The sequence below is a fragment of the Sphaerodactylus townsendi genome, linkage group LG05, assembly GCF_021028975.2.
Source record: "Sphaerodactylus townsendi isolate TG3544 linkage group LG05, MPM_Stown_v2.3, whole genome shotgun sequence".
Classification (NCBI taxonomy): Eukaryota; Metazoa; Chordata; class Lepidosauria; order Squamata; family Sphaerodactylidae; genus Sphaerodactylus; species Sphaerodactylus townsendi.
The window spans coordinates 92,016,376-92,160,554 of NC_059429.1; the positions used below are offsets into that span (position 1 = coordinate 92,016,376).

Consider the following 144,179-nt stretch of genomic DNA (forward strand, 5'->3'; position numbering starts at 1 on the left):
CAGTAACTGAATATGCTGGTTCTGATCTCTTCAGTTTTGCTGAAGAAGACATGTGCATTTAAAACTATTTTGTATGGTCTCAACTTTGGATGCAGAGCATTTATGTCGGTGCTGGTGCATTGTGTGGAACTGTTGAGTAGCACTGTGGCTTGAGTCCTAAAGAAATAGATGATTCATATATTCCCCCCTCATGCACAGAAGTCTCTAGTGCTGTAAAAATGTTGTAGCAATTATTATGCCTTGTTAATAGTAATTGAATCTCATGATACACTCTGGTAAGCATTTGGAGGAGTGATCTTTCTACCTATATTTCAGATGTCCTAGTGGCTGTTTCATCCTAGCAAGCCTTTTCTCTGTGCTTATCTCAGACTGTATTTTTGAAAAAATTACATGGGAAGTGGAGATAATGAAATCCTATTTATCCACAGTTTAAAACATAGACACATGTAGACTACTATGATCCAAATGAAGTCAGTACTTCCCATACTTTATGTACTAATAGCATAATGTCAGTGGCTTAAACATTCATTAAAAATGAATGCACTTGTATTCAACAGTTGCCCTGATCCCTTGTTCTTCTCTTTCCCAGTATTATGATTCCATCACGCAGGCATCTGTGCTCATTATGAGCATGCAACTTGTTACTGAATTTCATTAAATTGGCAAATGGGCATTAGCAAGGCTTTTGTATCAGCATGAGCTGTGATAATTTATCCAATTGGGCAACTGCAGTTTTGAATTCAAAACAGATCTCATGGGGTTTATGATTCATTTCCAGCAGAATAGCAGAGTGCATGGGGCAGAACCTGAAGAGCATATATAACTAATCTTTTTTCCAGGAAATGCGAGAGGTTTTTTTTAATGGTCTGTAGTGTTTGAACACTTCATGATGTTAAATTTATTTATTCCTCAAATTGCTGAGTGAGCTGTATAACTAAATTTTTGTTTTACAGACCATGAGTTGCGTTGCACCTTTATGAAGCAGCTCCAGTATACTAGCATTTCACCCACATTTTCTAGGATAAATATATGAAGCCTGGAGGGGAGAATGTTCATATAGGGATACAAGCCCAGGAAGTACAACTTAATACAGCTCCCCAGCACTTCTGTAAAACAATTTTAGAACCAGGGGGCATGCATTGAAATGCTGGGGGGAAGAATTAGGACTAATAAAAGGAAACATTTTTTCATGCAATGCATGATTGGTGTTTGGAATATGCTGCCACAGGAGGTGGTGATGGCCACTAACCTGGATAACTTTAAAAGGGGCTTGGACAGATTTATGGAGAAGTTGATCTATGGGTACCAATCTTGATCCTCCTTGATCTGATATTGCAAATGCCTTAGCAGACCAGGTGCTCAGGAGCAGCAGCAGTAACAGAAGGCCATTTCTTTCACACAGGTGCCACTGATTTGGTCATGTGGGGGCACAAAATCGGCCCCCCACGTGACCAGGAAGACAGCAGAGTAGCAGGAAGTCCTGCTGCCTTGTCTTCTGCTGCCCTCGGTCCCACTGATGTCATCATTGACATGTGCGGGGTCAAAGAAGCCAGAGGACCCCCCCCACACACCTCACCCCCCTCCTGGCTGCCAGCTCCCCCTCCCCATGCCTTGCCCCCCTCCTGGCTGCCGGCTCTGAACCAGCAGCCAGCAGTCCCTTCTGCCCTCCACTCTGGGGAGGACAGAAGCAATTGGAAGGCTTCGTGCTGGGGCCTTTGCTTTTACAAGCTTGGGGGGCATGGCCCAGCCCCTCGGGGGTGTGCCCCCACCCCCAAGTATATAAAAGGAAAGGCCCAGCACAGAACCTTCCAGTTGCTTCTGTCCTCCCCAGAGGGGAGGGCAGGAGGGACTGCTGACTGCCGGCTGCAGCCGGAAGGGGGCGGGGCTCAGGGGTGGGCCCTGCTCCAGGCATAGCAGGGGGCGCGCCCAGAGAACTGATGTCTCCGGGTGCCATTTCCCCCCAGTATGCCTGTGCTTTCACATCCTGCATGTGAGCTCCCAAACGCATCTGGTCGGCCACTGCGAGTAGCAGAGTGCTGGACTAGGTGGACTCTGGTCTGATCCAGCAGGTTCTTTCTTATGTTCTTATGATTTAATACTGAGCCAGGAACTAAACATTTTAACACTGATGTCCCATTTCAGCTGCCTTTTTGTTCAAATGTCACCAACCAAACACATTTGTTCTTGATAAGCACAGCTTCACTTGCTCCCTTTCAGTCTCTCTTTTCCAGCTTGTCATGATGTCCAAATGCTAGCTCTGAAGTTGGTCTCTGAATTTGATCTGAAGTTGGTCTCTGTCTCATTATCAGGAATTCTTTCCCAAAATTACATTATTGCCACCCCTCCTCCCCCATCTAGATGTAGCCTTAAAAGTTAATACTGCACCTTTAGGCACACCATCTGTTTGGAAGATGAATAAAAATTAGTCACCAGCAACACCTCAATGGCTAATTGTGATCAACTGAATGCTATCCAAGACCTAGTCACATTTGGCCCTGTACAGATATTTACTATTAGTTTTTGAAGCCCGCTCCAGTGTACCAGTTGCAAAGTAAAATAGGCTTTGAACTTGTACATTGCTAGTTGAAAAATTGTCTAAATACATCCAGTCAAAATTCACTGTTATTTCTATATCAGTGTGACAAGTACACTTCACGCATAGTACATAATCGTTCCTCTCCCTGAGCCCTGTATAACACTGTTTGATTCTCCCTCCTGTATACTTATAGTTCAATCCTATGAAAAAATTTCCTTGGAGTAAGACTCACTGATTAGTCAAGTTAGATTCTGAGCATGCCTGCTTAGGATAGCACTGCTGGTTCTCAATAGTTGGACCTCAGTCCTGTATTCCTGTAATAATCATCCCTTCCTGATTCATACAAAGAACCAAATAAGCTCAAAGTACCATCATTAATATATGGAAAGTATACATTAAAATGTATCATTCCTCTAGCAGCAGACTGTATATTCCACTTGATCTAGTTTTACCTTCTCCTGAAATGTGTTTCAGTAACAAACTGGGTCAGCTTTCATTCCTCTCTACAAGCGTAACTGAAGGTAATGGGGGCCTCCGCACTGAATCAAATGCACAGCTTGATCCCGTATTTAGACAGACAATCTCATCCTCACTACTCTTTGGTGAGAAGAGATAATAGCACTGTAAGTAATTTATCACAATAAGGAGCAAGAAATGCTGAGCGGGAAAAGATACAGATGAACCGATAGCAAGGGCAAAGTCTATTTCAGCTTTACATGCAGGCGCACATTCCAATAATATGGGGAAATACAAATTTGTAAACCATTTAGAGTAAATTAGGGGAATTTCAAAGGCTTGTTGGTCCTGGGGTACTTTTTGCCTCTCATAACACCTATGGTTTAACATGAATTGCTAGAGTTCAAGTGTCACAACTAGATATTTCTGGTTTTAAGGTCTTTTTCACACAGCAGAAATAAAATGTCTTGCAGACTTTCAAAAAAATCAGCTTTGGCTTTTTTTGTTCACTCTGCGCAGACAACATAATCATTGCCAGCCAAAACAGATCTTTTTTTCCCCCTGGCCACCTGATGGAGCTTTGTCAGTTTCATAGTTGCACCTGCCATTTTGTGTGCTGCTGCAGAGATTGCCATTTGGCAAAGGTTTCCCATGGAGGTTTCCTCTGCTTGCACCTCATCTGCGGACTATTTCACTGTGAAAAGTACATGAATAAAATTTGTTTTGATGACGATCTCACGGATTTTTCCTTTTGAGAGGGATGTCTGCGAAGCTATGATGACATGAATATGTCCATACTGCGCATTCTCATGTTGTGTCATCATAGCTTTGCAGACATCCCCCTCAAAACAAAAAAGGAAAAATGACACATGCGCAAGATCTCCGAGTAAAACAAACTTTATTCATGTGCTCTTTACAGTGAAATCGTGCGCTGATGAGCTGCAAGCAGAGGAAACCTCCATGGGAAACCTTCAGTAAATGGAGGAGACGGGGCATCTCTGCAGCAGCCCCCAAAATGGGGGCATGATTGCAGCGAAAATGAAAGTAAGAGCTGGGAGGCGGGAGAAATAAAGCATCTCCTGCCTGCTTTTGTTCAGAAAGCAAGCAAGAGACGTCTTCAGTTCATTTTCAGGAAAAAAAAAATCATTATTTTAGTGATTTTCATAAAACCTAAGTTGAGAGAAATAAAACATCTTGAAAATGTTTGGTGGGGAGAGAGTTGTGCAAGCTTCTTCTCAAAAATATTTTTTTATAATGTCCTTAGCTTAAAACAGGTTCCAGCTTCACATTCCCCTTATAGGGTTGAACTGGTCAGTGGTCACTTCATCAGAGGCTTGATCTGCAGCAGTTTGAAGGTGCTAGGGCTTAGTTCTATACCACCGAAATATTTACCTACTGATTTCTGCACCTCTGCTAAAAGCAGAGAAGTGGGTCAGGCTGATTTTTATTTATTTTTTTGTTTATTTTTTTGCTGGAAAACTAGCAAACTTTCCCTTAGTAAACCAGACTTTTAAAGCAGCCTGGTATAATTAGGATAGTACAATAAGAGTACCTGTTCTGTTACATCTGTAACCTGGACATTAATGAGCATCAAAGGTCATGCAATATGCTAACTGGTGTTTATATAATATTAACAACATGCAATACTTTAACTTTTATTACTGAATGCTTAATTTTGTAATCATCAGGAGTGATTAAAATAGTTGTATTAAGAATAACAGCAGAAATCTAAAAATCTTACTATCATACTTGGTACACCAAACCATTTGAGGGCTTTTTTGGGCTCTCCCACTTCCCTTTTCTGCTGTAACTCCATCAGTCCTCCCCTGAAATGTATCCCCTGCAGCCACAGGTCAGACCTTCAGGAACAGCACAGTGGCAAAGTGACTATCTGCAGTGGAAGCAGGGTTGCCAGTTCCAGATTGGAAATTCCCTGGATATTTGGGGGATGGACCCCAAAGCTGGCAGGGTTAGGGAAGGGAGAGGACCTCAGCAGGGAATCATGCCACCTTCCAAAGCAAGCCATTTCTCCAGGGGAACTGATCTCTGCAGGCAGGAGATGGGTTGTGTGATGGAAGGGAGGCTGTCCTGACCTTGAAGGGAAAATCAGCCACTCAGGTAAGGCCATAGAAGTGCGGCTCCAGCATTCAATCATATTTAAGAAGGGGAATGAGATGTTAGAGGGAAGACTGGAGAAGGATCCAACCTAGTGTCTAGTCAATAAAAGTCTGTTTGTGTCTGAAAGCATTATAGAAAAGTCTAACTACTCTCTGTAGTCATAATCAGTTTACATTTTTGAGCCTCAGGCACGTTTCTACTTTGTCTATTTGGAGCCCTGTGCTGCTGGTTTGTTCCTTTAAAACTAACCTGGAAATAAATACATCTTCTTAGTTGTTTATATACTAATCCAGCCTCAGTGATTTCAATAATCTCCTTATGCACCACAAAACTTACATCACAGTAGCAAATTTGAAGCCTATACACTAGCTATCTGTAAAATATCTGGAATCCGCAGGGAAAGTTTATAGTTCAAAACAAACCTAGATTCCAAAAACCTTGAGGGCTGTCTGCATACCTTCAGTAGGAAAAAAAAGACTTGTCACAGGTTGTAGTTCCAGGAGGTTTGTGACCCGAAATGGAAGGAGTGATGGGCAGATTTTGCAGCCTCTGGTCTGTAATTAGAATGTCTTTCAGTTTGAGGAACTGTGCTCTTGGCTGCATGCCAGTATTTCTGATCAGGCTCTGCTGTGTAAAAAAGAAATAAAACAAAACATTGATGGGGAAGGGTGGTCTATAAATAAAGAAATAAAGAAAGAAATAAACACACACCACCAGAAAGCAATTGCTGTCCAATTGCTGTGATTTGATTTCTTCTCCTTCACTGGCAGTGTTCACAGGATGGATACACTTTACTGCCTTAGGCAGCAGGCACAGGGCCAATGAGGAGCTGTCTCATCTGTCTGTCAAAGGTAAAGCTGTGCCCCCAAAGATCAATGTCTGCTGCTAGCATCAACTCCATATTTCCTGGATTCAGATTCAGTTTGCTCACCCTTCCGTCACCACTGAGGTTCACAGATTGACAGACGCTCTCCAGGCCTCAGGCTGAGGGGGGAGGGCTTCCCAAACATCTTCTTCTTGAGATTCTTTTATGCGCAAGTGCCCAGGACTTGCAAAGCATGTACTCTACCACTGAGCCATGGTCCCTCTCCAGTGTGTCATGATCTTTGAAGTCTGTTTTGTGCCTTTCCCACTTTACTTAAGATAAAACGGATCTCTTGCATAAGATCTTTATTTTGCCAGGGACAGAGGACTAACTGATTGATTCAGTTATTCTTGACTTGATATCAACATAACATAGTAAATATAATATTATTAGATCATAAATCATTGACAAAAACATTGTCAATTAAGACAACAGTTAAAAGAAGACTGATTAAAGCTGCAGAAGGCTGGGGTAGTCCCTTCCTATAGTATTTGTTTCTAACTCAGATCTGCATTTAATCACTAACTTTGTGTTGAGCGCAGAATGTTGACTTCTGAGCAAGCAGTTTTTGGACTTACCTGTACAACTGCTTACTGGCACATAAGAAGTGGTGTACTAGTGAATTGTTGTTTTTAGTTCTTTCTTGCAGGACTGATCTAGTCTATGTATATTATAAACTGGAGCTGGAGTGTGTGCAGTTTGATTTAAAACACAGCCACAAATTTACTTTCGTGCCTCTTGCATAACACCAACAATATGTGATGGTGTACACTATTATTTATTGGCTCCACAGCCAGTGTCATAGCTAGTTGTACATTCTTGATCAGACGAACAGGACTGCCGTCTCACCAGGTGATGCTAGTGAAAGACTGTCCTACTAGTTAAAGAAATGTTTGGTGATTTCTATTTTAATTATTTAATGTTAGTTAATTAAACTTCCCCTTGTTCTTTGTCTTTTAACTACGTGGCCCATTTTAGTGAGGGGCCTCTTGGGTTTGCCGGGAGGGTTTAGTTTTAGTTCTCGGATGCTGGTTTTATACATTGTAATGCTATTTTAATGGTTTAGTAATGACACAGAACTTATATTATATTTGAATTAGTTTTAATTTATGCCCTGTCTGTTTATGTTCATCTTGTACACCGCCCTGAGCCTTTCGGGGGAGGGCAGTATATAAATCCAATAATAAATAATAAATAAATAAATATCATATATGCTACTCAAACTCCTTGAGAAGAAGGCACTATACAGATGCGATAAGTAAATAATTCCTAAATAGACTACTACATTACAATTCTAGCAGGAACTGCCCAATCCAGAGTGTGTGTTTGGCTTCTGCCCTGGCATTGCTTCCTGGGATGCCAGGCCCAGAGCATGGATTTACCCTTTTGGGTTGTGTAAACCAACTGTGATACCCAGGACATGGGCCGCACTTTTGGGTGGTGGAAACCCATTGAGCCCGATGGAGGGTTTTTCAGCAGTGGGGAGAGGTTTTTTTGTATTTTGCCTCCAAAAAGCCCTCTGGGGATAGCAGGGCAGTACTGCAGTGGCACCATTCCTGGCCACCATCCCAGGGCTCTGGATTAGGCTTCCTATAATCCTATTTTGAATGGGATTATTTTAAAATGCACCATGTTTGGCACATGCTGGTTCCTTATAGAATCTACATGAGGATATAATGTTTGCACCTTCTCTTTTATTTCTGTGCAACTTGAAAAAAAATTAAAAGCATTTTTCCATAATGCACAGAACCAAAAACTTTCTCTCATAGATAATGATGCAGTAAACCTTTTCGGAATAATGATGTAGTAAACCTTTTTGGAATTAAATCACACTAGCTTACAGTAACAATCTCTTTTTTCTCATTGAGGAAGATAAAGTGGAAAGTTCAACTGGTATTCCACAAATCATACCAGATACCCAGGTTGAGAGCCTGGTTCTCAGATGTGTTTACAGCAATTTCCAGTGTTGATAATTCAGACATGAATGAAGTAGAGGAGCCACCCTACATCAATTCAACTTCTTCTTTGAAGCCGTTTTCAGCATATTCCCTCCCACACCCTTCTGAGAACACATGCTAAGCAACTGTGATCAGCATGATTTCTGAAGTCTCCTGATGACTGTAACTGAAAAGTATTCACACCTCAATTGGTACTGATGATGTGACAATGGATGGGCCATTCAATTAGGCAAAAGTAGAATATAATGAATTTTGTGAGGAGTGTTGGACCAATGATTGCATTTCTTCATACTTTTGAAATCGGGTTTGCATCCAATACTGCCTAATACAATTAAGCTGGCAAAATGTCCTGTATTCTGTTTTAAGACTCTCCAAACAGCAGACTAGGCAATTCTCTACCATCCCATGAAATATATTTTCTCTCTTTGCTTCCCCTTGTTTTTACACTGAACAATCAACCCAATAAAATGTCTCAGATGTTTAATATTTTGTGATGTTTTTGTTGGCCGTCATAATAGGAGTTACACAACTGTTATGGACTAAGACAACTACTACAATGATTGTTCTGTTTGTGTAGAGGATTCTTCTACTACCACAGTTCATTTTCTGTCTATATTCTATCTAAACCTGTATAAGAAGCAGAATTGGGTAAGTCTGTAGCTCAGCAGTAGAGCTCTTGCTTTGCCTACATAAGGTTCCAAGTTCAATCCTTGAAAGGATCAGGGAGTTGGAGATTTAGAAGACCTCTACGTAAGGAGCTTGGAGAGCTCAGAGCAGACAATACTGATCTTGACGGGATCTGACTCAGTATAAGGCAGCATAATGAGTTCATGTGATATGTTGAAAATAAAAAGGGGTAACCTACCAGTATAAAAACAGATCCAATTCAGAATTTGTCACCACAAATGACTTTTCATTCTGTGTTGGGTTAGGCAGAGATTTTTCTCTTCTGGTTTGATTTTTCCAACCCATGCCAATATTCAAAGATTTCAAATTATTGCAGCCTCTCTTTTTTGAGGTCAAGATATTTTTACAATTCTACAGGAGCCTTTAAGTAACTTTATGGTCATTTGTCATCTGCCATAGGATGTTTCTTCAACTCATTTTATTGGTTTTCTAGTAAAAGTTTCACAATTAATACTTCAGGCAATGAGAGAGGATTAAATTATATCCTGAAGTGCAGACTCAGGCTGTGAAAAGGGAATAGACTGGATTCATGGCCTAGTATGGATGTGTAAAGGACAAGAAGATTGTGAAGAAACCAAAAACTGTGGTTATCATCTCAGGACACAGCCTATTCCAAAATATTCCAACACAATCTAGCCACAAACTAAATGACAAAGCAACCGGAAGTCATGCCTTATTTGCTTTCCATCTGCTCTGCCCCGTGAACAATCAACAGCACACTTTCTGGTCTGATAAGAGAAAGAAAAAGAGTTCTCCCCCTAGAGGCCTTTGCTCTTTCCTTTTGCAATGTCCTTTTGCTTTTGCCCATCTTATATCTGATACTTTCTTTGATTTCTGCACGCAAATGCATACTGTGGATTAATGCAAGTCTTTTCATGAAAACTCTGGCTGAAGTGGCACTGAGATCTGAAACTGTGCTATTTCTTAAGATCCATATTTGCTGAGACATCTGCAGGAAGGCATTTTAATAATTTATTGTGATGACATCCTCTTTCAAACCGTACCAAAGTTCCCTCATAAATTTCACCAAAGGCTTCAGCATAACATTTCCAAAGGTCTTACAGCTAATTTTGTAGACGCATGGGGAATTCACTAGGCCTGGTATCTGAAAGGAGATACATATATTGGCATGTATCATCTTATTGCCCGTCCATCTTTCTCTTTGTCAAGTACAATATAAGTCTAGATACCACTGTGCCATCTCTCCTCATTTACCTGGTCACAGACCAACAGATGTCAGACCTTAAAATCATTTAGAGCCAGCATAGTGTAGTAGTGGTTAAGAGTGATGGACTCTAATCTGGAGAACTGGGTTTGATTTTCCACTCCTCCACATGAAGACTACTGGGTGACTTTGGGCCAGTCACAGTTCTTTCAGAACTCTCTCAGCCCCACCTACGTCACAAGCTGCCTGTTATGGGGAAAGGAAGGGATTGTGAGTATAAACCATTTTGAGACTCCTTATGGTAGAGAAAAAAAATAGGATATAAAAACCAACTCTTCTTGATTCTTATGGAAGCTATTTCACTTGGGTTCAAGACCTGAGGTTTTACTAGACGAAGTGTTTTCAGAGGATGTATTAAATTCTCAGTATTATCACAAATGTGATGTTTACTTTGTACAGTGAGAGATGTAACACAATTTTGGGTGTTGCTAAATGATAAAGAATTAAACTAGATAGACCAGAGTGTTTAATAGCCGTCAAAATTGGACAGAAGACAAGCATCTTGTCAATTACTAGGTACAGCAATTAGCTTGTTAAGGCTATAACTGCAAAGACCCAGTATCAAAGCCCCAGCCATGAAACTCACTGGGTGATCTTGGGCCTGTCACCATCTCTCTAATGTAGCCTACCTCGGAGGATTGTTTTGAGGATAAAATAATTGCAACCATACACTTGACTGAAAGAACACAATCAAACCATTTGTCAGACTTGATTTGGTAGGGAGCAGCAGTGGCATAGTGGTTAAGACAGGTCTACTCTAATCTGGAGGAACTGGGTTTGATTCCCCACTCTGCCAGCTGAGCTGTGGAGGCTTATCTGGGGAATTCAGATTAGCCTGTACACTCCAACACACGTCAGCTGGGTGACCTTGGGCTAGTCACAGTTCTTTGGAGCTCTCTCAGCCCCACCTACCTCACAGGCTGTTTGCTGTGAGGGGGGGGGGGAAGGGAAAGGAGATTGTTAGCCCCTTTGAGCTTCCTTGCAGGAGAGAACGGGGGGATATAAATCCAACTCTTCTTCTTCTATATTAATTGACAATCATTGTCCAATGGGATAGAAATGGAGGAATGGGAGGAGACAAGGAAACAACCAAGAGTGTTTATTTTTGATGCTAAATTATCACTTTAGTATCAAACAGATGGAGGGAGAGTGTGTAGTCTTGATACAAAAGGAATATCATGCCATGAGGATACCACCTGTCACTGTAGGGTTTTTAAGGTAAATGGTGTAATCCAGCACTGGAGAAAAGAGCAATTAAAAAAAGCAAAAAAGGTGTGTGAGAGAAAAAAATGCTTATGCAGTGGAAGGACATTTGCTGCAGTGGGCATGAATAATCTCAGCTGTGTTTGGCAAGACATTTAAAAGCTATACCTATATTCCTGGTAAAGGGATCACTTTGCTTGAAAGATTTTTTTTTCTCCACACACAACCTTTTGTGTTCATGACTCGTTTTTAGCACTGATACTAAAGATACCAGCCAATACATGTCTGTGAAAACACACGAAGTTGCCTTATACGATCAGACTCTTGGTCTATTAAGGTCAGTATTGCTTACTGAGACCAGCAGCAGGAGTCCAGGGTCTTAAAGCAGAGATCTTTCTCATCACTTACTTCCTGGTCCTTTAAACTGGAGATGCCAGGGACTGATTCTGGGAATTTCTAAGCCACAGCGCCCCCCCCCCCCATATGCCTATGGCACTCAGCAATCATGTTTATTTGTTCGTTTACTTTATTCATAGTCTGTCTTTCTCACTGAGACTCAAGACAGGTTGCAACTAAAAACAGTGCAGTAAGAATAGTATAAGGCACACACCTAGCAATTACTCCATAGGAACTGTAAACAAAATTAGAGAAACTGTACCAAAACACAGTAGAATCTGCAGGACTGGAGAACAGTAAAATACTATATAATGGTGTAATAGCACTAGATAACAAAATTAGAAAACAGTACTTACTAAATTGGAATGTGCAATAAAAAGCCTAACATACACAAAGACGATGATCTTAAGTTCCCCAAAAGTGAACTACAACCTTGATTCCCTTATAATGTTCATTTATTCACTTAACTTATTCCCTTACCTTCTCCTCTGCGGGGACCCAAAGCTGTTTAAATTGTTCTCACATCCTCCATTTTATCCTCACAACAGCCCTGTGAGGTAGATTTGGCTGAGAGTGTCTGGCTGGTCTAGGGTCACCTGGCAAGAGGCCAAGGCAGAGGAGATTTGAACGAACATCTCTTGTCTATCTCACAACTGAAATGGACTCATTTATTGGATGAATTGCATTTTCCCTGTCAGCTAGATTCAGCTATTTACATCTTGGGGAACAACAATTACTTTGCAATTGAAGCATACCTGGATTATGCCAAATCAATTTAAGCCCCACTAAATGAACCCATGTAGGGTTCTCTAAAGCAAGCAGATCACAAAAAAGTTTTCTATTAAAAATACTGAGGCTGTATAGCAAGTCTTGTTATTAAAATCAATGTTAAATTATTTCACATAACTAGTAGTTATGGTGTTTATCTCTGTAAGCTTTCCATCACATTGAGAGGGACAGCCTAGATCTGACCAGAAGTCTACATCTGTGGTGGATGTGTCAGAAGTTTCATGTGATGAGGCTACCATCCGATATCTCCAATCATGACCAGAGGAACAGTCTCCAGTGGTTAATCACAGGTTATATTTCTCCATGGAAATTGGTACAGCTGAAATGATTATGCAAGTCCAGAATCACAAATCCAGGATGTATCTTGGAAGACAGCCTTTATTGAGGAACTGGCAATTTAATTCTTGGAATCCCCAGAAAGGGGGGCAGAGTTTATAATGTTGCAAAATGATGCAAAAAGGCTATGATGCAACCCCCACCCCCACCCCGAAAACAGAGTTCCACTCAAGCGGTGTTTATGCTGGTTCTAGTCTGACTCCTTCTGTTTTCACACAAACACCTTTCAGATCCTGTTTCCTGCAGTTCTGGTCCTTTCTGAGCAGTTGGGATGCATGAAAGAAGCCAATGTAGGATCATTTCAGTAGGGTTGGTTCTCCCAATGACTGTCTACTCTTGTGAGTCTGATGTCTCCTGCTGGAGGAAACAAATGAGGGGTTTCTCCCAGCTTCATAATGAATGGAATCGGTCGATATTTAATTCCTTTTTATTTATTTAATCCCCCTCCTCTTTCTCCCCAGTAGGGACTCAAGTGCCTTAAGATGCATTAAGGTTGGGATACTACTATGGAGGAAGCATCTAAATCGAGGTGATAAAAAAGTATCAAGATTTTGCTTGCAGGAAAGGGGACGACGTGTTTATGTGTCCTGAAAAAAAAAAATTCCCCGCAAGTAGAAAACAAGCACAGGGAGAATAGTCCGAGTCTGGACCTTTCCTTGCTGAGCAAATTTCCTATTTTGCAGAAATAAAAAAGACTGCTACTGTGGCTCTCCCGGACTGTGTGGCCGTGGTCCGGTAGCTTTGGCTCCTAACGTTTCGCCTGCAATTATGGCTAGCATCTTCAGAGGGACTCACGGAAAACCCATAACAACCAGTTGATTCCGGCTGCAAAAGCCTTCGACAATACAAAAAGAAAAAAAGGCTATCCATTCTTGCGCCGAAGTATGACAGCCAGCTCTCCCACCCCTAGCCTCGATCATCACCTTCTCTGCAAACGCAGCCCCACTTGAAACTGTCCGATGCGGGAAGCGGCGAGAGCAAAGGCTCAGAAGCGTCCTCTTCAGCCGAGGCCCTTCCGCTCCAGAGATGGGAACTCGGCCTGGCCCTGAACCGGGTACTGGGCTGACTTTGGCAGACCATCTACACGCCCCCCCCCCCCCCGCGGTTGGCCCCTAGTTCCAGGGGCTTGCCATGCTGCTCCGCCCCTTCGCCTGTCTCTGTCCCCGCCCCCAGTGGCCCAGCGGCCCCGCCCCACGCCGAGGGAGGAAAGAGGGGCGGAGCGAACAAGCCTGCCGCCGCCGCCGCCGCCGAAGCCCCGAGCGAAAGCAGGCAGCCCGGCGCCCAAGCGAGGCAGGCAGGCAAGCAAGCAACTGGGGGCAAGCGGGCGGCCAGCTCGTCTCGCCCCGGCAAGCAGCGGCGACTCGGTGAGTGCGGTGGCGGCGGAGGGAAGGGAAGGGAAGGGGTGGTGGCTCACGGCCGGCCGGCCTGAGCTCTGCCCACTGGCCCAGAGCGGGGCCCGGTCGCCTCCCTTCCTCTCCCGCAGTCAGGCCGAGGGGCCCTGCAGCGTTGCCTTGGCGCGGGGCCCGGTCGGGACGGAGGCATCGCGGAGTTTTCCTCCGGAACAGGCGAGGTCAAGGGGAGGTGTCCCCCTCCGCCCACCCACCCACCCACCCCGGAGAAAGACAGGCAAAAGGCCGGGTGGGTGAAGGGAAAGAGCGGGGAGAAGTCATGACGCCTGGCCGGGAGAGGGACTCTGGAGGAGGGAGAGGCAATGACAGGCTGGAGCCCGGCCGGGGAAGTGGCTGGCCGGCCTGCGTGTGGTTAGCGTGGTGGTGATCTTGACTTGACCCTCTCCTTGGAGGGACAGTGATGGGCAATCGCTGGTGACGAGCAATGGGTTAAAGCAATGAAGAGCCCAGATTTTGGGGGGGTTGGCGAGAAGGGGGTGGAAGAATGATGCCAGGATGGCTCTTCCCCTCCCCGCCACGGTTGTCTTTGAAGGCGCTTAGCAGGTCTTCTCCAGTGAAATGTAGTTGACTGAAGGAGGGAGGATGTTCCAGCAAAACATCTTGCAAACGCACACAGAGCTGCCCAAAGGCGTTGAGGGAACCACTGGCAAACTGAAGAGAACACCTGGGTGTTTGCATATAACCCTCTGGGGTGTGCAGTTATGGAGAATGGATGGCTATGTTCAGTGGTGGGCTTTAAATAATTTAACAACTGGTTCCAGTGGTGGTATTCAAATAATTTAACAACTGGTTGTTTACAAGCACCATTTTAGCAACCGGTTCTGCCGAAGTGGTGCTAACCTGCTGAATCCCACCACTGGCCATGTCCTCTGGTCCTGCTGTGTTGGGAGTTTCACCTTTTTTTGGTGGGTGCAGTGGGAGTTCATGCAGATGAATTTTCAGATCCCAGTCGGCTACTGTTTAAAGTGCTTGGGGCTGATGTGATGGCTGTTATTTGTATTGCTAGCATCAACTTTGTAACATATAACTGCATTTCTTTAAAAGTTGGTATGGTTACTAAAGGGGTTTAAACAGTGGAAACTCACCTTTGTTTGAGGTCTCCTAGTAGGTTATCATCCTGGTTGTGGAACACCTTTAACCTTTTGCCTCCAACATGTACCCTCACAGTTGGTGACCTACTGTTTCTTTAATGCGGTGGTGAGGCATGACCAATCACATTGGAGTCATTAGCATGTAGTACTAGACCTTGCAGTGAAACACTCCCGCCCCCCCCCCCCCGCCCCCTTGGAGCTTTGGTACTTGCTGGTGCCAGCAATGGGGAAGTGAAATACAGGATTTCTCCATAGTTCCCATACAACAGGATATAAGAAGAAGAAACAAGGCGCCAGAGACCCAGTACTTCTCTGTTTGGGGTTGTTATGGATGATAGGGAAATTTTTTGGTAGCCTGGTTTTTCTTCATACTACCTTTGGGTTCACCCTGATGCTGCCACCCTGTTTCTGGATTAAAACAGAGGTAGGTCTTCTTATCCCTTCTCTGGGAGTCACTTCGCTGGGGGTGTATTTCAGTCAAAGGATGCCCATTGGCTTCTTTGGTACTGTTTTTTAGTTGTTTGTCTAGATCACAAGTGTCGAACTCGTGGCTCTCCAGATGTTATGGACTACAGTTTCCACCATCCCCTGCCAGCGTGATGCTGGCAGGGGATGATGGGCACTGTAGTCCATAACATCTGGAGGGCCACGAGTTTGACACCTGTGGTCTAGATAAAAGTCTTCTTCTGCTAGTACTGGTTTCCATTAATAATGACTGTTCCTGGCAATCCTGACACAGTCCTTCTCAAAGTTTGTAGGAAGTTTGTGCTTGAACTCTGCAGTGGAGAATGCATAGCCTCAGAAGTCAAATATATAGAATCTCAGTAAAATTGTGTTTTTAATAGATGAGTTACACAGAGTGGCCCAGCCATGGATGTGTGATACCTTGTGCTGTTGATACAGGTGCCACCCACAACACATTTATGACTGTAGCCTCTTACTCTTCAATGAGAGAAGTGCAGCATTCAGGAATCATTGGGGCCTAGACATCAGGAATGTTGGTTGCTGGTTTCGTTACAGCCTTAATAGTGTTCAGTAGGTGTACTTTCTGAGGTGACCTTATCTGACTGGTTTAGACACGGAACTGCAGTCCTTGCATTATAACTACAGTGACTAGAAAGCCCCCTTGCCTCAGTAGCCAGGCATCACTATATGAGGAAAGTTCATCATTGGATCTGATTAGGGTAAATAAAAATGAGCCACATTGAATCAAAGAGAGCCAGTTCTGTGGCTTCTGGGTAGCTCATTATTTCAGCAGAGGAGTTAGGGTTGCTTCTTCATAGTACTTGAAACTTGAAGGCGAGCATGTCGTGGGCAACTTGAGGCAACTTGCTTTTAATATGCATCGTGAAGTTTTGAAGGAGCTAGTGGCTGCGGAAGTTGGTAGAGCTATCAAATTATCAAACAGGTGTTACTAGTACATGCTACTCTTGTGGTGCGTTATTCTTGGTGGCATCACTGAGTGGGCTTTTGAGGGGAAAGGTGGCTGCTGTCATTCATGCAGTTGTCTGTAACACTTCCTGTTTTGAAAGAGCATCTTACATTTCCTTTTTACAAATATTGTTACTATTAGCAATTTGTCTCTAGGGTGGCGGTGGTGGTGGGGGGGTGGGGTGGGTGAAGGAAAGGAGTTGAGTGTCATGTTGATTCCACTTCATGCTAGCTTTCTATTTTAATGTGACCGAGGCAAGTGATTCTGTTCTGTATATGTCACTTCTTTCCTGACCAGTTCCCCCATGTCATCAAACCTGCGTGTATTTAAAGAGTTCTATGTGATTAAAATATCATTTGTGTGAATCTTCAGGTTATCCTAGATAACTTAAATTTGGCATTGGCTTGGTATATATCATGTTTCATTTCTGAAACCTCAAGGTTCCCACATATATTGGGAAAGAGCTACTTTATACTATCTCTGTGACTGTAAAACTTTCAAAATAGTTGTCTCGCTACATTAGCAATCCCTGGGGTGGTGTTCATGGGTTATTAGCTGTTTATTTGCTAAAAGGAATGTAGTACGCTTCCATATTCAGTAAAGACATATGAAATCAGGGCAGCATCTATATGGATGACAAACTGGTGTGAACTATTAAGTAAAATTTCATTAGTTGGCAGCAGCTCTTGCTAACAGCAATATTGTGAAATATAAATTTTAAACATAAATATCTTCTTAAGAGTACTTTTGTTTCAAATGCAGATGTGGAATTTGAATTTGAATGAATTGGAACCGTCTTACCCCATTTGTCCCTACACGGCCTTTGCGTTCGGCAGAGGCCAATTTGTTTGTGGTCCTTAGCCCCTCGATGATGCAGCTGGCCTCCACTCGGGCCAGGGCCTTTACGGCCCTGGCCCCTACCTGGTGGAACACTCTACTGCCAGCTGTCCGGGCCCTGCGGAATCTCAGTGAGTTCCGCAGGGCCTGTAAGATCAAGTTGTTCCACCGGGCTCTTTTTTGGGGGGGGCGCTGATGTGTGCCCCCTCCTTTTGTTTTTCTTCTGTTCTTCTTTACCTCCTGGGCCCCTTAACATCTATGGGGCCCCCACTCCCTTTCCTTTTCTGGGAGGGTTTTTATGAAGATTTTAACGCTGGACGCCAATATTTTTGTGTGGTACGCAGTTTTCATGGGGTTTTTAATGTTATGCTTAGTGGAGCCTGTATTATGTCTGATTGTGTTTGTTGTATGCTCCATTAGTGTTGTTTCAACTTATGCTGTGCACCGCCCAGAGCACTTTGGGGGAGGGGTGGTATATAAAATTGATGATAAATATATAATGTTGAAATGACATGGAATTTAGTAATTGCTCCGATTGTGTAGAATTTTACTATTTGTTTTAAACAATTTGTTATATTGGTGTGATAATGTTTGTTATGAAATATGCAGGGTTTGTGCTGAAGGATTTTGTACACCTCAAAACAAGGTTTAAAATAAGATCCAATAGCTGGGTTTTCATTTCCATTTCTGCTACAGTGCTGTGCGTCCTCCATGAAAAGTAATTTTTTTTACTCGTGGAGGTCATGCTGGAGCAGCATTGAACCGGGCACAAGAATCTACAACTAAAAGAAGAAATCAGTAAATTCTCTGCATTTTGACTACATGCAAAGAATTATTTGGATCTGGGCTATTATGCAGTAAAACATCTACTTGGAATATTTCCTGTTTAAATTGTTGAAGGAATAGATGTTCGTGCAAAAATGCAACTGTTATGTGCAACTGCATTTCTTTTAAAGAGACATATATGGAAAAAGGAGCTGAGTGGATTTTGCCCCTGAGTTTTCATGGCAGCAGACATAGAAAACTTGACTTCTCCAAAGTAATAAATGTCACTGCCCTGTGGAAATATTTTGTGTTAGGGAACTTTGCAGCTTGCATGTCCTGTTGAAAGTTTCAAGCCTTCTTTCTTGCATCTAATGAACAGATTATGACATTTAGCTATATGAACCAACAATATTACATGTTTAGTAAGAATGTAAGGTGGAGCTGAGCTGAAACAGGAAGTCCTGTGTTCTATTTTCATACAGGATATTTTCATCAAAGCTTGATGTTTCAGCAGAACAGCTCTTATTGCTTCAATCATGCAGATCATGCAGGAACAAAGAACTTTTTTCCTTTAGCTATACTGAATGTAATAAATATGTGATACATGAATTCCTCCTCTCCTGTAACATTTGGTTTAACCAAGTGGTTAATGTTACTAAGGATATTGTAGTGGGCCCATGTAGTGATCAGAAAGTAAATGTTATGGGTAAATCAGGCACGCAATGATCACATTTTGGGTAGAATTTGCTCCTGGATTGCCTGAGCAAGTTTTGATAATTGGTTGATTGTGAAACTGATGCACACTTTAACATAAAAGCGTAATGAAAATTCGTATGGTTTACGCCTACTGTATATATCTTGTACACATACATTTGGGAATGAATTTTATTTTTTTATTTTTTATTTATTTATTTTATTTTATTTGATATACCGCCCCATCCCCAGAGGGCTCTGGGCGGTGTACAACATAAAAACGGTATACATAAAATAATTAGAATATAGTTATCGTAAATATCATTTAAAAACAGCGAATATTTCCTAACCTAGGCATCCCACGAAAGCCAGTGCTTAACCATAAACTAAATCCCTCCCAGGAAAAGAGGAGAGAGGTGTCCGGATGAATATATCATTTTGAACATCCATACTTTGTATACGCTGCAAGAAATGAGTCTATCATTGTAAATATTCTCTGCAATAATTGTAAATATATTTGTATTATGTATATATTTGTTGTCTTATTTGGGCAGCCCAATCCAGAGCCATGGAGCAGTCATGGATGGCACCCTGCTGCCTCCAGAGAGCTTTTTAGTGGTGTGGGGAGGTGAAAAACAAAAAATCCCTCCCTGTCGCTAGAAAGCCCTCCATTGGTCTCAGTGGAATTACGCCACCCAGAATACACTGGCACAGCCCTGCTTGACCTCCAGACGTCTCCCTCCCTGAATTGGACCTTTAGCATGTTTATTTAGAAACAAGTTCCACTCAGTGGAACTTGCTCCCTGGTAAGAATGTTCTGCACATGGATCCTGGCCTTGGAGCTGAGTTTCGTGCAGTGTGTTTTGTGTTCCAGTACTCCTTTCAAACAGTTGTATAAAGACTATTGGAATAATTCACAATTGAAACCACACAGTGAGCAAGCGTGTGCTCTGATGTGCCAACAGCTATAGATTTCATGCCCCTCCCACACATTGGAGGGCATTGTTGGCATCAAGAGGAATTTAGTTCAGCAGCTATAGAATGTGAACAAAAAAAAATCTTTGTAGGCTTGAGCTTTTAGAAATCTATTCTGGAGCAGAATTACTTATTTTATGTGATCAGTTTTGTGCTTATAGAAACTTAGCTTGGGCCCATATTGTTGCCCCATGTGATGGGTATGTTTGCAAGTCATATATACATGTGCTTGCAGCAAAATACCTGAAATATGGCATGCATTTTGTGGTTGAAGTTTACTATTTGTGGTAAATTTCCTGAGGATTTATACTGGAAGCAAAGTGAAGCATGACACTCCTGAAGCATGACACTTCCTAGCATGTAAAATGTATAAAGAATGGATTAAAATACATCAAAGAGTTTAGTGACACCTTTTAAAGACTAATGAATTTATTGTGGCATAAACTTTCATAAGCCAGAGGCACAAGTGTTTGTCAGACATAATAGTACACACTTGTGATAATCCAACACTAATTTGATTTCACTGGGAGATGACTAATGAGGTAGTAAATCTCCAGATCAGAATTTTCAGAAACAAAGAATGCTTCAGAGCTCTCTGATGGATCATCTGTAAACTACTATGATTTGTGGTATGTCCTCTAGCATTGGTGACCCTAAACATCCTTGGGTTCTATGAAATGATGAGGATGTGAAATAGAGGATTCTCTCTTAAAACAAGGAGCATCTGGCAGTCCTAGCTTGAAAGAATCTACGTGATTACATAGCATACCACTGTAGTGGTACACCTAAGGTGGTTTTCATAATTCCTGTAATGAATACTACTGCATTCACAGCAGCATCCCTAAAATGGATGATATAATTTTGGCCTTTATTGATATCTATCTATATGTATGTACATACACACCTGGTACCTTTGTCCTGGGCTTTGTAGCATGCTTGCATGGGTGTTTAAAGAAATTTGCATGTTATCCTCAGGAAGAGGTGGTATAACACCAGTGAACTTACTGCAACTATCTTCTGTATCTGTTGTGGAGCTGGCCTTATTGATGAAATACTCTGTTTGTTGGCCATTTTAACCAAATCTTTGGTATTTCTGAATAGATTTTTGCTTGTGCTAGAGGGAAAAAAAGGTAGGTGGCTGTTTCTAGCTTTGAATTTCTTTCAGTATTAAGGTGGATAGCAGTTCTGACTTCATTCAAGTCACTGGATTATGACCAATGGCTGATAAGTACAGATTAGAGTTGGTGGTGTTAGGGAATCTTGGCATACATTTATGCATCAGTTTAGAAACATATCTGAAGGTGTACAAGGAGGTTACCTAGTAGTAGATTTATGCTTATCTGGTATTATATAGGAGAACAAAAGTACAAGTACTGTGTATACTTGGTTGAAGCCAAATCCAGATGCTGCTGTTGGAGGAGAGTGCAGCAGATGGACTGTTGATAGAAGTTGAGACTTCAGAAGGTATTATTCCCTAAGTTTCAGATCATTTCATTGGTTGCCAGTTTGCTTCTGCATTCAGTTCTAGGTGCCGGTGCCAGTCTTGCAAGACCCACATGCTCCCATAATGCAGCTGTCATCAGCAGGTCAGAGATTGTCAGTTGCTCCTTCACTCAGGCTAGTAAGGACTAGCTTGGACACTCTCTGTAATTGTTCCCGTTTTATGAAATTGTGTCCCCAACAATGTGAGGATTCAAAATAGGCTCCTGATATTATCCCACAATGGATAGTCTTGTTTGCCTAATAGATAGGCAGGAAACCATCAGTTTCTGTTGTTTCTTTTTTCTTTTGAAAATTGCCCAAATGTACTTCTTTAACAAAGTCTTTGGATTTCCGAAGTCCCTATAAATTTCTAACTAAATTGAAACTAGACCTATACATCTCCCTTGTGTAGCATGGCAGGTGACTGTAAGATAAAGGGACACCCCCCCCCCCCGCATACACACACATTATCTGGATATGCCCTAGCAGCTGAGAACTATTTGTATTGACTGTCAAAGTATCATAGCAGTGCTTTAATTTAGGTTAAAATCATAATAATGTTTGAGATGAGCTTCTCTGCATGACTTCCTCTTCTTTTGGGCAGGGGGAGGGAGATTCCTCTTGCATAAATTTTCACGGAAAATCAGAGTTTAATCAGCTTTCTACAGTGACTAGGTAACATAGCAAAAGCAATAATTTTATGTTTCATTTAGTGTAAAAAGTGTTCAGTAGCGCATACAATTCCAAGTGACCATTTATTGCACAATATGTACTGTGTACCAATCTCCATAACATCCCACTACATTGGTTGCTAGGCAAACATAATTTTGTGTGTAAAACGTTTTCAAGCATTAAACAGAAGCCTTAGCAGCAAGTGTTAATTTGTGTTGAGTTTCATTTTTGTACGTTTTTACTATGTGAAGTGTGGATACAGAACTAGGCCCTGTCCCACATTGGCAATACTTAGGACTAACTCTGAGTGTGGTCTTTGGAGGACAACTGGATTGTGGAGTTAAGGAGGAGGGGGAGGGAATGAAGATAATCAAGAAAGCAAGTAGTATAATGTTGGCTGATGTGAAAGGCCAATAAAGGTTTCAAAAAAAGGGGAAGAAGCAACGTCATATGCTGAATAATTGTACCCAGGAAACAAATGCATGCAATAGTCCATTTCTGCCCATTCAGTTGAACCTTTTCCATTCTTACTCATTTCCTTGATGTAAAACATGATGTATTTTTTCCACAGAATATTAAGAGTGGGTAAGCTTGCAACCTGTATTATGAGGAAGTAGCTTGTGCTGAGTCTATCCAGTATCTCTTCTTTCTTAGTGTGCCTGGCATCCTGGTGATGCATGAAACTCGGTAATGATTGTTTCCGCTGTTAGCTGACACTGCCTGTGCCTGTTCATTATGCACATCCACAGGAATCTTATGATCACTTCAAACAGACTGAAAGAAACCTTGCCATGCAGCCATGAGATCTGTGGCCATATTGTTATGTAGAAGGTTGAAATGAAGACTGTTGAGTTGCATTATTTTAATTTTCCTTTATTGACTTAAATCCAGCGGAGGACTTTTGAGGCCAGAAGGGAATGACTTTTGCCAATTTCCCATTTCTGTTACAGATACCCATCTCCCTCTTCATGCTGTTTTGGGGGGGTCAGTGTTGCCTATGAGCAGTATTTTGGACTGCATTAGGATGGGAAGGGTGAGAGAATCATGCTCCGCTGATGAAAATCCTGTTGATCATACGTTTCTGGTGAATCTGAACTGGGGGGCTTTTATTCAGGTTACTATGAAGATGTTTCCTTATTTGAATTCTGTTTTGATATTATTGGAACTTCAAATGATCATAAAGGAAAACAGGAAATACTGCATAGGCAAGTTTACTCCTTTTGTTGACCCTTCCTTGCATTATTTAAGCATCTATTCTGAAATTATGTGACACCTTTCCCCTTCATTCCTCAGTTTTAGCTCTAGGAAATTTCACTGCAGTGATGTTTGAAAAAGGAGTCTCTTGTGGATGGCACGCTGGCCATTGTGGTGCATGCCCTGGTTATGTAACATCTAATATTTAGGTTGGATTACTGCAGTATATGCTACGTGAGGCTACCCTTCACAAGATTTGGAAACTTTGATGGTGCAGAATGCTTCCATCAAGAAGTTGACTGGAATGAAGTGGTGGGATTCAGCAGGTTCGCACCACTTCGGCTGTTGTTAAACCGGTTGTTAAAATGGTGCTTGTAAACAACCAGTTGTTAAATTATTCGAATCTCACCACTGGAACCTGTTGTTAAATTATTTGAATCCCACCTTCTGGAATGGGTCATAGGAACCATATCTCTCCATTCTTGGCTCATCGATGCAAGCTCTCAATCTGTTTCCAGGCACAATTCTAGGTGCTGAAAAAGCACCCAAGGGATAAAAGAATTTAGCAATTGATAAAACTTCTACAACATTATTTATGTTAACAGTGAGAGAGATGGAAACAAAGCTAAATATGTGAAGCATAAGAACTTTGAATTTGCCAACAAACCAGGAAGTGACTGGAATATAGATTAAGAAAAGAACAGGAAAAGAACATTATTTTGACAATACAAGAAGGGGACAATAACTTGATGGACAGTGGTTCAATACAGTAAAGTGTCATGGTCTGTCTGGTGACTGACCAGGGCAACAAGCAGGGTAAGCATAGTCCCAAGAATAGTCAGACCATCTAGGTCAAAAACACAAGCAAGCAGAATCCAAACAGAATCCAAAAGAGTAGTCCAGGAAACAGTCTAAGGGTCAGGGTTAGTCTAAGGGTCAAGGTCTGAAACAAGGTAACCAAGCGAGGGTTGCAGATACAGGAGCAGGTCTGGAGCAGAGCAACAGTGAGACCAGTAACACACTTTGCTTCTGCAGAGAAGCAGCTGCTAGCCTTTGTTCTTTTATTCTTTGCTGGGGCAGGTGACTGTAATCAGTTGAGTAGCTGGCAGATCCCGAGGCTGACTTACAGCCACTGAGCAGCCAGTCTAGCAGATCTCCTGCTCTCTACTAACTCCGAGTTCAGTTGCCAGGGCCGCTGTTCCAGTGGAGGGGGGAGAGACTAGAGCAGGGGTCTGCAACCTGCGGCTCTCCAGATGTTCATGAACTTCAATTCCCATCAGCCCCTGTCAGCATGGCCAATTGGCCATGCTGGCAGGGGATGATGGGAATTGTAGTTCCTGAACATCTGGAGAGCCGCAAGTTGCAGACCCCTGGACTAGGGGGTTGCATGTTCTGGTGCTGGTGGAAACCTCAGAGCAGGTTCAGGATCTTTGCTGGTTAAGTGCATGGTCTTCAACACTGTCTGACAGTTCCAGGTCTGTTTGTGGCTCAGGCCCAGAAAGTCAGTCCTCCGTTGGCAGAGCTGTGGGGCTTGCCCCATCCTCACTGTTGGCCGGCTCCTCCTCCTTGTCACTCTCATGTGGGCCTTGTTGTCGCTGCTGTTGGTTTCAGCAGGGCATGTGGGACAGACCATGACAATAAGTATTTTTCAACAGACATCAGAAAGTTCAGTGGCATCCTGGGAAAGGGCCCTGGCACAAAACTTTGGAACTGCCTCACCAGGAAGACTCATGTGTCTCCTTCTGTTGTCATCTTCTATTTTTGGGTAAAGACCCTTGCAGGGAGGATCCAGCAGTGCCAATATAGGATCCAATCTATAATTATTTGTTGCTAAACTTTTTTTTTGAATAAGTAAAAATACTGTGCACTGAAAAAATTGTTTCAAATCCCAAACAAATTAAATCCCAAACAAATTTGTGAAGATAAAGGAGGCAGATATATAGCAGTGGAAATAACATTAAATGAAGTGAGAACCTTAGTTATCGGAATATATGCACCTAATGAAAGGAAATCTAAGTTCTACAAGGAAATGCAAAATATAACATCTCAATATATGAATGAAAATATAATTATAATGGGGGATTTTAATGGAATTGTTAACAACAAATTAGATAGGAAAGGTAAAGCTACAACAACTAGTAGATTGCTGCCCAAAACTTTTTTTGAAATGATAGAAACCCTAAAAATAAAAGATATTTGGAGAGAAAAATGTCAAAATTCCCAAGGCTATACTTACTATTCGAATAGATATTTCAGCCACACAAGAATAGACATGGTATGGGCCTCTAGTCGACTTACAGCGCTTACACACACAAAAAAATACCCTACCAAGATATTTATCGGATCATAACCCCATTTGCTGGACCATACAAGGAAAACTAATTAAAAGGCGAAACTATACAATAAAAAATTGGATGTTACAAAAAAAGGATTTAACTGAAAAAATGGAAAAACATATCAAGGAGTTTTTTCAATTAAATGAAGGCTCAATTCAAAATGAAAATACCATATGGGATACAAGCAAAGCCTATGTAAGAGGTCTCTTTCTTGAACAAGAACTGATAATTAAAAAACAAAACAAAGCAAAAGAAAGAGAATTAATAAAAGACTTAAAAGATCTGGAACTAAAATTAACTAAGAAGCCAAATAGTAAAAAAATCTTGAGGAAAATAACAATCACTAAACAGGAATTGGATAAGAAAAACCAAGATGATATGGAGAGAAAAATGAAGTTCCTAAAACAAAAAGATTTTGAGGGAGCGAATAAACCAGGTAAATGGTTAGCATGGAAATTAAGAAAAGAAAAAGAAAAAAGAATTATATTAGGAATTAAAAAAGACGACAAGATCATTACGGAACAGGAAAATATAGAAAAAACTCTTGTAGAATATTATTCCAACTTATACAAAGAAGACTGTACACAAAAGGATGAAATAAAGAAATATCTGGTTGATTATAAAAACGATCCAATCAGTAATGATACACTAGAACAATTAAATAGAGAGATAACGATAGAAGAAATAGAAAGGGTTATAAACTCAATGGACATAAATAAAGTCCCAGGACCAGACGGGATCCCCGTTAAATACTACAAATCCATGAAAAATACTTTACTCCCAAATTTGGCCAAAATATTTAACGGGGTCCTTGAAGGTAAAGGAATACCAAACTCATGGGAAGAATCCTACATTTCCTTGATCCCAAAAAAACAACAAAAAATATTGGAAGCCAAAGACTACAGACCCATATCACTTCTTAATAACGACTATAAAATTTTTACTAAAATACTGGCTAATAGATTAAAAGAAAATTTTACAGAGAAATTTATAGGGGAAGACCAAGTAGGATTTATGACAGGTAGAAATGGGAAGGACAACATCAGAACGGTGCTAGATATGATCGAATATCTAGATAATAAACCAGGAAAAAAAGCAGCCCTAGTATTTTTAGATGCCACCAAAGCTTTCAACAACGTGAATTGGAAATTTTTGAACCAAACATTAGAAATAATTGGCTTTAAAGGAAAAATAAAAGAAGCAATAGAAGCTATTTACAAAAAGCAAGAGGCATCCATTATAATTAACGGAAATACAACACCAAAGTTTCAAATTAACAAAGGAACCAGGCAAGGGTGCCCCCTATCTCCCCTACTGTTTATAATCTATCTAGAAATCTTAGGGAAAAAAATTAATCAAGATAAGGAATGGAACGGTATAAAAGTTAAAAATTACAGCTACAAATACAAGTCCTTTGCCGACGATATAGTTCTGTTTATAGAAGACCCACTAAACAATATTGAGGAAATAATAAATAAATTGAAGGAATTTGGAAAAGTTTCAGGACTAAAAATCAATGAAGAAAAAACTAAAATAATAGCAAAAAACTTAACATCGAAGGAAAAAGAAGAACTACAAAAAATTTCAGGGTTCCAAGTGGAAAAGAAGGTTAAATACTTAGGGATTATGATAGGAGAGAAAAACTATACACTATTTGAAAATAATTACAACAAAATATGGGAAAATATTAATAAAGACTTGGAAAGATGGAAGAACTTAACATTATCCTTTCTGGGAAGGATAGCAGTTATAAAACAGAACATTATCCCCAAACTGATGTACTTATTTCAAAATATCCCAGTTATGATTACATCCAAAACATTAGAAAAATGGAAACAAATAATCACTAAATTTATATGGCAAGGCAAAAGAGCGAGAATAAAATACACTACCATGATAGATGAAAGAGAGAGGGGAGGACTAAGGGTTCCAGATTTGCAACTCTATTACGAAACAAATATACTGGTATGGGCAATAGAGTGGATAACTGTAAAAAATCGTAAAATGTTACAGCTGGAGGGATACGACCTACCAAGAGGTTGGCATGATTATATATGGGCCAACGACGAAAATAAAAAACAAAGAAAAATATTCCAAAATCACAAAATTAGATTCCCTATATACAAAATATGGACAAAATATAAAAGATTACTGTACAATAACATTCCTGGGTGGCTATCAAGAGCAGAAGCCTTAAAAATACAAGAATTTAACGAAGACTGGAATTGGCCCATTTATTCGGAAATTGTAAGAAAAACAGCAGTAGGTTACGAACTAAAAAATAGAAGAGATCTTGAATAAGGGTAAACCATGCCAATGGTTTACATACCAACAGCTAACGGAATCATTCAGAAAAGATCTGAAAGAGTTTGGGTTCTAAAACAAACCCAATGAATTAGACATTATAATAACAACCACAAGTAAAAAAAAGATAAGTAAAATATATAAGTTACTTCTGGAAATGAGAACAGAACAAGAAGTGGTAAAGAAGGAGATGATAAGTTGGGCCAGAGATATAGGAAAAAATATTTCACTATCTGATTGGGACAAAATTTGGAAAAAGAATAACAAATTTACTCTGTCTATGAATATGAAAGAAAATTTTGTCAAATTATTCAACAGATGGTATTTAACACCATGTCGTTTAGCCAAAATAGACAAAAAAACGGATGATAAATGCTGGAGATGCAGAAAAGACAGAGGAACATTTATCCACATGTGGTGGTCTTGTGAGAAGATAAAAATTTATTGGGAGAAAATTGTAGCGGTAATGAATAAAATATTAAAAACAAAAGTTCAATTTGAACCAGAAATTCTCTTGTTGGGATTGACTGAAGACAAAATAATTAAACAAAACGAAACCCTCTTCCTTTATATGACTACAACAGCAAGAATCCAAATTGCGAAACATTGGAAAGACAAAGAAGTACCGACTCTACAACAATGGGAGAACAAACTAGTGGAAACCATGGAACTGGATCGGCTAACATGGAAACTAAAAGAAAATCCTGAGAAACACGAAACTGTCTGGAAACCATACCTGGATTATTTTAATTGATAAATGTAGTTAAAGAGTTAAAAAAAACGATTATTAGCTTAAGCAAAACCTTGAGTGGAAAGTAACCTACTCAAAGCAATAAGAGTTTATACATAAGAATTGATTTAGTCAGTAGGGAACTACATACGGGTTAAGTTATGGGGGGTGAAACTAAATAAAAGAAAGAAAAATAGCAAGGTTTTTGCTATAAGATTGTAAGTTTTAATTTTATTATCCTGATGCAACTGTAAATAAGCCATCGTATAAAGCATGTATGTGGTTTGTTTACAATATGCAATTATTGATTGTTTTAAAAGCTGAATGGAGTCTGATATTAGACTCATCTAATGTTATTAAAATTGAAACCTTAATAAAAATATATTTTAAAAAAATCATCTAACATTTAAGTGGTTCTTTAAACTTCTAATTATGCTTTCAGTTTTTTCGCTTCATGGGAATTATTCCCAATTACTTTCAGTTTTTACATGAAGTCTGGTGTATGGTTCCTGTTTTGCACCAATTTGGACCAGTCTGTTGACATAAAAATTGATGTTGCCTATACAAAGGAAGAGTACATCACTGTGGCCCAAGATACTGTGGTATCTTGTTATTGAGATGTTATCAGTTGCTTTGAGGTTTTAAATTTTAAATTAGGAAACAGAAGCAAAGGCCTTTATTTGCTTTTCCTACACTTTTTAAGGGACTCGCATTGTCCCCTTGTCATTGTTTTGATAATGTATCACCATTGGAAAGCAGAGGTTCTGTGATTGGCCTTTGCATCACTCTATCCTCTGTTGACTTGGAGGATTGAGATAAATGGTATCTAAATTGGATTAACTTCACAAAATTATCTGGGAATTTCAACTGTGTTCATAGATATGGTGTCTGAATGCACAGATTGCATGCTGTATTCCTTCGCCATTGGCCCCTTGGCATTTCTTAATAAGCAGGTTTTTAATTCACTTTGCAGACATCTCAGCTCAATATATTTTCACTCGGTACTTTGTGTGTTATCACAGCTGTGTTAATATGCTAATTTCAAGTATTCTTCTTGAAGCGTGTGACAAGATGACATCTTTAGCCAGGTGCCTCATTGAGGTTTCAAGCATTATTATCTCACCGTGTCAATATTGTCTTGAAGCTAATAATTTGTATATGCAACCCTATATTATCCAAGGTGTGTGTTACCCAAGTTTCATGCTTCTGAAAATGATATGCATAGGAAAAAATGAGTCTAATATGTATAACTTGCTGATGTAATGGGGAATTGGAGGCCTACGTAGTCACAGCTTAGAATTTCTTTCTGCTTAACAACATTATGGCAGATCAAGACTAGTAGAGTTCTGTGAGTTGAAAACATTTCTTTGCTATGTGATTGTAACCTTCAGAGAAAAGTGGGTTCCCTGAAGTGTCCATAAATCATATGCTGGATTGTTTATTACATTGGTATGTCTAATCTTCTGTATTGTTCTGGCAGATTATGCCTACTCAGATGCTGAAACTAGTTCATTAGTATGAAACCTGTGTGGTTTACATATTGGGAATTTAATGAGAAATTTAATGAGAAGGTTGGAGGCATGAGATTCTTCCACTGCAGCTCAAAATAGTTCTTAATTTGGATCTGATTTTTTAGCTGTATTAATGTTCCATCAGGCAGGTCTCTAGGAAGAGGGCCTAATGTGTTTTTGCAACTCTGTCAAGGGGGAAGCTTGTTTCGGTATTTTTTAAACTGCGCAATAAAAAAACTCCCAGCTACTTGACAAAGATCACTCCAGGAGTGGAAAGCATTGGCTTGTAACATGTCAGAGTTTCAGGAATAGAATAACCCAACACAAAAGGTGTAGACCTTTTGCTAAACTTTGGATCTGAAGGCATTGTGTAAGTTTCATTCATGTGAGAGACTGGACCATGTGAAATGTGAGAATGGAGTCTTTAGGAATGTGTATTGATAGTGGTAGAGAAGAACAAACCGTGGTGGCTTTGCAATGTCTGATAGCAAAACTAGGCCAACTAGAAGTTTCATTAATCCTACATAGGAATATTTCCTGTTTGCTGATTTTTGTGGAAGGTGGTGAAGTAGAAGTGGCTGTTATCCTGTAATTATTAAATCAGCTTTCAGTAGGAGTGGAAATAAGTGGTGGTTCCCAGGTTTCTCTTCATGTAGATCTGGAATTTTGGAGAGTAGTTGATTAAAGTGAGGATTCTCGAACAGTGGCATTATAACTGATAAGAATGAAATAGCAGCGGTCACGTGGTAGATAGGTTTCTGTTTCCACCCTAAGAATCAGTAGTGTTTCTGCAGGATCAAAAGACATTAATGACAACTCAAATTGTACTTTTCTGCCATCACTTTTATCCAGTGTATCCAATATTTTTAGCATGGGACATGATCTAGTTGGGCAAAGGTAAGGTTTTTTCCCCTCCTATACTAGTGTAACTAAGGTCTGATTCACATGAGCATGGATGTTGCCTGAATACAGCAATTTATTGTCACATTAATCTGACTTGTAGCAGAATGTGTGTTCTGTCTCAAAGTATTATGCTCTCATGGTAAGAGATGGTATGTAAAGTTCCTCATAAATCTGGATCTATTCTGACTGTTGCATGTGGAAATCATTACTTGATGTTAGTAATAAAGTGATGGACACAGATGTGTTAACTTGCACTTATCTTCCCATTCTAACAAGCAGTACATAAGGGACACATTTTGGATTGCTGTAAAATTTCCTACATTCCAGTCACTTGGTAGCTCATCTTTTTTGATGGTATATAACTAAAACTTTGAATAAAGTAACCATTTATGTTAAATCAGGTTGCTTAACATCTACACATATATGTATTCCTTATGTAAATATATTGTAGAGTAAATAATACCATTGAATAAGATGAGAATGGATCAGAATTATAAAGGCATGGTTAAGAATTGAAGGACTGAAAAACCCAAAAGACAAGCCTAGGAGTAAAAGGGGAACTGTGTGATACCCAGCTCTTAGTTTGGCAGAATAAATTGCAAATAGAGAAAGAATGGGAGGGAGAAAAGCACTTAAGCAGCAAGTAGCTTTGCTACCTCAACTAAGATACAGTTTTTTTTAAAAAAGGGGTGTGCAAAAAAGAAGACCAATAAAACTATATTTTGCACAATCCTAATGTGAGCTTGTATTCCTTTTAGTATTATGCTACCGGTAAATATACTGTTCACTCAAATTGTATTCATCCCATTTGGTTCGTCCAGAGCAACTAACCCAGAGAGGGGATAGGGGAGCGGTTGCTCAAACTGGGGTGACAGAGTTTAGCAGAATACACAGGATCAAAACTTAGGATAGAAAGGAGGGAGTCCTTAGTCAGGGTGCAAAAGGAAAAGCCTGGCAGGTTGTAAGACAAACTGGTCATGAATGGGGAAAGCAAAAGCCAAGCGTGGGTAGGAGAAAAGGGATTCAGAGGGCTAATTTTGGCAAGGAGAGGAATCATACTCATTTTTCTTGAGGAGGACGGTTTGTCAGTTTTGTATTTGTGGTAACGGAATAGTGGGTGGATAGTGTCCCAGAGGTGGGCAGATGGCCCTTCCTGGATTTATGATTGTGTTGTCTATGAATTGTGTTTATAGAAGGACATTTAAGAACTTTGCTTATTATCCTGTGAACTTGAGTCTTTATTTGTCGTCAAAAGAACTGAGAGAGATGTTAGAAATTCAAAGAAACCTTATTAATATGTTCCCAGAGTATTTAGGAAATTGGGCAGCTCCCTCCCAGGAGTGTTTTAAGTTCATTTTTTGATCAAGAAAACAATATTTAATATCATACTAGATGCTTTATTTGGAGTATTCTAAGGCTAAAATATGTTAGAGTATATTATTCTTGTACCTTGTATCTTAGGGTATATTATTCTTGTACATCAGGAGACCAGGGCATCTTGGATTGTCTCCATTGGGGGTGGCAGACTATGAAACAGTTATTCCATTCTTTGCTTCACTTATATTAACTGGGGTGGTTTTGGGGGGCAGTGGAGGAGGGAGGAAGAATTCCGAGCAGCAGTCTGCTTTGGTTGATAAAATTTTATTGCACAGAGGTTTCAAAAAAGCTGAAAGTTGTGTTCATAATGTAGATTGTCATAACAGATGATTGGGACTACTTTGAGGTTTAGGAGCAAAGATTGGAAGGTTATATTTTGCCACCTGAAGTTAATGAGATATAGCACAAAAGGAAGCCTGTGCATCTTAAGAGGGGTGCCTTACCTAATTTGGGGGGCAAAATGGGATTTTATGCAGTCCTTTCCCCCCATTTGCCATGGTTTCTGAAATCCAATGGAGGGAATTTGTTTTATACTGTTCATCCAGTCTGAAGATAACGTCCTAGATTTCTCTCACATGCCCTTAAGAAGTGGCAAACAGTAAATAAAAATCAAACCTAATATTGAGTTGGCTGATGGACATCATGCACAAAGGTCTCTTTAAATATGTATCTGAGATCTGTGAAACATATCAATACAACAATAATGATTAGGACTAGTGTACTAGATATCAATTATAAATGTGGAAAACACCACCAGTCCTACTGCTACTACAATCTATCCCCAAACATATCATAAAAATATACTAGTATGAGTATAGTTGGCTTTATTTTTTTCTTAATGGTTTTTACCTATACCCTTATTGTAAGCCTGTTTACCCCCTTAAATCCTGTTCCTGGTTGAATCTTCTTTTTGATCTATCCATTAGGCCACAGCATAGGTGTGCTTACTTTTGGCTGCTATTCCAGCTTTATAGGACACTCTTCTAAGGAGGTGTAGAGGAACTTGTAACTTGAATGCTTCTTTGAACTGTATGATCAATGGGAAAGCCTCTCTGTGTGTGTATAAAATATATGGGGGCATTCTATAGTATTGTATATAGATGATACTAGTGGTTTAAATCACCAGTGTTTGGAATTGTGTTTGGTGATGGGCATATACATTGCAAGGCTTTGTAAGAGTCTTCTCAAAGAGAACTGGTCGGACAATGCTAAACGTGGTTAAATATCAGCTTCCCCTAAATTGTTTCTCTCAACAGTATTTATTCCTCCATATATTAGTTCATTTCATCATCTTTATCTTCTGGGTCAGGATCTCAAGAGATTTCATTTTTAAACAATCCTGTTTTCTAGTGGTGAGCTTTCCTGAGTCTAAAAAAGTCTTGATCTTTTACAAGGGCAACTCATTAAAAACCTGCTCAGCATATCTCCTTCATCTTTCTTTCTATCTGTTTTTCGTTAAGATGGGAGCCAGATTCATTTTCTTAAGAGGTTTTAAGGTAAACTGCCAAAGTCATATTGTCCATTAAATAAGAAAGCTTTAGAAAATTCCAAAGCTTTTAGAAAGTTTGGAAATGTTATAAATCCTCTGTGAAAGAGTTGGTAAGTCCCGATTTTGGGCCTCTGCAGTTTTTTTGGGGGGAGAACTTCCAGGAAGACATGTAACTGGGGGGGGGGGGGCTTGAGCTCCAGACACTCCTGCAGGGACACAGGCAAAGCCCCCCCCCATTGTTGCAAGTGACAGCTGCGTTTGTAGCTACCTGTCTTCTCCCTTACCATAAATCTAGAGAGAGGTTGGGAAGAAAGAAAGCTGAAGGGGCAGGAACAAGGCTGGAGGAATATTGCATTGTCTGCCTGCTGCCTCGTCCTGTGCCCCTCCTCACCTTGTTTCTTCACCTCCCACCCCAAACAGGAAGCCACTGCCTCTTTGAGGGCTGGTCTATCTGCCATTAAGAAGTAATGGGTAGATCTGTCCACTGCAGAAGCCAAGTCTACCAGTTATTCTTATTGGCGGGTAGAGCAGCCCCCTGGAGAGCGAGTGTAATTGTGATTGAAAGGAGTGGGTAGACCTGGCCACTGGAAAGCTGGTCTTCTAAGATAGGAAAGACCTCTCAGATTTTGGGAGTGGGTGGGTTTCATCTTCAGTGCTTGCCCTGGGCACATTTTATGTAGATGCATCCCAGCTTTTCAAAGTCTGTCTTAGAAGTGGGAGGGAAGCACCCCTCACTACACATTATTTCTCTGTCTTTTCTTTCCCTCCTGTGCCCTGGCATGTATAGGATTTTGATATTAGCTATATCAAAGAGATATGGAGATACTAAGGCAGTTCTTTCCCACACAGCCTTTAGTCCTTGTAAATGACAAAACTAGTCTAACTCTGCTCTGACATCCTCTGAAAATCACATTCAACTGAGGATTGCAGAAGAGTAAGAAGGCAGAGGACCAACCTTTGAGACCTGATTTAAGAGTGTGTGGAGAAGTATTGTGTTTCCATGGGCAGAAGGTATGCTGGTATTTTTAAAAATGCTACTTGAGTAGTATTAAGCAATCTTGGTTTATAAGTCACAAACTTCTCTCTGGGTTCTTGGTTTGCTACACTTAAGGCCGTGAATATTGCGAGCAACTGCATATTTGCCTTGTAAGGGATTTCTGCACAGAAAATGCTGAATATCTTGGTTTTTCACCCCACCCCCTACCATCAAATACGTGGAATAAAGGAAGTTATTTGCATGATATAGACATTGTCATCCATCAGTGCTGTACATGAACTTCCACCTTTCTAGATATTTTTTGCAGAAATTATAGTCAAGCTTTTGCTGCAACTTTTATACCCTCAATAGCCACTCTACCTATCTGGTTTTTGTTTATTTAGAAAATTTTCATGTACTTTAGGGACTGAGAATGTACTTTCATGTACTTTAGGGACTTTTGCTTTAAGGTGGCAAATAGTTTCCTGGAGGGTGTTTCTTATATCTCTATGGCACACGTGTGTCTTTGGGCAAGGATTGGTAGTCTGTGGAACTGTTTAGAATATTTGAACTTCCTTTTTTGCTTTGTATGACTGATTGTGTCTAATTTGGGTGTGTCAAGTAAAAAAAAAAAATCTCCCAGTTGGGAGACTGCTGACTCAAGCTGTCTACAGACCAAGAACTTGATGGAACATATTGGTTTCCTGTTGCTGTTTGTGGGGATGGTTTGAAGTTCTGATGGCAAGCAGAAACAAATGTGAGCCTTGTAGCTTCAAGCAAAACATACAGCTACGGGTAGGTGACCAACAGGCTGTGGATATTTGGGTAGCTAGCTATATTGTCTACTATGAGGATACTATAGGCTGGGTATATAATTTCTGCTCTTGGATTCTCTCCCTCCTCCCCCCCCAATTGTTTATGAGTGAAATAAAGAATAATTTGAAATATTCAAAACTTGTTATTTCTTAAAAGGCCACATTTGTGCTTGCTTTGAACTTTCCCCTTCGATACTTTGGAATATATATTCTTTAAATAGCACAGTCCATCTGGCAGTTAATGTTCAGATTTTAATTTATTTGGGAAATTATTCCATCTTTTCGGACACCTGCTCCAGGTGGCTCACAAACAATAAATTTATTTAAAAACTCAATGACAGCATAAGCATTACCAACAACAGACCCACAAACAACATAAGGTAACATTCAGCAGACTAAAAAGATATTTATAAAGCAGATGTAGCCTGGGGCAAAAAGAAATATTTTTGCCTGGTGCCTCAAGGGTAGTATGCTGGATGATACGTCAGGATTAGAAATATGACTGTTCTAGGGCACAAAAGAAGTGGCACATCACACATTCTTAATTAGTAGCCATATGGAAGTTTACTGTACTCCTTTAATAGTTTTTAGGACAGATATTTTATATATGGAGAAAAAAGTTAATTTTGTATTGTCAAAGGCTTTCACGGCTTTCACAGCCCGGAAAATCCACAACAAAAAGTTAATTTTGTTTGACATTTGTGAAATAAATCATGACTGTACTATTAATCTGGTAAGAACTTTTATGCTAAATTTACTGATTGTATTGCTTGTTGCTTAAGCTATCTAAAGATTTTTAGTGTTTAGAATTTTAGTTGTCTAGCAGTCGTTCAAACAGGAAGTTAGCCATGCTTCAAAACATGCAGTTTTTAATACTTGTAGAATGTTGTTGATGCATTGTCATAATGGGTTTAAATATGATCTTAAGACATCATCAAAAAGTGAAAAGAAAACTGAGGTACTGACTTCCATTAGCTTCAAGGGTTTCCTGTTGAAAACCCTTTGAAAATGAGTGGAGGACTTGACAAATGATCAAGAAGTAATTTGGCTTGCTTGATCTTGTCAGATCTCATGAATACTCACAGAATTTTGTTGGACCTCCCTGAATTGTATATGCCTTTGCCATTGTGTTTGCAGTTATCTAATGCTTTTGTTTTTACCATCGTACCATTTTACTGTGAATTTACCACAGTATTTGACATAATTAATATCTTGCTTTTTAAAACAAAGTTTTGTTGTGATAGAATCTGTTTTAACATCTTTTGTATGATAAACCTTAAAGAGAACGTCTAGAAACATTTCCAGTGACCTTTTATGAATCCAGAATCCAATTACTGAATGAATGAATATGCGCTCAAGTTTCTATTTGTTTTTTGCCTAGTGTTTTCAATCTTTCTGTGTTAGATAATACTGAACTTTACCTAGAGTGTGGCTTGCTGGCTTCCAGTGAGAAGTGAATGGGAAATTTGGTGGTTGCTTGGGTGGAGAAGGCTCCGCTTGTATAGAAGGGTGGAAGCTTTTGAAAGCATGTGTCAAACCACTTGGGTGGCTTCACAGGTCAAGTGTGAATTATTTAAGTATTTTTACATTTGTTGATATGATAGGGATAGTTTCTGACTCGATAAGCCCTCTGTGAAAAAAGGTGAAATGAAAACCTTGAGTTCAGCCCTCTGTTCCTTAGTGTTTGTTGAACAAAGGTTTAAAGGACATTCAAAAATAGAATTGGAACACTACAGACTGTACTAGCCAAAAAGGATTTTCCTTTTTTTCATTTTTAACTTCAAATAGCTGAGAGTTAAGGCATGCCTTTCCTCCTCATGAAAAATCTTTCTTGGGAATAATCAGTTAGCTCAACCTCGAATGCTGGAGCTGGAAATGCATCGTTCAATGTGATCTGCATATATTATTAGCATGAGGGGAAATGGTCTCCTGGCCACGGTCAGGGCCTGTCTCAGTGGACTCATCTTCTGTCTGGTTAGCATGCTTCACAAAACTGTATAAGGCTGCATCCCATAATTTTTAGAATACCAGATTTTTTCCTGTACCTTTTCTAGGACTAGTGGAACAAATCCCTTTGCCAATAGGTGACCTTGATGAATGACCAGTGGAGATTGAGAGATTGGAGTGGGGCCTCCTTTCTGTCTTGGGCCTATACTTGCTATTGGTGTTGCATCCTGCTTTGGAAAATGGGACAATTCCATGGCAAAGTGGTATTGACCATTCAGTTAGTCTTCTAGCACTGTTCTTCTTCTTTGTTTTCATGACACTGTATATGTGCATGGAAGGTGTTGATGGTTTGGGTAATATGCCTGCTCTGCTTCACTTCAGCATATAGATCTGTGGTGGGGGTGGACTCTGGGGGTACCTATAGTATGTCTTTCCTAGTGTTTTCAGGTTTGATGTTTATGGCCTTTGGTGGAAATGAAATGCAAACTACCTTTTCCTTTGCTTTTTTTTTGGTGAGCCAGATCTACCTTTGTGTGTCTGTGTCTAGTGGTGTCCCCATAGCATGGCGATAATTAAATGCAAAGGTGTTTACTTTCCTCTATATTTAGTATTTCAGTCAAGGTGTCCTTGTGTGTTCAGACTTTCATAGGCAAATAAGGTGATATGTAAAAGAATAAACTGGTCTCGAAACTGAATCATGAGTCTACAGAAAATTTTGAGGGTGGAGGGAGGATATCAGATCCTTGAGCCAATATGTCATAATGGTTTCCATTTATTCCTAGACAGATTATGATGATGATTATATTTTGTTTAATATCACAGCTGCTAGTTCTTTCGTTGGTTGTTGGCCTTTCATTGCAATTCAAGCCTCACCCAGAGGCCAAGGACGTTGTAATATATTGGCATAATATTTATGCGAATCCCAGCAGGGCAACCTTCTGAATCTGACAGATGTTGATTTTGTCAATTTGAAGATGTTTCAAGTGCCCCCCCCCCCAGTGTTTTTGGAATGGCGCCCAGGATGCTGATTACCACTGAGACAACCTCAGCTGGTTTGAGTCATAGTCGCTGAATCTCGATTTTCAGATTGTGGTATTTAGTGACCTTCTCATATTCTTGTTCACCAACCCTGCTGTCACCAGGTATTGCTGTGTCAACAGTGGTCACTTTCTTGGCCTTGATCACAGTAATGTCTGATGTGTTATGTGCCAACATTTTGTCCATTTCGATTTGAAAGTCCCACAAGACCTCCTCATTTTCTGTGACTTTCCCTGGATGATGTTCTCACCAGTTTTTAGCTGTCCTAATGATGTAATTCTTGTATAAATTCCAGTGGATCATCTTGGCCACTGAATTGAGCCTCTGTTTGTGCTCAGTCTGGGCAATCTTTTTGCAGAAGCTGAGTACATGATCTACTGTCTTGTTGGCTTTCTAGCACAATCTTCACTTGCATCATCTGAGCATTTTCTATTCTGGCCTTGATCATATTTGTCCAAATCGCATGCTCTTGAGCAGTTAAAATGAGTGATCCGCTTTCCTTTTTCAGAGTTCCAGTTGTTAATCACAGCCAGATCTTTTCTTTGTTCTTGATCTTCTCCAGAAATCGGCCATTCAATTCTTTTTTGTGGCATCTTTCAGTACTTGGCTTGCTGATTTTCGATCACTCTTTCATTGTTATGTTCCCACCAGTTCTTGGTGTGGGAAAACCATAATTTTTACATAAATTCCAATGAATCATTTGGCAACTGAATTATGCCACAATTTATCATCAGTCTGCACGATCTTGCTGAGTATGTGATCCACAGTTTCATTCACTTCAGTACACAATCTGCATTTGGTATTTGATAGATGTTTTATCGATTTTTGTTTTATTGCATTTGTTCTAATCACTTGTTCTTGAGCAGCACGAATTAATCCTTCTATTTCTTTTTTTAGTGTTCCAGATGTTAACCATTGCCATGTTTTAGCAACGTCCACTTTTCTGTTCTTTCTTTTAAAGTTCTACTTCGGTATTCTTTTTTTGTAGCTGATACCTTCAATAAGTTCAGATTTTTGACTTCTTTCAAGGCTGGTTGTTGACTACCCTTGATGTAATCTGCCAAAGCATGTTTTTCTTCTTCTACATTTTGTTTTACCTGCAGTAATCCTCTGCTGCCAATTTTGTGGGGCAGATATATCAGTGTCACTACGAGGATGTAAAGCATAGTGGATCATCATCAATTTGCAGTTTTTCTGTCCAAAATGTCTAAATCAGCTTGAGTCCAGTCAGTGATGCCAGCAATGTAACGAATCACAGGTATAGCCCAGGTGGTTATGGCTTTGATATGTTTCCACCATCTAATTTTGTCTTCAATATTTTTTAACTCTTTGTATATATTCTTTGCTGACTGCAGTTTTAACTTGACCATGTTTGATGTTATCTAGTTCCAGGATGCCCAGGTATTTGTAGGCTTCATTCATAATATGAAATTATTATTATTATTAGTAGCAGTAGCAGTAGCAGTAGTAGAAGCAGCTGAACTTTTTGCAAAACCAAACACTTTACTGCATAATCTTCAGTGAGAAATCACAAACACTTTTATTTGACTGCTATCCATCATCTACAAACTCCATGAAGAAGAGTCAGCATGGCTAGATGTTTGCTAGTTCTTTGTGTTCCAAATACAGGAAGGATGAAAATATTTTGGAACAGGAAAAGGCAAAAACCTGTTTTTAAGCAGAAACTTAATGTGCAGCAGAGTTACAGTTGTATAAATATTTATTCATCTCTTCTTTTAGGTTCCAAGTGTATAATTGGAATCATATATGAGTATGGGTTTGGTCTCTCTGCCTGGTAATCTTGTAAAGTCTGTCTGTCTTGCATTGGGTCACCCCTGCTCAGTTATGAAGACATCTGTCTGTCTTGCCACTAAAATAGTATTTATTAAATTATATTTTTAATCCTGTTCCCCTTCCTTGAAGCTCAGGATAACATACATACAGGCAGTGGTGTTCCTTCTATGTACCCTTCTGATAACCCTGTGGGATAGATCTGGGTTAAGAAAATGGCTGTTACTGAGATCATCCAATGAGTTTCGTGGTGAGTGGGTATTTGAACCTGGGCCTCCCCATAAATACATGCTACTCTTGTTAAGTACGTTGTTGCAAGTTGTGGTGGCGTGGTGTAAAGCACGCAAGGTTTAAAAATAAAAGTCTGACATGTAATTTACCATCTTCATGGTTCATGTGAAGTTCAAAAGAAAGCAAGCTTAGTGCTCTGGTTCTCACTCTGTATTTCTCAAGAGTGTGATATTGTGCAAGCTCACAAAATTGTGTTGTACAGCTGATCAGTTCTGTTCTTCATAAATCTATGTATCTAATAATAGACTCTTTCTCTCAGTTTTTCTCATCTTATGGTCTTCCCGGAAGAGGCTTGTCAAGGACTCTCAAGCTCTCTCTCGCCTTTTTGTTGTCACCTGTCCTTGGTCACCCTCTGATTAGCGTTTCCTCTTGATTTCTAAGTAGCTTTATTTGCTGCAGTGGAATAAGAATTTTAGTTACAAGTCCTTTCCACTGCTACTAGGTTCACAAAAGCTAGTATATTGCACATAAAGTGTAAGGCTGGTATACTGCACATGAAGCACAGTTTGATGCCATTTGATGTTTCAGTAGCTGGCCTGCTCTCCAGTTGTAGGTCTTATGTTCTTATGGGTGCACTTACAAGCCTTGAACTCCCTGGATAGAGGGTGTTGTAGCATGTCTGAACTATCAAGTGAGTTGTTCTGATGCTAAATGAGTAAGAGTGAGGAAGACCATTGAAATTTCATTCCTATTCATATATTAGTTTGCAAAGAATACCAGTAGATTCTGCTGCCAACCTCTAAGATTCATTGTCTGCTCTTGGGGCATAACAACAACAACAATAACAAACAATACCGACGACAACAACAACAACAAATTGCTTGTTGATGTATCTACAGTATTGTTTAGCACCCTTAGACATACGTTGTGGAATCTAAGTCTAGTCAAGGTTCACACTCACAAGACTCAAGTACAGTGGTACCTCAGTTTTCGTCGATAATTAGTCCGAAAGGAATTGACGAAAACCGAGGCACCATTTCCCATAGGAATCAATGTAAATCCAATTAATCTTTTCGAGACACTCCAAAAAGTGCCTCGAACGGATTAATTGGCTTCCTCAAACCCCAGCCGGGAGGCAGAGGGAACTCCTTATTTGGGCAGTGTCATCAGGGGGAGTCACTGCCCAAATAAGAAGCTTTCTCTGCTGGCTGGGGTTTGAGGAAGGTTCGACATCAGGGGTGTCACTGCCAAAATAAGGAGCTCCCTCTGCCTCCCGGCTGGGCTTCCTCAAACCCCAGCCAGTTTCGGTTTTCATGGACTTTTCGTCAGTTTCGGTTTTTGTGGACTTTTTCTGGGCAAATTTTTTCTGGGTTTGAGGATGAAAACTGAGGCAATCGACAAAAACCGAGACAAATTTTGCCCAGAAAAAGTAGACGAAAACCGAAGTCAACAATAACCAAGGTACCACTGTATTTAAAAACATGGGCATGTACATAATGCTGGTGTAACTGCAGTCTACCATGTTTCATACATAATATCTGCTGCCACTACTAAATCTTCAGAGATTTATTTTTATTTATTATGTCAAAAAAAATCTGTTCTCAGCACCACAGACAAAGCCTTCAGAGATTGAAAGGAAAAACAAACTGTACCTGCCTATGGTGTTTTAAGGTCAGACATTCAATTCCCAGAATAATATATACTGATGGGATATGAGCTGTCAGCAACAGACTAAGAAAGGGTGGTAGCAAATAGCTCAATGAACATGTCGATGCAGAGCTTGGCTGTTGCAAAAAAGTCAAATTTTATGCTGGCCATAATTAGCACAGAAATAGAGTATAAAGGTGCTGCTATCATACTGCCCTTAAACAAATCTGTGGTGAGACACATTTGGAATACTATATATAATTCTGGACACTGCATCTGAAAAAGGATATTATTGAGCTGGAAAAGAAGCAGAAAAGGGCAAATAAAACGAGGAGGAGGTTCGAGAAGCTGCCCTAGGAGGATTGGTTAAAACTGTTAAGGCTATTTAGCTTACAAAAAAGGTAAAGTGAGACATGATAGAGGTCATTAAATTAAGCATGGTATAGAGAGGGTGGACCGGGGAAAACTCTTCTCTCTCTCCCATAATACAAGAACCCCAGTCATCTACTAAAGCTGAAGGGTAGGAGATTTATGATAGGCAAAAGGAGGTACACAACATATAGCTACATTTTGAAACTCACCGTCATGGGATGTGGTGATAGCTGCAAACTTGGAAGGTTTTAAAAAGGGAGTGGCTAAATTTACATTGAATGGGAGCTACCAGTCATGCTAGACATCGACTCTCTTCAGTACCAGAAGCAGAATGCCTCCTTAAGTGAACTGCTCGGGATCATGGGCAGGAGGACGCTGTTGCAGTCACCCTGCTTCCTAGAGGTAGGTGGTTGACTGCGGTATGGCTCTTCTTAGTTTTAATCTGTTAGCCACCTATAAATAAATAATACTCTACATAGGACTTCCTTGGAAGACAGTTCAGAAATTGCATTTAGTATAAAATATAGCCACGAGGTTACTGGCTGGTTCTAATCACAGAGATCACGTTTCACCAGTTTTACAACTGCACTAGCCCCTATTTGTTTTGAGGCCCTATTCAAAGTGCTGATTGCTACCTTCAGAGCCTTAGGTGGCCTGGAGCTAGAAAATCCAAAGGATTGTCTCCTCTTATAGTCATTCTCCAGTGCATTCTGTTGATTCGTGTTAACTTTTTGGTGTGGTATGTTTACTGGAGTATAGGAAATAGGGTATATGTGCACATACCTCTGTTGGCTTCTATATGCAGTCATGATTCCTCGAACCTTTTAGTGGAGTGGCCTGTTGACATATTTTAAGCTATTGTTGCTTTTTTGTACATTTGCTGATTTTATTGTACCCTTGCTGCTGCGCTTGATCTGTTCTTCAACTCACTTTGCTGGGTTTTTAGTTCTTATTGATGATATTTTAGATATCTGAAAGCTACTTTGAGAACCAAAGTGCTTGATGTAAATGTTCAAAATAATGGGTGTGGGTAAATATTCAGTTTGAGCTTTGCCTCAAAATTAATAAAAAGATTCACCAAGAACTCTAAAATATTGACCTTGGTATCTCTTTTGGTATGGTACCTGCAAATCATGCTCATGTGTTTACATTAGGAGAAGATGATGAAGCAGAACCAGCACTTTGTAGAGGATAGCGTATCCAACTAGGGTTTGGAAGGCTGGTTTCAAATCCTCACTGAGCCATGAAGCTCCGTGGCTGATCTTGGACCAGTCTCACTGTCTCAAACTAACCTACCTTACAATATTGTTGTCAGGAGAGATGAAGGAGGAGGGAAATATGTACACAGTCGTGAGATCTGTGGAAGAAGAATGGTATTTCACTGAACAGTCAGGAAATCTTGGCCTGTATTTCTTTATTACCAAAGGTAATTAGAATGGTGCTTTTTAAAAAAGGTGGCAGGTTTAGTACTAAATAGCTACTTTTCCACATTTGGCACACAGCAGAATTGGAGGTAGGACTTGAGTTATGGGGAGTGTGTGCGCAAAGAAATGGATTCATGGAGTAAATGCCATCCTTGATGTAATGCGTGAGTTTATTTGTCATCTGTTCAGTGTTTTGTCAGATTCTCTGGATTATTCTAACTGGGAAACAAACTGATGTTCATGGTAACTTAACTTGCTTGCGTTAAAAAGGAAGGAACGTTGAAAGATATGGCCATCCTTTGTCCCAAAGAAGAGGAAAAAGAATCTTTCCACCATGTAACATCCTGTGCAGTGAGAAGACCTATGTTGCCTATGTATTTTGGCAGCTGGGAATGATATTTAGTCCGATGAGACTGAACAGAGCAATTCCTTTTGACCTTCTGTTTCCACTGTGTAAGTTCATAACCTTTCCTATGTGTCAAGGTAACTCTATTGTGTTGCTTTATCTGAACAACATAAAGAGCTGTTTGCCGCCCCTCCCCCTCTTTGAAAGGCGCACACACACACACACACACACCAGATCTTAGGTGGGCTCCTATCCTTCCTGTTCCACAGCTGTGTTCATTATTTTGAAGTCTCTGCTAACATTGAAGTCCATTTCGAAAGGGCTGTGCCAACTACTGCAAACGAAGTTATGTTTGTTCTAAGCTAGGGTGTAACGTGCTATTTTCAAGCCTTGCCTCTGGCTTCCCTTCTGTCTGTTTTGGCACATGGCCCTTGGAACTTCCTGCAAAATATTCACCAGCAAAATAAAAAGTAAATCTACCCAAAGGAATGCTAAAAATCCTGGACCTGGTGAATATTTGTGGGTTACAGAGCTGGGGGTTGCTCCCTAGCGTTAAAATTAGAAAGTAATACTACCCTGTTTGAGGATCTTAGTGGAATATAATCCTTTAATATAAATGAGCCCTTTCCAAGTGATGCTTTTGGAAGAAAGTAAATACTCAAGTATTAAGTTGCTGGCATTCAAATGGGAGTATTTTTGTCAAAGTGAAAGTATAGTTCTCTCCCAAAAGTAAGCACCATTCTTGGAATTCAGAGTGAACATCAGAAGGGCCTTTCTCCATCATACCAGTGGTCCATCAAGTCCAGCATCTTGTCTCACACAGTGGCCAACAGCATGCCATAGAGGCTGGAGGCCTTCCTCTGGTATTGCTTCCTGGCACTAGGATTCAGAGATTTCCTTTAGTCACTACGTCTAGGAATCACTGCTAGACCCATCCTCCATGAATCTGTCTAATCCTCTTTCAAAGCCAGCTATACCTATGGCCATCACTATATCCTCTAGCAGCTAATTCCACATTTTAATCTCTCATTGTGTAAATAATATGTTCCTTTTGACTCTCCTGAGTCTGCTGTCCATCATTTTGATTGGATGCCCTGGAGTTCTGCTACTTTGAAAGAGGAAGAAAAAGTTCTTTTTGTTAACTCTCTCCATCCCATTTATAATCTTATAACCCTCTATCACCGTGGTGGCGAACCTTTGGCACTCCAGATGTTATGGACTACAATTCCCATCAGCCTCTGCCAGCATGGCCAATTGGCCATGCTAGCAGGGGCTGATGGGAATTGTAGTCCATAACATCTGGCGTGCCAAAGGCTCGCCACCACTGCTCTATCATGTCACTTAATAGTTATTTCTTTTTTGAGCGGAAGAGAAGGTACTTCAACCCTCTAATTATTTTGATTTGCTGGGGGTGTTGGGGGAGCAATTTTCATTTGTCTCCGTGAGGTACAGAGATGTTTACAGTGTAGCCTCCAGAACCATACAAGAACTCTAGCCCTGGGAAGGAAGGATTTCAGATGTCCACCATTTCAACAACTGCCAACCCAAGTGCAGAGTTGAACAGAAGAAGTTAGGTGGCAATTTTACATTGTCTCAAACTGCTTTGATGACCAGATAGTCAAAAAGTGGGATAATTTAAAAGTAAATACTGGCGACTAGAAGCTTCACGTTGCTGGTATCTGTTAGGGAAATGGGGCTGGGGAAGAGGAAGGGGGAAGGGCTGTGACTCAGTGGTAGAGCATCTGTGTTGCTTTCTGGAAATCCGCATTCGATTCCTAGCATCTCCAGTTAAACCAGGACTAGGCAGTAAGTAATGTGAAAAACCTCTGCCTGAGACACTGGATGGCCTCTGCCAGTCTGAGTAGATGATTCCAACTTCGATGGACCTGAATCAGTATAAGGCAGTTTGAATATATTCAATGTGTTCAAGGACTAATCCCTTCTCCCCCGGGCCACGGCCCTGCTCTTACTCACAAGGCATGTTTTTCAGTCTTAATCTACCACATTAGATGAAGTGTGATTCTCATTAAAATCATGCTTTAGTGAAATTAATGATCTCTCTCACAAGTACATAGTTCTATTTTCTTCTGTCCAATTGGTATAGCTCTCTCCATTTTTAGGACACATGCCATCTGGGTTCCCTTCATTCTGAGGATTGAAAGAAAGGCAGAAAGGAATTCTTGTACATCACAAGAGCCCCCATGAACTTCTACCTTCTGCAGGATTCTCCTCATTGATACTCAGCCCACATACTTTGGAACAGAAGGCAAGGTTTTGTTTACAACTAGCATTGTCACCAAATGTTTCACTTCACTTTCCCAAAAAGAATGAATAGCAATCATTCACTGATATAACATAGATAGTAAAAGGAGTTCAGTATTAAATTTGAGACTAAATCAGAACAAGATTCAAACTTGTTCCTACCTGCTCATCCTTGTTGATGGGTTCTGTTCTTGGTCATGCTAGGATGTAATGTAACTTTGAGAACCGGCAAGAAGCAATTTCTCCGTGAATGTCGGATGACTTTTCCAACAAGGTCCAGAGGTGTACTCATCTGCCAGCTTTCAGAGGGGGCGTAAACCATGATTGGCACTATGTTTCTGTTTTTACTGTACTTATTATTGGCTTTAATTTGCTTTAGTGTCGTTCCAACTGATTTGTGAGACACAGCCTTGATCTTGGGAGGGGACCAGTTTAAATATTTTTTATTTAGTAAATTAACAGAATCTGTATTTTGTGATTACCCACTGGCTGCTGGAAAATTCTGAAGAGTTTTTATTCTGCAACAGAGGCTTACAGAATCAAGCAAAAACTGCTGCTAATTTGAAGAGAACTTGCTTTGGATAAGGATTTTTGTAAAAAAATACACTAACCAACCAAACACAGAACAATGCGGCTATCCCCCCCCCCCCCAGCTCCATCATTAAGGAGTTCTGCAGCACGAAAGCCTGTGATAGAATGACAGTCTCTTCCCTATTATAGGTTCAAGTGGAGTATGTAAAATGGCCTCATTGTCATGCTTTAGATGAAGACTGGGTCTCTGGCAGTATGCAAAACTGGCATTGCAGGGTGAATGAAACGCTTTAAGAAGCCCTTGTTTGAGGCTTATCAGACTCCAAGCAAGAGTCTTGGCTTATGTGGGTGACAAGATGGGTGTAGAAAATGATATCTGCTAAGGGAAGTGAAAGAAGGTTCCTGTCATATCTACATGTTGTTGAGGCTAGGACCATATCCACCTCTAATGCTGTTTGTTTTTAGGTTCACTAAATCATTGCTATATTACTTGTATCTGTTAACTCGTTTCCACCCTTTGCACTCATTATGTGTCCTTATATATTAGAATTTACGTGGCCCAATTATCTTTTTGTGAAAGGGCTGCCCTCCTACAGCAAGTGTTATCTCCCCACTCACAAGTTGCTGCTGTTTTGTTGGTAGAGTTGGCATTAATAATAATACTGTTAATTCTTGTGGAAAAAAACATTAAGCATATTTGGATATATTTCGTCACCTGCCTTTATTGTATAGGTCAGGGGTCTGCAACCTTTACCACCCAAAGAGCCATTTGGACCCGTTTTCCACGTTTTCCGGAGAGGCAGCTTCACACGGAGCCACCTTCGGTTTGGCCCCTCCACTCACCTTTCCTTCCAGCGCTACTCTGGAGGGTTGGAGGGACACGCCCACGCTACCCTCCAACCTCCAGGCCACGCGGAGCTACAGTATAAGGCTGAAAGAGCCACATGCAGGTCGGAAGCCGCAGGTTGCAGACCCCTGGTATAGGTGTTCAGCTGGAGAGAAGAAAGAGATACCAAGATTACCTTCCCCCCCTACCCATTAATGGGTGGGAGTGGTGTGAGGCAGGGAGATTCACGTGGATACCTGGTTCCAGTGTAGAAGCTTGCTGACTGCTGAAAGTGGCTGGTCTAACCACATTTGGCTTTGTGAATTAACTGTACTACATTGGCATCACATATTGCTTGTCTGGGTTTGAGGCCAAGCATATGTGTTTGACAAAACAACAACAACCTGGCAAAACTCCTAGATAGTATCACCCTACGTTTAGCAGCTGAACAAAGTGAGAGCTCTGCAGAAATATTTGTGCAGGCCTGGGGGCCTTTCTTGGTGTGTTGTCCCCAGAGTACAGCTTAAAACATCATTGCATCTGTACTGGGTAGAATCAGTTCTGCAAACTGGCAATTGATCTGTGCTGTGTCAGGGCCTGGATTCAAAGAACTGCATGTGCCCCATGGGAGCTTTGTTTCCTTGAACGGCAGTGCCTTTCTTCCCACTTCTGCCAGCCCTGTTTTCTACCATCATCTTTTATTTTCTCCTGTCTCTCAGATAGTGAAAATTGAAGCTATGTGTGCTGCATAAGGTGAGATAATTTGCAGTTCTCTCTCAAGTACTGGGTATACCTGTAATTTTTCTTACAGGAAACAAAGATTTTTAAATTAAGTATGCACGTGTGTGTATGCGTGTATAGTATTGTATAATGTCAACTTTTGTGTATAGTATTGTATAATGTTATCTTTTAATGCCATATATATACAATTTTTTTAAAGTTAAAATTTAACAAAAGAATAAATTTAGATTTCTCCTCTGTTATGGAGGCCAACATTTTTTACAGTGATTTCCAGATCATGGGGGACACCGTGCTCCTGACCCCAGCAATCTGGAAGGCATAACTGTATCTCCTAACCGCAGGCCTATTTTCTCAAGCGAAGCGCGATCCCATCCAGAATAGATGACATGCTCATCTTCAGTCAGACCTTCTGCCCATGTGTTGCATGTCGACCTTGTAGAGATTAAGCTTCAGTTTATTAGCCTGTATCTACTCCAAGACTGCCTCCAAACACCAGTTCAAAGTTTCTACAGTCTCCTTGAGATAAGCTAGAAGTGTGAAATAGAGCTAAATGTCATCTGCATACCATCCAGCCCAAATCTCTGGTTGATCTCACCCAGAGGTTTCATGTAGATGTTGAAGAGCATGAAGGGCAATATGGGACCTTTCCGGACCTGAACAGGCTGATGAGTAGACCTCTAGCACTGTGTTCTGAAGCCTATCCTCCAGGTATGCAGGAACAGAACAACTGCAAAATGGTACTTCCCAGTCCCTGTCTGGAAATGCAGTCCAGAAGGATATCATGATCAATGGTACTGAAGGCTGCTGAGAGGTCCAAGAGAATCAATGGGTCATACTCTCTCTGTCCATCTCCTGGCACAGATCACCCAACAGAACGATCAAGGCTGTTTTAATCCCATGACCAGGCCCAAAATAGGAAATAGATAGGAAAAGATCCAAATAAAATAAGGGAAATTCTCTTAAAGCCCCATCTGAAGGTGTGGGGAGCGAATCCCCTTGTGGGAGCAGTGTGTCACTGTCAGGCATGCCAATAACCGGAGCACAGCAAAATTCAACACTAATTATACTGATACCATTTTATTTATCTGTGTACTATTCCCAGTTCATCACTGAAGTCCCTGGGTAGGAATCAGCAGTGATATACCAAAACAGCCTTTTAAAAAACACTTACTTATTCCCTAGGCAAATATATAGTATTTAAAGTATTATTAGAGCTCTTGCTTTTGGAGGAAGGATGCTTACATATTAGCTGCTTAGCTGCCTATAATATTCCCACACAGTATAAGTAAAATATTCAGTTCTAAAACTAATCCTTGAAAATAGCAGTTTCTATTTGCGAACAGAGTTAAAATTGCAGTGTGTTCTGCCAAGCATGCAGCTAAGGGAGCTGACAAACTGAAGGCAGAGTTGCATCTTCCCTCATTTGGCACTTTTTATGACTTGCATGCATTTTGGGAGAAGCTCTTTACTTGCTTGCATGTAGCTTTACACTATTTTTTTTAAAGATAACTGAACTGGTTTCCATAATAGCCTTTATGATTTGAACTAAACTGCTAACATGGGTGCAGGGGAGCATCTGTGTTTCAGAGCTACTCAGCAGCGGGCTTGCCCATCCTAAAGCTGTAGGTGCAGGCATCTCTCTCGCATTGTTACAAGTTACACCAGCAGAAAAGGAAAAGCACTGGAGGGTTTCTGAGAAGGGGGAGGTAGGTGTACAAATCCCAGGGAATTTTGGTCACCCTGGACACCTGTGACTGTAACAGTTCCCTGGAAGAGTCAGCACACCTTTTCTCCTGCATTCCGAACAATCCAAGGGAGACATCGTCAAATATGTTAAACAGTCCCTCAGAAGGTCATCTGTCTTTCTCAGATTTTTAAAAGCAATCAGTGCCTGTTAATATTTCATCGTAATGTGTTGTGCCAGAGACATAGGAAGTCATTGGCCCCATAGGTATTTGGAGGCGGGGGGGGGGGGGGGTTTGCCAGTTCTTTCCTCCTGTAGGAGCCCAAAACACTCCCTGAAATGCTGCTTCTGGGGGATGGGGAAGCCCCAGTAGTAGCTTAGAGATGGGATCCAATATCTCCTGTGTGAAGGGGGATGTCACTGATCTCTCCCCTGCCCTGTGATTACAGAAATCTAGGCAGGATCCTAGTTTTATTCCCCCCCCCCCCTCTTGCTAATTAAATGCATATTTGTTTCCCTCTCAGGACTTATTCTGTGCAGAACTTATTTTGTGTCCCTATTCAGAACTTATTCTGTGCAGTATATTATTAAGATCTTGACGTCCATGTGTTGTCGAAGGCTTTCACGGCCGGAATCACTAGAGTGTTGTGGGTTTTCCGGGTTGTACGGCCATGTTCCAATAGCCTTTTCTCCTGACGTTTTGCCTGGATCTGTGGCAAAAAGTAGAGTTCAATTTCCTTAGAAAGACAAGCACTCTGCCTTAACTCAGATAAATAAAGATGCAGTAAATAGTTTTGGATTACACAGCCTGTGTGAGCCCACATAGGATGAGCAATGGCAGCAGGTTATTAAAGAACATCTAAAAGAAGAGAAGGGAGGATTTGGAGGTAAAGAAAGTAGATAACAGGAAGGAATTTTCACTTGAATGGTAAACTCCGGCTTTGCAGCAGGGGGCTTATTTCCATCCCTCTTGTTCTCTGGCAAAATAAATGCTAGAAGCACAAGGAAGGAAAACGAAGAATTTCTGTTGTGAAAGAAGTGACCACTTTATTAACTATTAGTTGGTTCCGGCTTTTAAAAAGTAATTTTTGGAAGCTCGTAGTGTGATTTTCTTCCCCTTGCTGGGAGAAAATTGTTGTCACTGCCAATCTTAAACTGCTACTCTTCTGAAAACATGGCTTTGGATGTTGAAGCAAGAGGCTGGAGGAAAGGCTATGTGACACCAAAATGAAATCTTCAATTTCTGCCATTTTTGGAGTGACTGACCAGGCATTTTGCAGCACAATTTCATAACCTGGTGGCTTGTTGATATGGTTACCTACATCACACTTCAGCCAGAAGAAGAGCCAGAAAAGGCAAATGTACGCAGGCATTTGTTGTGTCTTCATCTTACCTGGCCAGCTCTTTTCTTACACCATATCTTCCCCTACCCCACATTTTGAATCGTGGCACCATATCTCATTCCATCCATCTTCCCAAGAACATCTCTTTCACCAGCAGATGAAAGAGCCATTGAACCAATTGACAGCCAAGAAACCATGTAGCCAATACTTACTCTTATCCCGTAAGAAGCAATCAAAATAATATACTTCTCACCCTCCTTCCTTCCAGAACAACAATCCACAGATACCAGTCTTCTTTCTGGATGACTCTCTGTGCCTCACAACTGAAGTTGTGTTGCTTGCCCTCTACTTCTTTACATTGTATCTAGGGCACTGGAACTCCAGAAAGCTGAGCCACAGGCTGTGAAACCAACAGGCGAAGAGCTGTTTGCAGTTGCCCTTCAGCTAGTGTCATAGGTACACCCCAGTCATCAGCCATGATCTAAATAGCTGTATCTGCTAGGAAAGAGGCACAGTTACTCTGCATCTATGGTTGCTTATGAGCAGCAGCTTTCCACACTCTGGGTGGCAAATTAAGAGGCTGTTCCCTTCTAGCCAGACCTTCCTCCCTCCTGGCCGACCTACCTATAGCCGCCCTTTACAAAAGTTAGTAAACAACGTGGGTGGTCTATTGAGAGAAAGGATAGGCATCTCCATTTTTTAAAATGGTCATAGGGAACCTGTTTGATCTGGGTCTCTTGAGCAGTCTTTACATTTGTGTACTTGCTTGTAGTGGTGTCTTCATTTATTAAGCTAGACTGAGCATTTGCCATTGAAAGATTCTGTAAGTTTGTTCCCATGTGTCACTGCAATAGCTGAATAATGTTGGTTTCCTGGTTGTACGATGAGTGGCATTCAGAAGAGTTTCCTGCTCCGAGAAATTTTTCATTTCAACATACAATACTAGCAAGTAACAGAAGTATAATTAATTGCATTACAGGAAAGAATGTTACGATTAAAATGAGTTGCAGAAACTGCACTATGGTGTGTTGCCAGTGCCAAATATTCTCCAGTAATTATGGCTAGAACCAGCGGTTAACAGGAAGCATGGGCTGACATGCTTGTATCCATAAATTAAAGTTTATTTATTTTATAACAATCAGTATATTTATTTTGTTTCTTTAACATGTTGGAAAGCTTCCTTTCTACCCAATTTAGCGTCACTAAGGGAGTGAACAATAAATATATTTTTAAAAGATTTAAAATAGATATGTCTATCTAGATATAAACAAAACAGACTCCATTAACAGAAAAGCACACTGATGGAAGAGTTAGTGAGAATGAATTATGGAATGTCAGGCAAAACAAAAACTCTTCACTCAGTGGCAGAAAACAATTGAAGGGGATAGGTGAATCCTTGGGAATTCCATACTTTTGGTACCGTCATCCTTTCCCATGTAGTCATTTGTCTAGCCTCTGATGGCAGGGTCACCCACATCAGGGTTTCTGAAGATCACCATAGTGGTTAAGTAGACTCATATAGGAACATATTTGTGGAATCCTTAAATTATAAGCAGATAGACTTGAACAGTGTTGAGAGTTTGTTCATGTCTATGTATGACGTTGGATTGTATCCAACAAGCCACCAGTAGTAGGTGCTGGTGGATATGCATTTCCTCACATTTTCTTCCCCGACAGTTCCTTTTTAATAGCCAAGAAGAAAATTCTTGAAATTGTAGGACTCATTGGAGAAAACCCCTCCAACATGCCATTTGGTGGACTGTAGTGTCAAGGGGTAATCCTGGGAAATCCTTCTTTTCTATCTCTTTCAGAAGTAGAATTGTGGGACTAGAAATTTTATCTTGCATCTTCTCTCTTTACTAGAGTCCCAGCTGTATGGCTGTTTGTCCATGTGAATACTACAATCTGAGGCATTGTTGTCTTGGTGATCAGGTGGGACTATTGATGGAATGGGAAAACAGGGCAAATCTACTTGAGTTGTGCTTGCAGTCAGTTGGATGCAGCCGGTAACTTTTTATGTAGAGTATGATGAATTAATTTCAGGTGAATTGGAGGTCACTTACACAAAGAAACAGCTGTTTCTTTCTAGTCTTAAATTGTTATGATGATATTGTAATTGTGATGTAAACTTATTTTTTTCCTTTCCTGGATTTTGTTTTTTTTGCTGAATATTCACCAGTTATATGTTGGCTTTTGGAGATTCGGGCAGCAGTTGAATACTAAAGGGTCATAGGCTTGCTCTGGAACTCATTAATATGTAGGTAAATATAAATTAATTAGGAAGCTTGATGCTTTGTTATAGTCTATGAAGTTTGCCTCTTTATTAGAAGAACCTATTGAATATAAATTGATTAACAGAAGCCTTTGCCAGGTTAAAATAGGTTAAGGTTGTATGTGTACTACTAAATCTCTTATGAGATGCCACATAGAATTTATTTGCATGTGTTTATATGGCTGGAAATGACACCAGGTGTGCTGACCAATGTCAGTTCTTAATAGGTTGTTCAGAAATTAGCAGTATTAATGCTGATTAGTTAGTAAGCTCCTCCAGTTACAGTGTTTCTTAGGAATCTTACAGTAGTAATGGCTGAAAACACAAAGTTAATGATGCCCTGAGGGAAGTGTCGCTTCAGTGTGTAGATCTAAGTGCATAACTTTTCAGGCCAGGCAGGATTGTGACGGTTGCCTAGTTTGACTTCTTGCACACTGACATGGTCTATGAAGGTGGATCCTGCAGTCATTGTGTCAAACCTGGTATTCGTGTTTTAATTGGAAGGTATTGTACTACAGACTCATTCATTTCTAGGTTTTGAGGCCAGACCCTGCCATATGCAGAACCGAAAGCCTCACCCTTTGTGTTCAGAAAGGATGCTTGAACATTTGCTGGTTCAGTTAACATCCGGTTGCAGAGACCTGATTTTTCATCAGTCAGTTCAATAGTTTGTCAATCTGTTCATCAGTGTTCAGTAGGTTGTTTAATTGCATTCATTGCTAACCATGCAGTGCAGTTGGCTTTTTGTGCAAGTGTGTTCTCACACAGCCTGTTTGAGGGTTACTGCTCCTCCACATCCTTGCTGTATAAGTGCTCTGTTGAGCAGGCAATTGTTAAAATAGACAAATAATTAAAACACTCACAGTTCAGTCATCAATGAGTGCTGTGTTTCAATCAACCATGCCCTTCGGTTTTCATACATTTTTAGTGAGGCAAATGACTGTCAATCAGTTGAAATTGGCAGTGTCTTTGCACATGCACAGTTTTGGGAAACCAACACAAACTGGTCCAGCAGGTGTTTGTGGCTACAAGGCAGGAACTGAACAGACTGAGTGTTCAGGTCTTCAAACACAGTAGTTCAGCAATTGAAGTTTTTGAGAAAATTCATAGCATCTTTAAAAGGCTATACATGTTTTTTTTTTCAATTTGTAGGGGCCAAGGTTTAAACAAAACATCCGTATGATTTGTTTTTCTGAGCTACACTAGTTGTGTGTGGTTGGCAGCCTGTATTGGAGATGCATATGACTTCCCTTTCCTTCCGGAGTACTTGCAGGAAGTTGTTCTCTTCCCTTCCCCCCATGCTTGCTTATATTTGTTTTCTACCAAGAACTCAATTCATTTTCCTGCCTGGTCATCATATATTCTGCTTATTTTCCGGCCTCTAGTGTCTAACTGGAACTGTGAACTGTTTTGAATCTTACAATTTTCTCACTTTGTCCCCACTTGGTATTTTTTAAAATTTAAATATGGATGATTTATCAGTTTCTAAGTCTTATAGGTTCTTGGAGTTTAATTAGCCGATTTTTGCATTTCAGTTGACGGGGCATGGTTGCATATGAGTCATGTTCACATTTCTGTTTTTAAAATTGGAAGAATACATAAAAATAAGCTGCTTTCTTTTCTGTTTTTGGGCAATCCAAACTTAGTTTGAGGTTACTTTAGATCCTAATTGGAGTTTTAATGTATAATGCAAAATGAAAAGACAGCTGGACAAGAATTGTGTGGAAGTAGTAAGGGTGTACTGAAGGGATTTGAAATGTGCAAAAACTAGGTTTTTAATCAAGAGTCAGAATTATTCTCATTGACAAACCACATACAGTCATCTTAGTTTTTCAACATTGAGAAACAGCTGAATCTGTAAAGTTGTCCACTATATATGTTCATGGAGGCCTAGAGAAGTATTAGTGATGCCTTTGTTGGCATTTCCTGCTCTGGTTTGTCTATCTTATCTGGTTAATGCAGAAGCAAGTTTAAAAGCTTCATTCAGTAAGGGGGAAGTTAAAGTTTGAGCTGTTCCTTCCTCAGATGCTTTCTTTTTTTAAAAAAAATATTTTTTTTGCATGTGACTCACTATTGCTGACTAAGAACTTGCTGGTTAAATATTGGCAGCTCCATCGGGTGGGGGGGGGGGGGATTTTCCCACAAATACAATATTGACAAAGTAAAAAATGATCTGTCAAACTCCCTCTTTAGAGTACTTTTCCACTAGATTTTCATTCTGAGATTGTGTTAAGTTATTTGTACCAATGTGGTTTTTTAAACAGTCTTTACAAATAACAAGGAACAAGTTTAGTAGCCCATGAAAAGCATCCAGTAAATGTACATTTGCCAGGCAGTTCTCCCCCCTTCATAGTCTTTGTGCTCCTGTGCTCACCATTTGAAGGGTTATGTAAATCACCTGTAAGTTGCATTTTTCCCCTTCTTTCCTTTAGCCTGTTCATTCAAAAGTTGGCTGCAGGATTGACATTAACAGGATGTGCATTAGGGGGCTGCTGGCAACAGTTGTGGGTTGATTTCTACAATGATCAGATTTTTTAAAATTACCTGCCTTCTGCCCCAGTCTTACTCATCCTCAGTAGGGTTTTTTGAAAATTCTTCTTCTTCCTACCATTTTTGCAAAGAAGCCCTTCCCATAACGAGTGGTATGTCACAAAGTCGTCTTTGGTGGAGTACAGACAACTTGCATTGTTAACTTCAAGATAGTTATAAAGGGAAATATGGATTGTGGTGGGGCTCTGATGTATGGTATACTACCCTGTTTTCCCTAATATAAGACATCCCCGAAAAATAAGACATAGTAGAGGTTTTGCTGAAGTGCGAAATGTAAGGCATCCCCCGAAAGTAAGACATAGCAAAGTTTTTGTTTGGAAGCATGCCCGACGAACAGAACACAGAAAAATAAGACATCTCCTGAAAATAAGACATAGCGCATCTTTGGGAGCAAAAATTAATATAAGACATTGTCTTAGCCATATTGAGGAAACTTCTGATTAAGCCTTCATCAATGGAGCGATCAGGAATACAAATATACTAAAATATTTGTAACACTACAAAGTATATAAGTTTCAGTTGTTAACTTTCCCCCTGTTTTACTGCTGTTTGTTTGGAGAGAAGACTTTCTTAAGTCAGTTCAAGCAATCATGTACATATATATTCAGCCTCCAATTTTTAACTCTATCTTGCTGTAAGAAGAAGAAGAAGAAAAAAAGTTGGATTTTTATCTTCCCTTTCTCTCCTGTAAGGAGACTCAAAGGGGCTTACAAATTCCTTTCCCTTCCCCCCTCACAACAAACATCCTGTGAGGTAGGTGGGGCTGAGAGAGCTCCAAAGAACTGTGACTAGCCCAAGGTCACCCAGCTGGCATGTGTTGGAGTGCACAAGCCAATCTAGTTCACCAGATAAGCCTCCATACCTCAAGTGGTAGAGCGGGGAATCAAACCGAGTTCTCCAAATTAGAGTGCACCTGCTATTAACCACTACACCACGCTGGGATACATTCTGTTTCCGTGGTGGCAAACCTATGGCACTCCAGTTGTTCATGGACTACAATTCCCATCAGCCCCTGCCAGGCAGGCCAGGGCTGATGAAATCGCCATATTCCATCCCTCTGAGCTCAAATTCCTGGTGGAATGAAGTAATGTTCATATGGCTTATTCAGAAGTATCTCCATGTCAGTTTTCTTACACAGGCAAAGTAAGCCCCTCAGGGTAAAGTCTAGCATAAAAGATTCTCTCACATACATGTCTTATGTGTCTATGAGTAAGGGGAAGCCGTCAAACTTCCACTTTACAACTCTGTCTGAGGTATTACAGTGATCTGCTATATCTTGACTCCATGGCAGACTCCTGCATTTTGAAAGTGTCTTCCTGGGTAGACTTAACATCACTGGGATCCTCAAGCTTTATCTCCTCAAACAAGAAGGAAACTATTTTGAGTTACTGGATGGTGACAACTCTGACAAGGGTAGAACTGTTTCTTCTGAGTGCGGTATCTTCCTCCTCCCTATTTGCTTTTGGCTGATCTTGCACCACCTACTGTGGCATGTCTGGGAAAGGCATTGGTCTGAGATGAGACAGTAACTCTGCAAACACAAACAGTTTGCTGTTGTGGATAAATAACAACTTTTTGTGTGTGCAGCAAGACAGAATTTTTCTGACTCCTGTTGACTTCTTGTCCACCTCTTCCTATTCCAATAATGAATATATGTGTAGAAGAAGAAGAGGAGGAGTTTGGATTTATTTATTTATTTATTAAACTTTTATACCGCCCCATCCTCTAGGGGCTCCGGCTCTTATATCCCCGCTCTTATATCCCCGCTTTCTCTCCTGTAAGGAGACTCAAGGAGGCCTGATCTCCCTTGCCCTTCCCCTCTCACAGAAGCACCCATGAGGGCAGGTGGAGACTAAGAGGCTCAGCTGTGACCCAAGGTCACCCAGCTGGCATGTGTGGGGAGTGCACAGGCTAATCTGAATTCCCCAGATAAGCCTCCACAACTCAAGTGGCAGAGCAGGGAATCAAACCCCGTTTCTCCAGATTAGGATGCACCTGCTCTTAACCACTTCGCCGCTGCTGCTGTAGTAGTGGAGATAGCTGCTGAGCTTACATACCCACCTTGAAATAAAGTGAGAACTTTGGCATTGTTTTGTTGGTTAATTGTAAACACACTCATGGTAACTGACCTACATTTTGCTAGCTACTATCTAGACTAGAGCACAGGCTTTTCTTCTCTCTGTGTGTTGTGGATGGTAGCTGGGAGAATTTTGGTAAATTTTGCAGTCAGTTTTCTAGTATAAAGTGCTTATTTATATGTCCACATATTTTTGCAGCAATGTTCAGAAAGAGAACATACTGCATAGACTGGTCAGACTCAAGTTGATAGTACACAGTATGCTATAGTCAAAGTAGAATTTAAAGTGTCCCAAATCTGAAATAGTTGTGGGTGAGGACAGATTCTCAAAGCTCAGCAACTGTGTGCCATTCATTATGACCAGTGTTCTTAATGACTTTTAGTCTGTGTGGAATGTTGCTGCATGGACATTCCCCACCCACGGTGGCCAGAGTGATGTTTCTGGAAGATCATCTTAACACTGTTGCTTCATCAGGAAGTCTGTGTGGTCTGACAAATAACTGGGACTGTAACATAAGATCTGTGCATACGTCTCACATAGCTAGGCACCCGGATAAAGAGACTAATTTTCCCGGACAATGAACTGAATTTCTACATTGTGGAACTTGGGTGGTAAATAGAAGATGCTATCAAGCTTGGATTGACTAGTAACTGTGAATGGCAGACTCACTGCAGAATATAATTGTTCCCCTGCTCATGTTGTTTTCATCAGCAGTCAGGAGTGGTCCACAGCCACTTTGTTTGGATTGTTTGACCAATTCTTGTTTTGATCTGTGCATTTGTAATGGGCCATCTGGCTTCTTCTGTAGTAAATGTCTTTGTTTGTTTGCCAGTATGTTGTGTTTTGGCAACAACAGACTAACATGGTTGCCCCTCTGAAATATGTCTTAGATTACTGAGCAGGGATCTCATACTGCCTTGTCGCATTAGCTCAAGGAACAATTACCTCTTATTTGCTTCTACAGAAGTTGTGTTCTTGTAATAGTTAGTATTTTGGTTCTGGTGGGTTTTCTGGGCTGTGTGGCCGTGGTCTGGTGGACCAGACCACAGCCACACAGCCCGGAAAACCCACCAGAACCAGTTGAATCCGGCCGTGAAAGCCTTCGACAATACATTAGTTAGTATTTTATTCCTAACGGCAAAATGATGGTATTTATTTATTTATTTATTTATTTATTTATTATTGCATTTATAAACCGCCCCATCCCCTAAGGGCTCTGGGCGGTGAACAACAGATATTATAAACAATATAGCAATAACAATAACATTTAAAATCATTAACATCATAAAATAAATAAAATTACATAAAATTACAGCGTTCCGTATGAACCATATGGCGTCCAGCGTTAAAACTATCAGTAAAAAACCCCCTCCCAGAGAGTGGGGCGGTATAGATGTTACGGACTCCCAGAGTGATAAAGGGAGGGACAGGAAGGGCGCACACCATCAGCGGCCGGCCTCCCCAAAGGCCTGGTGGAATAACTCGGTCTTACAGGCCCTACGGAACTCTCCAAGATCCCACAGGGCCCAGACAGATGGTGGGAGAGTGTTCCACCAGGCCGGGGCCAGGGCCATAAAGGCCCTGGCCCATATGGAGGCCAGCCATATCATTGCGGGGCCGGGGACCACCAGTAAATTGGCCTCTGCTGAACGCAGAGGCCGTGTAGGGACATATGGGGTAAGGCGGTTCCGAAGGTACGAGGGCCCCAGGCTGCGCAAAGCCTTAAAGGTTAATACCATACCTTGTGGATGATCCGGAACTCCACTGGGAGCCAATGCAGCTGGCGCAATACAGGCTGAATATGATCGCGATAGGCACCTCCTGTAAGTAAGCGCGCTGCTGCATGCTGGACCAGCTTCAGCTTCCGAATCAGGCACAAGGGTAGGCCGGCATAGAGCGAATTACAATAGTCTAACCTGGAGGTGACCGTTGCATGGATCACAGTGGCCAGGTCAGCTTGGGAGAGGAAGGGGGCCAGCCGTCGGGCCTGATGGAGATGGAAAAACGCAACCCGGGTTGTATGGGCCATCTGGGTCTCCATCAAAAGAGACGAATCCAGGTGGACCCCCAGGCTGCGAACAGAGGGGGGCGGTGCCAATGAGGCCCCCTCCCACACCGGTGGCTGGAAATCCCCAACCTCCTCTTCACGTCTCAGCCAGAGGATCTCCATCTTTGATGGGTTTAGTTTTAACCTGCTCTGTTGCAACCAACCAGCGACCGCCTCCAAACAGTGCTGTAGAGCTGCAGGGGCGACGGCCGCTCCCCCCTCCATCAACAGAATGAGCTGAGTGTCATCAGCATACTGGTGACAGATCAGCCCAAAGCTCCGTACCAACTGAGCAAGGGGTCGCATATAGATATTAAATAATAGCGGAGATAGGAGCGCACCCTGGGGCACACCGCAATGAAGCGGGCACCATCAGGAGGCCTGATCTCCACACCATACTTGCTGAGTCTGGTCCCGGAGAAACGAGACAATCCACTGAAGGACAGTGCCACGCACTCTGGAAACGGCCAGGCGGTGGGTGAAAAGATCGTGGTCGACCATGTCAAACGCTGCGGTAAGATCTAATAATACCAGCAGCGCCGATCCGCCTCAGTCAAGCTGCATACGGAGCGTATCTGTGACGGTGACGAGAACAATCTCCGTCCCATGCCCAGCACGGAAGCCGGACTGGAAGGGGTCAAAAGCCGATGTGTCCTCCAGGAAACCCTGAAGCTGCTCCAGCACCACTCTCTCAATTACCTTCCCCAGAAATGAAAGATTCGAGACGGGGCGGTAATTGGCCAGATCTCCAGGATCTAACGATGGTCTTTTTAAAAGTGGGCGGACCACTGCCTCCTTCAACCCACCCGAAAAGACTCCTTGCTCAAGGGAGCCATTGATGATATTCAACAGGTGGGGTCGTAGCTCCTCCCGGCAGACTTTGACAAGCCAGGAAGGGCACGGATCCCGAGGACAGGTAGTAGGTCTAACAGCAGCCAGGGCCCTGTCAACAGAGGCTTCAGAGAGCAGGGCAAACCGGGGCAAACAAGGGCCTGAAGACGGCCTCCAGTTCACTAATTGTAGTCAAAGTAGCGGGGAGGTCCTGGCGGAGCGACGTGACTTTTTCTGCGAAACTCTTTTGCCATGGTAGAAACTCTTTTGCCATGGAGAAAGGATTCCTGATGGAAAAACCCTGTGAACAGGTATTGCTGTCATGCTTGTTGGATCCAATTTGGTAGATCACAAAGGTATTTCTGATCTGAATGGGGGCTGTTAGAGTAATGAATATGGAGAATCCAATAATAGCATTACTTTTTTTCTTTTGGAGCAAAAAAAAAACAAGTTGTGAGCCATTTTGAATGCTGAAGATAAATTATCTGATTGGCTTTACTGGTACCCCTGTGGATCTTCTTTTGTAATACATAGAGTGGTTTGGTTTTGTCATGTGGGTACACTGACATGTTAGTTCACTAATACCTTCCAGATAAGAATACTGCTACATAAAACATTTTTAGCTAAGATGAATACCTGGGATGGTCCATATTTAGAGCCTCATGGGCATTTGTTCTGGTTTATAGCTATGAAACTTGCTTTATTGTTGATGTTATTTGAGATCTATAATTTCCCATCTCTTGAGAGCCAGAAGTTTTACCTGAAGGATTTAATGAATGAGTAACTTCTGAATGTGAATTCATATACAGATATGATGTTGTCAGACTTGATCTGGGAGTTATTAGCTCATCTTGATTTGCCAATTCACTACTAGTAGCAGTGGTCTACTTCCACTCAAATGGGATGGCTCACTGTTTTGACTGGGGCTTGTTTTGCCTCAGTTCTGCGGAGTACTGTAATGCTTCTTGTATTGCTAGGCATTCTGGTCTCTTTTAGTAGTAATATTAGGGTGGATCCAACCATCCTTCAAAGAGCCTTCCTCCAACAGAAAAGTGACTTACTTTGGAAAATGGCTTCTTAAATTGGAGGAAGATTTCAAACTTGAGCCAAAAGGAAAGGTGTGGTATATTTTAACAGGTGAAATATTGCTCAGTGGGGGGGTAGAATTAGGTTATGATCCACCTCAGTGTATTTGCCTGACTATCTCTTCTAGCTGAAAGTTACAGTTCCGCACCTGATAAGGTGAGTTCTGGCTCATCAACATTTATGCAATAATAATAGTGTCTTCCCAAAGCGCAGTTACACCCTTCTGAATTCTGTTGACTTCAGTGGACTTAGAAGGATGTAACTCTGCTTAGGAGTGCACTTCAGGTGTGGCCTTTACTTTTCTACAAGACTGTTGATACTTTGTTTACTTTCTAATTTGACTTTTTTTCTTTTTTGGCTGGGAAGATATAAAACTTCAATACGGACAGCAAATGTTTTATACTGGGAATCTTTAAAATGCCTTTGACTTCAAAGCAGTGGTGATAAAATATTACCATGGCTGTATTTATCCTATTAATTATTGTGTACTGGAGTTGACTTTTGAGTTGAGCACTTGTTTGTCTTACCTGAGGTACATGGTGGAACCAGTTGAGGAAGTTGCTCACTGCTCAACCTTGAACTATTCTACTTGACGTTCACCTTTGAATCAGTTGAACAGAATCAAGAAATGTCTGCATATTGGCCAGTCTTTGTAGGCTTACATTGCCCTCCAGTTTTCGCCCTCCAGTTTTCTGACTCATTGTTTCAGTGTGAGCATTGTTTCAGTGTGAGCATTGTGTGTGAGAAACTGCTTCAGACTGAAGGCCCTAAGTGTAGTAGGATTTGGAACTATGATGCCTACTCTCAGGTCTGTTGCCTATGTGTAGGCCTGAAGTGTGACCTAGACCATGTTGTAGAAGAAATCTGATTATTCAGCTTGCTTCTGATCCTTGAGAAAATATAGAAATACTTTCTTGCATTGATTTATTTGGTTCTGCCACAATAAGAGAGTTTCCTACATTATCCTCTTTGCGCAGCTTCCTCGATTAATACTGTTTCCAGAAAGGATAATACCATTGAGATAGTTCTAGTTTTGTTTTCTGTTGGATGTGTGACTAGGTTTTGATATGGTTCATTGTATTAGTTATCTTTATTGTATTCTGTTGTTGTTAACTGCCTTGTGAATCAAGGATTGAGAAATAAATGTATGGAATGACTTCCAGAACTGAGGATCAAGTGGTCAATTTTGAAGAAGTTTTCATATGTTGATTGTTGGTGGACAGAGGCGTAGTGCCAACGGGGTGGGGTGGGGCACGATGTTCCTGGTGGAGACGCAGTGGAGGCAAGGGCAAGCCGTGGAGGGGGTGTGGTGGGGCTGTTCCAGGGCGGGCACTTCCAAGGCAGGGGCGCAGGGTGCGCACGCACCCCGGGTGGAGTTTCCCCTCGCTCCGCCTCTGTTGGTGGAGTCATGAGGATCAAAGTAGCTTGTGACACATGTTGTCTTAACACAGCCTGTTGGGGTTTTTTTTTTATCTAAGTTAGGGCAGGGTGCCTTACAATCAGTATGGTGTAGTGGTATCTGTACTAACAGCACACCCTCTTGCCCCCATTGTATTTTTTGGTTAGCTTCTTCTCAGGAGTCTACTCAAGAGATAAAATAGTATTCCAGGGACCTTAATGGCTACTAATCCCTTTGTTTTTCCTGCTTTTAGAATGATTCCATTTGAGAGCCAAGGCAGAACTATATGGAAGCAGCTTCAGTCATATAACATTATGCCCTTAGAGCAACCTTCTTGCTAAAAATCCGTAATTGTTCTTGAAATTAAGATGTAGAACTTGTAACGTCATTTTAGCGATGGCAGCAATACAATTGTCTTATTATTTAAGGACAAGCAGCAGTTGCCGTTGAGATAAGCATCTGTGGGGAGATTTGTGCCTGCCTGCACCACTGCTGGGATGTCCTTTTTAGACTACCTCAGCTCTTTAAAGCTGGTACTGTTTGCTGCCATTGCTCTGCTCTTAGCTTTCAGTTCAGTTCGGGACTATGATGGCTTCAAAGTCCCTCCAAATATATAACTGGGAAATTATTCGAGTTAATGTTTCATGGATAAGAATTCAGATGGAACAAATGGTGAGTGTTTAGTGCTGATGCACTAAGCCCAATCATCTACCGTGTTTCCCCGAATATAAGACAGTGTCTTATATTAATTTTTGCTCCCAAAGATGCGCTATGTCTTATTTTCAGGGGATGTCTTATTTTTCTGTGTTCTGTTCGTCGGGCATGCTTCCAAACAAAAACTTTGCTACGTCTTACTTTCAGGGGATGCCTTATATTTCGCACTTCAGCAAAACCTCTACTATGTCTTATTTTTCGGGGATGTCTTATATTAGGGGAAACAGGGTAGTTTGAGGACAATCTTATATTCAGAAGAATACAATACAGATTTTCACAGATGCAATCTGATCAGTTGGGAAGAATCTCTATAAGGTTAACCAGCATAGAGCACTTGGATAGTGGAAGAAAAGAGATTAAGCATCAATGTCCTGGAACTTAGTGCTATCAGGATGGCACTTTTCCAGTCTCATTCATCAATCCAGTACATCCTCATCAGGACTGGAAATGTGTCTGCCAAAACCCACATCAACAAACAAGAGGGATCCAGGTTATCCACCTTACATCAGAAAACCAAGAACATTCTCCTATGGGCAGAAATGCACCTACAATTGATCTCTGCAGAGCACAGACAGGATCCCTCAATACTCGAGCAGACTGATTGAGAAGACAAGTCATGGATGAGAATGAGTGGTCTATCAAAAAGGAGAGTTTGCAACTAATCATGAACAGATTTAGTGTCCCGAGTAGGGACCTTATGACTTTGACTTTGGGAATGGCGCCTGAGGACAAAGTTTGCTCCAGGCGACCCCACCCCACCCCACGCTCCCCTTTGTGCTTGGAGGCGGGGCTCAGGCTCTCCTGTGGTGGGCCTAGCCTCTCCTGAAGGATCACGCTGGTGGGGTGCGCTGGTGGGGGAGAGGTCTGCAGGGGGAGCGTGCTTGTGCAAGAGGCCTCCCGCTGCGTGAGAGTCCTCTCCCCCACCAGTGTGCCCGGCCTCTCCTGGGGGATCGCACCGGTGTGCTGGAGAGGCCCTGTGCGGCAGCGCGCAAGGCAGGGGGATTGTGCTGGCGCAAGAGGCCTCCCGCGGTGCACAAGGCCTCTCTCCTGCTGGCGTGCCCGGCCTCTCCCGTCTTTGGCCTCCCTTGGCCCTTCCCACGTCGTCCTGCTGCCTTGATGTGGGCGAGGCCAGGGGAGGCTGAAGACGAGTCAGCAGGACGACGTGGGCTGGGCCGAGGGAAACCAAAGAGTCTTCGCGGCAGAAGTTCAATCTGTGATGGCAATTTTGCACCCCCCATGTGACCAGATTAGTTGTGCCTGTGGACATAGGCTACCCCATGTCCCCAGGCAGATAAGCCCCTAAGAAGCAACTTGCTGCAGAAATGAGAAGAAAAAACCTTAGACTTGTTGGAAAAATTTTACGTGCTAGAAAATTGTTGAAGAGGAATAGGCTTTGCTTTTCTCCTTCTTCAGCACTTGTTACTCTTTGTTACTGTGACTCTAACACTCTTCTCACTCTTCTCGCTGTGGCAGTGTTGTCTAACCTGTTCTGCGATCCATGTTTTTTTTTCTTGCCTGCTTGTTAGCTTGGAAAGTAACAACAACAAACCTTTATTGGCATTTAAAGGTTTTTTTAAAATCCCAAAACCAAGGCCCACAGCATACAAAAATTGCAGAAATATATGGTGGATGTTTTTTTTTAAAAAAGCTTGGAAAGTATTTAAACTGAACCATGAGTTCCCCCTGGGGGATAAGGAGTGGAAAATTTTAGCCCTGCCTTCCTGTGCAACCAGTGAGAAATGCTTAGCTACAAGATGCTCTCCTTGCGTCAGAGCAGAGGGAACTTGCATAGTAAGTTCCCAAATTCCGTTCACACCAGTGATTGTTACTGAGGCTTTCCATAGGATTATGCGTTCCTGAAATGATTTCATGTGATAATTTTAGCATATCATTTTCCTGCCTTCTACAAGAGTAAAGCCCATTTTTAGTAGAATTTTGTGAATGAAGTTTATAACCGGAATGGAGTGTCACTGCCATAACAAGACCAAAACACCAGACTAGCTGAGCTCTCATCAGGGCTGTCACTGTGTGTAAAGTGCTATCAAGTCATAGCTATTTTAGGGTGAGCCTCTAGGGTTTGCAAGGCAAGAGAGTAACAGAAATGGTTTGTCACTGCCTTCTTCTGCTTAGCAACCCTGGGATTTTTTGGTGGTCTCCCATCCAAATGCTAACCTGGTTCAACCCTGCTTAGCTTCCAAGATCGGACTAATGTGGACCATCCATCTCAGGATGGTCTGTCTGTCATTGGTATCTCTTTAAATCCTTAGTGACTTGTTTGAAAGCCTCTGTCTTTGTAAAAGGAATATAATAAAACTTTATAGCAGTGCTGGATAGACTTTGACTTTCTCGGCCTACGAACAGCTGAGTTTTTCAAATGTCAGGTGTTACAGATGTTTGAGTTTTTAAATGAATATCTTTGTTTTCGGCAGCATAATGCAGTCTTAAAGCCCTGGTTCATAAAACAATCCTGTAGAAAGTGCTTCCTAATTATGCTTTTTTAGAAAGCACTTCAGTTGTTCTGTGACACAGGTTTTTTACCCCCTTTTTCTTGTTCCTTAAGAAATGAGCAGAATCAGAGAATTTCACACTTTCTCCAGAAAACTTGAAAAAAACATCCACACAGAATGAAAATATTTAAATCTAGTAATACAACTTCCTGATCCTTCTGCCCACTCCATCCAAATATGCTCATCAAAATGAAAGAGATGATGCAAAATACTTCAGTTGCCAGCCAGAGTTTATAGAAAATCTACCAACCTGTTCTTTTTAATTGCATACATTTCCCCAAATAGTAACTGTGCCAACTGCAGCTTTGAAAATTAATTATCAAGTGAAAAAATGGCATTTCCCTGACTGCTGGCAGGGTTGCTTCAGTCAAGTTTTGTGCCCTTTATGGATTCATCTGATCTGAGACACCTTTCCACATGTGTTTTTAACTGTCTGTGTTTTAGTAACCCTTCTGTCATATGAGAAGAAAGACAATATGGGGTGGGGAGCTGGTAGGGAACATGTGTACTAGAGAAGATGGGGAACATAGTGTGCTTATTTACCGCATTAAATGTAGATGGTCTGTTTCTTCTAAATGTATGATTTCTGTACTCTTAAGATTCTGCACTGGTCAGCCATTACCAGAAAGGTCAGGATTGGGGGCGGGAGGTGAGTTTAGCTAGGTCTCTGCAAATGCTGAGTTAAGCTGGTGTGGCATAATATATTTTTGCAGGAAGTAGCCTTTTGCTCTTATTTTGCTTTAGCTGTATTGTGGCACTATGCTCACCTATTATGTGTGAATTGTCAAAAACCTGCTAAATCCATTGCATAGCATTAGGGTGGAGTAGATTCAATAGAGTTAACCATAGCACAAGATATTACAGTGGAGCAGTGGCAGGCAAGCTTATTGTGGTGATACTCAATAGTTTCTTTTTCATAATGAGTATGCATGGGAATCTTCGGCATTGGCCATTCATTTTTTAAATATCTAGTTGTAACATAAAATTAAAAAGAAGTATTATAATCAGTTTTCATATGAGTTGTAAGGGAGGTTTCAAGGTATATGTTAGCTTAGGAAAGTGGGAGAGAAGACTGAAAGCCCCTGAAGAACAACAGATACGTTTTTCTTAAGTCTTCTCTTTATAAAGGCAAAGGACCCTGTCACCGCTAAAATGCAAGTACAAAATATGGCTAAGACACAAAGGAATGTTCCTGTATAGTACTGCGTGTGCACAGTTTTATGTAAATCTTTTGCAGACTTACCTTGAGACCTGGGTGGTGATGGGGGGACACCTACATCATTGCCGACTTGGTACTTGATGGTGAACAAGTCAGTACAAAAAAAATAGCTGTGTACTTCTGGAAAATGAGTGAAGAATGTAGCAGTGGTACAGCTGGTAAAAGGAAAATGATGCTGTTGAGGAAGAAAAAGACTAAACTATCTGACTAGAAGGAAAACTTCGTTTGAAAAGGCAGGAATTATGGAGGCATCCTTCATCCTTCACTGAATAGTAGAGAAGCAGACAATCCATTAGGAAATCAATCTTGCAACAATGTGTGGAAAAGAGAATAGTCACTACTGTCTTTAAAATATACATGTGGGTCTGATCTTTGCCCCTTTTGTGTATTTTTAAGGGAGCCGCTGGTATACTGTGTTTTTATTTTGTGCAAAATGTAAGGTAAGATGTAATCTGAAAGACAACCCCTAGTGCCCATATGCACAAGGGACATGAGATATTTTCTGCCAGGCTTTTGAGATTCTTTAAGGCATTTTGAAATGATCTGTGATAGTTTTATATGCTGGCTGAGTATGAGATTTTAATTTAGTTTGTGTGACATTTTAAATCTGATGGTTATATTCTTGGTGGTCTTATGTTACTATTTTTAATTTTTTGTAAACTGCTTGGAATGGTTTAATAAACATGGTATGCTTTTCTCCTAAAATTTGTTCTTTATTTCTACTCCCTCTTCCCCACATTGCTCAGTTCAAGTATTACTGGAACACCTGTAATCATTTGCAGTTCTTGAATTTCCGGGTTTTTTGTCACTGTCTAAAAATTACTTTCACTAATTTTCTAGAGATACGCTATCACAAATTATTTGCTCTTCTAGCCTTATCTAGTGCTGAATGACAGTACAAGCGTTCAGGGTTACTTGCTTTAAGAATGTCTTGGCTCGCTCTTTTGAATTGCTATCATTTGAGTTCCAAGGCTTTGTAAAGAGTATCATAAGATTTCCTAGCAAAATGTTGAGACATAGAAAAGGTGAAATGCTATCTTGGAACAAGATACATTGCCTAGTCCAGGGAATTCATTCTGTGGAATCAGCAGGGTATCAAACATTGGATGGCCAGGTAATTGCGACATGGGCAGAAGCATGACCCTTCGCTATTGTCCTTTTCTCTGTTTTCATTTTCACTTATCAAAATAACAAAATTTAAAACCCTGTACATGTGTAAAGGAAGTGTTAAAAATGTATTTATGTTTACAGTTCCTGCAGAAATACGAGATTAAAAAATTAAGTGATCAATTTTCCACCTTTAGAGTTTTCACTGCTTGGCTAGATTCTTTCAGCTGATCAGTTGTTGATGGCTTGTTTTAGTGATACTTTCCAACAGTAAATAATTTTGTAATAATTTGAAGGAAATGTATCAGTTTACGATTATTCAATAATGGCCAATGCCTGTTTTAGGATATGTTTAGTTAATTAAATTATCCTAAGTAGTAGCAATTGAGATTTACAGTTCATGCCATCTTGAAAGTTTGAGGCACATATTAGCTAGTTTTGTTTGTTTGTTTTTGTAATAGGAATGTAATTCCAATTCAGAAACCATTTACTCAACGAAGACTGAAACACCAGTCTTCTCTTGGTAACCTTTCTGTAGAAGAGAATGCTACAACCGAGAGGAATAGCAACAGAAAACTCTTCATTTAGGCCATGAGTGATGGCAGTAATCTGAGGAGTGATTTTCTAGGATTGTACATAAGATTTTCCACCCAGGCATGCTGCTAGTTAGTTAGCCGTTTGAGATGTTGGAATAGAAACCTGGGATGTTTGGAGGACAGCAAAATAACATCTTCACAGACCCTGAAACATTGATAGGGGACAGCATCTGATGGGTCATAAAAATGTTAGAATTGCTTAACTATCCGAAGTTTGAGGCCAGGTTGATCCCACAGTTGATACATTCAGAATAGACAGTATTCAAATTCAGAGTTTTTTTTTAAGTTCAAAGACCTTTATTAGGCATTAATAGACAGTATTATCTTGTTCCAATATTTGTCCAATTTAAAGCAGCACCCTTATATCTTATAGCCAACTGACCCCTCATGAACAAATAATGTGCCACAATGGAGCAACCACAACTACAATTGTGGGGTCTTTGAAGAGCAAATTCTTGTACCAGCAGGTATGTAGAATTAGAAGGTATACAGCTCAAAGGAGGAGTGTAGTTTCCAAACTTCTGTTTCAGTGGAACTTGCGCATGAAAGATGCTTATGTTTAGCGCTTGTTCTTAGCTGTGTTCTTGGAAGAGGAGCTGTATCATTTCAGAAAGGTGTGAAACAAACTCTAGAAGTATTTTTAGTCATAAGGATATTTGGTAAGATTAGAATATCTGTTATCTTTCTGAACACTTTTTGTACTTCTGTATCGGTAGCGGTTGTTTCTGCCTACCAATTTCCCACCTACTGTCATTTACATAGATTATGAGAATTAGTTTGGATGCTGTTTGTTGATGTTGAACTTGGTGTATATGTTTCATGACATGGTCTCGGCAAAACAGTGTATGGTTAGAATTGAGGGTTGTCCCTGTTTGTTGTGTTAGATGCAGTTGGTCAGTGTCTTGTAAGTATTTGCTAGGTCAAAAAGGTACCACTTAAGTTCCTGGATAGGGTGAAAGATTTGGGGATGCTATGAGTTGATGCAGATAGTGCAAGTTGCAAGCAGGGCACAGTTTTTATTTATTAGTACTTTTTTTAATTCTTCCATTTCTTCAAGGAGTTCAGGGTGGAACATATTGGTCTCTCCGCTTCTGTGAAACATGTCAGACTAGGATAGCGCCTGGCTGTGCCCCTCACAGCTGACAGAAAAGGGCATGACAAGGAATACTGTGGTTTTTATTGTACACTGCCTCAAGTAGGACTTATTTTAAATAAATAAGGGAGCTTGTCAGAGCTGGACATGGAGTGAAAGTCATTTCTGCATCCATGTTTACAAGAATGCGACTCTCTCCTTTTTGATAACTATTTTAAATTTGCCCCTTCTGTTACACTGACATTTGTTACTTGTTCCTTGGCTCCCTTCCCCAGTTTATGCTACTTATGAACCTCTCAGAATATACAGGGCAGGTTAAGGTAGGCAGACCTTCTGAAACAATATATCGGAAGGCAGAGCACTGTTAAAGTCTGTGGAAAGATACCTGAATATTCTGTCTAACTGAAAAGGCTGCATTTTTCAACTTTGGATGACTTAAATATTAGTGGAAGTTCTATTTGGTAGTGTGGTGGTTGTGGTGTTACTTTGAACACCACATGCAGATTCGTAGTGTGCCCAGAAATACAGGTTTCATTATGCAGTTTTAGTTCAAATGCTAAATGAATATCCCATTAGCTTGGTTTCATTGCAACATGCATTCATGAAAACTGAATTCTGGACAGGGGTGGATCCTATGAGGAAGCATTGAGACGTGCCATTTTCTTTCAGTGGCAGATCCAGCAATTTCATATCCTGAGCATTGATACTTTCCCTATATCTACTAAGATCTAGTTTCTCTGTGTTTTCTCTTGATCAAATAAATGTGTCTGCTTGCCTGAGGAAAAGGCTACAGCTGTGTAACAGTTCTTCTAGAAAGCAGTTTGCCACAGTTGCAAGTGTCTGAAGAGAATTTATGTTAAAGGCACAGCTCAGGGGCCACCTCTGCCTCAAAAGCAATCATGGAGTAGTGGCTCCTTTCTGTAAGCAGATCTGAAATTAGCTGTCATCAGTTCTGCTATGAGTAGATTCTACATTGAGCTGTTGTGCATTTTTTGCAGCCTAGGGTGTGTGGTTTGTTACTGGAAAGATGGTTGAAAACCAAATTCCCCCCAAAATTAGGAGCCAGACTGATTTTCAGCCATCTGGGGTTTTGTATTTGAACATATTTTCTAGCTGTTGTTGCCACAAAATCTAATCCCTAACCGCTTCACAGTTCCTTAGAATCTTATTAAAGCTTTGACAAGTGTATATTTTAAAAATGTGGGTAACCCTAGTTCTCATCACCACAGTGACGGAACTAACCTGCTGCCTTGGACCACAAGGAAAGGCGAGATATAAATGTTTTAATAAACTGCTAACTAACTTCTTCCTGATTTCTCATAATTCCCGGGTAGCTTTAAAAAGCTCCCATGTACAAAGCAGCTAGGTAAAAAATGGATTCATCAACCATGAGTGAAAGGTGTAAAGTTTACATATGGACAAGCAATTATAAGAATTTTGTGCACATTTATTTTTATGTCATATAACAAAATAGTGTGGTACAGAATGATAAATAAGATTTTTACTTTCACTAAACAAGGCCATGATATATGGTACTTCAATTACATTATGGTTGGAAATAGTTGGTGAAATTTCTATGTCCTGTGGCAACTTTGTGCCAGGGATTTGTCAAGCCGTACATTGAAAGATAAACTAATTTGCCTCTGGTCATAGTACTCTAATGAGGATGAAGACAGGGAATAAGCAGGGAGAGAATGAAACATTTTTGAGGGTTCTGTGAGATTCCAAATCTAATATTTATTTGATAAGGATTTTTTTTCTTCAATCTTTAGGTTCACATCTTCCAAAATACATTGTAAATGTCCTGAAACAAGCCAAGGGCCCATGAAGCATCACGGTGATGGGAAGGGGAGAACCAAATTAGAAATGTTGCCCTCCTCGAAATCTTCATGCTTCCCAGATTCTCCAAGGGTCAGACTATGTGTTGTACAATGATGTGGGTCTGACTGATTTGGCTTAGCACTGTGGCACAGAAGTAGGAGAGGCCCCTGCTTTGCCCCTTGCCATTTTCCTGAGCTGAAGCAGTTCTGGGGTAGAGTTATTTACCCCATTTTGGAACTCCGCGTGCGTAGAATGATTTCTGAAGAGTATGAGCAGAATAATTGTCTTTCCCTACCCCTTTTCCTTTAACTAACCCTCAGCAGATTCCATCCTTCTGGAACACATGGAGTGCTCATCAGGGCATTTTAGGGGATGTATTTCTTTTCTTCTGGTTAATTTACAAATTCATATATTTTAAAAATACGTGGGAAGAGTCCTCAAAGCATTTAGATACATCTACCATGTCCAGGTGGCCTGATTTTATTGCTTTTTTAATTGATCACAATTGATGCTTAAGTATACTTAACTTCCGTTTCATTTTTCTCTCAGTCCCTTAGAGAGAAGTTGAGAAGACTTCTAGCAGGCACTGTTAACACTGATGAGAGATCTTGTATGCCAAGGTATGAATTTCTTTTTGTGTACCATATATATTTATGACTTCTTAAGTGTCATCAGACCATTGATCTGTTTAGCCCAGTAACATTTACTCTGATAGGCCGTGGCTGTTCAAGGCAATAGGCAGAAGTTTTCCTATTTCTGCTACCAGAGATCCTTTAACTGAAGATTAAAGTGTGGGGTTGAACCTGAGACCTGCATACAAAGTATGTGCTGTGCAACTGGATTTGGGCTTCTTCCATATTATGAAATTCTGAGGGGCTAAAGAAGAAGCCGTGGATGACTTAAAATAGTCCACGAGTTACAAAACCCGGCAAAACTAGTCTGCTTTCACTGTATAATTTTTACTGTAATATAAATTTGATATAAACTGTTCACTGATCTTTTGGGAAAGATCATTACATCCTTATATTTATTTAAAGAAATGGTTTGCTTTACACTTCTAAATTTGTAAGTCTTTTTGTATAAAAAACTTTTATTACCACCGCTTTATCTGTAGGTCCAACTTCATTTTTGCATTTGATGCAGCCTTATTGTTGACTCAACAATGAGTGAAAGTTGAAGAAGTTGAGCATACTTAGATTGCCCTTCATAGTTTATAAAATTGTACTCACATACCCAGTTGTGAGACAAGGTAGAGAAAAAGATTTCAGGTTAATGGATATTGGCTAACAGCCATTTAAAACTGTTAGTGCAGTGTATGGGTTCAGGGTTCTTAAGTATTTCATGAGTAGATTTTGGCAGCAATCCAACTTGCATTTATGCACCTGTTTTGTAACCAGTTTTACAAGATAAAGTTACATATTTATTGATAATACTGTGAGCTGGACATCGTTCACCATCAACCTGCAATTTACACTAATTTATACAATCTTGGTCATAATGTTGTGCAAGCAATTGGCTGGTACACTGCAGAAGAGATGCTTACTGGCAAATAGCTTGAGATGGCGAATTGGGATAAGAAGAGTCTTTATAGCATAGGGAATTCAAACATACACCAGAGTAACAGCCAACTTAACCATGGTGGACAGTGGAATTCCTTAAAGCATCAAAGAAGAGTATCAGTCCCCACAGTAAGATATCTCCATCTTTAGATGCATCATGAAGGATCACTTTTATTGGGCATATCTAAATGTCACTCAAAATATTGTCCTGAGATGCAGTAGGCTTAGTTTCTGATACCTTAGAAGAAATGTGTTCATACAAGTGCTTGAGTATAGTTGAGGGGACTCAAGAATAGGGAAACTGTGCCAGACCTGAATGAGTCACAAATGAAGCATCAGTCAAATTTTATAGTATCCTTCATAGATTTTTTTAAAAGATGCAAATCTTGTCTTAATTCCACTGTGATTATTTGTTTCCACTTCCCCTCACCAACCAGACTGCTGAGTCTGTGCAAAAACTGTATACATCCAGTAGTTAAAACCCCTAAAATATGTTGTTGTCTGAGCTCTTGTTAACCGGGGTTTTTTTTTTCTTCTACTACCATCTTTGCTTTTCTTGAATAAATTATTTTATGTAGCATTTCAGATAAGGGACTTTCTGAACTCTGAAAAGTAGATCACTGCTATTCCACTTCCATGGTTACACTGTACAAGGCTATTTATGGTTCAGGTAGGATTTGAATGTGCATCTCTCACATCTGTCAAATGATGTTTTTGTGGATCACATTAGCTCTTGCTGATTTCAAGAACAGGCTGAAGTTTCAGTGCAACCCCTGCCAGCACTGCCTTCAGCAAACCACTTAATTTTTTTGTAAATATATTTATGCAATATAAAATGAGTATCACTGACCTATATCTCTAGGCTGCCAGTTTGAGTGCTCTAAAATTGTTTGGAGCTATTCAGCTGCTGCGCAGTTATGGTGTCTTGGGACTCTTCTTGTAAGATTGGGTTTTTAATATAATTCATTACAGTTGGCCAGCCTTTCATGTCAAAAGTTCATGGGTGATCTTTACATTTCCAACAAGTATATTAAATCCATTTATCATCATGCAATATGTAGTTTGTTGCTATAGTGTGTCACATTATAATTTTTATTTACCACTTAGATTAAACGTATCCAGTTCTGCTAGGGGTCTTAAATTGTGGAAGGATAAATATCAGAGGGTTTGCATGTCAGTGAAAGTCTAATAACTTAGTGTGTAAGATGCAGCAAGACTGACAGAAGTCTTCATCTGCTTAGCACAAGTTAAAATGAAACTTTGAAAAATTAGCATCCCAAAATCTGGTCCAGGCAGTTGTTGGCGAAGTAGTAAGAGATAGTAAAGACAGGTCATACAGATTAAAGTCTGGAAGTTTGTATGCCTTTGATTTGGATGAGAAAAGTTAATAAAATTAAATGTAGATTTTTAAAAAATTCATAACATTTTTGCCTGTTTTACCCTGGAATGTGTTCACTTCTGCCTTGTGACTGATTTGCAGGTGATATAACAGTTCAAGGGAAAGGCCGGCAAGCACCTTGTGGCCAGTTTAGACATCATATCATACTAAGCACTGGATTAACTATAGTTTAGAACCCAGTCTTGCCCAATTGCCTTCTTTACCATAGCCCCTGTCTTTTGTTCATGTCAGTGATTTTCTGGATGTTTTTGGTGGTTCTTCCTTCTTTTTATCCCCTAGAAAACCTGAGACAATCCAACCCGGTTCCACTGCATTATTGTATGTATGAATGTCTGTGAAAAAATAGACAGTTCTCCCACTGTGCGGAGGACATCTTGTGGGTGTTTCTCACCATCCAGTTGGGGAGGCAGGAAATAACTTTTTTCTCTTTTCTGTTTGGTGTGAGATCGCCAAACAGGAGCAGCAGTGGCGAAGGAGGTTAAGAGCTCATGTATCTAATCTGGAGGAACCGGGTTTGATTCTCCGCTCTGCCACCTGAGCTGTGGAGGCTTATCTGGAATTCAGATTAGCCTGTACACTCCCACACACACCAGCTGGGTGACCTTGGGCTAGTCACAGCTTCTTGGAGCTCTCTCAGCCCCATCTACCTCACAGGGTGTTTGTTGTGAGGGGGGAAGGGCAAGGAGATTGTAAGCCCCTTTGAGTCTCCTGCAGGAGAGAAAGGGGGGATATAAATCCAAACTCCTCCTCCTCTTCTTCTTCTGCTCCTCCTCCTCCTTCTGCTCCTCCTCCTCCTCTTCTCTTCCCTCGGTTCTTTTCCTGCCAGCAAGGGGACAACAGTGTTTCCTAGATTGTCTTCACTACTCTGCTCTTACACTCTGGTATTCTGTTATTGCTATCTGCCTTTTTCCCTCTATTCTATTCCTTCAGTACAACTATTCCTTCAGTACAACTATTCCTCTACTTGCTAGTAGTTTACCTTTCGCCTCATTGTTATCTTTATTCTTTTGTATCACTCCTGCAGTGGGAGCAGAGTGTGTGTCTGAGGAAAAACCCCGCGTGAGTGTCTGAGCAAGCAAGCCTCTACTCATGACATTTTCCTCTCTGAGGATGATGATTGGCTAAATGCCATAACACCTGATGGAATTTCTTACCTTGGGAGCAAGTCTCGCTCAGCTACTCCAGTCACTGTCAAATTGACAGCCAGCAAGTGCTCTTCCAAAGGTACAGCCACCTCCAAACTGAAGGGCCCAAAGGATAAGCGTTCCGAAATTGCAAGTATGCCAAAATGGTGATTGCAAATCTCCACTCCAACAATTAAGCCATTGCAGGGATCTCTAGTGGCAGAGCTGTTTTGGCCACTCCAGAAGAGTTCGCACCTCTGGTCTCCTTGGAAATACAGGCGGGCGTAAAAGAAGGGGATAACATACCTGTGCCTGGGACCTTCTCCTAACTTCCAGAAATGTATTCCTTCATCAGGGACACTCTACAAGAGCAGGTCTTGTCTCTAATGCAGAGAAGTATGCTGGGGCTGGACTCCAGAACAGAAAACAGAGCATATCCTGGTATTACACTAGTCCCAGATTCCAGGGATAAGGGAAATACCTTTGGCCAATCAAAGCAGCCCACAAAAGACCCTATTCTGACCTAATGTCCTTCAGGACCTGGGGAGATTCCAGAAGAAGGGAGAATTACTCTCCCAGCAGGAGGATGGGTCAGAAGAGGTACAAATCCCTAAACAAACTGCCAGTTTTTTAAAAAGTGAGGACTTTAAATATCTTCTTAGCAAAACACTGGACGCCTAGAAATAAAAAAAAAACTTTTCAGGGGAAGGTGAAAAGCCAAAATCTAATCTGAAGTCTGCTCACGTAAGTGACACAGAATTCTCACCCAGTTCAGGGACAGATAGGAACGTTTTCCCTCTACCTCAGTGTTTTGAAAGGCAACTAAAAGCTAAATGGGAAAAGCCAATGTCTCACAAACAATTCCCAAGTTTTGTAAAAAACAAAAACAAACCCTATGACTTACCCATTTAAACTAACAGCATTTCACAGGTACCATTGTGGTAGCCCTTTGGACATTGGGACTCCTGGCTGAGGAATGGACACATCAGAGATAGCCTGAACAGAACCTAGCTCAGTGCCAAGTGCATGAGATCATTGCAATGTCCATCTGGGCAATGGCCACAGCTTCTCTCGTTTCCAAGGAGGCTACTGTATGGACTCAAAACCACCACCTCCATGAAGGTGTCTACAGATGCCACCCTGGATGCCCTTATCTTTGCATCTCAAATCATGGCCTCAAGAGAAGCAGGGCGTAATCTGCTGTGGCTTCGGGTCTAGTGTATTGACTATCATTTGAAAACTATTGTCTCAGCTTACCCCTTCTAGGGGACAAGTTATTTGGAGACTTTTTAGACAAAATCCTGGTGTAGGGCAACGACAAAGTCAAAGCCTTGCCATTCAGTTTGAGATGCCAGAACAGGTACCCTGTCACACACCCTACCTCTTGGTGTAGTCATCAACACCACGGTTCACAGGGGTTTTTTTTGCTCGAACAAAAAGTGATCAAGATCAAAGAACAAGTCCTACAGGTGATAAAATCAAAATCCTCTCCTTTGATTACACTCTCTTCTCTGTTGGGTATTCTCCTGTCCAACATGGATACCATACAATGGAGGTGACTTCATTGCCAATCTCTGCAGCAACTGCTTTGACTGTGCCAGGAACAGATTGCAAGGTGACACAACATGTTTCTGACAGTACTCCTGGAAGTCAAGACTGACCTATCCTGGTGGCCCAAAAGCCTCCAGTGTTCTCCAGGGAAAATCATATTGGGCTTTAGCACCCAAAGAAATCTTCATGGATACCAGCCTATCCACCTGGGGAGTTCCGGCCCAGGAATGATGGTCTGCCCAAGAAGCATCTCTTCCAATCTTCTGACTGGAGATGAGAGCAATCTGCCACACTCTTTTAATGTTCAGTACAAAGGTTCAACAGTCACATGTTTTTAATTCGTACAGATAGTGTAGCCACAAAGGTTCACCTAAATCATCAAGGGGGTTTGCGGTCGTCTGCAGTGCACAAAGAACCTCTGAAAGTTCTATCCTGGGTGAAGAATAACATTGTAAGGAACCTCGAAGGACCCGAAATCAAGTAACTTGGAATAGTTCTTTATTTCATAAACTTCAATGATCACGTTACACGGAATGCGGATTCTCACCTTCCCTGGAATAGGCGGCCTCTTTTATGGGCAATTCAGTTCCTCCCCGACCTCCCCTACACAGTTCCCACGATTGCAAGAAAAGGCAAGCTTCACACACGTATACGATAAGCGCAAACAGCAAGGTTAACTGGGCACTCAGCCCAGACCGTGGAATGTTCCAAGGCCAGAATGCCTGAGCAGAAACACACATCAGAAACACACATCAACCCCCTACCTTACAAACATACTTTCCATTTATGCAGAACACATCCAAGGCATCAAGAACACAAAGGCAGACTGGCTCAACTTCAAGGACATTCAAGAGGGGGAATGATAATTGAAAATGGACCTGTTTCTCCAGATCTCCCAGCAAACGGGGCAACCCAGAGTGGATCTCTTTGCTTCCCCGGACAATTCATAGACCAAGCACTTCTTTGTACGCTTCATACAGGGGCTTCTATTTGCCTTTTCTCCTTTTCCATTTTCCCCCAGAAATTTTGAAGAGAGAAGGTGGAGCGATAGTACATTTGAAGAAAGATAGTAATTGTTCCTTATTGGCCACGATGTCTGTGATTTTCCACTTTGCTCCAGATGTTTATATGACCACCAGTGTATCTCTTTCTGAGCAGGGTCATTCTCCATCAAGGTCAAGTTTTGCATCGGAATCCATCCAGATTGAGCTTTACCACGTGACACTTGAAAGGAGATCATTGATCAAAGACGGGTTGAGTGAAGACGTCGCCAGCACCATATTGGTGGCACAACCTAAGTCCAGAGTGTGAATATATAGCACAGTTTGGAAAGCCTATGTGAGATGGTCTCCAAGAAAGAAACTTAATCCCTTTCATTTTATGTATCTGTCTTTACCTCCCTAAATTGAATCTATAAATAAGCCAAGAAAGAATTGTAGCATATGCATTCCATTATTTCATTATGTTCCTTTTTTTAACAGTTGTATAAAATAATCTTCCTAAAATTAGCTTCATTTGCATATGCCTTAACACTGTTGGAAATTTTTAATATCTGAATATAGAACTTCCTCTTTGGTATTAGTTAGACTTTCCCCTCCTGTATCTCCAGTGCAAAGCTGTAGCATCATAAAAAGAAGGAAGTGAATGTTGCTACTCAGGCAAGTCTTCAAGCAGAACAGCATTTTTGCACTGTGCGGGAGGACATGTTAGTATGGGAGATTCCCACCAATTATTCAAGGAGATGGGTCTTCATTCCAAACTTCCTCTCTTCAGTGGTGGGGGTCACATTTCCTGCCTAGAAGAACAATGCTAAAATCTTCTCTCTATTGGCTAATAATAATTTATTCCTAGTTCTGCTTCTGAATTTTGAGACTTTCTCTTCAATCAACAATCCAGTGCTTTCTTTACCATTTGCTTTCCTATCACTTTGTTAAGAGGATAAAAAAGGAAAAGAAACTAACATCTCTGTGGTCTTAACTCAGCTGTAATGGAAGCAAAGGCAATAACAGGCACATCTATGAATGGCTTACTTTCCTCTCTGGAGGATTGATATTCCCCTTGATCTTAAAAGCTGGAAGCTGGGATCAGCCCTTCTCAGACACAGCTACTTTAATGTTATGGTGAAACAGGCTTGCTTTTGGCTGGCAGGCCCTATTTCGCACTCTGCACACCCCCAGGAGTTTCCAACTTTTCCTGGGGAGGGCTAGCTCTCTCTCTGGGTATGCTGCCACCACCTGATAATTTGAGGACTGCCCACTAGGGAAGATCAGGATTTCCCAGCTTCCTTCCCAAATGTGAGGCCTCGGTCTCAGTTTCCCCTTGGTTCCCCTCTCCTGGGTTCCACAGGGTAGATTAGAGGTCCTGGAGGAAAAACTGCTCAGCCTTCCTCTATCTCCTATTCAGATAGCATGTTCAAGGCAGTAGGGCATACATGGTACAGAGAACTGTCCTCCACATTTAAGGTTTGACAAAGTATTTATTAAAAGTAAAATAGTCACAAGAACCTTTTGGCACCGCACCAGATGAGGCAAGGATTAACAAATCAGAAGAGATAAAACGCAAATCCCCTTTCTCTAACACTAATACATACCCTACCTAATAGATGGTGGAAAGCAGGGTAGGTTCTTAAAGTTTAAACAGTTGCAATTTGGTAAAGAGCTCACATTACTTGGCTGAACACATGGTCTAGAAAATGGCAGCTGCCTTCCCAGTTCAGGGAAGTGCCTTGCTCTCCTGCCGAAGGACCTGAGCAAAAGAGGCCTCGCCTCTCTCTTCCCCTCAATTTATCAGATCTCAGACCCCACCCTCCTTTGACCAGGTCAGGCTGGGTCAAGATATCATTTCCCCTAGGTCAGGTAGTACTTCCTGATATTGAGCTGGGATTTCTAAGTCCTCCAGATCTATGCTACCTGCTGGGAGGGGGGAAGGAAAGAAAAAGGAAAGGAAAGGGGGGAGCTAGTTCTCCATAAATACTGTTTTGGATATACTGTCGGAAACATGGGCTGGGGGTGAGTGATGTGAGATGCTGTGGCCAAGTAGCATGATCTAGTCAGGAAGGAAGAGAATTGGGGTGGGGATGTTGAAGAAAATCCCCACAAAGTGGAAGAACAGAACAGCACTTAGAGAATGGCTCATTTTTCCACCTTATGCATCCATGGCAATTCAGTCTCTGTTCACATTTTGAGATTTCAGCATCATATATATTGCCCTCCTGCTCACCCTTCTGAAGGTGACAAGGAAGTTTGGGTCTGAGGAACTTAATCTTGATCTGCGGGATCCTCCTCAGCTGTGAAGATCTTAGAGCTGCAGCCTGGTTGAGATATTGGCAGGGGTTCATGAAAGGTCCCAATACTTCTGCACATATTGGTGCAAACTGTTTGTCTTCTAATTCCAGCCTAGATATACCTAAACTCTCTCACACATGATCTATCATTATCTAAATGGGACTTCAGATTTATGTTTGTTCATGGTCTAGAATTGCTTATAAACATTTTTGCTCATTTCATACGCCTTGGATTTAGTATTAGGGGGGGGGGCCCTCAGCCAAGATTTGTATGAATCAAGATATTGTTCTGTGATACTGATGAAGATTCCAGATGTGCAGTGAAACCATAGTTTGTATGGAATATGCTGCTGTGACCTAATTGTTATCTTGGGAACAGAGGTTGAAAAAAATGACTCAACCATGGTTTGCTTCATACAAATCCGCTTTAAACCATAGGTTCACAGTCATTCTGGTCTTAATCAGGTGTAAGGTATTCAGATGTAAAAACCTTAACCATTGCTAGATATAATGCCTTAAATTCTCTCTTCAGTGGCCCTGCAGTAGAAGCTGTTATTTCCCATGACTTGTTTGACCAGGTCAAATTGTTATCACTGTATCTCAAGATGTGGTGTCTTGTCAGTTGCACTTCCTCCCTTCAGAGATTTTCCTGGCACCAAAATTGCTGAGTTTCACACAATGAACAAATATATATTATTTATTCTTTCTTCCTTTCTGTTTGTCATCCACTCTTGCGTTCTTGGAAACTCTGAATGAATGTTGCTACATGTAATTTTATGCTGCTTTCGCTTACTAGGAGTCTGGTTAAATTGATTTATGATGTTTTCATGATGCTCTTAGATTTATCCTCGGCCTTTCAGCGATAGTGCCTTTTGAGTTTTAAGTGCTTTTACCAGATTGTTGGGAGCAGAAGATAAGAGTGTGCAGTGTAAAGATTTTAAATAATTCTTCATTTTGGCTTCAGACTTCCATAATTTTAGGTGATAGTGGTTTCAATAACAATGCTTTTGGCTTAGATTGTGAAACTGGGAAAAATTTTTTTAATGGTTTTGACCTCTTACCTTAAACTATTATTTGGATGGACAGATAGACAAACAGATGGAGAATGTGTGAGAAGAGGTGTAGACATCACATTTAGATATATTACAAATAAAGAAAAGCATTTCTGAGAGTCTCATGAGTCTGAGATCTATGACATCCGGTCATGTTTCTCTCTTGTCACTATGGAGACTGTTCTCTGCTGTGGATCTTCCTTTCCTCTGTTGCTAGCGTTCTCACAAGTGCAAGGTCAGTGTTTTTCAAGAAGGCCTTAGGCACATGGAAGTGCTAGCAGCACAGGAAGGTAGGCATGGTAGTGGCTGGAGACAGGTGTAAGGGGAACAATGTCACAGAATCCAAGCCAGTGTCTCGGATTACCTGCTCCATTACAACTAATAGATTCTTGTTTGAAAAGTCCCAACTTCTTGTTATCAATTAAGACTGAGCACTTATGCCTCAACAATCTTCCAGTTCTCGATTAGGCTACGCTGGGCTGTCTTTTTAAAAAAGATCAACAGCCCCGTTTGCCCGGTTAATGCAGCCAGTGTCTTCAGTGTATTGTGTGCACTGTTGCCTGGAGTCTGGCACATTAATAACTAAAAAGGCTTTTGTTACTTGTATGTCATGCACAGCGTTATCTCATGAATCCGATGAAGTGGGTTCTGATCCACAGAAGTTCATGCCTCAATTCATTTGTTAGAGGTACCACAAGAGTCTTTGTGTAAGCGGCCAACAAAGCTGCCTTTTTGGAATTTTTGTTGTGTCATAGAAACCTTGTTACCTTAGTTTTGGGTAGGGCAAGCACTTTGAATTAGTTCAGTTACGGCACTGTGTTTGAGAAGGGGCTCTTCCATGTTCTTGCTTACCCCCCCCCCCCTCAATATTGCCAGGCCATTTGACCTTTTGTCTACATAACTCTAAAGCTTCCTGTTTAGATAAAGTTAAGTTATATACAGATTTATGGGAAACTGCTCTGAGATAAAATGAGACAGAGATGAGGCACAGATTAATGGCTTTTCTCAAAAGGGTACTGTTTAAGTACAGTGGTACAACAGTGAAGGGAGAGAAGTTGGACGGAAAGAACTCTGGGCAGTATTATCAGGAGTTTTCAGAGAAGGCACCCAGCCAGAGTCCTACGGTCATGGCTGCTGAAGTTTTCCAGACAGACTAGCTAGAAATTGTTGGCTGTTGGTTTTGCAGGCTCTAAATAATGGGCACCATTCCTTCAATATAACCTGATGTGATCCAGCTAGTTCAAGGAAGGGTTTTCATTTAAGCAGCTGATGAATCTTCTGATTTTCTTCAAAGCAAACAACTGAAGGGGAAGGCCTGGCTTATAGAGGGTTTCAGGTGCTGCAAAATACCTCAGCAATCCTCTGGCAGTGCTGCTTAACTGTGGAGATGCTTGAACATTCTGCACCTGCTCTTGTGATGATATTTGCAATTTCTGCCAAAAGCTTTATGGCAATTACCTAATTAAAATTCCCCTGTTCCTGTGAGAAAATGAGTCCAGGTGGTGGTACTTTACACATGGAAACTGAAGCAGAGTTGTAAGTACATATGAACAGCCCTGCTTCTTCAGACTGGTAATTGCTTTCTGGAGCTCTCTAGAGTCTATCCAGCAGTTCTCTTTTTCCTGATTATTATTGCAGCATAGTTTTTATAACCCCCATGCCTTCCTAAGTGAGAAGAAATGGGCTTCATAGTGCTTCTGGCTTAAACAGCATGCCTCCTGAGTGTTTCCACTTAATAAATCCTGTACTGATCCTGTTTATAGTTAAGACTGGCAGTTGTTAGGTTTGATAGCAATTAAAATGTTGAAGGTCAGGCACAGATTTGGACTAGTGGGGATTACCTGGACCATGCTTAATATCTCTAGTGCATGGCCAGTTTGGGTTTTTTAACAACAACTTCAATCAGTGCTCCTCTATGCTGTATTACAAGCTGCTTTAGCTTGTCATGCTTCTTGAGGGCCTGCAGATAGAGCAACTTGTCTCCAAAGTCTCCTGGGACACAGACCTGACTGGATCCTATCAGATAGAATTCTAGGCCCTGCCCTTTGCTTGCAGCAATCTAATGCATAGGAACTTGTTTGGCAAAAGAGACCTTTTACTTAATCACTGTTGGGGCATCTCTCTCTCTTTTTAACATATTATTTTGTTAAAGAGATTGCACAGTCAAGCTTGGGTCAAATCCCTTTTCTGGTCTTTTTTTAAAAATATATATAAAGATAATTTCTTATCCCAGAGGTTAATAAACAAAAGCCCAGGGTTTCGCAGGGTTTTTTGTTTTGTTTTTGCAAATCTATTTTGTCAAAGTCATCTTATTTCCCTTTTATAAGTTAGTTTTGTTAGAAGTGTGCACAGTCTAAATTTTTATACCAGTCCATAAGTGATGATGGATTCCTTGATCTTCATGTATGTTCAACATACATTCTCTCTACTGTTGCCAGAACAACTGGATTCAAGTACAGTAGCACCTTAGACACCAACAAGATTTTTGGTCGTATAAACTTTCAAGACTTAAACCTTCCTTCATCATCTGTCAAAGGGAACTTTGAATCTTGAACACTTATATCCCCAAAATCGTGTTGATCACTAAGGTCCTATTGAATTTGAAGCTAACTGGTCAACTACAGAGCAACACAGCTACTCTCAGAAATTGTCTTCATGGAAGCTACCAGAACTGTGATCAATTATGTATAGTACATAAATATATGTTTCATATTTTGCTTCAAAAAAACCCTGCAGTTAACTTAAGGGGAGATAGGTCCAGAGTCCACACAGCTGCCTGACCCAAATCCAGATTCCAACACCAGATCCACCTGGCTTTCTGCCTGACTTCCCAGAATGGATGAGCTAGAGGAGTCCACTTATTGGGAGTGGCCACGGAACTGGGGCCCAAGATGTCACAATGGAGGCATTAAGGAGAGGCTACGGGGTGAGGCAATGGCAGCCGGCAGACAGAAGGGATGGGGCTGATTTCATTGGGCTGCACCAGGAGTAGCTTGCCCCAGGAAAAACCTCTGGAGTGTCAGGAAGCTTCCTTGATGGCAGATGTGGGAGCTAGCAGGGTGTAGGGACCCTCCCTGACTGGCAGTGACCTTGGGAGTGCCAGAAAGGGCAGAGGCTGAGTTTGAAAAACACAGGAGGGGGGGAAACTGTGGGAGAGCCTGCTGAGTGAGTAGCACCCCCACCCCAGGTGGAGCACATGCAAAGGTGAGGAAGAAAACACTGGGGATCAGCAGGGAAATTTTGCAGGGGTGAATGGAATGAAAAAGGAAATTAAAAAGGAGACCCCTGGACCATGCTGGGGAGGGAGTGAGCTGGCTATGCTAGAGTATGAGAGCAGGAGGCACCAGCCAGAAATGGTAGGAACCAGGTGATGCAACTCCCTCCTCTCCTGAAGCCTGGGAGAGACCCCATTTCCCAGCAGCAGCATAGCAACTGACGTTGGGCTCAAAATTGGGGCCTCAAAGTACCCTGTGGTATCACAAATCAATAGCCACATTTGTTGTCAAGAAGGGACAATTGTCAAAACGTATGGGTGTTTTTTAAAAAAAACTTAATCAGCAAATCTGATAACTAAAAGAAATTAAAATTGCCAAAAATATAGTATGTTAATCAAAGGTATTGATTTGAAATACATGCAATTATTTTAAAATATAGTTTAAAATATATCAGTTACATGATTTGTCTCAATTTTCCAGAGATCCAGATTCTGATTTATTTAAAACAAACAAACACACTGCATGTTTTCACCCAAGGTATCTCACTACTACAATGCCAACAGTATGCCTTCAAGCTTTCCAGCCCCCAAATGCTATCTTCCCTACCACACTGTCAAATTAGACAGATGTAAGTTGAAAAGAGTCCTTTGTAAGCCATTTCTTCAAGAAGAACCAATGTGGTAATTGTTTAGAACTCCAATGATCTTTCCATAGTTGCCAGCCAGCAGAGTAATTAGCAGAGCAGTTGACTCAAATTCTTGCACAAGCAGGGAATTGTTGTCCTCATGACCTTCTAACTGAATGACACACATGGACACCAGTGGAACACTTGAACAATTGCTGCGGTTGGTGTTATCAGTCTGCACACATCTATATGTGTAATGTAAAAAGGAACTGCTCCAAGGAGTAGATTAGATTTGACCTGCTAGGTTTTGGTCTCTTATATGCGTAACCAGGCATAAAGCTTTATCTGATGAGAAATGCCAGTTCTGGGGGAGTGAAGTCAGTTTTTGCAGTGCCACTGGCTTTCTCCAAGATTTTAGAGCAGCAGCTCTCTCACTTAGGCTACTTTTTCTCTATGTAGCCCGAGGATGCTGAACTGCCTATTAGAAGCAGCGTTGACCATAACGTTTAATACTATGCATTTAGTATTTCATTTCATATTTGCCTTTCTGCACCTTGCTGCTTCTGCCCTACTGTGTCCTTCTTGCTTCTCTAGGGAGTGTGGCAGGGACCAGCCAAATGTGCCCCCCCCCCATGACTTTTTAAAGTGGCACCTGGGTCGTATGCCCCCTCTGCTCCCCCTCCCATATATGCCATTGCTGTGGTGGCAGGACTTGAATAAAGGCAGAGTGATGTAGTGGTGTAAGCCCCTTTGAGACTCCTTACAGGAAAGAAAGGTGAGGTATAAATCCAAACTCCTCTTCTTCTTCTTTCTCCTCTTCCTCCTTTTTACTGCCTCTCTTCTGTAGTTGCCCCAACATCAGCTATTCCCATTTAGTTTCTCTTATACTTCCCTGCCTAATGAGCAGCTTCACACTTGCTGTCCACGTGCCATTATGTTGCATTTGCACCACTGTTCAGGTTTTCCTTTGTTGCTTTGGGAGGATGACACACTGCTTCACCCCACTCATGTTCTGCAAGACGCAATCCAGTTACTTGGGCAAACAGTACAGCTTGTGTTTTCAAAGACTTTCATGGACAGAATTAACTGGCTGTTGTGGGTTTTTTGTGCTGTGTGGCCATGGTCTGGTAGATTTTGCTCCTAACATTTCACGGGCAGCCCACTGCCAGACGATGGCCACACAGCTCAGAAAACCCAACACAGCCACTACAGAGTAGGATCGCAGTGGCGAAAAGTTTTTCTTATATGCTATATTTTTTTTCTTATATAGTAAAAGAAACATTACCTTTCAAGGAATACCAACCAATGTAGGAATTATGTGGGAGAAGCTCATAAATCTAGCAACAATGTTAGGTTGAATGTCTGGAAGAACTTGACTGCTCTGATCCCATAGCTTTTGCTTTTCTAAATCCTTACTTGGGAGCAAGGCTATCTTGGAGAGGGGTTGAAAAAATAATTAACAAGTGATGTCATAGCTTGGCCAGGCTCATTCGTTGGGGCAGCAAAGGCTGGCTTATAAATGTAAACAGTGTTAACATTGTTTATCGTTGGTTTTGTCATTTTCCTTATTTGTCAGCTAATCTTGAAGAGAATGAAAGGTTTTCTGGTACTGAGTGTAATGAGTACAGAGATTTCCATAAAAAGGCACAGGGATTGCTTTGAGGAGCAGAAAGGTTTTTGAGTTGGCAATGGTAAGTGAGGCCTGTCCTTTTACAGAGAGAAAATATTGACCTAAATCATTCCCTATTGGGGATGGGAAAGCAATCTCTGCCTCTTGCAACTAACCACTATAATTTTCCTGCTTAATTGTGCATACTTCTGTTCAATTGAGTGTGGAAAAAAATAAATTGCATAAGCAAGTATTAATGTGTTTTGAGAGCAGGATTTCAGGGAGGGCCTCTTTCTCGGTATTAAAATGTGCACCAGCTTCTTTTTGTCTTTACTATGGCAAAGTTTTACATACTGGAATTGAGATTAGTGCCACTTGATTTTAAATAATGTGAACATTTTTTTTACTATTCTGTGTAAAGAAAAGAGTTGCAACTAGCCAAATGCAACTAGCCCACTCAGCCATGTGGCTTGCTAGGTAACCTATTTTTACCCACCATACAGGCTTGTTGTAAAAACAAAACAGAGGGGAGACTTATGCATACCACCCCAGATCCTTGGATAAAGGTTGGAATAAAAACAGGATTGCTACCAGTTGGTTGTTTTGTTTTGTTTTGCCATACCTTCTGCTTTCTGTCTAATGCCCTTCACTGTGATTTTTAGTGCCCGTCCCCCCCCCAACCCACACCCACCATCATCCTTTCCATTCTTGAAATGCAGCCATTGACCAACTTGTTTTTCAAATATTTTGGTAATGTGAATATTTAAATGAGAATAGATATATGCATCATAAATACAGAGGAATGTAGTGTTTGTGTTCAGACTGATTTCATACATCCTCTGATGGTGTGGTGACTTTGGCGTTCTTTTTAACCTCCCTACTCCTATAGCTTGATATGTATGAAGTTCCAGGTTGACTCCCTGACACCCCTAGCTGGCTGTGACTTAGGACACAGTGGGCAGTATTGGACTAACTGAACCAGCGGTATGATTTATTGTAAGGCAGCATCTTATATTTACCCCAGAAACATGGAGAAAAATTAGTTGGGGGCTGAGTTTCTTATGCTACATGGTAGATTGTCACTGAGCTTTTCAATTTAGTATTCCTGAGTTTTCTCCCCATGATCAGTTCTAACCACAATTTTCAAAGCAGTTTCTAGCCTTGGTTTGAAGCATATTATAGTTACTTTTAACACTAATGCAGACACGATGCTACCTTGTGGCTTGGTCCAGAAATGAAAGCAGAGTGAGAAGGACCATTCTTTTAATCTCCTGGCTATTTGGAAATGTTATCTGATCTAGCCTAGTTTGGTAAATAAGTTAGGGTTGGGGCTGTGGCTCAGTGGTACAGCACCTGCTTTGCATCCAGAAGGTTCCAAGTTCAGTTCCCAACATCTCCAGTCAAAAGCATCAGGTAGTGGTAATTTAGAAGATACCTGCCTGAGATGAAACTGTAGAACTGCTGCCGGTTCGAGTAGACAATATTGGCCTTGATAGACCAATGGTCTGACTAAGTGAAAATTGCTGCAGGCAGACTTGAAGACCTTGGATAGAGCATTCTGCTTGGAAGAATAATTGTCCACTTAAACTGATGACTTTACTGTATCAGCCTTGTGGCTTTAAGGGTAGCCTTTACAAGAATGTGGTTATACAGCCATTTGGGGAAATGCATGGTATAGTTACTAACAATTGTGATGATGATTTCATAAGGAAAGACTTTAACTTTGATTTCCTTCTCTTTTTCAGCTTGTCAGTATTTGAACAGACCACATCATGCGTGAGTACAAGCTAGTGGTCCTTGGCTCAGGTGGCGTGGGGAAATCTGCTTTGGTGAGTCATATCTTCAGAGAGAACTTCTAAACTGTCCTGTCCCAAAAGCAATTTTTAAGTCCTCAACCTGGCAATATATTGGTATTCCAAGCACTCAATAATGAACTCACGGATACTTAGATAAGAAGTAGATGTGGGAACAGAGTTTTAAAATTTTGTGTTTGGGAATTCTTAAAGAGTGAGGAACTCCTACTTAGTAATCAGCCTGTGTTCTGAGATTTTGAACAGTTAGGCTAGGGACGGCTAACTTCTGTACTAATTGGTACCAGTATGTTTTTCAGATAGCTGTTTGTAGAGTGAAACTTTAAAAGTGTGCAGCTGCATTTCCCATGGGTAGTTAAATTCCCTACATAAAGCTGGTGCTTTCTAGCTGTAAGGCTATCCAGTGCTACATGGCATATGTGTTCACAAGTACACTGGAGATTAGAGAGATTTTGTAACTACTGGAAATATTTTTCCCTAACAGGTAAATTGTGTGTTTGGGATATTGAACAGCATTGGCTCAAAGCTTGTTTCTGGTTCAGAGGCTACGAGTTGGCTGTCCCTGTTGTGGCCAGTTTGCCAATGGTTACTTCATTAATACTTCTTGAAAAACTTGTGATTTTTTTCATCTTACCATCCATTAGAAAAGTTGGGTTGGAATTCATACAGAAGTGACAATGGGGTAGGACAGATGTTGGTTATGGAAGAAGATAAATGGGATGCCATGAAAAGTTGTGTCATGTGCTGATAAGCTTTCTTCACAGTTGGCTTCTCAGTTGAGTTTCGCCATGTGCTGCAGAAAGTCTCAGTCTTTAGCATTCTGTCAGGGTTATCACTTTCTTTGGTAAGCCATACCCATGCTCTCTTACACACTGCTAGAATCCTTGTTTGGGCTAACAGTATCCGAAATACTGAATCTAAATTGTTGTTGGAAGGTTAAAAATACCATACTTTGGATGCTGGTAAACATTTGTGGTTATTTTAAATTAGAAATCTTAAATTACTATCCCCCATGTTTGTTCTCTTCCTGTTTAAGTGACAGCTGAGTCTCCTAGAATAAAATTAGGCATGTGAAAAGCTGATCTTAGAGCAAGGAATTATATGTGGTGTGTGAGGGGTCAGGTAGTTGTGACACACTGTGGTTGGGGGGTTGCTGTTTTCTTTGACATTGGAATTAGGTCATCAGACTGAAGACAGCATGAGCAGGATGGGGAAACCATTTTTACTGGATGCCCACACACTGTTTTAGAGAAATAGAATGGGGGGGGGGGGGGGGGAAAGAACTTGCACCTGAAAGAACATGTCCTTTTTTATGGAGTAGACGAAGCTTTTGAACTTGAAGGCAGTTAGGTTGCTTAATGCTGTTAGGTTTGGAGATGTTGTATGCTCCTGACAAAGGCACTATCATTTACTGTTGTGTAAATAGTAGTGATTAGGGTTTCCAGAGAGCAGCTGGTACCCAGCAGAAGACTGTGGGGTGGGGACTTAGGGGGCACCATTATTGATGGCTTGACATTGCTTCTGGGGCAGACCTAAAAGTGGTGTCATGCCATCAATGTGTCCCTCTGATATTCACTGGAAATTCTCTGGGCTTATTTTATCTCATCATTTTTCCACCCCAAAACAGCATCACTTTCAATGTTATTTAACTAGGAACCCCAGATTCTCCCTTTAAGGTGGATTTAAAAGGAGAATTTGGGTTGTCTAGTTTAAACACCATTGAAAGTGATGCTGTTTGGGGGTGGATTCCAGCATCACAGTGGCTGCCCAGGGGGCAGGGGGGCACAAAACTCAGATTTTGCACCGGGCTCCATTTTCCCTCTATGCCTCTTCCCAGAGGGGAGGGCAGAAGGAACTGCCGGCTGGGAGCCCAGCTGGTGGGGAGCAGGGGAGAGCAGGGCAGGGCAGGGGAGTCTGCCGTCCCCGGCCTCGGAGAGCTGCTTTTATAAGCGCTAGGCCAGGGGCGGGGCTTGGGGAGGTGTGGCCATGCCCTAGGGGCGGGTGTGGGTGTGGCCCCACCCCCGAACCCCCCCCATAAAAAATCTATACCTACGTCCCTGTGGGCTGCGGCAGGAAAACGTGGCAGCCCTGATAGTGACCTAGTTCAAAGGGATGGAATAATGGGCTGAAACATACTTGAGTTTCTAAAATGTTCTGTCCTTGGTCTCAAAGCAGCTTTTATTAACATATTTAGACCACACCTTTCCCTGTGGCTCAAGGCAACTTAAAAGTTCCACTTTAAACATACAAAAAATAATAAAACCTCTAACAACTACCCTCAAAGGGGCCTACATCTCATAAAAAACCAATGTAGCTGTTTTAAAATAGTCGTTGTGTTCCTGCCTGCTGATGTTAAATATGAAGCAGTTGCCGTCTCTAAGTTGTTTTCAAGAGTATCCCTCATTACAGTAGTCCAACCATGAAGTTACAAAAGCAAGAATTATCTTTTCTACTGGAGGCGGGGGGTATCTTGATTGGGTGTCTTCTTCATTACTTGCAAGGAGGCAGGAACCACTTAACAAAGTTGAAACTCCCCTTCCTGTGACGTGCTCCAAGGCGAATCACCTCAGTATTCTTTCCTGCCTGCAAGGAGTGCAAGGTTTTTTGCGCAGCTCCCCAGGGAACTTCCAAATTCAACAATTCAGTGTGTTTGTGTGTGCCTGTGTTCCCCGTCTGTCTCCCCCCTGCCTAATGTAAGTAAGTGGGAAGGGGAGGCTTGGACAGATTTAGGGGGAACTTAGTAAGGAGATCCTTCTCGAGAGAAAAAGGCTTCCCGCCATTCCGCCGGCTCCCGCCTTAAGATGGCGCAATGCTGAGAAAACGTGCTAATGCAAATTAAACTTATGTATACTTGGTGCATCTGAATTAGGATCTTGCCTAAGAAAGTGCATGCTACAGTAGATTAATCTTTAGATAGTAAAGATCTCATTCAATGTGGGAGACCCAGGTTCTAATCGCACTCTGCCATGTAAACTTGCTGGATGGCTTTGGAACAGTCAAATAATTTCAAGCTAACTTACCATTAAGGGTTTTGTAAAACTGAAATGAGTGAGAGGAGTCAATATAAGCTGCTTTAAGTTCCCATTAAAGAAAAAGATGAAAGTTTGCTTTTCCTAGAATTTGATGTAACTAGTATATTGCAAGTCCTGTTACATAAACCATGTGAAATACAGAATGCTCTGAGCTGTTAAATAATGAACTGGAATTTGTGTGCTGTTGCAGCTTCTACAGCTCTGCCCCTCTCTGCCCTTAAACTTTGGGCTAGTTCCTTGTAACCCCCATTAACAACTTGCCCATGGCTTCTTAAACAAATTAAAATTTCTAATATTAACTGCAGATTTGACTGAGAATCACAGCCTTTCATCAGAAGTATCTAATCTGTGTCAGATTTTGATCTTAATTATTGAGATGATTGTGCTCATTGCTAACCTTATTGGCAGCTGAAAAGGTTTTCGGAACCTCCCATATGAAAAATAATTTCTAAGATAATAGTGAGTTTCCATTGTGATGCTGTGCTAGGAGATGCCTTGATATTCCTTGCTAACAGTGTAGGTTGAGTTGGGGTGGCACAATAATTTCTTTTAGAGCATCTCCCCTCCCTCCCCCACCCCAGTCTCAGGAAAGAAAATTGTTTTCTCCCTGGTTAAGAAACCATTGACGCATTCAGCACTCTCCAAAATACAATGATGGCCTTTGTGGATAACCAGGTTCTCAAAATGTGAAACCACTTATTTAGGAGCATTAGTGCTTGTGTTTTTGTCACCTTGAGAAACATCCTGGCTTTGACCCTGAACAAAATTGGGCTGCTCTTAGAGAATGCTTGTGACTTCTAAGAACTGGTAGAAAACTGTGAGTTACTGTAAAAAAGGATTTTTGCTATATTTAAAAGCGAACTGTACAATGATTACTCACTATTTAGATGTTTAAAAATATGAGAATATGCACAGTGAAACTTTTGCACTAAAGAAGGAGCCCGAACATCCAAGGCACCCACTCATTCTCCCCCTTGAGGAAATGCTTTCAAGCAGCAAGCAGCCATGGTGCACTCTAGAGTCCAGGATTCAGGTAACTTCTTGGTGCTCCTGCTGATCAATAAAAAAAAGGGGGGGGCACCTCTGCTTGTTGGTGCCACAGGTTGGCTGGGGGTGCCTTTTTTCAGGAGACTATAATGAAACACAGGGTGTACAGATCTGTAAGCTTTAGGCAAATCAATTTCCAGTCACTTCATTTATAATTCATGCCCATTTAAAGGGCCCTAAATAATGGTGGCCCAGCTTGCAGCTGAGCTGTGTAAAGTGCAGGTTCTTAGTGGAAATGTAAACCACGTCACCCACTTCAAAGCAGACATTCCTGCACTTTGTCAGCCTGGGATTTATAAGCCTTGTAGGTATGGGGCCAAGATTCTTGAATGTTCTCCAGCCAGTCCTGCAAGTCCTTCGGCCCCTCCCCCTCAAGGAAAGGTAATGGTTTCCTCTCCTGATCACAGACCACTTTGAAAGTGGATCGACCAGTACTCTGATGAACAGAATTGTTGTAGGCATATTCCGCAAACAGCAGAAGGTTGGTCCAGTGGTCTTGATGATAATTGATATAGCTCCTCAGGCACTGTTCCAGCACCTGATTTTCCACTCTGACTGGTCTTTGGTCTGTGGATGGTGGGCAGAGGTTAATTCATGCTCAACTCCTAACAGCTTCAAAAAGCATTGCCAAACCATGGACACAAAACTGGGCTCCTCTGTCAGAAATTGTTTTGCTTGGAACCAAATGTAGTCTATAGATACAACTCACAAACAACTTGACTACTGTGCCATGGGGAGTTGCTTTAAGGGGCCTGTTTCGAAAAGGAGTCCACCACCACCCAGATCACATTTTTTCCTTGGCTGGGGGGCAGGTCAGTTGTGAAATCCATTGCAATCATCAACCAGGGTTTTGAAGAGCCTTTAAAGGTTTAAGAAGTCCCTGTGATTTCTCTGGGATCCGTTTGGTCATAGTATACACAGGGCACCCCTGCACATAAACCTCCACATTCTTCCGTAGAGTTTTCCCCCCAAATTATCTGTGGGTCAAATGTAAAGTCTTAACAAAACTGGAATGTCCAGCTGACTTGGAGTCCTGGCCAACTGAAAGCACCCATTTGCACAGAGTTTCAGGGACATAGGCCCCAGACCACAACAATCCATTCCTGCTCTCCAACATCCCTTTGAGGAGTTCTGTTGCCTGATCCACTGGAGTGCATCCTGAATCAGTTGCTTCTGAGGAGCCTTGCTCTGGTCCTCAATGTTGGACAGCTTGACTTCCCTTCCTCACTTGGGACAATGGATTTTTGGGCTTGTATTTGGCCATCAACCCTGTTCCAGCTGGTTTGGGGTGAATGCCATGTTGACTGCTGCCTCCCATGTGCTGTCGTACTGCTGAAGGTGGGATAAGGCATCAGCCAGGAAGTTGATCTTCCCTGGGAGATACTTTAGGCAGAAATTAAATTTGGAGAAGAACAAGTAAGAAGCTAGCAAAGAGAAACATCCCCAAAGAAACAACCCCACATCCTGGTTGGGAGAAATGACAGGATTGGGCCCGAGCAAGGCCAGGTCATGACAGGTGTTACAGAATGTTGTAGGTGCATAAGAACTCCCAGCCCATGTGGAAAGATGCCTCTTTTGGGTGTCCCACATGTGAAGATGCCCTCCCCCTCACAGAGAAAATGAACCTTAATTACTTACTGTGAAGGTTCCTTCTGCTCTGAAGAAGGGCTTATACATACAGTGCTCATACATACAGTGAAAATACTAACAAATATACACTAACAAGTTGCCTCAGAGAAAACAGCAGGAGCGTAGTGAAAGTGGATGCTACACACTGGCAAAATCACAGACAGTTTCTCCCCTGCTAAACTATCTCTGCTTCCGTGAACAGAGAGGTCTATATAGTTTCCATCAGTCATATAGTTGAGTTCTAAGTTACAACAGTTATGTTCCAGTTAGCCTTTATAGCTGGTAAAGTTTTAAATTGGCTAGCAACAGCCTAACGGGATAAAAAGCAGAAGCTTAGTCCTGCCTCCCTGCACAACCAGTGGGAATAACCCATGTTTGAAGATGCCCTCTCTTCCTCTAAGCAGAAGGAACCTTCATGGTAAGTAATCCCCATGTAGAAGGTCAGACAGTGCCTCTCTCGTGTCTCTTTCTTTACAGTTACATGCCATTCTATTGTGAAAATCATGAAAATGCCTCAATCTGTTCTTCTTAGGAAGTTTGTCAGATAAAATACTTCTATTAGATTGGTTACATACACAACTGGAAAGAAGAAGTTTTCAGCATGAATACTTGTTGGTTTCCATGTCTCATTTGGGGTTTAAGTACTTGAAGTGGACTTCTGCATCTTAAATCTCTGTGTTAATCATTTTGATCCTCAATCACCACTGAATAGGCCAGTTGCTTGTGAACAAGACTGGGAGGAATAAAATCAAAGCTTTCTGCTCCATAAAACAGCTACCCAATTTAGCTTATTGAATTTGCAGGCAATTGGCTGACCTGTCTATGTATGTGTCCTTTTTTCTCCCCCAGACTGTACAGTTTGTTCAGGGAATTTTTGTTGAAAAGTATGACCCTACAATAGAAGACTCTTACAGAAAGGTAAAGTATGAAGTAATATTTTCTTCACTAACTACCTGACATTTACTTCGACCAGAGTACAGGATGATTCTAAGGCAGCATCTTTTTTTTTGCCTAGGTTGCTACCTGTACAAAGAACCTTGATGTGCTTAGTTGATTTGCAAACAATACATGGCTCATGTAGATGTTTTGCTGACATGCATTAAAAGTATTCTGTATGGGTTGGTCCTGGGCAGATGACTAAGTTATTTTACTCACTAGCATCATGCTTAAATTAGGCCTTTGGAATTATTCTTACACTTTGGCAAACAATTCTGGGCCATCTTCTCAAATTTATAAGTAGTGCCTCTCCAAAGTAAGGATCACATCATACCCGGGAAATGTTGTAATCCAATGTCCTGTAGCTTATGCCAAGGTTTTAAAAAATATTTTTTCTGTTACTGTGATCCTATCCTCTATTTTTCTTGTTTCTTTTTGCCTATAGTGGGCTACAGTAAAACCCCTCCCCTCCAAATCTTGATGTGAAATATAAATACTGTACGTACCTTCCATGAATTTTTCGGTTATCTGCATTCATATATAGTTGTGAATGCTCAGAAACTTCTGAAAAGCTTCAAAATAGTCAGTGGTGCAAGCAAGCTCTTAATTATCATGAGTCAAACTGGAATCATAAGGCTTTCACTGTTTATCTCCACTTTTGTTTTGCAGCAAGTGGAAGTAGACTGTCAACAATGTATGCTTGAAATCCTCGATACAGCAGGGACAGTAAGTGAGATCTATGTTTGAGAGGACTCTAAGATCCCAAACCACAAATTTTCATTGTAAGGTCTTGGATGTAGGGAGCTGTCTTGCTTACATTACCATGTGAAACTCTGCTTATCCTACTCATAAGCAAACTAAAACTAATGGTAGCTCAAACTGTTCAGCTGCTTCTTTATTCTACCATGTTTTTCTTTATTGAAAAATAATGAACTGAAATTTCGCCTTGTTGGAATTTCAGATCAACACATTCAATAAAAAAGATCTGTTCATTAGAGCTTAAGTGCATCACCAGGATTCCAAAATTCCAACCAAACCTCTTAAATGCGTTGTTTTAAGTTTATCTGTATGCATATGTGCACAGATTGCCCAAACACGTACCTATACAGTTACCCCAGTTTCAACGAAAAACAGTAAACTAGCTAGTGGAAAAAGGGTCAACAAGAACAATATGGTATCAACAATAACTTTAAAAGTACAAACACCTTAGCTATTTTTGTAAGGAAGAGTTTTAAACAATGGATCTTACAATACAAACTGGAATGAACATGCCTGTACACTGTGACTTAAAACGACCCTGCTTTTTAAAAGAATAGTTCATTATTTTTAGTGTACATATTTTTAAAATTGCACATGGCAGGTGTCATTTTAGAAGGAACATTCACACAACCTGTCGGGGGAGGAATGTTTATGTTAGCAGTACCAACATTTCAGAGTATCTTTAGGAGACCCTCCTGATGATACCACCCAGGTTTGGTGAAGATTGGTTCAGGGGGTCCAAAGTTATGGACCCTCAAAAGGGTCGCCCCATCTACTATTAGCTTCTATTGGAAACAATGGGGGCATCCCACTTTGGGAGCACCCACTTTGGGGATCCATAACTTTGGACTCCCTGAACCAAACATCACCAAACTTGGCTGGTATCAGCAAGAGATTATCTTGATGATACCACCCAGGTTTAGTGAAGTTTGGTTCAAGGGATCCAAAGTTATGGACTCTCAAAATGTAGCCCCATCTACTATTAGCTCCCATTGGAAACAATGGGGGATGGGACACCCCCTTTGGAGGTCCATAACTTTGAACCCCCAGAACCAAACTTTACCAAACTTGGCTGGTATCATCAGGAGTGTCACCTGATGATACCCTGAAATTGTGGTGCCGCTAGCCTAAAAACTGCACCCCCTGGTGGCCAACAAAGTAAAAAACCCTAAAATATATTTTTAAAATACACCTGACTCATGTATAAGTCGAGGGGGGCTTTTTCAGCACAAAAAATGTGCTGAAAAACTCGACTTATACTTGAGTATATACAGTATTCCCACAATGAGTTTCATGGCTGCCCAATTTCTTTCATCTCCCCCCCCCCCGACATGAGTGACCAAGAGTCTGATTGTCCTCCATTGTAAGTAAATTCACTGAAGATGTGAATCTTAATATATTGTCAACTGAGAGTTTATGAAGTGTGGAGGGTTCAGTTGGTAGAGAATGTATAGCTGCCTCTCACAATATAGGAATGAAGCAGCTGCACACATCTTCAAGTGTGAAGCAGCCGTTATGTCTTGTTAAAAACTCTCACCCTTCATCTTGTGTTTGAGATAACTGACTTATTTCAAATTAAATTCACATTTGTCATTAGACTTCTGCAAGTGAAAAGAGTAGAAACTAACAATAGTCATGCTGTTCTTGTTCTTATTGAACATATACCAATTAACTAGTTGCACTAAAGCTGTTTTTTCTCCAAAATTTTTATTCCAGGAGCAGTTTACAGCAATGAGGGATCTCTATATGAAGAATGGTCAGGGGTTTGCACTAGTATATTCTATTACAGCACAGTCCACGTTCAATGATTTACAGGACCTGAGGGAACAGATCTTAAGGGTCAAGGACACTGAAGATGTAAGTAAATGGCTTCTTGCTTTGTGAATGGTTGGAATCTTTTTCTCACTAAACAAGCCAGCATCTGTTTTTGCACAGTTGTGAGAGGCCTGAAGAACGCAGCTTTAGACTGCTCTGTTACAAAATAATAAAATTCTCTATTTGGATGTTTGAGAGGCCCCCTTTCTTTATTCACATAGACATTACTGGACAGTTAGTCACAAATACCCAGCATCTAAAACTGGGTGAACTTTGGAAAAGTTCAGCTCTTGTAAGAAGCTGGACATTTTTTTGGACCATTCTGTAACTTACACACTGACACTCAAGCTAGAATTACCCCCTGCCCTACAACATCAATTTCTACTGATCAGGCTAACCATGTAGCCAAATTATTAACAAGCTCAGTAGTTCCTATTGTAGACAAGCTTCAAAACTTGCTCCTGTGATGTCACAAAGGGACTCCATACCTTCTTAACAGAGATGCTTCTGTTTTGAACGGTGTGATTTAGTGGCTAGCATGGAAGCTTGCTAGGTCACCTTGGGCTTGCTGTAGACTAAAATGGAGTGGAGGAAGATGTTGTAAGCTACCCGAAGTCCCCATTGGGGTGAAAAGCAGGGTGTCAATGAAGTAAATATCATGTTCAGCACAAAACTGATATATATTGAAGCTGTGTGTGTTGAGTTGCTTAATGGGCTAAAAATCATACTACCATCAAACTTCCTGTACTGCATGCTAATTTGAATATAATATACAAGCCATACCCCTCCCTACAAATCATGGTGATTCAGTCTTTTAATTTTTTTTATTTCTTTGTTTCAAAAACAGGGGAAAAAACCTTTTAGAAAGACCAAATGACTCAAACTATATGTTACAGGCCCTTTATATTGCAACACCAACAACTGAACACTTTTCTCAGTCTTTTACTAAAGAGTCATTGGTATATGCTAAACATAATTTTTTTCCTGCGTAAGTCACAGCTTCAGATCCATAGAAAAAGCAGGTATAAGCTTTAAGGTATAAGCTTTACACTCCACTTGCAGCAAAGCCCATTTCAGAATGCAGTGAAATTAGCTTGGGGGGGGGGGGGGGGGCTGTGTGTCTTACAACAAACTGTGCACATTAAAAAGACATTAAAAACCAAATCTATACCTAAAATGCCATAAAAACAAACAAATCCATCATCATAATGCAGTCAATTAATGGCCTCTTCCATAAAGTTGTTTCAGAGAATGCAGGGTCTGTCTCTCATAGTGATGAACCATTTTTGCTGAGAAGAACACAGTTGTTGTTCAGGGAAGGGAATCCTTTAAGTAGCCTACAGCATTAGCAATCTCTTAATACTTGATAACCAGCTAAATGTTAACTCTGGCAGTTGGCTTGCTGTGTGGTATCATACCAGTTCAACAGTAAGCTCAACCAGTTATAAAGGCTAGCATCTGTACCTGGATGTGTTTGGTGTCCTATTCCAGGACACAGCTGTTTAGCAGGTACAGTAGAATAATCACTACTGATCACTGAGTCATCCAAGCTCATCAGCTTTATATTGCATTATCAGTTCCTTTGTAGTAATTCATGACGTAGTCTGTGTTGTGAATGGATGCTTTCAGTACCCACAGGTGCCATCGCAGCATCTGCCAAGTGCAGCCTTCCTACATGAGATAAAACATTTTGTCTGGCCTGTATGATTTGTAGTCGACTCAGCGGCTCAAGAAACTGCCTGTTTTTGTTGCCTCCTTGGGATTATGTAATCAAAAAAGCAAGGGCGGAGGAACGATTCTGCATGCAGAGCTGAACGTGTTGAGCAAGTGGGGCTGAGCATTCTGGATCGGGCTGTCTCTCCCCCCACCCTTACTTCCCAAGCCCCGCAGGACTTGAAAAGCAGCAGCAGGGGAACAATCTGCATGTGGGTCTGAGCTAGCTCTCCCTGTCCCTCTCCCCGCCCTTGCTTCCCAAGCCCCACAGGAAGTGGAAAGCAAGGGCAAGGGAACAATCCTCCACATGGGCTTGGGAAATGGTGGTGGAAAGGTGGGCGGGGGGGGGGGAGATTTTTAAAGCTGTTATTGAGCTCTTTCGGCCCCAGGTGGGTTTGGCTTTTTGAACGCACCTGGGTTTTTATTGGTAAAAGAAAAAACAAAAAAATGCTGATATGGCTTTTTTGAGTTTTTCTGTGATTTAGGTTTATTGAATCACCAATCCTAGTTAACACTGCTTGAGCTGCCACTTGTGTCTTTGGAAAGGAATCAAAGGGACCATAATAGAAGAGATTCCCTTCATTCTAATTGTCTAAAATAAATGTATATTGTTACGTTCCTAATCTCGGTATACTGAATGTGTATCTTATTTGCAGCATCTTGCATAGTAATGCAAGGTTCCTGAGCTGCTTTCTCAAATAGCTGCAGTTCAACTGATTTGAGTGAAAGTACTTTCCATCTTATATTTGAAGTCATAAATTCTCAGAGGAATAGTAAAATTAATTTTGCTTCAGCAACACAGAGTGGCTGGGAATATGGGCTGTGACACTGCTATCTCACATTTGCTGTCTGTTCAGTTCTGGTTGAGGACAGTAACAATATCCATCTAATTGGCCTCCCTTTCCCCTCTTCTCCATTTCCTTCCTTCTTCCCTTTCCCCCCTTTCCCTTTCCTTTTTCCTTCCCTTAATCCTGATATGAGTGAGATTTTTAAGGGGATGTGTTTCATTTTTAAATTATTTTTCCTCTCGGTGGAGTAATTTGGCACTAAGGTATTGTTGGAATTTATGGATTTTATTGCCTATTGATCTTGTACTCCACCCTGAACCCATAAGGGGCAAGGTGACCTATAAATTGAAATAAATAAAGACCATCCTAAGCATAGCATAAATGCATACATGCTTAACCGTGCTGTCTTAACCAGCATTATACCCTTCTAAGTCTGCTGAAGTCAGTGGAAGGTTTAACTCTGCCCATCATGTCACTGCAACTGCATTAAAATCAGTATCTTCTAAGTACATTGGTGCTTTATTTTCTGTTTGAGGGAAGATACAGTGATCTTTTGAGGGGTGGCTCAAAGATGTCTGTCTCTTTGCTTGTAGAATAAGTTTGATTTGAGGAGGGATTGAGATGTGCCTGCTGCAAGGTTGTACACATTAATTTCCCCTGATGTTTGAATGCTTCCTGATCATGTTGAACCGAGAAAACAAGTTTGAAGGCATATTAAAAGTAATTCTGGATCTCCTTGAGGGAGCCCTTGTCCAGTAACTACCTTTGCATGTCCTATTTTTAATATTTAAATATTTCTTATGGTACGTTTGTAAACATTTGTGAGCAAAAATATGTTATGTTCATGTACGTTCCTTTGGAAGAGGCAGGCTTTGCAGCTGTGTTTTTGTATCTGTATGTGTGGGTTTCAGTATTTCAGGAAATGGAATACCGTGCACGCCCAGTGTCAGCAGCTTTCTGTCTGTCCATAGTGTTTTTACATGGCTTTGGGGGAAACAGGATGGGTGTGTGTGTTAGTATTTTACAGTTAAGCTGTTCATGGGACATTACTGCCAAAATGTATGTAATTCACACTTAGATTGTAACAGTTGCCTTGCTGGAGCAGGTTGAAGGTCAGCCTAGGATAGCGTGTTATCTCCAGGGATGTCCAGTTAGCACCTCCCAAGCTGGGCTTGATGGGAACAGGCTGCTTCAGAATCATGCCTGTTTTATTTTTAATCTCCACAGTGAATAATTGGCATGCATCTAACCTCCATGTGTTGTTTAATCTTTCTTAAAAGTTGTTTATGTTGGTGGCCTGCCACATCATATGACAATGAATTCTGCATTAATTGCACACAGCCTAAATATTGCTAAACTCAAACCGAAGGTCTTGCTTCCGTCTGCTGCACCATGGCTGAAAAAGTCAAACTGTTCTTCATTTCACCGTAACCAGTTGGCAGTTGACTTGTTGGGATGACCCTAAGTTCTGGTCTAATGATAGAACGTAGTCATGTAACTTCTTTTTTGTTTGACGCAGGTCCTAACTTTATAAACCATTAAGCTGCTTTGACTTCACACCTCTATTTTGGTAAACTATCAGAGCAGCCTAAGCTAAGCGAGGAGTGGCGCTTCTCACCACTCCTACCCACCCATCCCTGCCCATTGGGTTGCCCCTGGGCTCTAGTTGCTTCCCAACTGAGAATTGACTAATCCAAAGTTCAGGTTTATTGGTATGACTAAAGAATATGAATGCCAGGGATTTGAATATGGGGCTTCCAGGTACTTGTCAGAGTTGTTCACCTCTGTGGCAAATCCTTTAGTGGTTCTGGGGCAGTGATTTCATTATAAGGATTAGTTTTTAATTACGTAGCCTGTGGCTTTATATTCGTGTTTAAATTTTTTTGTTAAATGATTTCTATTACCATATTATTTACTTCCAGGGGTTTCTGTAAGATTATTTTGGGCAGTTTGTCTATAGTGATCATAAGTGATTTAATAAAATCATAATATTAATAGAAGCAGCAAAAGCGCAAAAGACCGCCAAATGCCTGGGAACAGGAGGTGCATTTAGACCCAGTGCTTAAAACTCAGTAGAGTAGGTGCCAAGAGTATCAATGGAGCGGGGGATTGTCCTGTGGTGGTGCCTCATCTATGAGGCTACGTCCTCTGTTCCTGCTGAAGGCCAGACAGCCAGGGGGCAGGGGTACTCTGACAATTACCTCAACAGCTAGATTCATATGGGAGCAGATAATGTTTTAGCACCTTGGTTCTAGGTTGTTTGACATGTTAAAAATAACTGGTTTGAACTGTGCTCAGAAACACCTGGGGGATTTCTCTTAATATTGGAAAGATAGGTTATTCCCTTAAGAGTTGAACCAAGTAAGGGTCTTGGGGCTCTACTCTGCCCCTAGCTGAAATTTCAGAATAGTCTTTGAAGGTCATACGGCACCAGTCAGTAGTAGTTAGGCCTTATTGTATTGTGATCAGATATGCAGGTATAGTGTCTTGGGTTAATTTGCTATTGTTAGACATGCTTTCTCAGGCTGTGTCTGTGCTGAGAATTCTTCATTGAAACTCCAAAAGCAGAAGACTAAGCAGAATCCGTTGAAGCAGTTACAAAAGCATGCACAATTGATCCTTTGCATTTCATGATTCAGCAGTGCCTTTCCAGAAAGGTGAAGATGGCATTTATTTCCTAAGTGGGGTCAGCTCATTTTCATTCCATAGTACAACTAGATTCTTAGGAATTCGTCTGGTTGCTATTGTGTCTTGTAGCATGTGAAATGTCAGCTCAGGTTTTTGTAATTTTTTCCCTCAGAATGCTATATTAGCGTAAAGATATGGGGAAATAAACTGCATAGCATCACATCTTCCAAACTGTGTTGCTTCAGTGTATTTGATAGTAGCAATTTTCAGTGTAGTGTTGTCATGGCAGGGATATTGTTTGCTTCTTTTGCAGGTACATAATTCCATCTCTGGTCCACAAAATGTTCGTTGGAGCTTCTAATACTTTTGATCTCATAATTCCTAATTCTCTATTTTTAGCATCAGGATGCTTCAGAACTTATATTAGTCAGTAGAAAAAATGTATTGAGATTGCTGATCTTAAAAGGAACACATGAAAGCTGTGAAGAATTTCAGCTCTCATTAAACAGAGCTTCCTTCAAATTGGTTACCTTGTCTTGTAATTATTTTTGCAGTCCAGATTAAGCAAACATTCGTAATCTGTTTCTCTTTCTGTCTCTCTACACAGGTTCCAATGATTCTGGTTGGCAATAAATGTGACCTGGAAGATGAGCGTGTAGTTGGTAAAGAACAGGGACAGAACTTAGCAAGACAGTGGTGTAACTGTGCCTTTCTAGAGTCGTCTGCGAAGTCTAAAATCAACGTTAACGAGGTAACTATCAGTTGATCCTTGTGAAGGTAATGTGTGCATTATGTTGGTAGTCTTAAGTATATGTTGTCCCCAGTATAGATGTTCCTAAAATCCCATGAGAGTAAGTATTTACCACTCTAAAAACCTACATTATGATGGCTTTGTTCTGAAAAGATGCTATTTTGCTTCATTGTTTTTGCCATTAGTTACAAAATCATACCTGCTAAAGGTGAGGCTTGCCACATGGACAGTACAAAGGTCCTGTGGTCATGATGCAAGGTGTGGGTAGTTAACTTCCCTGATCTGTCAATATCGGATACATTATGCTATCATGTTGCCCTGGAGAAAACTAATCCTTTTGCCCAGAACTTTTTCTTCAACTCAGGCTAGCTGTGCTTTTACAGTGGGACTAAATGTAAGGCTTAAATGGTTTCTGTCATGTTTGCTTGGCAAGCACCTGTGCAAACAGGTGTGCCAAACATTGCACTTTTAATATCACAAAGCCCAGATCACTTGAAATGTGTCTCTTGAAAATAAAATGGCTAGATATGTGGAGATTAGAGCCTGTTAAGCACAGAGATGAAAGGCAGAAACTTCATGATCTAATTGTTAGGGATTGTCATCTAAATGGATATAAGCAAAATTAGTATATAGAGATGGGGATCTCAATTGAGGATGGAATTTAAAGGCAGTAGGGCTGAGCTGAAAATGCTTACTGTCTGAGCATTAAACAGCAGCAGTGTTTCTTGGGGGGCGGGGGGGGGGACCAACCCAAGAAGCATAGCCTTTATTTATACATTTGTCTAGCTTCATGAATGCTCCAACTTTCTCTCCTGTGGCAGCTCAAAGCAGTTCATATCATTCTACTTTTCTTCAATTTTATCCTCCTAATAACTCTGTGAGGTAGTCTTAAGGCCACCCAACAAGAGTGAGCAGAGTTAAGATTTCAGCCTGGGGCTCCCATATCATGGTCTGACGTTCTAACTGTTGTATTACATTGGCTGTTTTCATAATCAATTTTGTTGGCCATCAGTGCTACCATCACATAGCCCAGTGTAGCTGGATCGTGCCATCACGTTCATGATTTTATCCCCGATTGGCTGGAATCCCTGGAAGGAAGAACTAAAAATTACCTAAAAATAGTGCTGAGGCTAGGGAAAAAAGGGAAGATAGAATAGAAAATAGGTGAACAATGTGACCAGTAAGCTTTTCACAGGAAAAACAGTCTGTGTTTTGGTCCTTAAATGATAATAGGCAAATATTTGACACATCTCTGGATGCTCATGCAACATAACAAAAAAGGGCATTGTGAAAAAGTTAGTACATACTTAATAAGATTCCGATGTTTTTATGCCCACTCTAAAGTAATGAATGTCCAGCATCTGCTTGAGACATGAACTGCCTAATCTGTTCATGATATGCTCTGCAGCTTTCTCCAAAAAACTGTTCTTGCTGACGGAGCTTTAAAAACCATGGAATAGAAAGTGGAAATCACTGAAGTTGATGTACAAGTGTGTTTTTTTGTTTAGCAGTAAGTGGTCACTGAGAGTAGATAGAGCAAATATCATGGGCAGAGCAAGTGTGCCTCCTTCTCCAAAGCCCTTCAGAAAAAGGTCACACCTTTTTTTAACTGAAATTCGATTGCTAATAGTTGTTAAAATATGTAATGAATGAAACACACACAAAAATTTCACTCTCAACCATAATGGGCATTCAAGAAACTGCTAATTATTTCCCAAAGCATTTTAATATATTAGGGAACTCAGCCAAACTAGGGAAGACCATTCCTTTGTTACCTATTTTGCACTCATTATTTAATCCATAAATTGTGTGACCATCCTCAGTGAGTGATTCATGAGTTCAGTATGTGGCACATGTTTGCTTCTCATTTGCTCTGCTTAGAAAAAGTGGACCATATGGCTGTTTTTGTGGTTCTCTTCCACTTTTTTGTTTTGTTTTTTGAAACAATTTTCAGCTGATCGCTGGGTTTTCTTACGGCTCTGGGAAGACTGATTGCTGCCTTATTTCATGGGAGTAAAAAATACTTCAATTTTTCAGCATCTAAGGATTCTCTTCCAAAAATATCCATTGTTGTGATTATATATATATTACACTGGTAATGTGCTGGTATTGAAAAGGAATACTTCCCTAGTTTGATTGTGGGCAGTAGAACCTAAAGAAAAACAAAGGAAGAGAGGCACATACTACCTGCACAGAGATTTCCAACCCATGGGGAGGCAGATAGTTAAAGCAGTGACTCAAGTCTTCATTTTGCCTGCTGAATTTAGCAGCCTGAGTGATTGATGTGCGTCTTTTTTGAAATGCAAATACATGGTTTTAACAGTGATCTCTGCATTTGGAGCATCTTGGAATGTCTTAATGTCATGGTTGGTAGCCATACTAATCTGCAGTAGTAAAACAAAGGCAAGTGAAGTACCTGAAAGACCAGCAAAAACTGGTCTTTCTCCTGGAGGCGACTGAGGGCATCCTGGATGGGTTGGGAAATCACCCATCCAGGATGCCCTCGTCGCCCGCCAGGAGAAGGCCCCTTCACGGTAAGTGACCAATGGACCGTTTAGAGTATAAGCTTTTGAGAGGCAAAGTGCCTTTCATTGAATACTTTGAGATATTGACTCTTTCATTTGGCTTAATTATTTCCCCTTTTCTGTTGGGAACAGTTCAGGCCTCCATTCAAATTGTTGTCTTGAAATGGGGAAAGTTTTAAAATGTGTCTTCTGTGGCACATTCTTAATAAGGCTGCAGCCACTTTTAACAGAAGCAGTATATGGACTTGTTTCACTTCCCAGAGAAGTGGAGGGTCACACTGTGCGTAGAATACCAGGTGGCCTCTTTTTAATATGGCGGGTATAATTTTAAGAGGGAGTGAACATTTTGCAGTTGGCCATGTTCAGGATCATTGAAATAAGGGAGCACCCGCAAGCATGTGAGTGTGAAATGTTCCGTAAAAAAATGCCCTATTCTTTTTAGGTTAAGAGAATATTCATATTACTGCATGTATAAATTAGGACCTGTTGCAGATAATGGCATTATCAAAAAATAAAAAAGGAATGAGGGGATAGATTTACCACTGTTTGATGCTCTAAAGTCAGAGCTACAGAGATCATCATCCTCTATGGAAATCCCTAATAGTCTTTTTGTGTTTAAAAAAACCCCTGATGATTTGAGGATTAGAAGAGTAAGAAAATACACAAAGCAGAGAAAAGTGTGAATCTTTTAGTAATAATAATTAAGAATTTCTATCATTGTAATTAGGGAGCTAGTGGTAAATCTTTAATTGTGTCTCTGTTTGGTTCAGAGGATTATACAGTGTGACTTCAGTATGTGTTTTTATTGTTGGTTTTGTCTGTCTTTTTAAAAGTTTTAATAAAATTATACCAAAAAATGAGGTTACCATCCTCTAGTTGTAGAGAGTGGGGGAGTTTTTGTTCTGTTTCAGTTTGTTTTTGCTGTCAAGTCGCAGCTGACTTATGGCCACCCTGGTGGGGTTTTCAAGGCAACAGACATTCAGAAGTGGTTTGCCATTGCCTGTTTCCCCATCTTGACTCTGATATTTCCAGGAGGTCTCTTATCCAAAAACTAGCCAAAGTTGGGACTAAGAGAGGGCAATTGGCCCAGGGTCATCCATGGTGCAAGTAGGGATTTGAGCATCGGTTTCCTTGGTCTTAGCTTTAACACCTTGACCACTATGCTAAGCAATAACAAGGTTTTGAAATGAGTTGTCATTGGAGCAAGAAAATGTTGTACCTTCTGCTTAAAAGCTTCAATGAATGTTTACCTGCAATAGGAAGTGATACTGGATGGTTTTGATCAAACCTAATGAAATGAGGTAAGGCATGTTTATGCCAGTTCTAGAACTTTGGAGGCAGTGCAAGGGTAGAAACATGGCTCACAAGGCTCACAAGTGGCACAGCAGTGGAGCATACACCAGCTCAGTAGTATCAGTTTAGCTTCTGGGAATATTTTGTTGCGGCTTTTACAGGTATGTACCAATGCTGTTGGTTGTGAAGGGGCGTATGCTACCTCCTGCAAGAAGAGAATGTCAGAGGATGCTGCTGGTAGTTGTGAATCTGAAGAGTTAGTCCAGACCGATTATAATGCTGTTCCCAAGTGCTGTACCCTTTGGTACAGCAGCTGAGCATGGAGTGTGTTGTGCATGCATAGATCATATGAGGGAATATAAACTGGTGTGATGCAGGTGAACAGGATGCAGGCATGAAGTCATGCCTCTGAATGTCTTTGAATAAGTCTCTGTTTTCTTATTCATAAAACAGAAATAATAGCATGCCCCATAGAGTAGCAGTCCTGGAGCTCCCTCTTTCTTTTTTCTCTTCTACACCATTTTAGTGAGCATTCCAGTATATAGACTGTACAGGACACACTGGAAGATAATTCTCCCTTCAGTGGTGCGGGTACCTGGCAGTGGAGTGTTGACAGTCAGCCAGCTGTGCGTATGGGCAGAGTGAAAAACAGGATACCGTATATACTCATGTATAAGTCGAATTTTTCAGCACATTTTTAATGCTGAAAAAGCTCCCCTCGACTTATATGCGGGTCATTAAAATTTTGTGTGTGTTTTTACTTTGCCGGCCAGCAGGCGGTGCAGTTTTTATGCTAGAGGCACCAAAATTTCAGGGTACCCTCAGAAGACTCTCCTGATGATAACAGCCAAGTTTGATAAAGTCTGGTTCAGGGGGTCCAAAGTTATGGACCCCCAAAGGAGGTGCCCCCATTCCCCATTGTTTTCAATGGGAGCTATTAGTAGATGGGGCTACCCTTTTGAGGGCCCATACCTTTGGACCCTCTGAACCAAACTTCACCAAACCTGGCTGGTCTCATCAGGAGAGTCTCTTTATGATACCAGCCAGGTTTGGTGAAGTTTGGGTCAGGGGATCCAAAGTTATTGACCCCCAAAGGTGATGCCCCATCCTCCATTGTTTACAATGGAAGCTAATAGTAGATTTTTCATTTCTGATAATATCCCTCTTAAAATCTAAGTTGGGTTACATTTGGACATACAGATGATGATGAGGAATCCAGTTTTGAAGGATTTTAACTCTTGTGTTTTAGCTTGGTTGCTGGGTGAGCTAAAGTTTTTGTACTTTTAAAGTTATTGTTGATACCATATTGTTCTTGTTGACCCTCTTTTCCACTTACAGAGCCAGTTTACTGTTTTTCTTTGAAATAAATATTCAAAAACATTTAACCTACTGATGCCTCAATTGATGCTGCATTTCCCACCCTCGACTTATATGCAAGTCAATAAGTTTTCCCAGTTTTTTGTGGTAAAATTAGGTGCCTCGACTTATATGTGGGTCGACTTATACACGAGTATATACGGTAGATTAAAATCCAGCATCTGTTCCCCTAAGTAATGGTCTTGTGGCCCAGCTCCCCTAAGTAATGTCTTGTGCTGTGTTGGGTTAATACTAAGGAGACTAAAATTATAGGGTGGGGGCTTTGAATCATGCTGCAGAAAGAATGGTAGATTCCTTCCGTCTGCAGGTACCCACACTGGGATTCTCCCAAATTTCCCCCCTCCTTTTTTTTTTGCAATGTTTGTTCTCTAAGCTGTGTTAAGCATCTAGAAGCCAAGTTGACCTTGATGTGTTTTGCCCTAGGCTGACAGCATAAAATTGTGTAACTGTAAACCCAATGAGGAGCAAGTGTGAGAAACCTAAATGCTGTTATAGTGTATGCTTGTACAGAATGAAAGAGATGCTGGTTTTATCTTGCTTTTTTAAAAAATGCTTGGCTCTGCTTAAGTCTTCTGAAAAAAAGATAATATCAGGGTTGTATCTAATATCCAGATATTGCAGTTCACAATGAACCGTAGGCTGAGGCATCACAGGCCTGGGGAAAGTGGAGTTTCCCATCAGGCTGAGTAGTATATTATCATTTCTACAAAGTGAACTGTACCAAAGGTATGCTTGCAGAACAGCCTCTTGTTCCTGCTTCAGCAAGATAATGCACAGCTAGAAAGATGGGAATTGTCTCTGGAGACAGTTGCTTTTACCACCCCCTCCACCCACCCACCCCATATATAGGGTACCTTTCTGTTAATTTGAGAGCTCTACATATAAGCAACCGGTATATTATCCACTACTTGGGCCTTATCAGTGACCATTATGGATAGTCAAATCTTACCTGTCATGTTCTCCCATATGATAAATAGAAGGGTTGTAAAGTGAGCGCTGGCCTCTTGGATGCTACATTGTTGGTGGCTTATATATGAATAGGTGCTTAGAATGGACAAAATTAGACTCAGGCTATTACTGATACTCTTTCTTCTGCTAGACAAAAAGTATTTGGATTTGTTAACTTATATATGCTACTGCTTAAGAACATGCTTACGGCAATTCATGCAATAAAAACAAAATTACTATGATCCCCAAATTCACTCACATGTGTTGGACAATCAGACATAGAGCAGAATGGATGCGGGGGTGGGGGGGGGGTAGCTCTACAAGAGGGCCCTGCCTAGCACCTGAGGGAGGGAAGAAGAGGCAGTTGGGTGGCCAACCTAATTGGGGTAGGGGGCCATTGGTACCCTGGAATTTCCTCCTGGATTTGGGGGTGGGTGGGTAGTCAGCATAATGATGGCATTTCATTTCAGGTGTATGGATGGCTCAACATCATAGAAGAGCATAGACCCCATAGCACAATTCCAAATGCATTCAGGAATTTGTTCCATTAAAGTAAGTCTGGTCTACACAATAACTACATGCTCAAGAGCCTACGTGGATATTTGTGACCAGCAACTGTAGTGTGTGAGATGTGGTTTCCTGCCTTGCTGTTGCAACCACAGGAAGGCAGCTTAAGCTAGACCAGGGGTAGGGAACCTGCGGCTCTCCAGATGTTCAGGAACTACAATTCCCATCAGCCTCTGTCAGCATGGCCAATTGGCCATGCTGGTAGGGGCTGATGGGAATTGTAGTTCCTGAACATCTGGAGAGCCGCAGGTTCCCTACCCCTGAGCTAGACTATAGTTGGGGAAGCTCCAGCAGGAGAGAAGACCTTTCTCAGAATAAAACGTGATAGCCTTACCAGGAGGCTAATTGTTCCTGACCCAGATTCTACTTCAGAAAGTGCCAGGAGAGTTTCAGTGCATGCGCACTCTTGTGCTCTCTTCCCTTTTCACTCCCATTTATTTTTCACCTTTGATTTAGCCTAAAGCATTGGGTAAGATGCTCTCTAACACCTGCTTTTCTGGTTTTCTCCCAGATCTTTTATGATCTCGTCAGACAGATAAATAGAAAAACACCAGTGGAAAAGAAGAAGCCTAAAAAGAAATCATGTCTGCTGCTCTAGACCCACAGCATGCAGCAGATCTGAGCCAGGTGAGCAGCTGTCCAGAGTGCGGAATTTATTCTCCTGTTGTCTGAAATCTCTGCTCGATTGTTGTGGCCTTCTTAGCCTTGTGGTGATACTTCTCACTTTGCTGCAGCGTGTGATGTGCAGATGTTCACAGGTTTGGGGGCAGAGGGTACCTAGATTCCGTTGGCAAAGCAACGAGAGGCTGCCAAGCATTCCAATCCATCTTGGGTGGATTTCTCTAAATGACCTCCCTGTGTAATTTGGCCAAGCATTCTGTGCCCTACTCACTCTTGAAAAGACCCACACATCATTTTTCCTCAGGTTCCATCTCCCACACTGTAAATTGGGCACAGGACCTGGCAGTTCACAGATGATTCATCTTGCTAGTTCCCTTACTCAAGTACCATCTTTTCAAAGAACCTGGAGCCACCTGGCTCCTACTTGCGCTTGTGGCTTTCCATAGCCAATAATTTCCCACAAGGAAAAAACCCCACACACAACAGATGCTTCTTTTTCTTCTCTTCCCTCCTTCTGCACAGTAGTTCTTGCTGTTCATTGAACAGTAAAAGCCAAATGGTCTTCTCCTTATCCACACATGCGCCTAGAGAATATGGTCAAAGTACATGGTATTGTTTTGACTTTACAAGGCATAGTATTCATGGGGGGAAAGTACTGAAACAGATTTTGAGTGGCAATATGGCATCTCTTTATATAATGAGGTCTTCACACACAGTTCTCTGTGATTATGGTGTACCTGTTTGTTGACTCAGTGTTGGACATTTAGTTTTTTCGTCTTAGTGCTGGTGTGAGTTACCTGGGGCACGCAACCTGTGTCAGATGAAACCCAGTCACACAGGACTTGCAGGCTCTCCTCAATTCCCACATGTGCGATCAGGACCAAGCAGTTTTCTTAGCCTGCAGTGAACCTAGGGGGCTGTACATATGGCTTCCTGGGCTGTTTCAAGTTGGAAAAATGGTGTGGAGCAAGGCTGAACTCTCATATGCCACACTCCTAATCTGTGCACATGTACCTGATTTGGGAATGATGGAGGAGGAGGTTCTTGTACCCAATTTTTGTCTACCTTTAAGGAGTCTCAAAATGGTTTACAATCCCCCTCCTTTTCTCACCTCGCAGCAAACACTTTGTGAAGTAGGTGGGGCTGGAAGAGTTCTGAGAGAACTGTGTCTAGCCCAAGATCACCCAGCAGACTTCACGTGGTAGAGTGGGGAAACAAACCTGGTTCTCCAGATTATTGTCTGCTGCTCTTAGGCACTACACCACAATGACTGTATACCCATTATGCCCACAGCTCATATGAGAATGTGTTGTGTCTGACAAAGGGAATGACATTGATCCCAACCTGTGTGTTGTCTTTAACAGTTCTGTTCTCTTCCCTATTCTCTCTGCTTCCTCCATACAAAACTTTGGCTTGAATGTTAAGCACACGTTCTTTTGGCAGAAGACACTTCTATCAGCCTAAATGAACAGAACAGTTTTCTCTAATTCCCCTCCCACAGTAAATTCCAATTCAGCGGTGCCCAGCACCAATTCCCAGGGGCCCAAGTTTTGGGGACAGAAGGCTGCAGTAGAAAGGAGGAATGCCGCTCCACTTGAGCTAACTATAAGCCATTGCATAGAGAACTTGTAAGCAGTCTCAGTAATCCAGTTTCCAATTATATCATCCTTTAAAAGGACAGAATTCTTGGACCTGAGCCCAGTTAAACAGTGAAATATCCTTCCACAATAAATAAATTGCCACAAGGAACATTCCTTCTAAGAATATATCGAGAGAGTACCTTTAGTTCTGTGTCTCCTTGATTTTTTAAAAATAAAAATTAATCTGTTCTAAATTTTACCTTTTGTTCTGTCTCTTCTGCCCAGGATTGCAGGAATGAAGAACTGTTGCCTAACTTGGAAAGTGCCAGCATTCCAGATTTCAAATGATTACACCACCAATTAACAACGTATCTGAAGAGCTTCTCCTGTTTTTATATATTATGTGAAGAATTTCGATCTTATAATGGTTTGCACAAAGGTCCCTGGGAAAAAGAAAAGAAAATTGGTCTGTGTATATCTCTTGGAAATTAAAAACAATAGTCCTTCTCCTTTGCAATAGCAATTAACAGATGTGATAAGTATAATTGACTCTAGTTGTATGATTATACAAAGAGCATGGATGCATTTCAGATGTTAGATATTGCTACTATAATTTCATAATGACCTCTTACCATAATTCTTCTCCCATCAAGCACTAAAAAGGTCACTCAATTAATACTTTATATCTATCATGATAGATATAACAATACAAATTTTACCTTTTGAACTCACTGCAGCAAATAACTTTTTCCAAGTCATTGACTTCATTTTATATTTAAAAAGTTACAGAATATCATTATTTTCATTCTGCCATTATATTCTAATTAAAATTGTGCATAATGCTTTGAAAAAAATGGGTCTTTTATAGGAAAAAACTGGGATAACTGATTTCTATGGCTTTGAAAGCTAAAATATATAATATACTAAACCAACTCTAAGATTGCTTCTTGTGTTTTACTGTCACAGATTAAATTACAGCTTTTATGAATGATTAAATTTTAGTACATTTTCATTTTGTTTGTGTGTCTCTGTTCCAGGTTGCAGGCTTTGATTAAAAGGGCAATTTAAAATGTGTAATAGTAAACATTAGTGAGACATCTTAAATAATTTTCACTTGTTTTGCTAGTACATGAAAGTTCACAGTGGTTTATGGCCAAGGCAGGAAAGATGGTTCCTTTCATTCCAACAATATCTGTTGATAAGTTCATCTACACTCTTTAACTTTATAGATCATTCCAGACCGAGATTATAAAAATAACATTTACATTACATTAGATAACTGCATTATTAGATGTAAATGACTTATTAATGAATGCCAATAGTCCTATTATGTAAGCATAATTAATTAATTATTAAGCTGTTGTAAAACACCAAATGCTTTCTCAGTTTTTCTATGACATCATTATCCTTTCTCCCCTCCTCCATCCTAAGTGCACAACAGCCCTGTAAGGTGGATTAGAGTCTGATGGGCCCAAGATCACCCAATAAGCTTTCACGTCAAATCAAGGACTGGAACCTGGTTTTCCCATGGCCTGCTCTAGCAGGCTAACCACTATACCACACCAGTTCTCTGTTTCTCAATCTCCTTCAGGCTGAAGACATAGGAACACATGAATGTGCTTAGCACTGAGTTATACCACTGGTCCATCTGGTTTACTTTTGTGTGCTGTGTCTGGCAGTGAATCTCCGAGTCTTGCTCCCTGAGAGCCTATAGGTAGAGATGCCAGGGTTCTGCCCACATTCAAAGCACGTGCTCTGGCTGCTGAGGTGTGGCTTAGGGCGGAAAAAAGCATATCCGAAGTGATGGTAAAGGCAGCTTCTATTTTTGTCTGCATTCATTCCCATGTGTAGCCATGTTTATTTTGAGCCATTCTTACTATCTTGCAAAATTAGCTTTTTTCGATAAAGCCGTTTTCTCCTGACCCCTGGTGGCTATAAATAATGCTACAGGAGACTTCTGTGGGCCCCTTTAGCCTTCCTTCCACGCTGGTGGAGCACAACTGGAGTTGTGCTTCCAACAGCAAGTGGGGAAATAATGCAGGGGGAAGATACTGTTCCTAAATGCTTGGAGTCTGTCCCAGAGATAAAATTATAGTGACAGCCGTAGCTTTGAGTGTGAGGAGATGGCAAACTTAATTGGATTAAATTTTACACTTCACTGGAGAAAATATTACTGAACTGGTGAGGCACATAAGAACGGATCCTCTAAAATCCCTCACATTTAAACTGAATGCATGACAATTGACTTCTCACATTCTTGAAGCTTTTTTTAAAAAAAGTGTGGCCCACAGTAACCAGTAAATTGCTCTGAAGCTCTGTTTTGTCTGCAGTCAGCACAGTGGGGAGGTGGAATTTGACTACCTGAGCAAAAGGAAAAGTAGGCAAACTTTCCACAATTTGCAAGAGTTTTCTTTTGTGACTATAGGCAAATGAACAAGTGGGGAATTCACAGAGGCTTGTGGGGGCTCACTTCATTTCTCTCTATATTTCCTTCCCCACGTTATTTCTTTCTTCTCTCCTCCTGGCAGCCCCTGTATACTCCTATTTCTTTACTTTCCTTCTGACCTTGTTCATCAAAGAACCTTTCTTTTTTCAGTTGTTTGTTTACTTCATTTATACCCCACCTTTCTCCCCAGTGTGAGCCTAGTGCAACTTACATTATTCTGGTTCTGGTGAGTTTTCCGGGCTGTGTGGCTGTGGTCTGGTGGATCTTGTTCCTAATGTTTCGCCTGCATCTGTGGCTGGCATCTTCAGAGGTGTATCACAGAGGGAAGTCTGTTACACACTGTTACACCTCTGAAGATGCCAGCCACAGATGCAGGCAAAACGCTAGGAACAAGATCCACCAGACCACGGCCACTCAGCCTGGAAAACCCACCAGAACAAGTTGAATCCAGCTGTGAAAGCTTTTGACAATACATTACATTATTCTCTCATCTTTTTATCCTCAGAATAACCTCGTGAGATAGATTAGACTGACGATGTGTGACTGGCTCAAGGTCACCCAACAATCTTCCAGTTGGGGTCTCCCAGAGAATAAACTGACACTGTGACCATCACACAACTCTGGCTCTCAGTTTTCACTCCTCCCCTCCCCCACGGCAGTCTTTCCATGAGGAAAGTCTGGCCAGATTGCAAAATTCAGAAATGGCAGGTTGCTCAGGCAGGTTGCATGGTGGTCAACGCCAGCCCTGGCCAAGTTGTAGATGCTGTATGAAAGCTCCTGCTGGGCCTGAATGAGTTGTGTGACATTATATTGTATGGTAGTAGTTGTCCCAGTGGTTATTGCTATACCTGGACCTGCAAGTCCTCCCTCCAGTAAAGGACATAGGAGAGCAATAGCGGACTGGGAAGCCTAAATAGCCCTGGAAAGGGTTCAAATATATCTTCTCCCTCCCCTTCCATGTCACTGACAGAAGCGAAGGTTTGAAGGCTGCATTATTGTTTGTTTTGCAACACACACACACACACACACACACACACACACACACACACGTGGCCAATGAGATCTCCTTATTAAAGGTACTGGTACTGTTTCTGCTATTTGAGGAGGGTGGTTAATGCCACAACTATTCTTTTTTTAAGATTTCAGATTTTTCTGCAAAACTTTTCTCAGGTTTGTAGAATTATTTGTTTGTTCATACCTCCAGTTTCTGGATTTAAATATCCATATTTTGGACAATATGAGCTTTCAAGAGTCAAAACTCCTTTCATCAGTCAAAGGGAGTCTGATTCAAAAACCTCAAACCACCCAAACTTTTGATTGTCTGTAAGGTGCTATAAGACTGGAATCTAGCTGTTCTACTACAGACCAACACCTACCTTCTGAAACCATCTTCATGGAAGTTAGCAAAACTTTGATCAACAATAAACTAGCAATGAAGCCTGTTGTGTGAAAAAATGAACAAGCTCTAGAAAACTGTTGCTGGTCACTTCTGTCATTGTTCATGAAACATTTAACATGAACATGTAGAAATGTTTTCAGGTTGCTAATCCTCCCAGGGCAAGAGATGCGGACCCCCTTCTGCTCGGGCATCTATGCAGCTCAGTAAAAAGTGAGTTGTCGCCTATATGCCTTGTCTTTTATATATAGAGATGGATAGATAGGGAATATGTTCTGATGCTATACGTGATCACTTTCTTTATCTCCACCAGGTGGCGTTTGAGGACTGTTTACTGGAGCAACATTAAAATGAGATCTTATTCAATTAGGGAATGTAATTCAAACTTTCATATGATTGAATGAATCATATTTTTAATATGGTGGTTAATAAGAGGGGTCTGAATTTTTTTACAGTTTTAAAGAGTTCTGTCAGGGATTTGCACCTTTATAGACTTACAGATGCATTTATCCCCATTCTTATCCCTTTTGCTTCACTCTTCCATAACATCAATAAGCATTCCTCTTATCGTTCAGCTCTCCCCACCCCCCCATTACAACCGTTCCTAGCCATGGGATGTCCATGCAGCTGAAAGGAGCTAACGCAGGCTATCATCACGGGTTTCAGGAGTGAGACATCTTGAATAAAAGTGTGCCCTGCTAATGTATGAAGCTGGCCTGGTTGTTTCCCACTAATACTGCATGTACTTGAGACTGACTAAGTGCAGTAGCAGGGTTGAGGTGGTAAAGATTAACACTGGCAGGAAGTTGAGTTTCCCTGTGGAAGTGCTGATGGGCTTTTATTGTATCAGCAAACTGAACCTACTGTTCTGTCAGTTTCCAAGGAACTGCAGTAATGTGTGTTTGGGTAGTTTTGGTTCTTCTTGTTGGGTCTGTTAACTGGTTATTAGCTGCTCATTAAACATTGTGTATATGCATTGGTGTGAGTTAGCATGAAAGACAGTAGAGGGCAGAAGAAGTCAAAGCAATGGAAGAGTGAAGCAAAAGGGATAAGAATGGGGATAAATGGAGGTCAGGTGCTACTGCCTCTAATGGAGCAGACAGAAAGTTGGTTCATCCAATGCCTTGTATATTCAAAACAACAATCATGTAATGCAGAACAAACCAGTGTTTGTGTGCATATTGCATTACTGCATGTTCAGAATCCAGGACAGCATTTGCAGTGGGTTGCATTTTGAATCCATTGATGTTTGAATTTTAATGTTTCTATGTTTTTGTTTCAAGAAGAAAAACGAAGACTTGTACAGGAGGGTCAGGCATTCTTATACAGATGAGACTCTATGTGCTCAGAGAACAGGCTTGTAAATGTAGCTGCCATATGAAAATATGCTTGCATACAGCCATGCAGAAATCTATAAGACCCACAGAGAAATGTTTATGCTGCCACTTATCCTCAGAACTCCTTTGCTGCTTTTTTACTCCAGGCTGTCTTTTGCCCTTGTAAAGCTCACTTCTGTCTTTGGAGCCAATTGTTGAGGGGGAACTAAATATAAAGGGGAAAGGAAGGGATTTTCAAGGGAGAACTGATGGGCAGGGAAGGACATAAATACTTATTTGCACCACAAAACACCTTTCCAAGGGTATCCAAGTGCCTGCATTATCATTAAAATGGAACCATGGAGTTGAGAACCCTGGGTTTCCCTCATGACATTTAGTTCCAGCATAGATGCTTTGTGCGGGGAAAGTGTTTATTTCTTTTATTAGAACAATCACTTTAAAAACATATCTTGTTGATACTTTTTTGATAGTGAAGAATAGAAAGTGATGCAGAAATGTAAGATACAACGCTGCCAGAAGAATACAATGTTATTTATTTTTGCTTATTGCTAAGAAAATACACCTGTACCAGTAGATGGTGCTTTAGTGATACATTTAGTGGGAAAAACAGATTAATATATGAACAAAACATATCATCAACAGCAAAATGGTCACACAGTAGACCATTTCCAAACCTCAATTTCACTTCTGTAGTTGTTTTTTGTTCTGTTCTGCTAAACAGTTGATAATGATTCGGTATTACTTCAAAAATGTTTGCTCACTGGATCTAATAAAGTTTTTGAAAGCTTATTTTCTTTAAATAGGAAACTTTCAAGTCATAGCCCACTAAAAAAAAAAGGCTGCCGGGAGGGGGGGGGGGGCTGCATCTTGTACTGAAGTGCGTAATAAATTTTGGCTTGGATCCTAACTATGTTTTCTGTGAATGAAAGGCACTTTTCACCAGCAGGAAAAGTGGAGTTGTTTTTAATCTATTCTCTCCCTACCACGCCCACAGAGTTTGCTCCCTATACAATTCCCCACACTGATTCTCAAGCACAAGATTTCACTGGACATGAGAGAGGTCAAAATTCCCTCCTGTGAAAGCTGCTTTCCTTGTGTAGTGCAGGATCCAGGCCATTGTTTATTAACTGTTCTGGCCTAAGTCCTTGGGTAGGACAGCTTTCTGGCTAATGAGATGTGACCCACCTTCCTGCAGGATTATGGGTCAAGTTTAAAAAGGAAAGCAAGTAAAATGAAGTTTCCACAGTGCACATAACTGTGGCAAGTCAATTTCTTAGTGCATATCTCTGCTCATCTAGGAAGGTCACTGTTTGGCTTTGGTCAAGCAACTGTTTCTTCACATCGAAAGTGCTTGCTGAGGAATTCAAAGCCAGGGGCATTAAAAGGAAGCGAGACGGGTGCCTCAGTAGACTAGCCATGATGACTAAAGGGAGCCCCCACCTTCAGAGACAGTGAACCCCCTGAATATCAATGCTAGGTGGTAACAATGACCCTAGAAATGACCTTAACATCTCTTTGCTTGATGGCCCTCCAGAGCAAGTGGTTAATCACTGTGTGAAATAGGATGGACCACTAATCTGAATCAGCAGGGTTGTTCTTGTGATGACTGGAGCATGTTATGTAGTCATATGTTCCTCAGCCCTAATGCACAAAACATTTAATTAGGGTTGTGCTGCTGGTCTAAATGGTGAAAGGTGCTAGAAGCACCCTGAATTTGGGAGTAACTTGATGTCATGGCCCACTTTTGTATTGCCCCAAGAGCTACATAGTATCAGGACAAAAAGGATCTATTTTGATCCAAAATTGAGAAGTATCATGATATAATGAGATCATGTCAAGGCAGCATTAACTTGGAAGACACCCAGAGAATCACATCACTAGCTAGTTATAGTAAACTAGCAGGCCCGGCCACGCGTTGCTGTGGCTGAGTCTGGTAAAGTGGAAAAGAAAGAAAAGGGGAAGCGAACTGTTCGAACATGTGTCATTGCACAATGCTTGCAAGGGAGAGGAGGGGCAAGGGGCCCCTCGCTCCCTTCCCTGTCTCCCGTTCCGTTGCATGGCAATCGGCCGGTCCCTCCCTAACGTTCCCCTTCCTCTGCTAGGGTGGATGGGCCATGTGCAGGTGGCTGGTCCTGTCCCTTTCACTCCCTTCCCTTGCAGGCGAATTATCTAGCGTAAAACATGCCACTTTGTGTTCAAATTTCAGAGCGTTTGGTCCAGCAAACCCTTGGACCCTCCCTCACCTTTCCCTTCCTCCGCTAGGGTGGGTGGGCCATGTGCAGATGGCCCACCCCATCCCTTTCACTCCAGATGGCAGTGGTTTTCAAGGAAGGCATGGTTGTTTCCCTTGTATCAGAGGGTGTTGCTTTGACGGCCAGCAGATGGCGCTGCTGCGGAACAGAACTGTGGTTCCAACTGTCACAGGTGTGGCATGTACACAATAACTGGCACAGTTGTGACATGTACGCAACAGGAGGTGTGGTAACAGTATGGAAACCTGGCCGCACGTGAATGTGACGTGGTGTGAAAATTTCAAAGCAATCGGTCCAGTAGTTTGGGAGATTACCTGTCAGCAGAAAAACACACTGATAGATATTTATATATATAGATACCTGCGTATTTACCCCAACAGAACAGTTGGAAAAATAGCACAGGTGGACAGCTTAACCACCATCATCCAAGCTATAGTTCTAATTTGAACCAGTCCAATGCAGCTTCTTTTTAAAAGAAAAACTGCTGGCGAACTTACATACACACAACTCCAACCATAATATCTGATTCAGTCCTATTGGTTACATCACTCAAAGGCTACCTATGTGTGGCAAGTCACAGCAGGACTACCTCCACAGCAGGTAGTCCAGGAGCTGATGCGATTCTGTGACCCCCCCCCTTCCGCACATGCAGAATAATGCACTTTCAATCCACTTTCAATGCACTTTTCAGCTGGATTTTACTGTGTGGAATAGGAAAATCCACTTGCAAATAATTGCGAAAGTGAATTGAAAGTGCAATATCCTGCATGTGCGGAAGGAGCCTGTGTGAAGTCACCCTTGCAAGAGAAATTCCAGAGCACCCCGGGAAACCCATTTTCTCTCCACTGTTACCTGCAGCATCCCTTTCACACCTCATGTGAATTGAAGGCCTCGCTGATATGATTTCACATTTCCCTCAGGATTCTCCTCCCACTCTGATTTTTTTTTAATTTTATTTTGAGGAATATGGGTAGCACTGCAGAGAAATAATACAATGTATTTTCAAAAGAACTTCTTAAAAAAATGCCATGTATTTGCAGACCCTACCAACGATCCTATCTTTCCCCCCAGTAGGCAGGCTGAACATAAATAACACTGGATAGGAATAACCCAGTACCTTTCCAAGCTTTTTTTTTTTAGCATCCTCCAACACCCAGTCAGATGATTATCTTCTTTTATATTTATTTCTGCTAGGGGCTGGCACTTTGCAATCATCGACAAACGAATGGAGCAACTGACTAGCACTTTGCTAATGTCCTTCAATTATGCTGTTTCCCCTTCAGATACAAGAAGCTTCTCCTGCAGATCACGTCTTGCCCAAGAAACATGGGGTTTTTGTGTAGGTTTAAAATAAAGCTGTGTGTGTGTGTGGAAAGAACAAAGCTGCTAACGGTCTGCTCAGAAATAAAGTACATTGTTATGTGGAAACATGGGGAAAACACCAGGAAAAAAATACACTGGTTGGGTGGTTGAAATGATGGGAGATCCTTGTTATAAAAGCAGCCTACAAATGCAACAAAGGATATTTTTGGTTTTTCCATTCTTCCTAGACAGTACAGCTTGAACTATATTTGCCAGATTGCTTATTGAAATGCTCTCCTGTGTTAAACATATTTTTTCATGTACATAGAAAATGTCCAAAAGAGCTATGTGCCAGTTGTTATATTTAGGAGGCCTTTTCATGGAGCATGAAGTCCAGCCTGTTGTCAAATGTCCTTCAGCCTGAGGATGAAGTGTATCACCTGATCGTGCTATATTTGGGGATCATCTCTAACATCTTTCGTGAAAGATGCTCTTGGGTCCCACCTGATTCCAAAGGAGATGTCTGATGGAAGTGTTAGACTAAAGTGATAATCTGTGATGTTGAACAGTAAGCTGTGGGTTTTTTAAGCGTACATGGCAAGACACAGCATACTCTGAGCATGTTAATGCTTGTGCTGAGTTGGCATTCTGCTTGAGCCTTGGGGAAATGGGTGAGCTTCCCATTGTGATGCCGAGCTGTTGGTTCGTTCCTGAAATGCAAAAATGCAGTCAGCATGGTTGCTGCTCTGCTGCCTCACCCTAGAGAAGGCATAACAAGTGCCATGCTGCCCTCAGGCCCCATTTTGGGGTACCCTGATCTACAACCATTAAACTTTTACCCCACATTTCCTTGGTTCAACTCAGCTAGCTCAAGAAGCTTTTGCTTCTTCTGACTTTGCAGGTGATAGAAGGGGGATCCTTTGTAACAGGAAATGCTTGGGTGATCATAATTAGCACAGCATGTTGATAACTTGCCATGCTCATACAGCAACCCTACTGTGAAGGAGTCATGCAAAGAGTTTCTAGGAAGCTGCTGGTTTCATTGAAACCAGATTCTGGTTTGGGTGTATATTCACTATGCTCTTTGAAGAAGCTGTGGTATGTTTCTGACAAGCTGTGGTATTCTAGAAAAAGTAAGTGCATTTCTCTATTGCCCATTTCACACAGGCATCTCTTGCTTTGCCAGCAAGTACATACTCAGTAGGCATCTAGCCAATCACAACTCCCTGTTGAGGAAACCTGCATAAGAAATGTACATGTTTCTTTTACATTGTACATTTTTACATTGTGTTCCCACTGGCCAGTCCCTCACAGCTGCAGGCTGCAACCACAGGCCAAGAGCTCTTTGACTCTTGTCCTTTGGCCGTGCTTAGGCTTCTAATGCCTGCAACAGGACTAAAACGAAAGCTCAGCTGGCAGACATCTTACCACAGTCATCCCCCCACTTTCTGAAAGAACCTTATAACTGACCAATGTGATATGCAAAGCAGCTCTTTCAGTCAAAGCAATAGTGGAATTATTAAGAGGGTATTCTAGGTCTAAGAAAAGCAGAAAGAAGCCTTTCTCAGTTAGAATCTATGTTAACTTGTGTTTAAAGGACAGCAGGGAATAAATGCAATTTCTGGACCTGAGGTAACCTCCCTGCATGCTTTCACTTTATTTGGAAAACGGGGCCCTGCACCGTGCCCCAGCAGGAACCTCTGCACAGTCTGCAGTGTAATGCAGGGGAAGAGCTATAGAGGGTTATGCTTGTGAACAGTTTCTGATCATTATGTTTTTGAAGGTGTGAGCAATGAAATGGTTCTCATTAGAGTATGCAGAATCATTCCCTAATTGCTGAGTTTCACAGTATTTGTAACTCATGCTAATTTATACATAGGTTTCTGACACATGCAGTCTACTAGGTTTATAATTGCTGGGCCTGAGTACAAGAACAGCAAAAGGACAGGCACCGCTTCCCGTCTTCTCCCCCTTTTCTCACTGTCTGCTCAACCTGAAGGATTATTATGTTAAATTTAGCCATTGCTGAATGATTATAAGTGAGCACTTATGTCTGAGATTGGAGTGACTGATGAGCACTTTCTGGAACTGAAATCCTTAGAAACTAACTTTTAATAAGGAGATTAGTAGAAACGCATGGATATGAATACAGTAAGACCATCGTTTTAGGGGAGATGGCTGCGACCTTGGGATAAGTCTCTCTCTGTATGCCCAGCCATTATTTAAGAAGAGTTGGTTTTTATACCCCACTTTTCACTAAGAAGTCTCAAAGCAGGTTATAATCGCCTTCCCTTCCTCTCCCCACAACAGACACTTTGTGAGGTAGGTGGGGCTGAGAGAGTTCTGAGAGAACTGTGGCTGGCCCAAGGTCACCCAGTAGGCTGCATGTGGAGGAATGGGGAATCAAACCCAGTTCTCCATTACTCTTAATCACTATGCTACACTGGCTTAAGCTGAAAGCATCGCGGTGATGCAGCATTTATCATATAAAACATTCCTAAATCCTGGCTTGTATATCAAAGTTTTCATCATTCTTGTCGGTGTAGATAGGGCCAGTTTAGGCACTCTAATCCAAACCATCAAGTAGTGGAATTTTTGCTGCGCTGCACTAGTTGGCTCATGTCTGAATTTCTTCCCATGAAAAAAACTTCTTATACATAAAAACAGAGTATATCAATGAGAAAGAGAAGATGAACCTTTATTCTGACATACTTTTGTTCAAGAAGAACACTTTCTCAACCTGGAGCCAGAAAGAACGCAACTCAGGAAAAAGTTCACTGTTTCTTCCTGCTGAATCTATGCTTAGTTTATTAAAACATCTAGCATTTGTGGTTATAATATTGAATGAGAAGGCAAAGTGTGTGTGTGTGTGGGGGGGGGGGTAATCTCACTGGAGCTGCTGGTGTTGCCTGGTTCACCTCATGCATTTTGTTCATGACATGTATAACCAAGAAAGATAAAGCCTGCTTGCGTGGACATATTTTTATGCTGTGAACCAGTTTTCTATCTCTACAAGAAAGTCAACAAGGGACTTTAATTTGGAAGGATTCCAGCCTGTTCAAAAGGCCAAGTGAATAGTAACTTCCATCCCTCAGGCTTCCAAGATTTCAGGCAGCATCTGACATGAACCCCTGGCAACAGTAGAAGTGTCTAAGCCAGAGCAATTCATTACACCCTTTAAAAGGTAGCAAAACTGTAGCAGCTGCAGGAAACTATCTTTATGTTCTACTAGCAAACAAAGCAGGCGTGGAGAAATTTTTTAAAAAGCTCAAAGTGTGTTCAGCCATCAGTGGCTCTTGGTGTGCCTAAATGTTTGGTTCTTGCAGCTGTGGAAGTTTTCTTTAAACATCCGCTTTAATTCCATTCAGACTTGTGAATTGATCCTTCAGACAGTGAAAGCCAACCAAAACTTCATGCCAACATGGGCCATGGCTTGATGGCCATTATGTTGAGTTCCCAAAGACAGAAGAAGAGACTGTCAACTGAGGCATCCCATGGGTTTATCTTCTTTAAAGGCTTTTATACTTGGGATGTTCTTCTGAATTAGTGGTCCAGTCCAGTGCCACAGGGCCACATTCATTTCAGACAAATAAGGTTAGATCCGGTGAGCTTTTCCACTCAGTCTCATTGGATTCTACAGTAAGGAGAAGAATCCAATGGAACCATTTCTTCAGGTCCACTTACCTCACCTGAGTAAGGCATGAACTGAAGGGATGCCCCTTCCAGCAGACACAGAAGGTTGGAGGATTGCCCTGTCTCTAAATCCTAATGGGAGCTGTTGCCATCAGTCAGAATATTGTCTTTATATCAGAATACAAGGAGCACCTCCAGTCAGTCTAATGTGCTCTTGGTAACAAAAGTGAAGACTTCTAGGCAGAATATGCTTTTGAATACTGTAGGCCAGAAAGGCTATGAATCTGCCAGTTTCCTGGTCTTTAACAAAGTACTTTCAGCTGTAGTTTGCCATACAATAGCCATACTGTCCCCTGCACTGATTTAAAGGCACGCCTTTTATCATTTTTGTCACTTCTTGACTTTTTGCAGAATTGGATTGGCATTTTGAAAGACATGAATTAAGTAGAGAGAAGACATTATTGGATCTATCACATTGAACTGGTTTAGTCTAAAATGTAGCTTTTCTTTGGCAATACAAGAAAGGAAAATAATCTGGATGGGCAGTGGGGAAAAAAATAAGCACCCATTCCTTCCCTTTATCTTTTTCCAGAAAGCCAGAACCAAACCTGTTAATCACCTCTGGCTATTCATGAGTCTGTGCATGGAATCCGTGTAGCCACAGGGATATTAGCTGCAGAAATATTTCACAGTGTTCTTTCAGCTGATTTGCAAAAGATCATTTGAGATTGCAAGTTAGTGGCAGTGTTGGAAGGGATGGCTCTGAAATATTCACACCATTCAGAAAGATTTTGTGGCACTATGAGGTTGATGAAACCGAGCAATGCCCCTGCTAATTAGCATATCTTCGCATGTATTTTACAAGGATTTGTTGAGTTCCCATCTCTCTGAAAGGACAGTTTTTCCATGAACTGACTGCAGAACTACTCAGATTTTTTTCACATAAGATTCTTTATTTCATGTGGTTTGTAATGCACATACAATGTCTATGTTGACCAGACTGTGCATTTGAATGTAAAATATCTCCCTTTTATTTTTCAAAATTTTGGCCTTGAGAAGTATGAATAAACAACACCAAAGAGGTTTACAGGCAATATAAGTCTCATGTATGAAAATACTCCTAATCTTGATGTAGGGTTGTTGGATACTTAAGGCTCAATTGAGCATTTGTAGTGATTCTGAGGATTTTTCTAATGCTTTTTAAATTCAATGTAAAGCTTAATCAAAAAATGGTAAACAAGGAAATGACATTTTGGTGTTTTTTTTCTTGTAGTACACAGTTCCAGTTTTATATGGATGCTCTTCACTGTAAAAAAAAGAAAAGAAAAAAGTTTAGAATATATTCCTCCGTCCAACTTCCTGTTTCAAACAGAGAGGTTCTTAAGGAGCCAGTGTTTATTTAGTCAAGGACATGTTGGAGTCTGTGCATGTGAAAGTGTTCCTTTGAGGCAGAATATGAATATCATCTCTGTCTGAGCTGGGTGTAGATACAGGTTTAGGAGAGAAGTGCCCAAAAGAGATTTCCTTGCAAAGAGTAATTATAAAGGGATAGTTTTGTTGGGCAATAACAGGGAGGGAATGAGGAAGTAAGTGAGGAGTGAGGACTAGGCATCCATTGCACAAGAAACAACAGTGTTTCCAATATAGGACCTTTGCTAATAAACACAACCAGTGTGGGTATCACACCTTGGCTTAAACTGTAATTGGATCACGAACCTCCAACACTCAAAAAGGGTCTCTTTATCAAGCAATCAAAGTAGTTCTCAGTTGTATTACACTCTGGGCATATATAATCCAAGCAGGCCAGTAAACTGAGATCACATGCCAAGAGCAGGTATCTGAACAACTATCACAAATGATATTTTGAATTATAGAGTTATGAACTATTCTAACAATGTTTGATGCTGCTTTATTGGTAACAATGGTCTGGTTGTGGTGGGTTTTCCAGGCTGTGTGGCCGTAGTCTGGTAGACCTTGTTCCTAACATTTTGCCTGCATCTGTGTCTGGCATCTTCAGAGGTGTATAACAGAGAAAAGTCTGTTTCACACTGTGTCTAGTGAGAAGGGAAAGTTTAGTGGGGTATATTGTCCATGTCCTAGGGTGCGGAAACAATCAGTAAGTGTTTGGGTGGAACTTGCTATGAAAAGTTGTGGTTGATAGTATTGTATTTTTATACCTTTAGTGTGATCAGATACTTTACTGGGTATATTGTACCACAACAACATTTGGAACTGTATATGATGCTTGGTTCACCTATATATGTATCTTCCTTGTGACTGAGGTTGTAAAATATCAGTGCTGCCTAGGCTTCATTTATTTATATTTATAAATTGATATAGGATATTGAAGTATTATGTTGTTTGATGCATATATTGTTTGAGTTCTATTTATTGCATTGCACTTTATAATAAATTGCACAGCCTATGATATAGTGCTTATATTTACAGCAGCCAGGAGTACACAGTGATTTACTGTTAAAACTAGGAACATGGACACATATCTAGGGAGTACTTTTATTTTTTTTACTGCTGTCTTCCCTAGCCATGACAGTTATATGTAGGCCATTTCTTTAACTGAGCTTCAGAATCTTTTATTGAAGGATTTAAGTTACTCAGGGCAAGATTTTCAGTATGACATTAGCTGGACATCAGATAAAGGACACTAGCTGGTGGTGGGTTCCCCCTTTTATAGCTTAAAATCTCTACAGTTACTCTCATTTTCATGGCAAGGCTTTTGAGAATCTCCATGTTTGTAATGCTGATCAAAAGGTAGAGTTTGTCTCACTTAATCCAGTGCTTATAACTGCTCTGCTACATTAAAGGTCTTCAGGGAAATGAAAGTCAGGTGACAGCCAGCCCTTGAGTCAGCCCGGCCTTGGCTGGATCCCAGTCGTTGTGTGCCCAAGAATCAGCACACTCAGTTATGTAGCATCTGACTAGTCCTTTCCACTGCAGCAGCTGATGCTATAATCACAAAGGCTGACTTCATGGGCAGACAGAGGTACACTTGTTAGTACAGTACATAGCCTTTATTGTAGGGCTGAGCATCTAAGAGCCAGATGGCATCCTCCTCCACACGAGTATTTCCCCACACGGGCATCTCTTTAACAGAGGTCAGGAATCTAATGCGCTCAGCCTGGATATTTTCAAGCATTTTTTTAGTGGGACTTTGCTTCTAGATCCCAATTGCAGATTTTTCATTTTGTAACCATGTGTAGGAGGGCCCAGATTTCAACTCCTCATGTTACATTGCATGTGAGATGATGTGGACAGGTCTGCTGCTTCACCTCACATAGCATATTTCCATATTAGAGGTAATGTAATTGACCCAAACATATAAAAGAGGCAGCTTGGTATCAAAGGACTGTGGTGCCTAGATGAATGGAGTCACCTGGATTCCCAGTGCCATGTCTGTTAAAGAAATTCAGTTCTGTTAGCTTAGTAACAAAGTGTTCTCATATTATTAAGAAGGTTAGAGAAAATGATGACCTTAAAGGCAAGGTCTGATTGGACCAGTGCCATTGTTTTTTAAAAAGCAACGTCTTGTTTCTCTACACTTGCTTTCCATAACACTGAACTATTCACAAATGCATTCTCTTTTCAGCTTTCAGTCAGCCTGACCTCTTTTTGCTGATGTTTACAGGGCATCTTCTAAGCCCCTTAGCAATAAAGGATTTCCATGGACTTTTTAATCTAGCACTTTATCTAATAGCTCGTATGAAAGATAGGGATGGAGCAATTTGCTTCACTTGGGATTGGGCTCTTTTCTTCACAGATTCACCAGCAGAATTGTTTTAAAAACCTCCCCAACTTGATAACAAAGCTGTTCGATTTCTGAACATTGTTGTTTTAACTCAGAGGACAAAAAATGCAACAGCAGAGCTAGCCTTGGGACTTTAGGAAGGGGAAAAGCCAAAGGAAGGAGTGTTAGCAAACAGAACAGGCCAGAAGCCAGCCTGGGAAGGGAGGCTTCCCTGCAGGGCAGAAGAGTTTGAGGGCAACATGGATACAGTACCCTCAAATCTGTCTTTAAAATGTAGATTGATTTCAATGACCTATGCAAAGGGTGGAAGTACTAATTTTAAGAACAAAAAGGTGGGAGCGACTAAGCCCACATATGGTTTATCTCTCTGAAGACTGTCTCCCAGAAGATCTGGTCTGAGGATTTTTCATGCCCTAGGCCTGCCCATCGTTGCCTCTCCCAGCCAATGTGGGCATGTTCCTCCAAGCCCCCACAAAACATAGAGAGAGTGGAGCCTGGCAGCATTGGAACTGATGGCCTCCTGCTGTTTTGTTCACCATCAAGGGAGTGGGTCAAGAGGAGCAGATCAGGCTGGCATGCTGGCAGGGGCTGATGGGATTTGCAGTCCATGAACATCTGGAGAGCCGCAGGTTGCAGACCCCTGGGCTAGCCACTGCATTTTGAACTCTGAGCTACTGTCAAGAAACAAGAGAGCAGATTTGGCAGCTGTCTGCTAGTTCTCTTTTTTCAGGGGTAAGGCTAGAGAAGGTGAACAGGGCAATACAATATCCCAAGTGGGTATGGCAGCCTCCAGGTGGGACCTGCAGATAGCCTAAAATTAAAGGTCATCTCCAGAACTACAGAGATTAGTTCCCCTGGATAAAATTGACATTTTGGACAGTATATTCCATGGCATTGAACCCCAATGAGGTCCCTGCCCCACACAGGCTCAATCCCAAAATCTCCAGAAGTTTCCCAGCCTGTATTTAGTCCCCTGTCAGTGGTCAAAGGGAATGTGGCACCCCTAATCCCAATTTGTATTGGAAAGGTTGTGGTGGTGGTGGTGGTTCCTTTTCACATTGTCAGTGGTATTGCCCAAATATCCTACTATCCTGGGGGGAAAGTATTAATTCTGATACAAATTTACCAGATATAAGATATAATAAAAAATATCTACAGTTTTAGGGAAAATATTTGATCATAAAACAATACAACAAATAAGATTGGATTTCATTTCACTGATGAGTTTCAGAGAGCTCTTGGTGGCTACTAAATTCCTAGAGGCAATTACTCATAGCTCAAAATTATCGACAGCCCATCTTACTCCAGTAACTTTATAAATAGATCACCACCTTTTTTTGATTTCATTAAACAAATGCAGCCAGTCTACAAAAGGCCCATGAAATACAGTTCCATCCTCGTTGACTGAGCAGTCAGATCTTAACTTACGTAGTTCATCAACCACCCAAATTCTACACAGTGTTATAAATGCTCATTGATCCTAATATGTCTATCAAGGTCACCATAATTATCACTAGCTTTTAAATTCATATCTAAATAACTGTTTTTATTCGAGGCATTTTACAATACCAGTACAGTTGTAAAATATCTCACAATTATAACACACATTTTATGGAATATTTCCATTAAAATTGTTTATCTTGTTCTGGAAGGTTTTCTGGGCTGTGTGGCTGTGGTCTGGTGGATTTTGTTCCTAACGTTTCGCCTGCATCTGTGACTGGCATCTTCAGAGGTTTATCACAGAGAAAAGCTGCCAGCCACAGATGCAGGCGAAACATTAGGAACAAAATCCACCAGACCGTGGCTACACAGCCCGGAAAACCCTCCAGAACCAGTTGAATCCGGCCATGAAAGCTTTCGACAGGACATTGTTTAGCTTGTGATTTTTAAAGGTTTAAAATATTCAGTCTATTACTGTCAAAATGCAGAACCAACAGATCTTTCCTAATGGCAATTGATGCTTTAAGTTTGTAAGTGACATCTACTTGTTTAATGGGATTAATGGATAAATGGAAAGTCAGGCCTTACAACATGAAATATTCAGCCTGACATTCAAGTCTGACTGCAAAGAAGCTTTTTCCAGTATGATTGATAGGAAAATCAGGAAAATTTCTTTGCACTCTCCTCATGTAGGAATCCATCTATCACTGGAAGGGCAGCTCAAACCAGCTGGCTAGAAATTCCACTATGTTGCTACGGTACCAGAAATTATCACCTTCTACACAATGAGTTTTCCCTGTGTACTTTTAAGCATGATGGGGCTAAAATCAATAATGGCTTCGTGATTAGTTGCTCCAAACTGACAGGATGTCAGAATTAAACCTGGAATGTCAGAGGGAAGTGTGAAACAAGAGGAATGAATTAAGAAATGATGAGAAACTGACAAGCTGATAAATCAGATTTAGGTATTCGTTTCTGTAACAAATTAAGTGCCATCTTATTTGCCCAAATGGTTCTCAAATGTCTATGATAGTGAGATAATATGTCTAGATAAGGAAACATCTCTCAATCGGAGTCAGACTTGAATCCCAATAATTGTTTTTAGTGATGGGGTTCAGGCTCAACCTTGGGAAGTGTGGACTAATAATAAATATATACTGCATTTCTGAACAAGTACAGAATGCATGTAGTTCAGGCTCCTCACACATACACCGACCTATACATGCATGAGAAACTGGACAGGGTTATAGATTAGAGGATACGCCCAAGAAGCTTTGCATTGAAATTGAGCACCTGGTGGCTTGAGTTTGATTGGTTGCATAGCTAATTTAATTGGTGGGGTTTTTTTTTTGATGTGGCAGAAAACCAAGCAGAGATTTTCTCTTTTATTTTGATTCCAAAGTCTTTCTGAGGCCTGGGAATTGAAATAACCAAAAAGCAATGCAGATTCAAAGTATTTCAAACTAACAAAATGCCTTCCAAATGCTCAAATTGTATTTCTGAAGGTGGATGTAACAATGAGGTATATAGAGGCATACGTGTTGATGGTTATTCTCATCTGTGTCTATTCATTCTTGATTCTGACCCCTTTCCTCCTGGCCTAGGAAACAGCAGTCTTTCACCATTGATGGCAAGACAATCAAATAGGTCTGAAATGAAATTGGTGACCAGTGTAATGGCTGCCAATGCCAACTGCTCCCTAGAGATCTATGTTTCTATTCATTTCTGGTAGGGGTGAGGTACTAAGGTGTGTGCTCTGAAAATAAAAAGTTGCTGATTCCCCAAATACATATTACTATCCCATCCCTTACAGTTGTCTAAAGATACTCTGCCCATATCCAGAACAGTATTTTTGGAGCAGATTCTCCAAATCTTTTGTAAGATGGACTAGATTTTAAACTAAATGTACAATTCACCTTAAAGTTTTCTGGTCCCTTTTTTATTTTTACTTGCCTGAAAAAAAATGCTAAATGGTTAAGAGCAATGGACTCTAACCTGCATAATCGAGTTTGGTTCCCCACTCCTCCACACGAGTGGTGGGCTCTAGTGAACCAGGGTTGATTCCCCAGTCTTACACATGAAGTCTGCTGGGTGACCTTGGACTAGTCAGAATTATCTCAGAATTCTCTCAGCCCCACCTACCTTATGAGGTATCTGTTGTGGGGAGCGGAATGTGGGGAGAATTTGTTAGGCATTTTGAGACTCCTTACAGTTGAGAAATTGGGGTATAAAAACTCTTATTTATTTAGAACTGCTGTCTAAAGTCTTTGAACAGGAGATGTCTGGCATTGAACTTAGGATGCTGAACATGCAGAGCATGTACTTTGCCACTAAGCACAACTTCTTTCATACACTCTTGTCTTGGAAGATTAAATCTGCTGGAATGCAGAAAGTTCTGTTCACTGAAAAGGACAATACTGGTGTCACTGGTCTAGTGAAGCAAATGTGTGTCCCACTTTTCTGCATACATATATAGAGAGAAGCATCTTAAAACTTAGAATGATTTTTCCAAGATTCCTTTTGCTTTGAACTGCTTATGTAACCCACCTGAGGCAAATGTGAAGCAAATTGAGGCAAAGTGAAGTCCTGGCAGAATAGTATGTTTGACACATCAATGCACTGCACTGTGCATAGACTAAGGATAGAAACTCTACGTGGCCTGGAGCATTGGTTGGTGTGTCTGATGAGAGCACTTCTGTTGCTTTGGGACTGGAGTTCTGCTTCTGAACTGAATTGGGTTGTCAGAGGTTGTTTCCTGTGTGCCCTAAATATGCACCCTGTACTTTACTTGTAAAAAAAATGTCAAATTGCCTATAGTTCATTTATTCATTTGTTCTAAACTTGTCAAGGAGAGAGAGAGAGGGAGAAGCTTTTGTTTAAACTCTACTTGTTTTTGTGCTGAGAAGTATCAGCATTTGGAGGAAGGAGGCAAACTTATGTTTTACCTCAGTGTCACCAAGGAAAAATGAACTCAGGTCACCACATTCTAAAATCTGCTGCAGACACCTGGGAAGAGACTTATGCAATCACATAACATAGTAGACCCCTTTGTTTCTTTTGTGCATGAATGCACATTGCATTATTTCTCTTCATCTGATTTATGTATTCTTGATCATTGGCAGCTGAATTTGGCATCTAACTCCACTGAAAAACATTGTATGTGAGGTGATGAGAGAGGGTATCAAAGTTTTATCTGTGATCCTGTATCTGTGGCCTATTCATATGTATAGGTTGCTACTTGATGCTGTAACTGTGTGAACATGTGTGCAAATCATGTATATCTGACAACTGAATGTGAAAATTGAAATGCTTTTCTCGAATTCTGCCTATCGTAGAACATCTGCTCTGGTCTGCTGGTATTCTTCCAGGCTTAATTTTAAGGTGCTGGTTTTGCCCTTTAGACAGCCTCTTCCTTTTTGAACCTGTGCCCTAGCTCACATCATGATATCAGTTCCACCTCATAATCCCCTCCTTTAGAGAGGGAGTGGGTCATTGATTCCTTATTGTAAGGCTTTTTCAGTTATTACATCACTGGTTTGGAATGGACTGTCTGAGGAAGTGAGGATGGAACCTTCTCTGCCCAGGTTCAGGAGAAGCTGTAAGGTAGTTTCATCTTGGCTAACTGATGGATTTAAAGCTAGTATTTGGGGATATTTTCTGGTTTTCCTGTCTGTGCATATCTGTAAACCTTTTTGAGCCTCCAATGTCATGAGAAATGCTTTGATTTATCAAGTGTTGAGTTCAGGGTGATGTGAAGCAATATGAAAGCCTATAGTTCCTTTGTTCTTTTTTTTCTTCCCTCATTTTCTCCCCAATAGGGTCAAAAAAGAGCTTACACCAGTGTTCTCCAGTGTTCTCCCCTCCTCCATTTTATCCTTGCAACAGCTGTGTAAGGTAGGTTAGGCTTAGAGAGGGTGACTGGCCCAAAATCACATAGTGCACTTCCAAGGCAAAACGTGAATTTGAATCTGAGTCCCCCAGCTCCTAGCCTACACTCTGATCACTATACTGCACTGGCTCCGGTTTTGTTCTTACAGTGTCATCTGTAATGTTGAATCATTCAGACATGATAAACATTAGTGTTAGTGAACATACATGAATAAACAAGATCCAGGTGATCTACCACTGGCTAGAATGAGCTTTCCACTCCAATCAGTTATCACTTTCTCAAACCTTGACAAATCCTTCAAACGTTTGCTACCTCCTTGAGTTAGGAACTGGGTTCCTACAGCAGGTTTCAACAGTGTGACCCTGATTTTAGATGAAACCCTTAAGCCTTGTTATATTACAAGTAACAATGAACAGAGAGGAAAGTTCATAGGGGGCCTTCAGGAGCTGACAGTATTCAACTATGATTTGCTTAGCCTTTCAAGCAAGAAGTGCCAAGCTGCTATGTCAGTGCTCCAAGGCAAACTCGCTGGATTTTGATCCTGGATGGCCTATTGAAGATGACAGCATAAAGTTCCCTTCAGGATAATCCCTGCAATGAATGAATATTTGATATGAGGGCTATCCCTTCATTAATGTCTGTGTCACTACCAACTATTAATCTGCAAAAGGAATTATACGATGAAGCATATCTAGGGCAGAGGGTGAAGGCCAGGCTTTGCCCAAGCAGAGAGTTGCCTGAAAACTGAATGCAGCTGAAGCATAGGATGTGCTGTGTGATTACAAACATACAAGACTCAGGAGCATCTCACACTAATGACAATCACCAGGATTTTAAAAGGCCAAGTAACGCTGTAATGCTTGGCAGAATCCACTTCAACTTATTGCACATTTGTTTGCTATAGATTCTTGCTATTTTCAGACAAGAAGAAGCTCCGAAGCTTTTATGTCTCTAATCCCTGCATGTATCAACACAATGGGATAGGCTGCAGACAGGATTTAATCTCAAACTGACATTTGAGGGATTTATATTGCTGGTCAATGGGATGGCAGTTTAAAGTGCACCAGCAGGAGAGGTATTTGCAGTACAGGAGCAGAGAATGGTGGAATATTCCCCATTCAAGACAGGGGAGGGGAGGGATCCCTTGACTAGTAAGAAGGCATATCAGGTGATGCTGTGTGCTTAGACAGTCTTGGTAATCCTCCTATAACATACTTTATACACCCTTTGTTCATATCAAATTAAGCTTTTGCTTTGCCAGAAAGGAAGGGAGGGAGGTATGGTATCCTGTGCAATCAAGAAATCATAAAAATTGGATGTTTCTGAAATGGCCGGCTATCTCACCAATTGGCAGTGCAGCAGAAACTAAACTGACAGGAAGTAAGGGAGAACAGGTGACGGAGTGGGAAAAATAAAGCATTTTTGCGCCCATGCCATTCCCTTGGTAGCAGGTTCAACACAGGATTTTTAAAAAAGATTGTGATTTTGGTAATTTTTGAAAAACCTGGGTTGAGGGAAATATTAATACCACTTTGGGGAACCTACCCATACAAAGTTCTCCCCCAAACTGGGATATTTCCCTTCATAAACCCATTATAGTTGTACCATGTAGAATCCACCCATTTTTTAAAAAACAACTGTTTTCACCTGAAATGTTTTATTTGTACAGGCTATGTGGACAAAACCCACAAAAACTATTCTTTTCAAAATGTTTCCAACATGTTTAGCAAATATTTTAAATGCTTTGGGCAAAAAATGGCCAATACTTCCAGTTACCCATCAGTAGGGGAAATGAAGTCTTTCAGAGTCTGGACATGACTGTTCTTTACTGGAACTTTGGACAAGTTTGCAAGGAGGCAGCTCCATCCTCTTCATTCTACCTTCTGCCTGTTGGTAAAAAAAACCTCGTAACTGGCCAATGAAGGTGGGATTGTCAGACACTTCTGTTCATCCCCCAAATCAATAATTCTTATCTTAATTTCAAACACAACTCTTTGTCACAATCCAAACTCTCCTCTTTGTCTGTGGGGTGTGACTTTATGATCGGACAAAATTCTCCACTAAATCTTTGAATCGCCCTGTTCCAACCTTATTGCCCATCTCTGAATTCCAGATTGAAACATGAAAAGCTTGGCTTTGGCTCAGCTATAGCATGAATAGCCTGGGGAGGAGATTATTATGGAGACAAATTTTGGAACCTCTTGTCACTTTGGAGGCTCTGGGAGCTAGGCAAGATGCTGCTGTGTGAGGTTATGAATTCAGTAGACTGTTATTGACAGGAAGGAAATGGGTAAGTATGACCTTGGAACAGCTGCTACATCTGAGACTAAATTACCTCACAGGATAAAATGGTGAGACTATAAATGCTGCCCTAAATTTCTTGGAAGAAGGGTAGAGCAAAACTGAATGGAGAAAAAATTACAGTGTATGCAGATATAACCTATTATTAGGCTGTTCATGCAAAATCCATTTTTTTATATATGATGAGATTGAGGCTGAAAATTTCTCTGGGTTGAGTGGGAGGGAGATCTTTGTCCTAGGAGAGCCCTATGTAGTGGCTCTTGGTAGCCCTGTGGATGGTACAGACTCTGAATCTCAAAAAGAACCAATTTATGGCAGGAGCTTTATCTTCCTGCGAATACCTTGAAGATCCAGCTGCCAATTCCTATGCTTTTGTACCATGTCTATATAGTGAGAGTTGATAAAATCCCTGTTTCTACCTCCTAAATGGTTATGACTTATAATATAAATGTATTAAAGATTATTAGGTGCTCTGACTGTGCAGGAATGGGAACAATTTTTAAATATACACACATTGATTGTGCTCTCTGCCCCTTGTGTGTTACTTTAATCTGCATAGACTTGCAACCATTCTTAAAGGATTAGTGATAAACGCAGGCAGCAGAGGTCCCAGATGCAGTGGAAATTGTTCAGATTATGCAAACCCTACAAATGGGATTAAACGATTAGGCATTGTTCACACAGAAATGACATGGAGGAACATGGGGATCCACCTTTGATGAGGAGGTCAAAGAGTAAATGGTTAGAAATCCATGTTCTTTTCTTTTTTAAATGTTTAATTTTTTTCTGAAGTTTGTTTTTCTGCATTTTAATATGCAGGCTCCAATTGTATATTTTTTTCAAAGCCAAGGAAAGCAAATGCAGCACTGGAAATAGCCTCTATGCACTATGTTAACTCAGAATTTTAATCTTCTTGTTCTATACTGTAAATGTATTTACAGCTGGATTATTGCATGGAGATGGTAAACCTGCCACACACACACACACACACACACACACACACACACACACACACACACACACACACACACATCATTGCTTCTAAAAATCACACATGGGAAGCTGAGGCAGAAAGAGATTAATGCACTGGAGTGTTGTGTGGTTTCCGGGCTGTATGGCCGTGTTCTAGCAGCATTTTCTCCTGACGTTTCGCCTGTATTAATGCCCTTTTCATTTAAATCAATGAATGGATGAAAGTAGGTCTATAATCCTATATGTGTTTTGTTAGGTGCAAATTCTACTGAACTTAGTAGTGAACATGAACAAGATGTATTGCTAGTTAATGTCCCAGATTTCTTCCGATCACCTGCCTCCTTCCTATGGTTACCAATTTCCAGGTGGGACTTGGAGATCTCCTGGAATTACTACTGATTTCCAGGTGACAGAGATCAATTTCCCTGAAGAATGACTACTTTGGAGTATGGACTATTAAAACCTTCTATGTTGAACTGATTGTGTGGACTATATGATACATACCCTACTGAGGTCTCTCCTCATGCTCTGCCCTCCCCAGTCTCTACCCCAAAATCTCCAGGTAATTTCCAACCCTGAGTTTGCAACCCTATTCCTTGATTCATTGTGTGGGTAGTGGTTAGGGTGTTGGACTAGGTTCCGGGTGATCCAAGTTCAAAAACCCAGTCTCCCATGAAAGCTTGTTGGGTAATCTTTGACCAGTCTGTCTTTCTCAGTCTGATCTATGTTACAGGATTGATTTGAAAATAAGGTGGATGAAAGGAGAATGATGCATGCTGTTTTGGGTCCCCATTAGGAAAAAAATGCAGGGTACAAATAAAGTAAATATATTTTAAAAATAAATCATGAGATGCTAGCTGCATTGCTGTCTGCAACAGATACTTTCAGGATTTATTGCAGAAGTTGAGTTCTACCTCAGGGAGAGGGAAGTGACAGCTCAGACTTGGCTCAGGAAAATGAGCAGACAGAGTGAAGGGCGGCTCTGCTAGGTAGTGTGTCACACTGGTCTAGCTCCATCTCTGGGAGAGAAGAGAGTGCTCTATTGTTAGGCCTGTCCCTGGTGATGAACAGATCTTGTACAATTTAGTCTGACTCTGGGGAAAGGGCAGGCTTGTGTAGGTGGAACGTTGTGTGTGAGAGACAATCCAACCCAGTGACAAGTCAATAAAAGTCTGTTCGTGCCTGAAAACATTGTAGAAAAGGCTGACTGCTCTCTGAAGTTATAACTAGTTTAAAATGTTTGTGCTTTGGGCAGCTTTCTACTTTGTCTTCCTGGAGACCTGTGCTGCTAGTTTGTTCCTTTAAAACCAACCTGTATGTAAATAAATTTTCTTCGTTTATATACTAATCCAGACTCAGTAATTTCAGTAATCTCCTTGTGCACCACAAAACTTTCCTCGCAGAAGCGAACCCAAAACCTATACACTCGCAAATTGTACAACACCTGGTAATTGAGGGAAACGTTTATGGTTCAAAGCGAACCTAAATTCCAAAAAGTTTAGGAGGTGGTGTGTGTCGCTTCAGTAGGAAAGAAAGGCTTGTCACATAGTCCTAACGTGTCCCCAGATGGTTCTGCTGAGCAGGCAGTCATGCTGTGTGGATAGGTTCCATTGAGAGCTGCAACCCCCAGGGGGAAAGACAGTCACTTTGATTTAATGTACTACATGGAAGACATAATTGTTTGTTGAAATGAAAAGGAAGGAAGAATGACAAAGAGGGAAAAGCTAGATCTAACCAGTTTGGAAATATGGGTAAATGCAAGCGGGGGTTCCAAAATGTTTTATATATGTGTTATAGGTGGGACCTCAAACTCTTCCGAAATTATAATCGGTCTCCAGATTTCAGAGACCAATTACCTTGGAGAAATGGCAGCTTTGGAAGGTGGACTCTCAGGCAAATGCCTTGCTGAGGTCACTTCTCTCTTCAAATCTCCCCCCCCCCAAGTTCTACCCCCCAAATCTTCAGCAATTTCCCAACCCAGAGTTAGCAACCCTAATGTGTTGCTTGTTTTTCCCCTAGGTCCCAAAGCAATACAGTGGTACCTCGGTTTTCATCGATAATTCGTCCGAAAGGAATCGACGAAAACCGAAATCGACAAAAACCGAGGCACCATTTCCCATAGGAATCAATGTAAATCCAATTAATCCGTTTGAGGCACTCCAAAAAAGTGCCTCGAATGGATTGATTGGCTTCCTCAAACCCCAGCCGAGAGGCAGAGGGAGCTCCTTATTTGGGCAGTGACATCAGGGGGTGTCACGTCTCAAATAAAGAGCTCCCTCTGCTTCCCGGCTGGGCTTCCTCAAACCCCAGCCGGTTTTGGTTTTCGTGGACTTTCATCGGTTTTGGTTTTTGTGGACTTTTTCTGGGCAAATTTTTTCTGGGTTTGAGGACGAAAACTGAGGCAATCGACGAAAACTGAGACAAATTTTGCCCAGAAAAAGTCAATGAAAACTGAAACTGATGAAAACCGAAGTCAACGATAACCGAGGTACCACTGTACTGTTTAGAAAATTCACAGTTAAGAGTAGCTTGGAAAAAGTGAAGATGTCTGTTCTTTCTCTGGGCAACAACCTTTTTTCTAGTCCAAGTTTGCATTAATCAAAAGTCACCGTGGTATAATCCCTAATCTCTCTGAGAAATCTCACAATTCATAAGGAAAACCATCCAAACTGAAATAAAACCTCCAGCCATTTCCAAAATCAAATTATGCATTGCTTTTCCATGCAAAGAGTTGATCCAGTAATCCATTGAATTAGATCAAGTGATACAAAGTCTGCATATTTTTGTGGTATTACACCCCAGCAATGTCTTTAGTTCCCTGCTGGACCCCCCAAAAAACCTGTGGGGCCCACAAATATATGATATGGGAAAGACGCAAAATCTCCTCCTTCTCTTTCTTCTATGCTACTGATGTGAGAGGCAGGAGGGCAATTTCACCCCTTTACCTTCCTTAGTGCAGTCCACTGAACTGTGTGTTTATTAGTCTATGCAATCCTGAGAACCAAATTTTCCAAGGTGGAGGTGAACTTGGCAAAGAGCCACACCACCAGTGCTCTCTGCTGACTGATCTGTGGATCCGGCTGTGTCTCAGAATCAGTTCAACATTTATTTATTTGGGGTGTTGTGTGGTTTCTGGGCTGTATGGCCGTGCTTTAGTAGCATTTTCTCCTGACATTTCGCCTGCATCTGTCACTGGCATCTTCCAAAAAAAAGCTTTTAACAATACATTTATTGATTTGCTTGTTTACTGTACATTTACTGTATCATCAAAGTCCCTGGGCCGGGTAGAATCATAAAACACCATAAAAATACAAACCATAAAACCAAACTCCTTTAAAAACCATTCCTATCCCCCACTCTTACCCTCCCTCCTTAAAATACGCAGTCATCTACACTCCATAAAATATATAAAAGGGGGGGATCACCCAGAAAGGATCATGTGAACCCTCCACCACTACCCAAGCACTTATTTTCCATCTAGATTGCACCACACTGTTGGCAAACGGAACAAACTTGTGGAAGATCATGTTCATATTGCAAAATTGCATACCAAATGATTGAGATGACCCATTTGCTACAACTGGGGCAAGAAAAAATAATTTTCCTTGCTTTTCTTTGCCACCTTAACACACAATCTGTCATTTGGATTAGCATTTTTTCCTCTTCTGTTCTCTTCTGGGTTTTTTTCTCCTCTGTTGTCTGTTATTATATTCTGTTGTTTTCAGAAGAGAGATTGCCCAGAAGTTACAGAAGTATTTGAAAAAATAATTTTAAGGGAATAGACTATGTGAACTCATTCTCTCTCTGATTCTTTGGGCATTGAAATTATAATGTCTCCTCATGACACCATGACATTGAGAGAAAGAATGACAAACTGAAGAGCTGGCATTGAGGGTGCCACAAAGACTTAATTTGCAGTTCAAGCTTCCTGCCTAGCTACGGCTGCCCATCCCTTTGGCCAGAACCATGTGAGCATTAAACAGCTGTTGTCTCTCCAAGCTACTTGTCTCTGTGATTTTCCTAAACAGGGTCTGACAGCCCTGGGAGCTGCTGAACTGCCGTTTTTCCACCTGTGATTCTTGCTGCTTGAGTACTGTGAGCTGCCCTCTTTTTTTTTTTTAGCCTTGTTGGGCAGAGTTTTCCAGAGGTGCAATTGGGGCTCATACAGTACTTCTGGAGGTCAGCCAAAGGTACAGCTGTTCAGCACTTCTGAAATACCAGGGACACATGTGGTTTTTGCTATGTAGAAAGATGGCTCCTGGCAAAGCCACTGGGGATGAAACCCAGGACATTGTGAAGGAAGCATTTCATGGGACCCCCTTTGCAGAGATTGAACATGAAGGGTAAGTACCAGACCCCACAGAAAAGTGTTTTTGATACAAAATATCCTTATTGAAATCTTAACAATGGAAAACATCTGATCTCCACTGGACTCCAGTCTTTATGACAAGGAACTATCCAGATTTTTGTGGTATCAAGCGAAAACACAATCAGTTGTAGAATATGATTGTGAAGATCACGATCATAAATGCACCAATACCAAATGCAATTTGCAGGTTGTGAGATAGTGATTGTAAAATTGCACAACCAGTAAAATGCAATCATAAAATGAGACTTCACTTGGAACCTGCATAAAATATGCCTCACCTTCCTGCAGAGGCGTATCTAGGGAAAATGGAGCCCGGGGCAAAATCTTTTTCCTAGATTTTCCACATGCACCCTGCCACCACACAATCCTTGCCCCCCGCAACTGCTGATTAAAAATGCTTGTAGTGGGATTATCACAGTTTTATGATAGTCTTCTACTTTGTCACATTGTAGTAAGAAAGATGTTCAATTTATATAAACAGATGCAAGATCGCAAGAGTTAACCTTATAGCACACAAGAATTCCATTCACATGTAGCCAGCAACTACCTGAGAATCCCACAGCCTTTTAAAATTTTATTTATTTGTGTGTTTGTTTGTTTTATTGGTCTTGTATGCTATCCTTCCCCCACAGGCTCAGGGTAGCTCACAACATTTCCATGACCCAAATCATTTAAAACATAATGGATATAAATACATTTTAAAAACAATGAAAATACATTTTAAAACATTTAGATCATTTAAAACTATTATTATTTAAAATGTCTAACTTTATGGGATC

At 41.1% G+C, this 144,179-nt stretch overlaps 1 protein-coding gene across 2 annotated transcripts; it reads left to right on the forward strand.

Annotated features, from left to right (window-relative positions):
- The first annotated feature begins 13,765 nt into the window (after positions 1-13,765).
- RAP1A (RAP1A, member of RAS oncogene family) lies at positions 13,766-115,312 on the forward strand. Of its 2 annotated transcripts, XM_048497372.1 has the most exons (9): positions 13,766-13,933; positions 73,613-73,683; positions 90,226-90,309; positions 96,849-96,917; positions 97,605-97,661; positions 99,411-99,551; positions 105,246-105,389; positions 112,611-112,726; positions 114,586-115,312. In XM_048497372.1, the coding sequence occupies exons 3-8, from the start codon at positions 90,253-90,255 to the stop codon at positions 112,695-112,697; spliced, it is 555 nt and encodes a 184-aa protein (XP_048353329.1). In that variant the 5' UTR covers positions 13,766-13,933; positions 73,613-73,683; positions 90,226-90,252; the 3' UTR covers positions 112,698-112,726; positions 114,586-115,312. The 2 variants fall into 2 exon arrangements, with proteins under 2 accessions (XP_048353329.1, XP_048353331.1); XM_048497374.1 differs by lacking the exon at positions 73,613-73,683.
- The last annotated feature ends 28,867 nt before the right edge of the window (positions 115,313-144,179 follow it).

Bases quoted from the DNA above. Each gene is read 5' to 3' on its own strand.
- RAP1A (XM_048497372.1), top strand. From the start codon at position 90,253: ATGCGTGAGTACAAGCTAGTGGTCCTTGGCTCAGGTGGCGTGGGGAAA. The intron at 96,918-97,604 runs GTAAAGTATGAA...TTTGTTTTGCAG, and splicing joins TAGAAGACTCTTACAGAAAG to CAAGTGGAAGTAGACTGTCA. The intron at 105,390-112,610 runs GTAACTATCAGT...GTTTTCTCCCAG, and splicing joins CTAAAATCAACGTTAACGAG to ATCTTTTATGATCTCGTCAG.